This window comes from Perognathus longimembris, chromosome 7, assembly GCF_023159225.1.
Source record: "Perognathus longimembris pacificus isolate PPM17 chromosome 7, ASM2315922v1, whole genome shotgun sequence".
NCBI classification, from domain to species: Eukaryota; Metazoa; Chordata; class Mammalia; order Rodentia; family Heteromyidae; genus Perognathus; species Perognathus longimembris.
The window spans coordinates 17301714-17411642 of NC_063167.1; the positions used below are offsets into that span (position 1 = coordinate 17301714).

The 109929-nt window shown below is 42.7% G+C and overlaps 1 protein-coding gene across 3 annotated transcripts; it reads right to left on the reverse strand.

Moving 5' to 3' along the window:
• Positions 1 to 849: 849 nt before the first annotated feature.
• Positions 850 to 83779, reverse strand: Eya3 (EYA transcriptional coactivator and phosphatase 3). 3 transcript variants are annotated; one of them, XM_048350633.1, is made up of 18 exons: positions 83681 to 83779; positions 56479 to 56580; positions 52030 to 52073; positions 47964 to 48043; positions 44559 to 44625; positions 40968 to 41104; positions 30702 to 30839; positions 26845 to 26930; positions 25163 to 25331; positions 23963 to 24102; positions 20084 to 20167; positions 19718 to 19807; positions 16121 to 16179; positions 14037 to 14197; positions 12548 to 12662; positions 11102 to 11223; positions 6449 to 6549; positions 850 to 4020 (listed from the first exon to the last, which is right to left on the reverse strand). In XM_048350633.1, exons 2-18 carry the CDS (start codon positions 56509 to 56511, stop codon positions 3940 to 3942), a joined length of 1707 nt encoding a protein of 568 aa, XP_048206590.1. In that variant the 5' UTR covers positions 56512 to 56580; positions 83681 to 83779; the 3' UTR covers positions 850 to 3939. The 3 variants fall into 3 exon arrangements, with proteins under 3 accessions (XP_048206590.1, XP_048206591.1, XP_048206592.1); XM_048350634.1 differs by having other exon boundaries at positions 56479 to 56579; positions 83620 to 83773; XM_048350635.1 differs by lacking the exon at positions 30702 to 30839.
• Between the last annotated feature and the right edge of the window lie 26150 nt (positions 83780 to 109929).

Genomic DNA, 109929 nt, shown 5'->3' on the forward strand with positions numbered 1-109929 from the left:
CTAGTCTTGAGCAAAAAGAAGCCAGGGACAGTGCTTAGGCCCTGAGTTCAAGCCCCAGGACTGGCAAAAAGAGTTGAGACCTTATAGAGGGCAGGCTTGACTGGGCTTAGTGCTCAACATGGCCTGAGACATGTCTTAGGGGTTTCACCAATGTACGTCAAATAATATACTAATTAGTCTTTCTTCTTGTCATAAGGAAAGACTTGACAGGTTCAAGGAAAAGCCATATATGTGCCCCAATAGATGAGGCAACATTTTAGACAACTCTCCATTTCCCATCTGAGGAAATCTAAAAAGATAATACATCTTTTTTCCCCCCAGCGTGGTATTTTGCTTGATTCTCATATGTATATTCTAGATGAATTGTCTGCAATTAAAGCCAAACAAAAGCCTGGTGCCCGTGGTTGACATCTGTAATCTTAGCTACTTGGAAGGCTGAGATCTGAGTATCATGGCTCAAAGCCAGCCTGGAGAGGAAAGATAGTAAGACTTATCTCCAATTAACTACCAAAATCCCACAATTGTAGATGTGGTTCAAGTGGCACTATGCTAGCCGTAAGTGAAAAAGCTAGGAGACAGGCCCTGAATTCAAGCTCCCTTACTGGCACAAAATGAAAAATAAAAGCAGTTTGAACTTCCACAGCTAGCACTCTACGAGCCACAGTATCACTTTTGGCTTTTTCTATATATGTGGTACTGAGGAATTGAACCCAGGGCTTCATGCATGCAAGGCAAGCACCCTACCACTAGGCCATATTCCCAAGCCTTTCATCCTGATCAAGCATGATTAGGGCCAACACAAGGGGCAATGGGAATACTTTCATTCAGAAAAGACACAGGAAAATCTGTATAGAAAATAAAAACTTTATTTTTCAAGTTTATAAGATAGTTCCCATTACATATAACATTATGGTCAAGGATTCTACAGCCACAAATGCCCGCCGTCACATAAATATATCCAATCTGACCAATGCCTTTCCTGCCAAGAGGCATGTGAGGTCCAGAGGGAGAGCTGGGTTTGCAGTAGAAATCTTAGCCAACTGAATGGGATGGCTGCCATGGGTGCACTGGGAGCCAGCTGTGGCACAGCTGGCACAGCAGAGGGGAGAGGGCCTGCTCAGAGGCTGCCACACAACTAGACTTTCCCTCTTAGGATTATTTGAGAATCTCAGAATTCTGATTTGGCTTCTTTAATGTATATCTAGTGAGTTCTAATTTCCAGATGAAAAAGAAAAGCAGTTTAGAAGAAACACAAGCCTGCTCAAGAGGGGCCCTAACTGCTCCCTGGGGAGGAGAGGAAGGCTCTCCCGGGAGGACAGCTGGAGCCGTGCTCCCCCAGGGTCTCCTTCAGTCCTGTGGCAGGACTCCCCAGTCAAGGTGGTATGCAATGAGCAGTTTGCTGTGGCTGAGTTTGCCAATCACACCCTACCTGACGCTGTGGAGCTGAGTTTATGGAAACTGAAAAAAAGCTGTGGCAAGTCTTGGGACACTAGTTTTGCCCCCTAACTTGCAGGGCAGAAGACAGAAACACCCCGAAATTAAACAAAAGCCCCAATGGGAGTCTAAATGTGGAGCAGGGGTCCCCTCTCCTGGATATCACCAGCTGCCCCCATGGACAGGGTGATGCTAAGGCACAGTCAGTTTTACATTCGAAAGTCACGCCCCCTGTAACCAAGTCACCTCCAGAGCCACCACAGAAACAGCCCCCGGAACAGTGCCCAGTGGGCGCAGGTGCCACCACGTGGCTAACTATACAGAAGCCTCTTTCGGGAAGAAGGGTCCCACCTTGTGGGAAGGGCAGGCCTCCAGCAACTCTGCATGGTCCCCACTCACTTCCCCTCCCAGCTCCTTGGGCAGGGAGAGAAGGGCAGCGACTCCTGGGCGATTGCTGTGGCCGAGGGTAACCTAGAAGCACCTGCTCTCCGGCTGTCCTCTAAGTGAGGATGGCAGCCACTGGGAAGGCGCAGAGGTGCCGAGCACTGTTCAAAACCTCCTCACTGTTCTGGGCCAAGTCCAATTTCCTCCTGGAGAGAGCTAAGCTGGGCAGTGAGGGGAAGAGGAAAAGGATATTACAAAAGGAGTCCACGCCATAGTCTCAGAACAAGGGGCCCTCCCAGTGTGGCCACTAGGACACACCTGCCCTCCTCAGGGGAGGCCCAGACCCAGCCGGTGGCCTTTGTCCAGACAGGAAATCAACAGCTACAATGGAAGTGAGGGAGGGTCTAGAGCTTTCCAACAAGGCAAGGTAGCATGTGGGCATCGGTGCTGTGGACAGACTGGGAAGGTTGGCCTGGGACTCACTCCCTTCTTCCGCTCCCAGCTGCAAACACTTAGAGGCCAAGGTGAAAAGGTGATGGAGGCCTCTGCAGGCCGCTCCGAACCCTGTGGTCAGCTCTAAGGGCTGGCAGCAGCATTCTCTGTGGCTAACCATGTGAGCCAGTGTTGGAAAGAATCTTGCCGCCGTGTGCTTCAACATCAGTGGGAATGGGTACGCAGCATCTGAGGACCTGAGGTTTCAGCTGGGTTGCTTAGGGACCTCCTACTGAGGCCCAGGCTGCACCTTCCTCAGCTCTGGGGAAGTTCAAACCTTTGGAGCAGGTAGGTGTGTCGGTTATCCTGGGGAGCGAGGGCATCCACCACAACACAGGTGGGTTAGGGGGCTGGGACGAGGGCTGGGACCACCACCAACCTTGCAGGGGTCAGGATGAGGGGCAAGCTCATATCTGGCTCGGTATTTCAGGCATGAAATAGGAGAACTAGTGCTCTCATTTAAATCAAGAAAGTCTTTCTGCTTTCCCATCTTAGAATGGGATTTGGGAAGGAGAGTGCCCCATGGGAAATTAGGTTCCTGGCAGAGATCTGGGTAAATTCACACCCAGGGCACCCAGCAGGTGAAGAGCCTCCTCCAGGAAGTAGCTAGAAGCTTGTGCTTAGGCTTGACTTGAGCTCTTTGCACGCGTGGGCAGGGTCTGGCTGGAGCTGCAGCGCGTGCAGGTAGATGAGAGGCTCTGAGGGCAAGGAGGGACCCGGGAGGGGTCGGGAAGAGGCTGCAGGATTTCTCGGGCAAGAGAAGGCTTCTCTGCAGGAGAAGTAAGTGGAATCTTCTGGTCTCAAGAGCCAAAGCAGCTGAAATTCCTAAGAAACCTGAGTCCCTTGTCTCCTTGGTGGCCAAGTCTCCTGGGATGAAGTCTCTAAATCAGTCTACCAGATAGCTTCGAATTTCCTGCCCAAGGGAAGAGGTGTCCAGGGTTGTGCCATTTCATTTAAGGGGGACAGGGACTGACAGGAGACTGAGGTTCTAGGCTGGGCAGTGCCAAAGCAGAAAGTTCATCAGTGACCAGTGCCCACCATTGGATAGAGCCATCTGAGGGGCAGATGAGGAAGTGCCACCAGAGGTATTTCAGGTCCTTCAGTGACTGTGTTCATGGAAGCCTCACACTTGCCTCTTTCTTGACAGAATAGGGGAACCTGCTTCAGAGAGCGCCTTCCAGCATACATCCCCTGAGGACCGCAGAGGACAGCCTCCCACACCCCTCTGTGTGTTCCCTTGCCACAAGGGGACTGCAGTGCCATCTGCTCATGGACTAAGAGTACAACTGTGCCCCAAGAATTCCCTTTCGTGTTTTTCCTTTTTGGAAACAAAACGCAGAGAATGAAAAGCACTGCCACCGCCGCAGAAAGGTACGCTCTCTCTACCCAAGTGTCGTGTGTGCGTGAGGATGGACACAGGCTGCGCTCACTCGTAGCAAAAGTTGCAGTTGCTGCTTTTGATTGTGTTCTCGCCAGCATTCCAGAGAGGGAAGGGAGGAGAAGGAGAGAAAGAGAGACAGCCAGACAGACAGAGACAGAGGAGCGAAAAGAAGGAAGTTCCCAGTTGCTTCTGGCTTCTGCTCCCTTCAGAACAGAAAGGAGCCCACAGGAAGTCCCCCATTGCAGTTCTTAGAGGAAGTCAAGCTCCAAAGCCTGGTGGAGGGATACTAGGTCTCCGTGGTTTGTGATCCTCCAGAAGGGCATGTTGTGCTGGAAGACAGGGGGACAGCTGGTGAGCCCAAGCCCTCCAGGGCGCTTTGACTTGCTCAGACCCCGTGCTCACAGGCCTCTCCCAGGGCCCAGCTCACAGGACTTTAAGGAAGATATAAGTTAAATGCATCAGGATTTTGTTATATTATAGGATCTTCTACAAATATGAGAAGTTTTGCTTAGGTTTCAGTGGCAACTGTATTTTCTTTTTTTCCCCCCTTTATTTATTTATTTTTGCCAGTCCTGGGCTTTGAACTCAGGTGAGCATTGTCCCTGGCTTCTTTTTGCTCAAGGCTAGCACTCTGCCACTTGAGCCACAGCGCCACTTCTGGCTGTTTTCTATATATGTGGTGGTGGGGAATCGAACCTAGGGCTTCATGTATACGAGCCAAACACTCTTGCTACTAGGTCATATTCCCAGCCCCGCAACTGTACTTTCATGGGACCTGTCCAAGTGTTTATATAAGGTCTTCAGGATCAAATAAAATTAGTATCAGCTGGGTGCTGGTGGCTCATGCCTGTAACCCTGGGTATTCAGGAGGCTGAGATCTGAGGAGCGTGGTTCAAAGCTAGCCCAGGCAGAAAATCTGTGAGACTCTTATCTCCAGTTAACTACTCAGAAAAAGGTGGAAATGACGCTGTGGCTCAAAGTGTACAGTGCTCTCCAGCTTTGAGCAAAAAAGGTCAGGGACAGCACACAGGCACTGCATTCAAGCCCCATAACTGACAAATAACAAAAAACAAATTATATCGATACAAGATCACAATGTCTTGCAGATGGTCAATTTCCTACTAGTTTCAGAACTAAAAGGTCAAACATGTAGAATGTGTAGATCTGGAAAATAACACTGCATGATGTGGTCGGAATCAGGTGTAAGGTTCTGGAAGCCACAACAAAGGAGAGCTTTGAAAAACCCAAGTGTGGATGCCATGCTGTGTGAGGTGTAAGGCAATGAGTTAGGACTGTTCAAACTGCTTGCAGCTACTCAGAATGCTGAGGGCCTAGAACACAGTTCCTTTGGTGTACAGCTAGTTTTCCTTCAAATCAGCTGTTCATGCATAATATTCAATAACTAAGAAGAAGAAGCAGACTTTTTTTTTTTTTTTTGCCAGTCCTGGGCCTTGGACTCAGGGCCTGAGCACTGTCCCTGGCTTCTTTTTGCTCAAGGCTAGCTCTCTGCCACTTGAGCCACAGCGCCACTTCTGGCCATTTTCTGTATATGTGGTGCTGGGGAATCGAACCCAGGGCTTCAAGTATACAAGGCAAGCGCTCTTGCCACTAGGCCATATCCCCAGCCCGGAAGCAGACTTCTTGTGGTATGCTCTTCTGCACCAGACAAGTGCAAGCACGTGGAAGTTAGAGAGAGATTCTTTTCTTTTTTTCTTTCTAGTCCTGGGGCTTGAAATCAAGGCCTGGGCACTGTCCCTGAGCTTCTTTTGCTCAAGGCTTGTGTTCTACACTTGAGCCACAGAGCCATTTCTGGTGATTAGTTGGAGATAAAGAGTCTCATAGACTTTCCTGCCTGGGCTGGCTTTGAACCTATATCCTCAGATCTTAACCTCCTGAGTAGCTAGGATTACAGGCGTGAGCCACCAGGTGCCCGGCTGGGTGTCTTTTTATGATAAGATAGACATATCGATGTGATGTGTGCTCTACTACTGACTCAAAACTGTTCTTTCACTCCCTTCTTCTTCAGACTAAGAAGCAGTGATGTCTTCACCCACAAGAGGGCAGTGCCAACAAGTCTTGAGGATCACAGCTTCAGTGATACCATGTAGAAAAGTAATAGTCCTTCAAACATTAAAGTGACAAGTGAAAACATGATAAGAGCTGGGCATCAGTGGCTCACACCTGTAACTTTTCTGCCTAGGCAGAAAAATCTAAGCGATTCCATCTCCAAAATAACCAGCAAAAGGCAGCAGGGATGTAGTTCAAGTGGCAGAGTACCAGCCAAGCAAGTGTGAGGCTCTGAGTTCAAACCATAGTACTGGCAAAACAACAGCAAAAATCACAATACACTAATCATGCCATCAGTTGTCAAACACATAGTTCACTGCCAACCTCATAGTTACTAAGGTTTCTGTGTTAACTATGTAAAGAAAATCAGGGCAGTCTGGGTTGGCAACCCACTGCTTGTGAGTCGAAGAAAAAAAGTAGAACCATGGCTCAAAGTGGCAGATGCTAGTCTTAAGCACAAGACCTAAGGGACAGTGAATTCAAGCCCTAGGACACACACACACACACACACACACACACACACACACACACACACACGATAAAGACAAAAATGGGAGAGAAAGAGGAACTGAAGGAAAGAAAACACTACAGTTGCATAAACAACCGAGTTGCACAACAAACTGGGTTTTGCCATTTTGAGTTTTACCATTTTTCGAATTGCTCACAGACTGTTTTCTTCACCACAGTTACCTGTTTGGCTGCAATTTCTTCATCTCGTCCATCTCCAATCACTACATATGTGACTTTCTTTCCAAATCGTGACACAATTCTCTCAAAGCAGCTCTCTTTACCTGATGAGAAGAGATTTCTCATTAGCAGTTTCTTCCCTACCGTTTTTCAACACCAAAGATGCAGACTTCTGCTACATTCACCTGCCTGTGCTTGGACAGACCCAGTGGCACAACTTATATTAACCTTCAATCTGGGTGAAGTCCCCAAAATGTTGGTGTGAGGGACTTTCAAAATGGGGGGGGCAGTGGGCTTAGGCTGTGTGAGCAGTAAATAGCACCTCCCTCTTCCTATGCATCTACAAAGCATCTTCCTATTTACTTGCTCACTTGATTCTCAAAATAATTCATGAGACAGGTACCATTCCCCTCTTTACAAATGAGAGTGAGACTGCATAGGTTTAGTGGCCTGCCCTCAGTCATGAGCAAGCCAGCTAGACTTCGGACTTGGGGCCCTGACTATTGTGCTATGAGGAAACATTGGAAATGTTTTAAAATGGGAAGAAGTGGAAGCACATGGCCCCAGTTTCTTGCTAGAAATAAAATGTGGGGGAAAAAAGGCATTTTACACAACTTATTTTCTAGTAATGGTTTTGGGCACAAGCTTTATATATCTTTTTCTTGGTGGGGCCGTAGGGGGTGGGAAGGGGAACTCCAGAGCAGAACCCCAAAAACCTGACCAATACAGTAACTGTCTCATTTGGAATTTCCACATTTACTGTACTGAGAGATTGCAGCATTAAAACTGGCCTTGGAAAATAAGTGACTTAAGTCCATTACAGACAGGAGAAACATGCCAGCATATCAAAATAAAAATTCCAGTATCTAATACATGCACGGGGCATATCTCTGTAGGAAAGATACTTTATTTGCATAAACAAAAGGAAATTATATATATATATATATCTCCTTGCTCCTTCTTCACCATTTTCTTTTTTTTGGGGGGAGGGGGTCAGTCATGGAGCTTGAACCATATCAGGGCTTGGGTGCTGTCCCTAAGCTTTTTTGCTCAAGGGTAGTGTCTACCACTTGAGCCACAGCTCCATTCCTGGTTTTCTGGTGGTTAGCTGGAGATGAGAGTTTAACAGACTTCCCTGACTAGGCTGGCTTTGAATTGCAATCCTCAGCCTCCTGAGTAGCTAGGATTATAGGCCACCAGCTACCACGGGCTACCATTTTGGTATTTATTTTCCTGCTTCTTCAGTTAGGCAGAGCTTCCAGTTACTTCAACCTCATTCTTCTCGCCTGATCCAGCGACTTAGCACCAGGGTGGCTTTCCTCAAGATGCCTGACTGCCATCTGCTGGAAAGTGGCAGTACTAATCTTATGTACAAACAAACATACTCGGACAGTAACTGACAAGCACCTCCACCTCCATACCCACCAGTCTTCTAGACAAACCTGAATGCTCTACTTCTACATTCCTAGTCCAGGGAGCCCCATGACCAGCTCCTGGACCAGACACTGTCCACTCTGGTCCTGTTTAATAAAAGGCTCGACTTGGATGCACATAGATGCTTTCAGTGCTGATATCTCATAATAGCAGAGTCAGGCATCACATTCCTCTGGCACGTTTAATAAATACACATCAGTCTCACAAATGAGCCTCAATTCAGTTCAAACATTAAGTAACTCAACTAATAGTGACTTCTTATTATGTCCTCTGTCTAATTCAACCTGTCAACCTCTGCCAGACCCACACTCTAGTATGATCTGTCTACAGAAAAGAACTTGCGAGTTAGTTTCACACTCTCTCCTAAGACCCAGCAAAAGGAACATGTCATAGTCAGAGACAAGGAAACAGACACATTTTCACTGTCCTGGTATGTACTAATCAAGGATGAAACACGCTCTGGAGCGTCTCTTCTGTAAGTATTAAGAGAGTTATCAACAGTTAACAGTTGTCAACTATAAGCTCTCCTTCTCAGGAGGACAAGGCAGTTTACAAAACCCAAAGACTGCTCTTTTTAAAATAAATGTCTTGGGCCTGGGAATATGGCCTAGTGGCAAAAAGTGCTTGCCTTGTATACACGAAGCCCTGCGTTCAATTCCCCAGCACCACATATATACAAAAGGCCAGAAGTGGTACCGTGGCCCAAGTGGTAGAGTGCTAGCCTTGAGCAAAAAGAAGCCAGGGACAGTGCTCAGGCCCTGAGTCCAAGGCCTGGGACTGGCAAAAAATAAAATTAAAAAAAAAAGTGTCTTCTATCCCTTGTAGAAAGAAATTTAAGATTATACACTCTTGTGCTTTATTTTGAAAATTCAAGTTGTGCTTTTCCTGCTATCTGGAATGTACACTTCTGCTTCCCTTCCACAGAGAATGCACCTGTCCTAGACCACTGCCTAAAGGGAGGTTCCATGACAAGGTTCTGTCACTGCTGCTCCAACCCCTGCCTGGGCCAAATCTTCTCTACAGGTATCTCCTGTCAGCCCTGCCTTCATATTTCACCCCGCCAGCCACCATGGCTACTGACTGAAGTATTACAATGCCTCCTAACTGTCCTCAAGATGCAGTGAGACTGATCCATTTAAGGTTTGGATCATATCATGCCATTCTTCTGATTAAAACCTTACCAGAGCTGGGCGCGGGTGGCTCACGCCTGTAAAACTAGCTACTCAGGAGGCTGAGGATCCCGGTTCAAAGCCAGCCTGGGCAGGAAAGACCATGAGACTCTTATCCCCAATTAACCATGAAAACCAGAGGTAGTGCTGTGGCACAAGTGGTAGAGCACTAGCCTTGAGATGAAGAGCTGAGGTACAGTGCCCAGGCCCTGAGTTCAAGCCCCACGACCAATAAAACAAACAAACAAGAACACAAAACCTTATAAGAGTGTTTCACACTGAGGCCTCCAGGATTGCCCACCAGCTCCCTTAGCCTCTCTGATCCTACTTCTTACTATTCTACTCTCCTTGCATGTTTGTACACCAACCTTTTATACTTTCTGTGGAAATTGTTACAAAATAGACCTCCAGAACTTTTTCTTCTTGCAAAACTAATGTCCTGGACCTAATTCCCCTGCTCAGTTCCTGGCAATCACCATTCTACTTCTTTCTATACATTTCACTACCCTAGGGACCTTTCATAAATGGCATCATATGATCTTATTTTTTTGGTGCTGTCTTATTTCATTTTGCATGAGGTTCAGGGTTAATCTGTGTGGTAGCATGTGACAGGATTTTTTTCCTTTTTTAGGCTGAGTTCACTGTATGGATCCCATATTTACCCACCCACAGACACTTGGTCTTCTCCCCCTTCTATGGCTTCTATGAGCATGGATGTGTAAGTACCTCTTTGAAACTCTGTTCTGGGCAGCAGGATATAACTCAAGAATTTAAAAATCAATTCCTTTGGATATTTACCCAGAAGTGGGGTTGTTGGATTATATGCTGGTCTACTCTTAATTTTCTTTTGAGGACCCATCACACTGTTTTCCAGAGTAGCTGCACCACCGTGTGTGGCACCGTGGATCGAATCTAGGGCCCTGTGCATGTCAGGTAAGTGTTCTGCCGATGAGCTGCATCCCCAGCTCCCAATTGCATCACTTTACTATCCACTAAGTATGCTCAGAGTTCCAATTTTTCCACATCCTTGCCAGCACTTATTTTCTGTTATTTTACAAGTTGATTATTATTTTAAATACTAGCCATGCTAACAGGTATAGAAATTAAAAAAAAAAAAAAAAGACATGGTCATGTTACATAGCCCAGACTGAGAGGCCTTGCACTTGAGATCCTCCTGCCTCTGCTTCCCGAGTGCTGGGCTTGCGAGTGGTACAGAGCTTTTTCTATCACACTACAAACTCTCTAAGAAAAGAAAAAACTGGAAATGAGGCAAAAATAGATTTTTAAGCAAGAAAGATGTTCTCTAAATACTTTAAGTAAAAGAAGTATATATATATATATGCTTTTTTTTTTTTTTTTTTGGCCAGCCCTGGGGCTTGAATTCAGGGCCTGAGCACTGTCCCTGGCTTCTTTTTGCTCAAGGCTAGCACTCTCCCACTTGAGCCACAGCGCCACTTCTGGCTTTTTCTATATATGTGGTGCTGGAGAATTGAACCCAGGGCTTCATGTGTACAAGTCAAGCACTCTTACCACTAGGCCATATTCCCAGCCCTAAAAGAAGCATATTTATGTAATGTAGCAGCTGGGAGTACTGAGCAAGAGCAATAACTGCTAAGCTTTAAGCTCTCTCATCAGAAGTACTGAGTGTTAGCCAAATGGTAGAGCCATGAGCTGTATAACAGCAAAGCTGACAAGAACACATGTCTGACTAGAGTTATACTGTAATAGTGATGAGAAATGGATTAGAAACCATACTGGTTTTTGAGCCAGGCGCCGGTGGCTCATGCCTATAATCCTAGGTACTCAGGAAGCTGAGATCTGAGGATCACCTTTCAAAGCCAGTGTGGGCAGGAAAGCCCATGAGAGTCTTATGTCCAATTAACCATCAGAAAAATGGAACTGGTGCTGTGGCTCAAAGTGGTAGAGCACTAGCCTTGAGCAAAAAGAGCACAGGGACAGTACCAGACCCTGAGTTCAAGCCTCACTACCAACCAAAAAAAAAAAAAAAAAAGAGAGAGAGAGAAAGAAGAAGAAAAGTATAAAGAAACCATACCAATTTTGGTAGCACTATAGATGTTTTCAATAGGAAATATTTCTCCTAGTCCATACAGGAGAACCTTGGCCAGGGCTGGAACCAGCTGGGTGGTGGTGATCAGAACATTCACACAGTTCTTTCTAGAAGAAAAAAATGTGAAACTGAATCAACCTAAGAGACAGAAGTCAAATGGGCCCACTCTTAGGACCTAATTACTAAAATTAAGCTCAAAGGGACTGATACTATTGTTCAGTCCCAACTTAACTCATGCCTTATTTCTCTCTGACCATGGTAGCTCTCTGCAACTTATTAGCAAATAACAGTAATCATGTTGTCACTGATACCATACTGCAGAAAACAAAAAATGGAGAGTTATTTCTGCGAATACTATTCTATTTAATTGAAATGCAATTCAGCCCTTAGCTGAGATCTAATTTAGGTTCTTTGGGTTCTTCATATAATAGCAATCATTCCATAAGACAAATTAATTGCACAAGCCCTTCTCCGTACTAGGTATCTACCTTCAGTGTCAGTTTTACTTCTGACTATGTTGTAGAAATGGAATTCTTGCTTTGGGGGAGGAAGCAACTGAATATTGTTACAAATATAGCTGCATTTATTTTCCAGCCTACGGGTCAAGCTGAAATCTCTGTAGTCATCTTTAAAAAAAAAATTTTTTTTTGCGGGGTTGGGGATTTAGCTCAGTGGAAAAACACTTGCCTGGCAAGTGCAAGGCCCTCAGTTCAGTCCTCAGCTCTGGGCCAAAAAAAAAAAAAAAAAAAAGGCAACTAGCACACATACAACCTTTGGCTGGGAATGTGGCTTAGTGGCAGAGTGCTCGCCTAGCATGCATGAAACCCTGGGTTCCATTCCTCAGCACCACATAAACAGAAAAAGCCAGAAATGGCGCTGTGGCTCAAGTGGTAGAGTGCTAGCCTTGAGCAAAAAGAAGCCAGGGACAGTGCTCAGGCCCTGAATTCAAGCCCTAGGACTGGCAGGGAAAAAAATAGCACCAATTAGTTGTACATGTCTGTTTATGCATACAATGCAAATTAAGGAGTGTCACCTTCTTTATCATTTGCCCCTTTAACTTCTTACTCTTTTCTTTTGCTTTCTGCCTTCTTGAGTGGGTATAGTTACATTTCTTAGAGCTTTCTGTACTTACACTACCCACTTTTTCTTTGACTCTCTATCTCCTGGGCTAGAGATTATGGGTTATTAAGTTTAGTTTGAGAGTAAAAAATAGGAGAGAAAGAGGGCCTCACATATAAATATACTCTTAAAACTCTAAGGTGTGCTGTTAGCATAAAATGTTGCACTACCCACCTAACTTACATATTCCATGAATCACTTAAATACCTCATTCTTCTATTCCCAAACCTTACTGTACAGTTGCTGAGCCTGGACTAAGACAGGAAGAGTGTCTGTCTAAGAGGATGAATTCCCAAAGAACCACTGCCATACCTAGACTGGATGAGAAGCAAGGACTTTAGTGCAGTTCCTAACCAGGAATCGGTCAAAACTTCAATTTCTGCTCGTAATCTCTGCAGTGCTTCCTTTCTCTGGGGACTGAGGAGGCCTTTCGGAATAAAAGCAGATATATTTCACTCGGCAGCATTACACTTGCTGATATCAAGAAAACAATTTACAAATTCAATTTATTAATAACCTTAGTCCCTGAGTTAAGTCCTCCTCTTGGGGAAACCTTTGAGTAGTGCTACTCGAAGTCATTTTGACTTTCTTCACTAGAAATGTTCTGTAGAGGCATGGTAATAACGCAGTAACAAGGAGATAGGCTAGTATACACAACGTGATATGACTGTGGTGCAAGGTCCTCCTTTCTCTACCAGCTAGTGTACTCTGCACACCACTGGACCACACTTGAGCAGCACCACCTTAGAAAACCACAGGAAATGTGGGTTGTAGCTGGGAGACTTCTCTAAAGAAGCCAAAGCTCAATTGGCTGCTGGTGGCTCTCACTTATAGTCCTAGCTACTGAGGAAGTAGAGTTCTGAAGATTGAGGATCAAAGCCAGGTTGGGCAGGAAAGTCCATGAGACTCTTATTTCCAATTAACTACCAGAAAATGGAAGTGGAGCTGTGACTCAAAGTGGTAGAGTACTAGCCTTGAGCAAAAGAGCCCAGGGAGAGCTCAGGGACTGAGGCCCTGAGTTCTAACCCCAAGACTGACAAAAAAAGAAAAAGAAAAAAGAAATATCACTGGGGTCTGGTGGCTTCCTCTTGTAATCCTAGCTACTCAGGTGGCTGAGATCTGAGAATCATGGTTTGGAGCCAACCTCTGGCAGACAAATCCTCTAGACTCTTGTTTTTGTTTTGGTGCGAATTCTGGAGCTTTAACTCTGGGCCTGGATGCTGTCCCTCAGCTTGTTTTGCTCAGGCAAGTGTCCTACCACTTAAGCCACAGCTTCACTTCCTCCTCTAGACTCTTATCTCCAACTAAACATCCAGAAGTGGAGGCATGGCTGTAGCGGCAGTGTCAGTTGTGAGCAAAAAACAAAGGTGAGCTAGAGGCCATGGGTTCCAGCCTGGACGGACGGACACACACACACACACACACACACACACACACACACACACACGGACACACACGGACACACACACACACACACACACACACACACACACACACACACACACACACACACACACACACACAGTCTTAATAGAACAAGAGAGCTTTCCAAAGTCATGCTAAGAGAAATGGGTATGTAGAGCTTCCACTACTCTATTCTATTGTCTACCCAAAGTGCATAACTTTTTCCCAGAAGTGTTTTGGTCAGATCCCTATGTTTTTTTTTAATTTAATAGAGAGTAAATATGTTACTATGGCATAAATCCACAAGCAGTTGCTGGTAGGAATCTAAAGACTTATTGGGAAGTGAGCAGGAATTCAGGAAGACAACAGAGAATTCCACTGGTCCAGTGGCACTTACCACCCACGTTGCTTTTATGCTTATCATAGATCTCTCTCACTTTTCGGTAGCGGAAAGCCAGTTTCCTCATCCAGTCCACACCTCCCTGCACGCCCACAGAGGAGCCATGGCCACCACTACCTCCCGAGCCACTGAAACCGTCTGTGGAGAAACTATAGTTGCTGCCAAGAAAGGAAATAAGGAAATTAAAATCAAATTTTTTTTTGGTCAGTCCTAGGGCTTGAATTCAGGGTCTGGGCACTACTGTCCCTAAACTTCTTTTGCTCAAGATTAATGCTCTACCACTTGAGCCACAGTGCCACCTCCAGCCTTTTCTGTTTAGGTATTCTTAAGGAACTGAATTCAGGGCTTCATGCATGCGAGAAAAGGGCTCTACCACTAAGCCACATTCCCAGCCTGCTCCTGAGATTCTCTTAACCCTGATCCTCATATTTGAATCAAAGCGAATGGTTTTAAGAGTCTTCTCCTTAATTTTTGTATATCAGAGTTTTCTCTAATTAGTTATCTTATTTCATCCCTATTACTTCCACAAATGGTTTGCTACTCCTATTTAAATTCTGCTCCCTTTTGGAATTAGCTACATTTAGAATGTAGACAGAATGTGGGAAAAGTGACAGTGGTATGCTTCTGTTGCTACGTCTGGGAGCTATCAGGTAAAGGACACTCTCAATGGAGGTATACACGGTGATGAACTGAGCCTCCTGTGTTCAGTCATGTGTGAGGGCATGGAAGAAGTCCGCCTGCCTCCAGCCTTCATTTAAGTCGAGCTCCAGTCAACTTGACTTCACTTCAGAGACCTACCTAAGCTTTCAAAGTTATTGACCTAGGGGCTGGGAATATGGCCTAGTGGCAAGAGTGCTTGCCTCATATACATGAAGGCCAGGGTTCCATTCCCCAGCACCACATATACAGAAAATGGCCAGAAGTGGCGCGGTGGCTCAAGTGGCAGAGTGCTAGCCTTGAGCAAAAAGAAGCCAGGGACAGTGCTCAGGCCCTGAGTCCAAGCCCCAGGACTGGCAAAAAAAAAAAAAAAAAAATCAAAGTTCTTGACCTAGTGAAACTGAGATGAAAAAGATTTTGTTAAAAAAAAAAAGAAAAAGAAAAAGATTTTGTTGTTTTAAGCTACTAATTTTGGAGGAAATTTGTTGTACAGCTGATAACTAATACAGTTAGTTGGGAAGTATTAATACAGCTAGAGAAACAACTTGATTCAGTAAAGTCAGAGCTCAACACACTGTGAGATTCTGCACTTAACAAAATTGCCAAGACACAAAATAGGCGAGAAAATAAAACAAACTGAGGTCTAGAATGCATTATAAACTGCTTTACATATTTTCCTATAAAGACCAATAGTGTATAAGAATAGTACTCTCATGCTGGGCGCTGGGGGCTCTTATCTGTAATCCTAGCTACTCAGGAGGCTGAGATCTAAGGCTCCTGGTTTAAAGCCAGCCCCGGCAGGAAAGCCCATGAGACTCTTATCTCGTTAACTACCAGAAAACTGGATGTGGAGCCATGGCTTAAAGTGGCAGAGTGCTAGCCTTGAGTGAGAAAGCAAGCTCAGGGACAGTGCCCAGGCCCCGAGTTCAAAGCCTCACAACTGACAAAAAAAAACAGTACTCTTGTGTTGGAGGTGTAGTTCAAGTGGTAGAACACGTGCCTTGCAAATGTGAGGCCCTGAGTTCAAGCCCAGCATCAACAATAAACAAATTAATAATAACAATAATAATAATCTACCTAGTTGGAAGCACATTTTCTCTTAATGAAAAAAGTCTGTCTAAGGAGAAACCAGCAGATCTTTTACTTGGAAATGCTGTGTGTTCACTCCACCATGCTACCATATTTGAGGTCTGACTCACATGCTGTTCCACTGAGACAGCCTCTCCAATGGTGGCACCACCTGTCCATTACCCGCAGGATGCTTTCTTCTCTCTTCCCCATCATCACCTCATACCCTATGTCATGGTTAATAGTTTCTGCCTCCTCTAAGAGGCTGTGAGCTTCGTCATGTGTCCTTTCCTTTGAACCCAGGCAGTGTATTGCATGTAACAGGTAGATGTTCAAGAGACTGTTGTGCTTATCACCTCAAATCCTGGCCATTATCATCAGAAGCCACGTCTTCCACATGAACCTGGTCACACTCCTGTTAAAAGAAAAGTCACTATTTTAGTCCAGGTGTTTGTGGTGATCAAAATGACATATGGCGGGGCTGGGGATATGGCCTAGTGGCAAGAGAGCTCGCCTCATATACATGAGGCCCTGGGTTCGATTCCCCAACACCACATATACAGAAAACGGCCAGAAGTGGCGCTGTGGCTCAAGTGGCAGAGTGCTAGCCTTGAGCAAAAAGGAAGCCAGGGACAGTGCTCAGGCCCTGAGTCCAAGGCCCAGGACTGGCCAAAAAAAAAAAAAAACAAAAACAAAAAAAACAAAATGACATATGGCAAAATGTCTATAATAACAGTATAATGGAATTCCTTCCAGTTTTTCCTGCATGCAGAGGATTGTTCACTTTCACCCCAATGTTGTCCAACTTCCTTTAAGCCTGGTTTACACCCTAAAATCCTCAGGAAACCTTTTAAAATTAGTTTCTCCCTGAGTTGTCTTATGTCAACAACTCTTGGGGATGAGACCTCTTACACTGCAGATATGTTTACGTCCTATACTAGTATGTAAATCTTATATTGTTGACTCTTAGAGCAGGACGCATATCATAGGTCTCCTCTGTATCCTTCTAGTCTAGTCCAGTGTCCTCACATAGTATGTACAATTGATTTTGGGGGGAGGGGGTCGTGGGGCTTGAACTCTGGGCCTGGGTGCTGTTCCTGAGCTCTTCAGTTCAAGGCTAGAGCTCTACTTGAGCCACAGTGCCACTTCCGGTTTTTTGGTGGTTAATTAGAGATAAGAGTCTCATGGACTTTCCTGCCTGGGCTGGCTTTGAACCTTGACCCTCAGATCTCAGCCTCCTGAGTAGCTAGGATTATAAGTGTGAGCCACCAGCACCTGGCTTATAATTGATTTTTGTAGATGAACTAGATGTTGGCAGAATATGGTATCAAGACTGAGAGTGATTAAAACGGCAATGACTGCACTGAATCTGAGAAATGGGAGATGCGGTCACCTAAGCCAATATCTTCAATGTCCTAAAAGGGAGGTAAAGTGATTTTTCTTAGGATCATACAATTAGTGACAGAAAGAGACCAGAAGAAAACCTAGGTCTTCTGCTTTGAATCCAAGGATCTTTATACCAAGCGCACACTACTCCTGACATGAAATGCTATCACTGCCTAACTCTGATGGGAACACTCCCTTGACTCCATATGGCATCTGTATCAAAATCTTCTGGGGGGAGTTCTTAAAGACTGCATATTCCATATTGATCCCAGAACTACGTGAATCAGAACCTTTGTAAAATGAAGTTCTGAAGGATCCTCCCCCCCGCCCCCATTCCTGGGGCTTGAACTCAGAGCCTGGGTACTGTCCCTGGCTTCTTTTTGCTGAAGGTTAGCACTTTAGCACTTGAGCCACAGTGCTACTTCCAGCTTTTTCTGTATATGTGGTGATGAGGAATCAAACCCAGGGAGACAAGCACTCTACTAGGCCACATTCCCAGCCCCAGGATCCAATTTTTTTTTTTTTTTTGTCCAGTCCTGGGGCTTGGACTCAGGGTCTGAGCAATGTCCCTGGCTTCTTTGCTCAAGGCTATTGCTCTACCACTTGAGCCACAGTGCCACTTCCGGCTTTTTCTATATATGTGGTGCTGAGGAATCAAACCCAGGGCTTCATGCATGCTAGGCAAGCACTCTACCACTAGGCCACATTCCCAGCCCCTCCAGGGTCCATTTTAAGAGGCTGTCCAGGTGACTCTTACACCCTCTAAAGTTAAGAACCACTGACCTGGGGGTAGGGGTGAGGGGGAAACACATTCACGTCAAATTCTTCACAGAACTTTCAGTCCTAAGTAAGGACTACATCTAGAAGGTCATTACAAATACAGTTTGGCAATAATTATTGGTGCATAGAAGATTTTTAATAAATGTTTGCTGAATTAAAATTAAGCTGACTTAATTCATCAATATGTGAAGCTGAAGGAATAAAGCCTTAAAGAATTTAGAGTTTATAGAGTCTTATTAAATTTTCTAGAGAATTGTCTTTTTTTTTTTTTTTGCCAGTCCTGGGCCTTGGACTCTGGGCCTGAGCACTGTCCCTGGCTTCTTTTTGCTCAAGGCTAACACTCTGCCACTTGAGTCACAGCGCCACTTCTGGACATTTTCTGTATATGTGGTGCTGGGGAATCGAACCCAGGGCTTCAAGTATACGAGGCAAGCGCTCTTGCCACTAGGCCATATCCCCAGCCCCGAGAATTGTCTTTTAAGGGGAATGAGATTGTATTTAAAGAGAAACAGGATTGTCTTGTGTTTGAAAATGTTATTTTGTTTTTTTATTTGATAGTAGTGGGGTCTGAACTCAGGACTTTGTCCTTGCTAAGTTGTGAGTGTATTATCACTTGAGCCATGCCCATAACTAAAATCTTGGCCATTTTTAAAAGCTAGGTAAGACATACAGTACATACTCCAGCATTTAAAGAGATGAAGCCTGTCTCTACTGTTTTTCAGCAAACCATTTCCCAACCAGAACAACTGATACTGTAGTTGTTTTTTTGCCTAAGATAACCATTTAGCTGAGGCCCGGGATGAACATCACTTTCCCAACTTAAGACTCAATGCTGGTCTTTTGACTCTGGACCTGCATTTCTTCCACAGTACCATGTTCTCATTGAAGGTGAGCCCAAATGTCATGGCCAAAAAGTTTTCAGCAAGAAGTTCTTAGTGTTTATTGGTTTTCATAGCATCTGTCTTTTAAAACAATTCTGCATATCAAGCATGGAAAATAAGTAAAAAATACACTGAGACCTGGGCATTGGTGGTTCACGCACCTATAACCCTCGCTACTCAGGAGGCTGAGATTTGAGGATTGAGGTTCAAAGCCAGCCTGGGCTTTGAGTCTGTGAGACTCTTATCTCAATTAACTACCAAAAACACAGAAGTAGCACAAGTGGTAGAACACTAACCTTAAACACAAAAGGTCAAAGACAGCACCTAGGCCCTGAGTTCAAGCCTCGGTAGCAAAAACCCACAAAAAACAAAGATCAATGGGAGAGAGATGTCAGGAAGCTGACACAGGAGGACCTTGAAGGCTAGACTGGGATACATCAAGACCTCATCTTCAAAATATCAATGAAAACAAGCTATAACATAATCGTTTATAGACTGGACAAATCAAAGGACAAACTTTTAAGAAGGTAAAATCAAAGAAGAGTCAAAAAATATAATAAAGTCTACCAATAACCAAACCCTTTATATGTCATTTAATATAATAAATTTGAAATATTGGTTTATATATCAATGTTTTGCATGATGGTTTGTTATTTCTCCTAATGCTATATCACTTCCAAATAAGTTAATAAAAAAAAAAAACTTTGGCGCCAAGAAAAGTAAGGGTCAGCACCCAGGCTGTGGTGATCCAGCTGGGACACTGTCTTCTAGGATCTCACATACCTGTGGCCACTAGTCTCTCAATCTCAGCCTAGTCTACCCAGGTCTCTTACAATAAGCACAGGTTCTATATAGTGCCTCAGCAGCACACCTCGCTGAAGCACAGAAACAATTTAAAAGGCTTACCTCTAAGTCATTAAAAAACAGATGTGTATCAGCCACTTCAAAAATCATTTCTTCCATTGTTAAGCCTGAGCCAATCACTACTGTTGGATCCTAGAAGACAGAAAAAGAGAAAACTGCTTGAATTGGTACTTAGAACTAGTTTTCTGATTTTCAAATATTTCAAAATTAGTTTGGGTCCAAGCCAAAGTAACATCGATCCACACACAATAATGCAACTGTTATTGTAATTATACTCACATTAATAAGAATCTTGGGTTGTCCTATAGACTATATAGACACTTAAAATATTCAAGACTTAATTTCTAAAAAATGAGCATTTTTGCAGGGCACGGGTGGAAATACAGTTACAATGAAGATTGAAATTACCTTTCCATACTTCTGGGCATAGGATCCAGTAAGCAGGGAATGGAAGATGATGATGGTTTCATCCAAGTCCCACAAAAATACCCGCTAAGAGAGAAAAACAAAGTAATGAGTATCCTCTAAGCACAATGAATAGGAAGTCAGAAATAGTAGGAAAGCTGAAAAATTCACAAGTGTGGGAGTTAAGCAAGTTGATGGTTTTTGTTTTTTGTTTTTTGTTTTGGCCAGTCCTGGGGCTTGAACTCAGAGCCTGAACTCTGTCCCTGGCTCCTTTTTGCTCAAGGCTAGCACTCTACCACTTAAGCCACAGTGTCACTTCTGACCTTTTCTGTTTATGTGATACTGAGGAACTGAGCCACATTCCTAGTCCAAAAAAATATCGTAATATGAAGTAAAAAAAAAAATCTGACTTCACAAGATATAAAAATGGCAAAGAAACACATGAGGAAATGTTCAACATCACTGGTAGTAAAGGAAATGCAAATAAAAACAACCCTGAGATACCACCTCACCCCAGTTAGAATGGCCTATACTCTGAACTCAGGCAACAATAAATGCTGGAGGGGGTGCGGGGAAAGAGGAACTCTTCTCCATTGTTGGTGGGAGTGCAAATTAGTACAACCACTTTGGAGAACAGTATGGAGGTTTCTCAAAAAGCTCAATATAGACCTACCCTATGACCCAGCCATACCACTCCTAGGCATCTATCCTAAACAGCAAAACCCAAGATATCAAAAAGACATTTGTACTTCCATGTTTATGGCGGCACAATTCACAATAGCCAAAACATGGAAACAACCCATATGCCCCTCCACAGACGAATGGATCAAAAAAATATGGTACTGTGGGCTGGGGATATGGCCTAGTGGCAAGAGAGCTTGCCTCGTATACATGAGGCCCTGGGTTCGATTCCCCAGCACCACATATACAGAAAACGGCCAGAAGTGGCGCTGTGGCTCAAGTGGCAGAGTGCTAGCCTTGAGCAAAAGGAAGCCAGGGACAGAGCTCAGGCCCTGAGTCCAAGGCCCAGAACTGGCCAAAAAAAAAAAAAAAATGGTACTTATACACAATGAAATACTACATAGCGATTAGGAATGGTGAAATATTGTTATTCGCAGGGAAATGGTCAGAACTCGAACAACTAATGTTGAGCAAGACAAGCCTAGAACACAGAAAACAAAGGGGCATGATCTCCCTGATATATGACTGTTAAGAAAGGGAGACGGAGAGACAGTAGAGACCAAGTCTGTGAAACCAAAAACTGCTTGTAAAGTAGTATTCCCCACAGGATTGGGACAGCGACCCAACATTATGTAACTAAAACCAAACAATTACTCAACATATAAAGGTCAAAAATTGACCTCTCAGGGGAATACAATAGCTCAAAAGCTATGTATGTACGTTCATATAAGACTACTGTCGACATATTGTCTAATATTGACATTACATTTAAAGCCCTAGGCAAACTTTCTTGGGCGTGGCCATGTGGCTCCTGTATATGTTCTTTTTTTTTTTTTTTTTTGGCCAGTCCTGGGGCTTGGACTCAGGGCCTGAGCACTGTCCCTGGCTTCTTCCCGCTCAAGGCTAGCACTCTGCCACTTGAGCCACAGCGCCGCTTCTGGCCGTTTTTTTCTGTATATGTGGTGCTGGGGAATCGAACCTAGGGCCTCGTGTATCCGAGGCAGGCACTCTTGCCACTAGGCTATCTCCCCAGCCCCCTGTATATGTTCTTGATACATTGTATATATATATATATTTTTTTTGACCAGTCCTGGGGCTTGGACTCAGGGCCTGAGCACTGTCTCTGGCTTCTTTTTTGCTCAAGGCTAGCACTCTGCCACTTGAGCCACAGCGCCACTTCTGGCCATTTTCTGTATATGTGGTGCTGGGGAATCGAACCCAGGGCCTCATGTATATGAGGCAGGCACTCTTGCCACTAGGCCATATCCCCAGCCCGATACATTGTATATTGTACATATGTCTACCTGACCTACAGAAGGGATAGAAAAACAGGGCGGAAGATATCACAAGAAATGTACACACTGCCCTACTATGTAACTGTACCCTTTTTGCACAACACCTTGTCAAAAAAATGTGTTCAATTAATAAATAAATTAAATTAATTAAAAAAAAATCTTAAGCCAGTCTGGGCAGGAAAGTTTGTGAGGCTCTTATCTCCCATTAATCACAGAAAAAGCCAGGAGTGGCACTGTGGCTCAAGTGGTAGAGTGATAGCCTTCAGTGAAAGGATCTCAGGGACAGCGCTCAGGCCTAGGACTACCAAAAATAAATAAGAAACATAAAAATCCTAAAACTGGGGCTGGGGATATGGCCTAGTGGCAAGAGTACTTGCCTCGTATACATGAAGCCCTGGGTTCGATTCCCCAGCACCACGTATACAGAAAATGGCCATAAGTGGCGCTGTGGCTCAAGTGGCAGAGCAAAAAGAAGGCAGGGACAGTTATTCAGGCCCTGAGTCCAAGGCCCAGGACTGGCAAAAAGAAAAAAAAAAAATCCTAAAACTTATGTGACAATGTATTTATTGAAAATGGCAAACTTAGGGCTGGGAATATGGCCTAGTGGTAAAGTGCTCACATCGTGTACATGAAGCCCTAGGTTTGATTCCTCAGCACCACATATATAGAAAAAGCCAGAAGTGGCACTGTGGCTTAAGTTGGCAGAGTGTTAGCCTTGAGCAAAAAGAAGCCAGGGACACTGCTCAGGCCCTGAGTTCAAGCCCCAGAACTGACTAAAACCAAACCAAAACAAAAAAGAAAATGGCAAACTTTTATGTTTTATAATATATATATATATATACACATACATACATATACATATATTCAACTACAATTAAAAAAAATGAAGAATCTCTTTGTTTTTTCCCCAATAAATACGTTCTAATTTAGTTTCTCTTTCTTTTATCTGTTTTCTCCCCACAAATAAAGGGGAAGAAAGGAGTCGGTGGGTGGTCCATGGCTGTAATCCTAGCTACTCAGGAGGCTGCAAACTGAGGACCGTGGTTCAAAGCTAGCCTGGCCAGGAAGTCTCTGACAGTCTTAACTCCAATTAACCTAAAAAAAAAAAAATCCATAAGTGGAGCTATGGCTCAAGTGATAAAGTGCTAGCTTTAGTGAAAAAGCTCAGTGATAGCGCCTAGGCCCCAAGTTTAAGCCCCATGACTGATCAAAAACAAAAAAAAGGAATATGGAAAGTTAAGGATATGGAGAAATTTTCTTCTTACATTTTTCTTTTTAGGTAGCCAATTCTTTTTCTTTTTTCTTTCTTTCTTTTTTTTTTTTTTGTTAGCTATGGGGCTTGAACTCAGGGACTGGGGGGGCTGTCCCTGAGCTCTTTTGCTCAAGGCTAAAAGTCTACCACTTTGAGCCACAGTGCCACTCCCAAATTTTTTTTTTTTTGCCAGTCCTGGAGCTTGGGCTCAGGGCCTGAGCACTGTCCCTGGCTTCTTTTTGCTCAAGGCTAGCACTCTACCACTTGAGCCCACAGCCCTACTTCTGGCTTTTTCTATATATTTGGTGCTAAGGAATCGAATCCAGGGCTTCATGTCTGCAAGGCAAGCACTCTACCCACTAGGCCATATTCCCAGCCCCCACTTCTGGTTTTCGAGTGGTTAACTGGAGATAAAAGTCTCACAGGGACTTTTCTGCTGGGGTTGGCTTTGAACCGTGATCCTCAGGTCTCAGCCTCCTGAGTAGCTAGGATTACAGGAGTGAGACACTGGTGCCGGCTTCAGGTTGTTTTGCTTAGTTATGAAAGGTGATAGAACACAGAACCACATTATCTCCATGAGTTTCACACATATCTGATAAACTTAAGAAGTGAAGAAAAACAAAGTAGGTAACTGGAATGAGTTTCTTTCCATACTTCCAGTTCGCTGTCTTGGGAAGAGGTGGCATCAGCTTTCCTCTTGCCCCTGTTTTTGCCTGTCATGTTTTTCCTGGATTGATCATCAGCATCTTTACTTGGTGTGTTCTGGGCCAAAGCTGGGCTCGTGGAGGGGTCTCCTGGAAAGCCAAAGTTATACATATGTTGTCAGCAGTCACTGGCTATGAGGGGCCAAGCAGGGAGAGGATAAACTCACTGTAAACGATTTGGGAATGTAAACATAGGCACTGAGCATCAGCAGTGCCTAACGTCACATTACATTCCTTAAAGACATTTACAAAGGGATTTAAAAAATTTTTTCTCTTTTCAGTTTTATGATTGCTTGAAGATCTTCCTGTGTCAGTTTCCTCAGTGCATGTACCATAATGTGTGGCTCAACCACCAAATTGTCATTAAACATAGGTATATGTATGCAAGTATGCAAGTCGCTGGTGGCTCACACCTTTAATCTTAGCTACTCAGGAGGCTGAGATCTGAGGGTCAGGGTCTGAAGCCAGCCCAGGTAGGAAAGCCCATGAGACTCTTATCTCCAATAAACTACTCAGAAAAAGCTGGAATTTGTGCTTAGCCTTGAGCAAAAGAAGCTCAGGACATTCCCAGTTCTGAGTTCAAGCCCCAGGGCCAGCAAGAAAAAAAGTATGGTATACATTTAGTCAATATGTGTTTAAAGTCTTTATGTCAAAGGTTTTTAAATATGGACACCATAATTTATTGCTGCATCTCAAAGCTATGAACCTCCTAAATTGTAGGTTAATTTTGTGCATTACTCTGGAGGAAAGGGTGGAGAACTATAGGCCTGTCTCAGAATCTTGAAGGGATTCCAAACACAGAAAAAATAATCTGAGCACAAGTTTAAAACATCCCTGGACTGAGACTAGAGTCCTTTGACTTTTAGAAAACATGCTCAAATTCTGAAACTCATTGTGATAAGCATGTTACCCCTACAGGGAGGGCAGGGCAGAGATGAGAAATGCCATCTTTTCATTGTTAGTATTTCTCTGTTCTCAGCATCAGGTAGATAGATATCCATTACTAGTGACTCATGAGAGCCTGTGCCCAACATTTTAATGCCCTTCACAAGAAGGAAAAAGCCAACAGTGTGGTCACTGTGACTTATACTAGAACAAAATTGTCTTCACCAATAACTGGACATGCAGTTGTCTGAACTGCAGTACTTACCGGAGGATAGTCTCTGTGCTGCTGGTGCAGGTACCATGACACTAGGCTTCTCTGCCTGGTATGTGGTACTCTCAGCATCACTGTTAGTCTGGCCTGTAACTCCAAAGCTGGAGCTGGGGTAGCAGGTTTGATACTGATTCTGACCGAGAATCGTGTAGGTGGGATAGTCCTGTAGGCCACAGGAATAAGGGAGGAAAACAAGACTCTTAGAGAGAAAAATAAGCATAGTTTCAATTCAGAGGGTTTCTTTTCCTTCTAGTCAAGGATTATTTTCCTAAAATATTAATTTGACTTCTCATCTACCTATGTAGTAGTAACCCAATGAACATAATGCTTTTCAAAATGCATTCTGTGGGACTGGGAATATGGCCTAGTGGTAGAGTGCTTGCTTACATACGTGAAGCCTTGGGTTCGATTCCTCAGCACCACATATATAGAAAAAGCCAGAAGTGGTGCTGTGGCTCAAGTGGTAGAGTACTAGCCTTGAGCAAAAAGAAGCCACGGACAATGCTCAGGCCCTGAGTTCAAGCCCCTGGCAAAAAGAAAAAAAAGCATTCTGTAGAAACCTGGGTTCAGAGGATAGATATCTCAGCTGTCTTTGGGATGAGGGAAAGGCTGAGAAGGGTCCTGCGTTCAGTCACACACATCTCCCTATACTGCCACCTATCTTAGTACTAAGTTTCTGCAGTTTTTGAAGTAAAGCTTTCATACTTGACATTTGCTGGTAGTGCTTTTAAGAACAAGTAAACTTACATGCAAAGAAAAGCACTTATCCTGCTTGGCCATACTGGGTGAACCTATAATCCCAGTAGGCAGGAGGATCAGGAGTTGGAGGCCAGTCTGAGATACATAGTCTGGTTTTAGATATGTTGAATTTAGGGAAATAGCATAGAATTATGAGAGCAGGGATCAAGAACAGACCATGTACTAGACCACATGACCACAACTTAAGTGGTAAGGAGACCGCCTCACAAGTGCTAGGTCCTGAGTTCAAACTCCCAAACCATCTCACTACCACCACTACTACCACCACCACCAAAAACGGACCATAAAGAAATCACACAGGAATGACTGGGTTTAAAGTAGAAGTAATATTTACTTATTCCATGAACATTTATAGAGTGATTCTTTGAAAGCGCCTGGTGTTTTTCCAAGCTCTGTAAGTTAAAAAAAAATAAGGACTAAAGCTTTACCCTTCATGGAGTGTACACTCTAGTGGGGCTGGGCAGGAGGTAAACATAGGTAAGTGACAAGGCTAAGCAGGCTTAGCAAGGCCCAAAGAAACTGAGTGGCTGCCTAAGAAGCCATTGAGACCCTCTTTCTGAGAGCAGCCTGCACGTCCCATGCTATGCCTGGTTGCTTCTTAGATGGACAAACTGACCATGGAAAGAAGAGAGTAAGGAGGGCCGGGAATATGGCCTAGTGGTAAAGTGCTCGCCTCATATACGTGAAGCCCTGGGTTCGATTCCTCAGCACTACATATATAGAAAACGGCCAGAAGTGGCCGTTTGAGCTGTGGCTCAAGTAGTAGAGTGCTAGCCTTGAGCAAAAAGAAGCCAGGGACAGTGCTCAGGCGCTGAGTTCAAGCCCCAGGACTGGCAAAAAAACAAAACAGAAAAAAAAAAAAAAAGAGAGCAAGGAGAAGTCAGATGAACCTTATCAAACAGGATGAACTGAAGTACCTGGTTTGAGATGCTGGCAACTGCTGCTGCTGGAACATTGGCAATTGTGGGTGAAGTGGAAATCAGGCTGGCATTTGGGCTTGAAGCTACAGGGTTGAGAATATTGACAGATATTAGTTAAAGAACTACGTAAAAGGCTTAGAAACTTTGGAAATGAATTGTTTTAAATGAAAGCGTCTGCAAGGAGATAAGCAACATCAATAAAGGAAATAAGGACTTCAATTGAGACTTGATTAGAAACAAAACACTTCAAACATCTTGCTATTTTTAGCCCTTCCTACTCAAGTCCTAGAAGAAGCGCTCAAAGCTCATGCTAACCACGACAAGGATGTCAGAACTACATCAAATTTACCCCTTACCTTCCCTAAAAGTTGAAAACCACTCACCTGACATTTAGTAGCGCTCTGGCAAATCCTACACTGTCACACTGTTTACTGCCATTTGCCCCAAATTATGCTTTCCCTGATGTAACCTGGTTCTCCAAATTCTAAAGTTCTTAGAATTATTTCTTCAACTATACTCAAATAGATTATTAATGTAGATCAAAAACACAGAGGGGGCTGAGAATATGGCCTAGTGATAAAGTGCTCGCCTCATATACGTGAAGCCCTGGGAGCACCACATATATAGAAAAAGCTGGAAGTGGCGCTGTGGCTCAAGTGGTAGAGTGCTAGCCTTGAGCAAAAAGAAGCCAGGGACAGTGCTCAGGCCCTGAGTTCAAGCCCCAGGACTGGCAAAAAACAAAACAAAAACACACATGGCTGGCTGGTACTAGTGCTGGGCTTAAGTCTGTAATTCTAATACTGGCTATGAAGGAGGCTGACATTGGAAGATTGAGGTTCAAAGCCAGCTCAGGCAGAAAAGTCATAAAGATTTTATCTCCAATTCACCTGAAAAATGCTGGGCTGTAAGTGTGGCTCAAGTGATAGAGTAACAGCCATGACCAAGAGTGGGAGGCCCTGAGTTTAAGACATGATATTGGCATGCATGCGCGCACATACAGAACTCAGAAAATATTAAATATATTATGGTTAGCTAAAAATGTACTTTGTAAGCTACTTTAATCTCTCTCTCTCTCTCTCTCTCTCTCTCTCTCTCTCTCTCTCTCTCTCTCTCTCTCTCGTCTAAGACCAGGAGTCAAACTCAGTATCTGATGCTTTCGCTCACTGGCTGGTACTCTACCACATGAACCATGCCTCCAACCTCATGAACTTCCTATCACATCCTAAATGATCAGTACCACAAGGACTTTTTTTTTCAGGTGCAAAAGGTAATAAGACATTTGTCTTTTTTGTTGTTGTTATACGCATACATAGACATGGTCTCTACTGCACGATTAGGGAGATGTAACTGATTACCAACGCCATCAGCACCAAGTCCTCCGCAGGCAAAGTCAGTAAGAAAACCTGCCTGAGTATGGGACAAGGGAAAAAAACTGCAGCAGAAAGTGCCCTGGGCAAAACCAGAGAAAGAAGGTTCATCCTTTCCCCAAGGGTATGATGCTTAGGAGACTTCTCAGAGAAGCTGTTACTGTAGCTCTTGCTGCAGCCCCAGCTTTCTGAGGAAGAACCCAGAACATGGAAGTAGCTTGTTCAGAATCAGGAAGCTAGCAGAGGATGATCAAGATGACAATTTGCACCTGCCAATTCTTCATCAGTGCTCTTCCCTCAAATCAGTGGCGGAGCTAAGGAACTGATTTCCACGAGGACTTTCTTTTCTATGCCCCAGAAGTAGTAAGACACTCCTAAGGGTAGGCTTGCTTGTGCCCTTGTTCCCCCCTCCCTCCCTCCTCCCCCCTTTCCTCCACCAGTCCTGGTTTGGGCACTGTCCCTGAGCTTCTTCTTTTTTTTTTTGCCAGTCCTGGGCCTTGGACTCAGGGCCTGAGCACTGTCCCTGGCTTCTTCCCGCTCAAGGCTAGCACTCTGCCACCTGAGCCACAGCGCCCCTTCTGGCCGTTTTCCATATATGTGGTGCTGGGGAATCTAACCGAGAGCTTCATGTGTAGGAGGCAAGTGCTCTTGCCACTAGGCCATATTCCCAGCCCCCCTGAGCTTCTTTTGCTCAAGGCTAGCACTCTATCTCTGGAGCCACATCACCACTTCTGGCTTTTTCTGTTTATGTGGTATTGAGGAATGGAAGCCAGGGCTTCATGCATGCTAGGCAAGCACTCTCCCACTAAGCCACATTCCCAGCCCAGGGCTTACTTTATTTAAAACAACAAATGAGATAGGATTTGCCTTACATATGGTGTCAGCTGTGAATGGAAAAAGAAGAGCAAGAGTGCGAGGTCCTGTGTTCAAGTCCCAGTACCTGCACATGTGCGTGCACATGAGCACACACCTGCACGTGCATGCGCACGCACACGCACACAGCAGTGCAAGAGCCTGGGCTACACAGAAAAATGGTGGTTGGACACCACAGTGAAGGTTATTACTAAGAAAGAAGAGAATCCTTTCTCTTGTTCTTGCAACCTAGGCGGCATCATCAAGGATACACCTGCCTACTACACTGCTTGTGGTTGCACCCATAAGTCGATTAACCTTAAGAAATACTTTATAACAATGACAGGAAAGCCAGGAAAGGGGGCATGCACCCATTGCCCTGGCTTTTCAGGTGGATTCATGAGTTCAGGGTCAGCCTGAGTTAACAGAATAAGATCTAAATACCCCTCCCCCCCCCAAAAAAAAAAGGAGAGTGAGAGAGAAGATAGGAGTTTTTCTCTCTTGGTTTGTTTTCATTTTAGAATAGAGAAGAGGGGGAGATCACCTGGAAAGAATGTAACAAAAGGGGAGGTGAAGTAAACTCAGATCTAAGTCATAAGAACAGAGTGTTTATGTTGTCAGTGGATCAAACAGTAGCTCCCAATCATTTAGCTGAAAATAAAATCCTGTCATTTGCATTGAAATTGGTTGAATCTCTACAGAAGTTTGTATATTAAGATGACCTCACACAAGTTTCAGGTGTCTACCCTCATGCTCTAGTGTCTGTTCTGTAAAAAGTAACGCTAAAAGAAAGGCTGTAAGAAAACAGGAGAAAGGGGGCACAGGAGAGGTCAGGCACACAGAAGCTAATTTTCAGTTTATACAATGACAATGCACTGAATTTGCTTTTCATATCGAAATAAAAACTACAAACTGTTGTTACTGTTATGAATTTCTCTCTCTCTCTTTGCTGTTGCATGTCCAGAGGCTTGAACTCAGGGCCTGGGCATTGTTCCTGAGCTTTTCTAGTTTTTTTTTATTTGTTTTTGATAGTTCATTAGAGATAAAAGAGTCTCACAGAATTTCCTGCCTGAGCTGGCTTTCAGCCGAGATCCTCAGATCTCAACCTCGTGAGGAGCTAGGATTATAGGCATGAACCACCAGCACCTGGCTAAAAAAGTAATGAACCTTTTGAGCAAGAGAAGCAAATGCTCTCACCACAAAATAGTAAATGAACGGCGGCAGGTATTATAAAGTCACAGCAAAAAAGCATCACATCTCACATGCCACTCTAATAACTCACATAAAAGAAGTCAGCACAATTCTGACTCACGGAGTCTGCTCATTTATAGGACAGAATTCCACTAAGAGCTGACCAGCACACAAAAAAATCAAAGCACTTTTCTGGAAACCAACATGCAAAAGGAAAGGCTTCAAATCTATTAAACAGCTCACATTCAAAGCCTGAATGACTTAGAAAACATACCCTTTGCCTCTATCACAAAAGGCATGCACAATTGCATATTATTGCCCCTTTCTATTTTAGCAGTCAGAGCTCCTGTATTATCCAATTTGTTTGGAGATACAGGTAGATTAAAAACAAAACAAAACAAAAAACCAATAATTAAAAACACACACACAACCATGCCTATTTACCTTGGATGGGATAAGAATAATGTGCTGGGCTTGGCTGGCTTGTGGTTAACCCTGTAGTGCAGGTAAGAACACTGTGTTGGCTTGGAGATGGAGTCTGAATTAAACCACTTTCAGGTTTCATACCTGGCCACAATGCACCTGAATCAGATAAATTGGACCAATTACAAACAACACACTGGGACTGAGGAGCATGGTTATGCTTTCAAACATCAGCCAGTAGGGTTAAATTCGAAATATTAAAATAACAGTAAATTTGCTTGTAAGAGAAAATTATTGATTCTCCCAATTGTAATACATCACAAGCAAATACATTTTCACACACTTAGGAAATGGGTCTATAGAAAGAAAAATCTTGATTAAAAACTCCAATAGTGGCACATACAAAGTTCATTTCAATGGTTGGGGTGAAAGACCGGGATTCAGAAACGTTATTGACATCACACTGAAGAATTTGTCCCAGAGAGTGTGTGATGCTCATGTATAGTGACAAAGTGTTCAAGGTGGGAGACAGTCCACGTTAAGTTCATAGTTCACTTACCCATCAACTGGCACTACAGTTTTCTAAAATATATTAAATGTTTCTGTTTTCCTAAGGTGATTACCTTAAAGTCTATTGCTTCTGATTAGGAAAGAAATTCCTGTTTATATTGTAAAACTATATAGTTTAGAAAAGATAGTTATAGATAATTCTACTGTACAGAGTTAACTAGTATTACTGGTTTCCAGAAGTCATTGAGATTTCTACACATTTACTGATTCTTCTTTTTAATAAAAACATGAGTTTATACAATTTATAATTTTCTTTTCTTCATAGCACAGCTAAGAAGTATCTTTCCATGTCAGAACACAAATCTATCTCACACTGATAAACACCATAGTTGTTCACTTTTATTTTATTTTTATCATAATGCTCCTGAGTGACAGTCTTTCCCAAATTATTTATATCTGGGAGGGAGGAGGCAGGAGAAAAATGAGGGAGGAGGTAACAAGTTGAATAAGAAATGTACTCACTGCCTTATGTATGAAACTGTAACCCCTCTGTACATCACTTTAACAATAAAGAAATGAAATATATATCCTTTCCTGCCTTTTTAGGAGGAAAGAAATAGTAAATAGATCTTTAGATCTCAGAATTATTGTTTCAAAGATCCACAATGCTGTGGTATATATTATAGACATAGCTGTAAAGAGTACTATGATTTGTAAAGACACCTGCTTAATACCAAATAGAACTGAATTATAGTTGTGATTTTTAGATTCCTAGAACACTTTTCTTTCTCTGTGATGTCACTTCCTCACATTTTCCCACCTGTAGCTGTAGTTCCCTTTTAATTTTCAATAAAGTAAGAAAGTATAAACAAAGATTTTGCTTCTGCATAAGAATTTAAGGATATCCTTTGAATGAAATATTCATGGGTGCATAATTTTGGTGACAATTTGTGTGTTTGTGTGTGTGTGTGTGCATGCGTGCCTGCCTGCCTGCCAGTTCTGGGGCTTGAACTCAGGGCCTTGAGCTTAGGTCCTCTTGATCTCACTCAGCTTTTTCCCTCATGGCTGAGCCATGCTTTTTACATCCAACTTTCCCACCAGATATTTGAAGATATAAAGCCTTATAGATTTGTCTACTTGGGCTAGAACTTAACTGTGATTCTCAGATCTCAGCCTCCTGAGTATCTAGAATTATAAGCAAGAGCTACCTACACCAAAATAGTTTTGGTGACAATTTTAACTATGCAAAAGTCAAGTTTTTTCTTTTTTTTTTTTGGCCAGTCCTGGGCCTTGGACTCAGGGCCTGAGCACTTGAGCCACAGCGCCACTTCTGGCCATTTTCTGTATATGTGGTGCTGGGGAATTGAACCCAGGGCCTCATGTATAGGAGGCAAGTACTCTTGCCACTAGGCCATATCCTCAGCCCAAAAGTCAAGGTTTTAGAACCCTGATTTTCTGGTTTTATACTACATTCTATATACCTATTTGCTGGATCAGTGTAATTGAAGCTAATTATTATGTACTATAAGGTTCATCCATCAAACACATTCCACAGAACCAACATTAATGATAAACATGGCTTCAAATTCAACATTAATCAATTTCCCTTACTCTTCTGGTCACCTAATATATGCAGTAATACACACACACACACACCAACATTAATGATAAACATGGCTTCAAATTCAACATTAATCAATTTCCCTTACTCTTCTGGTCACCTAATATATACAGTAATACACACACACACACACACACACACATTAATGATAAACATGGCTTCAAATTCAACATTAATCAATTTCCCTTACTCTTCTGGTCACCTAATATATACAGTAATACACACACACACACACACACACACACACACACACACACACATTGATAATGAGAACCTCTGCCTCCTAACACCAGGGTAGGATATCTTGGTGCAACTCAACATCTGCCACATCTGTTAATTAGTGAACCTAAGAAAAGTAAAGGGAGACTAAAAATCTTAGGCTGACCATGGGCTATGGTGCATAAGATAGGAACAAGTCATATTCTTTTTCTCATCTTAATTATTAAGCACAGGAAATAACTTATTTGAGGAGGTGGAGGAATAATATCGCTGTTATGAATTAAGTTGCTCTTTCATGCAGTTCATGATAATTTAAATGTTAAATGATTAACTTAGGTTAACTAGCCCTAAGGTACTTGCTACCTTTGATTTTCAACAACAAAAAACTGAGAATAGGGGCTGGGAATATGGCCTAGTGGTAAAGTGCTCGCCTTGTATACATGAAGCCCTGGGTTTGATTCCTTAGCACCAGACAGATAGAAAAAGCCAGAAGTGGCGCTGTGGCTCAAGAGGTAGAGTGCTAGCCTTGAGCAAAAAGAAGCCAGGGACAGTGCTCAGGCCCTGAGTTCAAGCCCCAGGACTGGCAAAAAAAAAAAAAAAAAACCAACAACAACAACCCCAAAACTGAGAATATTAATTTTTAAATAACTTTGATGAAAAATGTGACTATAATGCCATAATTTGGGCAGTTCTGTATTACATTTCTCCCCTAAGTAAATTACCATTTGATGTTACAAAACTTCCATATTTACTGTAATCAATTTTTCTAAATAGGTTTTGATCCTGAGGTATTAAATTTGTGGACATGTTTGTTATTACACAATACTAAATCAATATCTCACAAATAATATATCAAGTGAGACAGTTAGTTGTATTTTTTAACATTAATTATTCATTAATTTAGGAGTCTCACGTTGTAGCCCAGACTACCTTCATATATATCACTATGCCCAGTTAATATTTATGTTTTACTCATAAGAGGCCAAAAATTAAGGTCTCTCTTAAAAGTGTATAATTATCAAGATAAACAGGAGAATAGCTACTTTTTGTCCAGAAACACAAATATCTAAAATGCAATTATTTTATGACTACAGGAACAGAAGGCAATATGAACACTTTGTCTAGCATCACTCTGGCCCTGCATGTAAATATCTTCTAAAGGTACCCTGTCTAGAATTCCAGCTGCCAAATGATCTGACTCAAAAGTAGTACTGACCACAGCAAACAAGGAAATTAAATCTTGATTTCTTGACTTAGTCCATGGCTCTATGTCTGAAAACACAAAGCTTCTCTAGTTTTTGGAGACAGGGTCTTGCTATGTAGCCCAAGCTACTGAATTCACTGAATGGCACTGAATTCAAGATTCTCCTGCCTCAGTCTTCCCGGTGCTGAGATTTAAGATATGTACTACCACAACTAGTTCTTCAACTCTTTTAAGCTCCAAAAGTCTGCTATGGAGCAAATATTAGTCTTCCAACAGGAAAAGAAATCTATTCTTGAGTGTTGTCTTCCTACAGCCCAGGATATTATTGTTTGTTTTGTTTTTGTTGCCAGTCCTGGGGCATTGACTCAGGGCCTGAGCACTGTCCCTGGCTTCTTTGTGCTCAAGGCTAGCACTCTACCTCTTGAGCCACAGTGCCACTTCCAGCTTTTTTCTATATATGTGGTGCTGAGGAATTGAACCCAGGGCTTCATGTATACAAGGTGAACACTTTACCACTAGGCCATATTCCCAGCCCCGATATTATTGTTTTACCAGAAATTCTACCCAAACTAAATAACCAGAATAGCGTGGATATTTATAGAAATTAGTTTACTAGATTTACTAGTATTCTAAATTACTAAAAAAAATGTTGTGAAAGAATATCTTTGGTCGGGCTGGGAATATGGCCTAGTGGCAAGAGTGCTTGCCTCCAAGACATGAAGCTCTCGGTTCGATTCCCCAGCACCACATATATGGAAAACGGCCAGAAGGGGTGCTGTGGCTCAGGTGGCAGAGTGCTAGCCTTGAGCAGGAAGAAGTCAGGGACGGTGCTCAGGCCCTGAGTCCAAGGCCCAGGACTGGCCAAAAAAAAAAAAAAAAAAAGAATATCTTTGGTTTGTTGATTCAATAACCCATTTATATGAGCTATCATATATGCTAAGTAACTTAATCTGAATACTTTTTTTTTCCTTTGGTGCCAGTCCTGGGGCTTAAACACAGGCCCTGGGTACACTACTTGAGCTTTTCCGCTCAAGGCTAGTGCTCTATCACTTGAGCCATAGCTCTACTTCTGGCTTTTTGGTGGTTAATTGGGGATAAAAGCCTCATGTACTTTCTTCCTTTGAGCCGCGATGCTCAGATTTGAAGTCTCCCTTTGCCTGGCTCTGAAATCATTTTCTTGATTATTAAAACAAAAAAAGAAAGAAAATCAGCTGGGTACCAGTGGCTCATGCCTGTAATTCTAGCTACTCAGGAGTTCTGTGGTAATTGAGATCATAACTATCCTTAAAGATCCCCATTTTTGCTGGGTGCTGGCGATTCATGCCTGTAATCTTAGCTACTCAAGAATCTGAGATCTGAAGACAGAGGTTTGAAGCCAGCCCAGACAGAAAAGCACATAAGACTTTTACCTTCAATTAATCACCAAAAAAGCTGGAAGGAAAGTTATGGTTCAAGTGGTAGAGCATCCTCCTCGAGCAAAAATGCTGATCTATAGAGCAATGCCTTGAGTTCAAGTCCTAGTACTAGCGAGTGCATACACACGCGTGCACGTGCACACACACACATACACACACAGTAACACTATTCTCTTAAATATTTTTCAGGAATGCAATGGTCACTTGGAACCCCTGAACTGATTGTTGCCATGCAAATATGATGTTGGATGAAGTGTGTTTTAAAAAATAATGTCTTGGGGCTAGGAATTTGCTTAGTGGCAGAGTGTTTGCTTGCCTGGCATGCATGAAGCCCTGGGTTCAATTCCTCAGTACCACATAAACAGAAAAGGCTGGAAGTGTTGCTGTGGCTCAAGTGGTAGAGTGCTAGCCTTGAGCAAAAGGAAGCCAGGGACGGCCCTGAGTTCAAGCCCCAGGACTGGCAAAAAAAAAAAAAAAATGTCTTAGAAAAGATGCCCAATAAGGATTTCCTTTAAAAAAAAAAAAAGAATGGAATGGCCAGTTTCCCATTCTACAGTCCACTGCAAATTAACACATCTTTCTATTCCATGTGCAGGTTGTTTCCAGTCTTCTGCTATTTTAGTGTTTCAAAGCTTATCTTGATTAGCAATTTTTTTCTATTTTTAATCAGTTTCCAGAAGTCAAATTATTCAGGGAAATGTAATGAATGAATCATCTTTATGATTCCTAATTCATATCCTCATATCTTCCATTTGGAAATTGTTTTAAAACAAATAAGAGCTGGACACTGGTGGCTCATGCCTGTAATCTTAGCTACTCAGGACGGCTGAGATCTGAAGATTGAGGTTCAAAGCCAGCCTAGGCAGCAAAGTCCATGAGACTCTTAGCTCCAATTAATCACAGAAAAAGCTGGAAGTGGTGCTGCAGCTCAAGTACCAGTGATAGCCTTGAGTAAAAGGAGCTTAGGGACAGCACCCAAGCCCAGAGTACAATGCCCAGCACCAGCAAAAACAAAACCCAAAACAAACAAAACCCAACAAATTAGAACACTGGCAGCTTAGGGCATATTATATGAATCCCTGAGGATAAATGAGACCCCATTTCCTCACACTCCTTCAGATCACCTTTCACACACTCTCCTCTTTTTTTTGTTGTTGGCTGTGGGGCTTGAACTCAGGGCTTGGAGACGTCCCTGAGCTCTTTTGCTCAAAGTTAGTGCTCTACCCCTTTGAGCCACAGCGCCATTTTCAGTTTTCTGGTAGTTAACCGTAGATAAAAGAGTTTCATGGACTTTTCAGCCCGGGCTGGCATCCAACCATGATTCTCTGATCTCACCCTCCTATGTAGCTAGGATTTACAGGCGTGAGCCACCATCACCTGGCACCCCACTCATTTTTCTAAAGCTCTGAAAAGTAAGTTTTCTGATAAAGACTAGTTCTCACATCTAACAGCCTTCTTAGATTTCCTCTATTTCAGATTCAATGCTGAGGCCACCTGTAATTATTAATCTTTCTTATCAACTTGATTGAATGGAAAGATGCCTAGGGATTGGTAAAGCCTATGTCTTGGTAGCATAATCCACTGTAGGATTGAAAATATGAATGGACTATTGGGAGAGGAGAAGTGAGGAAGTTAGAGCCTCATTGAAGGACGCCAATCAGTTGAAGGTAAATACTTGGGGGCTGTCTCTTCCCTTGGCCACTTTCTGTTACAGCTCTGATTTGCTTCCTGTCCACCATAAACTATTCTGCCACGCCCTCTCTGTTGTCATCTTTTTGATGCAGACCTAAATTTATAAACCCCTCTGAAAATAAACAGATCCAGGCTTGATTCTAATGCCAGAAATTTACTAATCATGACTGTGCTAGTAATTTAACTTAGCCTCAAATTTCACATCTACACAAAAGGTTAATGCTACTACTTACCTCTAAGGACCATTTGGTGGATTAAATAAGACTGTAACATGAAGTTTGAAGTACTTACTCCTAGCACTTTTGCATAACAGACTAAGCTGAAAATAAGCAGTATTAAGATAACAAAATGCACTAAATTATTGATTTCAAAAAGAAGAACGAATGCTGGTGACTCATGCCTGTAATCCTAACCACTCAAGATGCTGAGATCTGATGATGTGGTTCATAGATAGGCACGGTAGGAAAGTCCACGAGACTCTTACTTCCAACTAGCAACCAAAGTCAGAAAGGGCTCAAGTGGTAGAGCACCAGCCCTGAGCAAAAAAGCTCAGGGAGAGCGCGTTGGCCCTGAATTCAAGTCCCCAGGACTTGAAAAAAAAAAAGTAGGGTTGGGGACATGGCTCAAGTGGGAGAAGTACTTCCCTGGCTGTGAGTTCAAAGAAATATTGCTTTTTTTAAAAGAAAATTTTTTGTACATCTAAACAAATGTATCACCAAAAAAATGCACATGTAAAAAAATTCTTCTTAAAGATGTAACAACTTTAGAAAGTATTACAAGTATCTTTTATATTATAATTCCTCTGGGGAAAAAATGTGTTACTTTAACAGATACCTCTCACTGTAAACCTCACCAATTATTTAAAATCAAATTAAGCAATGACTGTTTACATCTCAATGGCAAACAAATTATATAGAAGTCTCTCTTGTCCACAAATATTAAACAAAGGCAGATTAAAAGTCTTAATTTTTCTTTATAATATAAACAATGTTTTCTCCAACTCTGGAAGAGATCAGTTTACAGTACAGAATTTCCTTTCCTTTTTAATACAATGGAATAATCATAAATGACATCATACCCAAGTTCTTTATGCACATGATATTATGTTAGGTATTCTCCAAATCGAGTTCAGATGTAACAATAATTTGATTTAAAAAAACAACAGTTAAGTGCCAGTAGCTTATGCCTATAACCCTAGCTATCCAAATAGCTGAGATCTGAGAATCAAAGTTTGAAGCTAGACAGGCATGAAAGTCCATGAGACTCCTATCTCCAATTAACCACCAAAAAGCTGGTAGTGGAGCTGTGGTTCAAGTTGTAGAGCACTAGCTTTAAGCAAAAAAGCTGAGGGACAGTAAGTACCCAGGCCCTGAGTTCAAGGCCCAGACACCCCCCCCCCCCCCGCCAATTCAACAACAGGGATGACCAACTGTTCAACAATGTTATAAAGGGCTTTCTAAAATAAATCCAAATTGAAACAGGGAGGGGCAAAAAATGTGAAAATAATTGTTTTATATTAACTAGCCTATAATGAGCTAACAGTTGAAAATTTAGCTTTAATATATGCAATAAGAAATAAGCAAAAAGCCAGGTGCTAGAGGGTTCATGTTTGTAATCCTAGCTACTCAGGAGACTGAGATCTAAGGATTGTAGGTCAAAGCCAGCCTGGACATGAAAGTCCATGAGACTCTTATCTCCAATTAACCACTAGAAAATCAGAAAGAGAGCTGTGGTTCAAGTGATAGAGCACTAGTCCTAAGCAAAAATGCTAAAGGACAGTGCCCAGGTCCTAAGTTCAAGCCCTAGAACCCGGAAAATGCATATGTGTACCCGTGTGCACACATGAGCACATACAATAAATACAAACACATTCCCAGAGGGTTCTCCTTCAAGAACTACTTCATTTTGGCTGATTAAATATATCACAAAGATTTTATTTTCTGACAAGGCATGGATGTACAAATGTGGAAACATGAAAATTTCTTTTCCTTCCCTCATACAGGTACAAACTACTATGATCATTAAAAATTATCCTGAGAGCCAAGTGCCACTGGCTTATCCCTGGAATTTTTTTTTTTTTCCTGTGCCAGTCCTGGAGCTTGAACTCAGGGCATGGTCACTATCCCTCAGCTTACCACTTGAGCCAGAGCTCCACTTCTGACTTTTTGTGTGATTAACTGGAAATAAGAGTCTCATGGACTTTCCTGTCCTGGCTGGCTTGGAACCACTATACTCAGATCTCTGCCTCTGAGTAGCTAGGATTACGTGTGGGACCCACTGACACCCAGCCATACCTGGAATCTGGCTACTCAAAAGTCAAGACCTGAAAGACTGAGCTCAAAGCCATCTGGGGTAGAAAAGTCCCTAAGATCCATCTCCAATTCACCCAGCATGATGAGGTAGGCAACCAGGAACCAAAGAATATTTGCAAACTTAAAAGCAAGAAAGCTGTCACTAACATTAAAACACTAGTCAAGTGGGTCAGAAATAGTAGAAATGGAGAAATCAAAAACAGGCAACACTAACACATCCAGATTCTATGTGGTAATTTCTCTGGAAAAGTTTTCTAATTCCTAAGTTGCTTAAACAAAACCTAAAAAAAAATAAAATGTTATGAAAATACTGCATATTTTAAAATAATATGCTCTCAATTTTCTGATACTAGTTCTAGGAAAACAGGGAAGGACAATTAAGCACATTGTAGGGCTGGGAATGTGGCCTAGTGGTAAAGTGTTTGCCTAGCATGCATGAAGACCTAGGTTCGATGCCTCAGCACCACATAAACAGAAAAAGCCTGGAAGTGGCACTGTGGCTCAAGTGGTAGAGTTCTAGCCTTGAGCAAAAAGAAGCCAGGGACAGTGCTCAGGCCCTGAGACCAAGCCCCAGGACTGGCAAAAAAAAAAAAAAAAAAAGTACATGGTATGCATTGTTAATTTACACATATACATAAACATTACCAAAGACATTAAATTTTCAAAGAACCTCAAACTAACTTCCAGTAACTCACTGATTTACAGTTCCTATCCCAATCATTTAAAAGGAATAAAAAGAATGAATGAGAAGACTGAATGAAAAGAATTCCCTATGTATATGGTAAGTTTATATTTGTTCAGTTTGGGGTGGAAGTGAGGGAGGGAAGAGGAAAAACATTAATCAAAACAAAGAACCCCCCCAATGGAAAAAACTGTGAGGCACTTTTATCTGGACATTTATAATACCCGATTTTAGCAGAAATTGGTCATTTTCAGCTATATTTTTTATGTTTACCTGACCATGGCACCATATTATATACAAAGTAAGCCAAGTCAACAATACTAGTTGTTGTTTTTCTTTTCTCCAGACACTTAAAGCATGCCAAACTTCAGAGTTAAGACCTTGGAATAGCTACATTTTGGTGGGTGAACAAAGGAGTACTGAAAAGCTCTGATTTTGTATCATACACATCAAAGATACAGCTGGCAAGCTGTATACAGAACTCCCACACCTAGTAAGCACTCAGTCACTATGGAAAGGGTGACACAGCCTTCTGCCTCCTTAGCAGCCAGGTTTGCTTCCTGGGGAAAGATAAAAGTTTCCGGAGGATAAAATCAACATCCTTAAAATTTTGTCACGGCAGAATTCCTTACCAAAAGGAGGTAGTCCATACGTTTGTGTTGCCTGAGGGTAGACAGTGTAGGGTTGAGACTGCTGTAGAGTCTGGTATTGAGTCTGCCCAGGGTAAGCTGTTTCCGAAACAGGAACTGAGAGGATATGTGCATAAGTTCTAGAAAAATTTAAGAAGATAAAAGTTTTCATGCATCTTATCTTAGTAGTGAAAAAATAGGTAAAGTAGATCATGCCACTTTAGGAATCAGGACCTTAAAGATAAACCTTCACACAAAATAACTCAACGTTAAGATAGAACACTTTTCTTTTCCTTCTAGGGTCCTACTATCATCCAACTAAAGAATAATTTTATGGAGAATGTCATATTCTTTTTTTTTTTTGCCAGTCCTGGGCCATGGACTCAAGTCCTGAGCACTGTCCCTGGCTTCTTTTTTGCTCAAGGCTAGCACTCTGCCACTTGAGCCACAGCGCCACTTCTGGCAGTTTTCTATATATATGGTGCTGAGGAATCAAACCCAGGGCTTCATGTATACGAGGCAAGCACTTAACCACTAGGCCATATCCCCAGCCCGAAATGTCATATTCTTAAACACCCTCCATTAATTAACCTACATGGGCTATATGCAAGGACCTATATGAAACATAAAGATTATACTTATTTGTGCCCATGTCCACATATAGAATAAAATGCAAAATAACAGAAAACAGGTTGGAACAGGTTTGGCAACTGGCTCTCATTCTCCATGCAGGTCCCTGGGTCCAACTCAACAGCAGGATTTGGAAAAGATGAGTCTGGTGGAGAAAAGATCAGCAGCAACCTCATCAGAAAACAGAGGTACGGTGGGCCTCAAGATCTTCATATTGAACCAGGTTAACTAATAAATAAGTCTGAGCATATATTGTCAACCACCTCAGAAACAGACAGGCTCTTGAATTCAGCAGTGAGGCCCCGGAACTCTATACTAGACTAGCTAACCTGGTTGTTTCATCCATGCTACTGCACTGAATGTTTAAATGCTAGTTATTTTATCTGGTATATTATGCTGCACCATACTTAAGACTTAGATAGTGGCAAAAAAAAAAAGAGAGAGAGAGAGTGGTAGATGTACGATAAAAATTCCAATAAAATATAGAGGGTTGTGTGTTAGCAAGAGAAAATGTGGGCTGGTTTGTTTTTTTTTTCAATTTTGTGCAATGAGAACAATAAAGGAGCAATAAAAGATGCAGTGAGCTGAACAGATAAGAAGGACATAAATAGGAGAGAAAAGGAAGTTTTAGAACAAGAAAGAAGTCCCGGCAAAGGTACAGAAAAAGGGCTTTAGCCTCCAAGAAGCAAACTTTAGATCAAGTGAAGTGTATTATAGAGAAGGGAAGCCACAAGCACAAGGTAGAAAGAGGGACAGCAAAGACCTTGAATGCCAAGTTAAAGCAGTTCAGACAAATTTGAAACAACTGGGAGGCAATGAAAGTGCTAAGCATAATACTATCAGAGCTATTCTTAATAAAGATTAATGTGACACTACTTACTTAAATGGATTACAAGAGGGTGAAACTGAAATGGAGGTTGAGTTAAAAAAAAAACTACTACAGGGCTGGGAATGTGATTTAGTGGTAGAGTGCTCGCCTAGCATGCATGAAGCCCTGGAGCCCTGGGTCTGATTTCCATATAAACATATAAACAGAAGTGGCACTATGGATCAAGTGACAGAGTGCTAGCCTTGAGCAAAAGAAACTCAGGAACAGTGCCCAGGCCCTGAGTTCAAGCCCTAATACTGGCAAAAAGGGAAACTAACTATTACAATTCAATGGTTCTATAGTTATAATGCAAAGTGGTAATAGGCTTTGAACTGAGATAGAAGGTATAGCTACTAAGTGTCTTAAATGTGCTAAATATGCAAATACATTATGAATAAATTTGGAATATATACATATTCACATCTCAGTAGATTTTCAGAGACTACATTAGCCAGACTTGAGAAAATAGTTCTGGCTATAGTTGTTATGCAAGCCACACAAGAATAATTTGAACTAAAGCAGGGCACTGGTGGCTCACACTTGTAATCCTAGCTACTCAGGAGGCAGAGATCTGAAAATCTCAGTTCAAAGCCAGCCTGGGCAGGAAAATCCATGAGACTCTTATCTCCAATTAACCACCAGAAAACCGGACGTGGCGCTGTGGCTCAAAGTGGTAGAATACTAGCTTTGAACAACAAAGTGCCCAGGCCCTGAATTCGAGCCCCATGAACAACAACATCAATTAAAAAGAATAATTTGAACTAGTAGTGACCTCAGATGGCCCAGTCTCCAGATATGCTAAAGACTACCATTTTCTTTTCCATATGTCTTTATAGATAGACATTTTGCCACTAGGCAAAAATGTGAGAACACTTCAAAAATAAAATGGGAAAAATTGGGTATCTCATTGAATAATCTTTCAAACTAAATGATACAACACAGCTTGGCAAGTTCAGAGCTCTCATGTGTTTCATCTTTCTATCTAATAACCTTCCCAGATAATAAGGTCAGCCACTTCATAAAAGAAAATCACATAAGAATGGCCCCAAGGTCACCACTAGTGTTAAAAGTAGGAGAAGAGGAAAAAATTCATTGCACTGACTTTTTGATTAAGTTTCTTTTTATCTAATGCAAATTCAAAAGGTATAAATAAACAAAACAAGGGGAAAACACCAGTATATTTTGTATAACAGCCTCATAGGTATTTACCAATTTCTTTTTGTCTTTTGTATTTGCAAGTAACTAAGAATATATCCTGGCCTAATGAATGCACCTGTATGTGTCTGTGTGGACAGGCTCATTCTTTGTTAAAAATGTACAATAAGAAACCTGGATCAACAGTGTTTTGCACCTAGCCATCTCAGAGGTGACCTACCCTTGGTTGGTCTTAAATGCTGATGTTACCCTGTGAAGACCTAAACATACCTCTTTGTAACTCCAATCTACCAAGTCTGTCTAACTTTAAGTCCAATTCTACTCTGAGGACATTCCTTAACAAGAAACTGGACATAGCCAGGCACTGGTGTCTAATGCTTGTAATCCTAGTTACTAAGGAGACCGAGAACTGAGGATCGCGGTTCAAAGCCAGCCTGGGCAGGGAAATCGTGAGACTCTTATCTCCAATTAACCACCAGAAAATCAGAAGTGGAGCTGTGGCTCAAAGTGATAGAGGGTAAGCCTTGAGCAGAAGAGCTCAGAGAGCGAGAGCCCAGGCCCTGAGTTCAAGCCCCATGACTGACCAATAAAACAAAAAAAGAAACTGAACACTATATAGACTAAGTTTCAGTCTGAAATTAGCTTGAGCTGGTTTTATTGATTTGTATGTCAAGATAAGGGAAAGAGAATGATCAGAGGTCTATCCATTATAGGATTGGTCACTACTTTGCATTTCATTGCCTATGCATTTAGAGTGAACTCCTATGTAACAGTGATCTGTCCTAGGCAACCATATATGTTAAAAGGATGACATATAAATTATATTTAGAGGGAATAAAAAATAAGGACATACAGAACAAGAACAAGAAAGGTGAAAATAAGTATTAAATTTTATAATGAACCTAGAGAAAAAATATATAGGATAAAATTATTCAACTTACTTTGCAGAATACATTTGTGAGGTATAATCATTGGATGAGCGAGGGATGTAATCGGTGCATGTCATAACTGAAAGAAAGATAATATCACCAGGTAAAAAAGTTAGAACATGTCAGAAATGAAATGGGAAAGTTATGCATCTCACTATAGTCTTTCAAAGTAAATAACACAAAATAGCTTGGATACTAGCAAGTAGAAAAGATTATGTAGCAGGAAAATACCTCACCTTTATGTTTATAGATTTGTTAAGGATTATAGGAAAAGGTAAAAGAATCAAGAATGGCAGGTGGGAGCACATGAAAAAGAGTTGAAAGTTGGTAATAAATGATTTCTATCTTCTGTTACTGATCTGTACAACAGATGAAGCAACACCCTAAACTCTCAGCTGTGTTTACTTGAAAACTTTGAAAGAAAGCAAGATCAGGAAATCACATTCTGCTTCTTCATCCTCTACGTGCTTACTATATTCTTAGTGAAAGGTCATACATAGATTTGAAGAAAGTACCCAACCTTACTCAAAACTTGTTACTACTCTGTGTATGATCAATGGCAGAACAGATGCAAGTACACTTCGACAATATTTTTTCTATTTTTATAATAAAGTCTTTAAGTTTGGCAAAGCAGAGATAGACTTGTGATACAATGCTCTGACAAGCCATCAAGTAAATTGATTTCTCTAGCTTCTTTACCCTCCAGAACATTATCTGGAAAGAGCTGGTGTAAAGGCTGGACTGTTATGATTACAGCAGGGGTAAATACCATAAACTCCAGTTTGTCAACTAGCTAAATCTCACTAGGCACTATTTCAATCCATGTTGTAAAAAGTTACATCATAACGTGCTTTCACTAGACTCTTGAACTGTTCAACGAGGATAAAAGCAGCCATCCCATTGTGAACAGGGACTAAGACCGAACAGACTAACCTTATCAAGGTAGAGTCTTTGAGAGAATGCCTGACCCAAAAGGGGAGCCCTGATCTAGGGCAGATGAAGGACCAGTTCATGCCCACAAGTACGTCACATTAACACCTGTGCCTTTATTACAGAAGATCTTACCCAATGCCATTGTTTGATGTATCTAAAAACGATCACTGGAAACTTGAAGGTCACACTTATCTACATTCATTTTGACAACTGGTGACTGCAATGAGAAGTTCTTAACACACAGAATATAAGGTAAATTCATTCAAATTCTGTGTGATGGTTCCTTTTCTGCTGGCAAGTACTTAAACTGAAGAAAGGTTAGTAAGTGCTTCTGAAAGCAGCAATAGAGAAGCACCATGACAGGTGGTGTGAAATATTAACAGGCAAACTGATCAAGGAATTCAAATGTTTCCAAGTAGACAGAGTAGATTTGAGGTTCAAAGCCAGTCTACACTCTTATTGAGAATTAACCAACAAAAAGCCACAAGTGGAACTATGGTTCAAGTAGTAGAGAACCAGCTTTGAGGAAAAAAAGCTAAGGGATAATATCCAGGTCTTGAATCTAAGTTACAGTACTGGCACACAAAAATATCTGCAAGTATTTGTTACTGAAAGTTTTGAAGTATATAAGACAATGGCTTATAAAGAGCACTGGAGATACAGGCTGAGAATGTTAAAATCACAAAAATCAGTAAGTATGAATGGAGAAGAAAACAGGATCCAAAAATAAAATGGATGTAGGTTCAGCCTAATGTAAAAAGGGAAGGTAGGGAAGGTATAATCATAAATGTCAAGGGAGCTAGGTTTTTTTTGGTGTTTTTTGCTAGTCCTGGTGCTTGAACTCAGGGCCTGAGCACTGTCCTTGGCTTCTTTTTGTTCAAGGGTAGCACTCTACGACTTGAGCTACAGTGCCACTTCTAGCTTTTTCTGTTTGTGTGGTGCTGAGGAATAGAACCCAGGGCTTTATACATGCTAGGTAAGCACTCTACCACTAAGCCAAATTTTCAGCTCCGGGAGCTGGGGTTTTTAAAGGAAAAGGAAGAGAAATTATTTTGAGGGAGTTGGGAAAACTGAACTTACTTCTTCACCCTGAAGTATTTCAAGTTATAAAATTTTAGTGAACAGATGTTTTTCTTGGGGTTGAGTGGAATAACTAAGGAATTACAGGAGACAATTCATTAATTAGAGCAGTTTCCCAAGTATAAACAGTCTCATATATATTTAGGACTTACCTAACTGCTCCTAGAAAATGCAGATTTCCCCATCCATATGGATCTACTAAGTAACAATCTCCAAAATTGAGGCTAGTATTCCATTACAAACAAGCATTTCAGACAATTTTTATATCTTATTCTAAAAGGATGAAAACCTCTAGAATAAAGTCACCTTAGGAAATAATATATGGAATTCAAGACATATCTGTTACTATTCTTTTAAAGTATGTGATAAGCCAAACAGGAGTGGCCCATATCTGTAATGCTAACTACTTAGGATCTGAAGACAGAAGTTCAAAACCAGCCCAGATAGACAAATCCAATGGATTCTTTTTTAAAATTTCAATTGTTATAACAAAGGTGTGGTATAGATGCCAAGGGGTTCTTGTCTTCAACTAACCAGAAAAATGCTGGAAGTGAAGCCGAGTACCGGTGGGTCACATCTATAATCCTGGCTACTAAGGAGGCTGAGATCTAAGGATTAAAGTTCAAAGCCAAGTCCATGAAACTCTTATCTCCAATTAAACACCAAAAAGCCAGAAGTAGAACTGTGGCTCAAGTGGTAGAGCATCAGACTTGAGGGAGAAAAAGCTAAAAGATAGCACCTGAGTTTAAGCCACAGTATCAGCCTTGATAAAAAATGCTAAGTGATAGTGAAAAGCTCTGTGTTCACAGTCACCAAAAAAAAAAAAGTGTCTGATAAGCTACACAAAGATGTAGCTATTTAATTTAAGGAAGGCTACTTGGCCTGTGGAAGCAATCTGGGGAAAAAAGTGGATACATTAAAACCAGGTATATGTTTCTCCAAGAAGAAAATATAAAACAAATGTTGTGTCTAATGGATAAATGTAAGTGTTCTTCAGGAGAGTGATAGTGATATATGGAAAATTAATTTCCTGAGCTGATCTCCCTCACGGTCCAATATCAATCTTGGGCTCAAAGGAATGCTTTTCTTTTTTGGCTAAGACTGATATGTGGGTTACTTTGTTCTGTTAGAAAGGCAGAAAAATATCAGGTGCTCCAAACAGTCAGGGATATCCTGAATTTGAGTAAGAAATAAAAATGAAAGTGTGACTCCTTAGATAAGCAGATTCCATGTGAATTTTTTCTTCAGCTGCTATGGCAATAAAGCTTATAGGAGAGCACAAATAGGAACACACACCAATGCACAGACACACAAAGGATAAGCTCTGGAACCTCAATAACACAAAAAGAGCAGTACCTGGCCATAGGAAAGTCTCTTTCATCTCACATAGCATATGATACTTACTTTCCTCTGACATGGGAAGGTTTGAAGCAAGGCTTGATGTTTCTGGTTTCTGATCATTGACATCTGTGTTGCTTGTTTGACTAGGAGAAGCAAAATAATACATTTGTACCTGACAGACTTGTGCAATGCAAAAAATGCTGAGCTCAAACCCATTTTCTGCTAGGCTATACAAGAGGCCTATAAATCTTCATGACATCCTTCTTGGCTTTTAGCAACTATATGAGAAGAGTCAGGGCTAGGAATGTGGCTTAGTGGTAGAGTGCTTACCTAGCATGCATGAAGCCCTGGGCTGGATTCCTCAGTACCACATACACAGAAAAAGCCAGAAGTGACTCTGTGGCTCAAGTGGTAGAGTGCTAGCCTTGACCAAAAAGAAGCTCATGGACAGTGCCCAAGCCATGAGTCCAAGTCCCAGGACTGGCCAAATTTTTTTTCTCAAATTATATATGCTTTTTTTTGCCAGTGCTGGGTTGAACTCAGCACTTGTTGGGGTCAGCTGTGCCTTTAAGAGGCCACAGCTGGCTTGGCCCGTCCCCTCTTCCGCCTTTAACAGGAAGAGAAGCCCCCTGCTCCTGGGAAGAGCACGTGTGCAATGGCGGGGGAACCCCAGAAACCCAATCCTTGGGGGGCTGGGCCTCCGCCCACAAGGGAAGTCCCCTGACATCACTTGATGAACAGTTCTTGTGGCCAATCTGTTGTCCCTCTCCTGTGCCCACCTTTGGGGTATATCTATGCCTCCTCATTTGAATAAAATTAGAATCGTCCCAGAGATGGTCTCCGAGACCCCACGTGCCCGTGTCTTCTGGCAGGCAAGGGGTTCTCACGAACACACGTGAACCGAGGCACCCAGGACCCCGCTCCCGGGTCTAAACCCTACCTGCCAGGGGGACGTGAGAGAGTGAGTATGGATTCCACATGGAAGAGATAGATAAGCCCAGGACCCCACCCCACGTGGATGGGGAGTAGAGCGAAGCTCGGCAAGCACAGTCCCTGGCTTCTTTTTGCTCAAGGCTAGCACCCTGCCACTTGAGCCACAGCGCCACTTCTAGGTTTTTCTATATATGTGGTGCTGAAGAATCAAACCTAGGGCTTCATGTATACAAGGCAAGCGCTTTACCAGTAGGCCATATTCCCAGCCCAATAGGCATGTTTTCAAGCAGGGGTTCTGAACCCTAATAAAGATTCCGTTTACTGTATTTCTCTTCTTTTGCACTTAAGAAAATCTTTTATACCTAGCATTGAGAAACGTCGTCCCCCCAGGACCTGACCTACAGCCACATGCTAAGCAAGTACTCTACCATGGAGTTACATCCTCAGCTCTTAGTTGTTTCATTTCTTTATTCCTTCTCTTCTTCCCTTCTCACTTTCTTCTCCCCCACCCCTTTCTCTCCTCTCTTTCAAAAATTAAGATAAATTCTGAAAGGTAAGCAATGTCAAGGACAAACCATTATGTTAGATATTTTAATAATGGGGCAGTGCCACAGAGATTCTGGAATAGAAATCAATCTAACTCAAATTCCTTAAAATGTTCTCCCTTTCTCTTTTCCTAAGTTTCACTTTCCAGTTTCTTACCAGAATGGTGTAATGGTTAAGAGCACAGACTATACAGCCAGCACACCCCAGTTCATATTCCACCCTCCTAACTAGCTCGATGACTTTGGAGAAGTCAGTGGAGTTCTCCATGCCTGTTTCTTTACTTGTCAATGAGGATAAAAATAGAACCTATCTCATAAAGTTGCTATAAAGATAATGACAGTACATAAAAAGCATATACAGCTAAGCAAGTACAACATAGGAAAAGGGAAGAGGAAGTCAAGAATGCTTGGCAAGGGAGTGATGGAAGATTTCTTTTTTTTTTTTTTTTTTTTTGGCCAGTCCTGGGCCTTGAACTCAGGGCCTGAGCACTGTCCCTGGCTTCTTTTTGCTCAAGGCTAGCACTCTGCTACCTGAGCCACAGCACCCCTTCTGGCCGTTTTTCCATATATGTGGTGCTGGGGAATTGAACCAAGAGCTTCATGTGTAGGAGGCAAGCACTCTTGCCACTAGGCCATATTCCCAGCCCCAAAGAACTTTTTTTTTTTTTTTTTTTTTTGCCAGTCCTGAGGCTTGGACTCAGGGGCTGAGCACTGTCCCTGGCTTCTTTTTGCTCAAGGCTAGTACTCTGCCACTTGAGCTACAGCGCCACTTCTGCCCGCTTTCTGTATATGTGGTGCTGGAGAATTGAACCCAGGGCCTCATGTATACAAGGCAAGCACTCTTGCCACTAGGCCATATCCCCAGCCCCGTGATGGAAGATTTCTGAAGTCTTATTTGAGGAAAGGATCGGACAGCAATAGTAAAAACATGACATATCATTTAATTGGAAGTGTGTGAGACATCATAGGGCTGGTACAGTAGTCTAGCATAAATCTGCCAATGGAGCATTCATATGTGTGTGCGTGTGCATGAGTGTGTGTATGCACACACTGGTCCTAAGCTTGAACTCAGGGCCTGGATGATGTCCCTGGGTTATTTTTCCCCCCATGATGGTCCTGGGGCCAGAACCTAGGGCCTAATGCTATCTCTGAATTTTTGTTGTTGTTGTTTTTCAAAGCTTAGTTCTACCCTTTGACTCACAGCTCCACTTCTGGGTTTTGGGGGGTTTAGAGATAAAAATTTCAAGGACTTTCTCATCTAGGTTAGCTTTGAACCATGATCCTCAGATCTTAGTTTCCTGAATAGTAGGATTACAAGCATAAGCACCTAGCTTGGAAGAATCTTCTTAAAAATTAATGTGAAATGCAATTACTCATTTAGTTGGTAGCAACTTATTGGAGGTCAAAACTATGGAAAGGTGAAAATCATGGTGTCAAAGAAGGTAGGGCACAAGATGAGAAAGAAGCTGTCTCCTTTCTGGAGGGGAATGGAGCTTGTGACTAAGGAGTCCCATATGCCATTAGGCCATAAATGTAGAATTATTTGCATTTCCCATGTTTTGGCTTGTGTTTCATATTTTGTGGACTGTATACTTGACTGAAGAAATCAACATTTTTTTCAAGCCATGTACTAGAGGCTCATGCATTTAATCCTAGCTACTCAGGAGGCTAGGATCTGAAAGTTGCAGTTCAAAACCAGCCCCGGCAAGGGAAAAAAAGAAAAAAGCCAGAAATAGAACTGGGGCTCAAATGGTAAAGCACCAGGCATGGGAAAAAGAAAAAGAAAAAAGCCAGAAATAGAACTGGGGCTCAAGTGGTAACCCGCCAGGCAGGAAAAAAAAAAAAAAAAAAAAGCTATCAATGGAACTAGGGCTCAACTGGTAGAGCACCAGCTTTGAGTGAAAAATCAAAGGTTAAGGCACAGCATCCAGGTCCTGAATCCAAGCCATAGTAGCAGAAGAAAAAAAAAATAGCATGCATTCTTCATTTTTACCACTGAATCTTCCCTACATAGTATAGTGCCTGATATACAACCTGAGTTCATTACATGTTGTTAAACAAATAATAAATACATGAGGAAAAATATCAGCCTACTTATTTTAAAGAAAAGCTATTTTGGAGGAAGTTTTATGTTGCCCTGCCTGGTCTGGTCTTGAACTCCTGGCCTCAAGCAATTCTATTTTGGTAGCCAAGTAGTTCACTACTTTGAGCCATGCTCCAGAACAGGTGATCCTATTTGGAAAGAAAATACTAAACTGTAATTCATTCATATTCTCTCTCTCTCTCTCTCTCTCTCTCTCTCTCTCTCTCTCTCTCTCTCTCTCTTCAGTCCTGGGGCTTGAACTCAGGGCCTGGGCACTATCCCTGAACTTCTTTGCTCAAGGCTAGCACTCTACCACTTGAGCCACAGTGCCACTTCGGCTCTTTCTGCTTATGTGGTACTGAGGAATCAAACTCTGGGCTTCATGCATATTAGGCAAGCACTCTTCCACTAAACCACATTCCCATCCCTAAACTATAATAATTTCTAAATGTAAAACTAGATGGTAAGAACCAGAAAGAGGACAGTCAACTCAAAGCATACCTATACACTAATGAGCACACGAAAAAAAGTTAAATGCATCATTAAAAAGAAATCCAACTTTGCATACCTTAACGGTTGTTCTCCTGGTTCCTGCATCTTGGCCTTTTTTACCTGCAAATATAAATATATAAAGGAACCAATGCAGTAACCTGTCTTTAAAATCTAGTTACTCAAATGCAGTTGGCCTTCAGTATTGTGGGGGAATGGTTCCAGGAATCCTCAGCCATAACAAAATCTGTGATGTTTATAGAAAACGACATCATACTTGCACATAGCCTTATACATCTTTTAGTACACTTGAAATCATCTAACTTCCTTATAATTTATCATACAATGTAAATGCTATGGAATTTATTATACTGCATTGTTCAGGGATTGTGAGAAGAAAAAGGTTTGTACATGTTCAGTAGCAATGCAAATCTTTTTTTTTTTTTTTTTTGGCCAGTCCTGGGGCTTGAACTCAGGGCCTGAGCACTGTCCCTGGCTTCTTTTTGCTCAAGGCTAGCACTCTACCACTTGAGCCACAGCGCCACTCCTGGCCGTTTTCTGTATATGTGGTGCTGGGGAATTGAACCCAGGGCCTCATGTATAGGAGGCAATCACTCTTGCCACTAGGCCATATCCCCAGCCCCAGCAATGCAAATCTTTTGCCCAATATCTTTGGCCTACAGATGAATTAATCTGCAGATATAGACTGCAGATACAAAGGCTGACTTAAAACATACTAACAAATATAAGAATAACTGTTTCTTTTCCTTCCTTCTTTCATCTTCCTTTCTCTCTTTCTCTCTTTCTTTCTCTTTCTCTCTCTCTCTCTCTCTTTCTTCCTCCCCCCACCCCCCTTCCAAGGCTACCACTCTAATACTTGATCCACAGCTCTACTTCCATATTTTGGTAGTTAATTGGAGATAAGTTTCATGCACTTTCCTGCCCAGGCTGGCTTTTAACTATGATTCTCAGATCTCAGCCTCCTGAGTAGCTAGAATTAAAAGGCATGAACCACCTACACCCATCTCATCCTTTCTTTTTTTTGCAAAAGCATTCTTACTAGCTTATATTCTACAAAATGATTGATTTCATTATGACATTTTCATACTTTGATCATACTTACCTACCAATACATTCTTTGTCCCCTCCCATTGGTCTCCTTACCCTTTATAAAGTCCCTCCTCTACTTTAATGTATTTTTTTCTTTTAATCTAGATTCCATATATGGAAGAAAATAGAGTATTTGTCTTTCCAAATGCGGCTTATTTCACTTATAACAATCTCCAGTTTCACTATTTGCATATAGATGGCATGATTTCCTTCTTTTCAGGAACTAGGAAGGGGGGAGTTGATAAATTTAAGTCCATGTAATACAAAAACAGATGCACACATAATGCAATATGTATACTCATATATATTTCTACGCACTGAAAATCTGATAACAAATCAAGATCTCATCTACTTAATCATCTTGATTCTGACTGTTCATAGGAAGCACTTACATCCTAGAACACTTTATTAAGACTTTATTACTGCCTGGCACTGGTGGCTCACAACTGTAATCCTAGCTACTCAGTAAGCTGAGATCTGAGGATCAAGGTTTGAAGCCAGTCTGGGCAGGTAAGTTGTGAGATTCTTATCTCCAATTAACTACCAAAAAGCTGGAGGCAGAGCTATGGCTCAAGTGGTAGAGCATTAACTTTGAGCAAAAAAGTTCAGGGACATCACCCAGGACCTGAGTTCAAGCTCCAGGACAGGCACACACATACACAAAAGACTTTATTACTTATGCAGCTAAAGAGACATTGGGCCTGGTATGTTAATGCATTTTTTTTGGCCAGTTCTGGTGCATGGACTCAGGGCCTGAGCACTGTCCATGGCTTCTTTTTGCTCAATGCTAACGCTCTGCCACTTGAGCCACAGCACCACTTCTGGCCGTTTCTACATATGTGGTGCTGGGGAATCGAACCCTGGGCTTCATGTATACGAGGCAAGCACTCTTGCCACTAGGCCATATTCCCAGCCCCCTGTTAATGCATTTTTATAATTCCAGACACTTGGGAGATTGAGGCAAGAGGAGCAAAAATGTCAGGATAGCCTGGGGAAATTATTGAGAACTGGTCTCACAAACAAAATAAAAACAGGAGATGGGGCATGGCTGAAGTGCCTGCCTAGCAAGCTTGAGGACCTAAGCTCAAACCCAAGTACTTGAAAAAAAGGGGAACATATTAGTGGCACAGCTCAAGTGGTAGAGCACATGCCTAGGATGAACAGAAGCCAGGGTTCAATCCCCAGTAGTAACAAAACAGAAAGCCAAAACAACAAAATAACCCACACAATATTCACAAAAAATCCACATAGATTAAACGCTATTACTTTGTTTTTATTCCTTATATATACAAGATACAAACAGCATTGGCGGGGGGGGGGGGGGGGAGTAGAGTTTGAATGCAACCTAGAGCTTCCTAGGCTGGCACTCTACACTTGAGCCATGACCTCAGGCCCCAAACAGCATTCTTCAGTTACAACACACCACAAGAGCTAAAGATCAAACGGGTAGTACCTAGATAGCTTTGGCAAGAAGAGGCACTCCTAGAAAGTAACACTAACAGGACTTCATTTACATTCTCATAAGCGACCTTCCAAAAATTCAAGAATGGTCTCTATAGGTCAGGGATCCTCCCTCTGCCTTCTGACTGTACAGCCTCTGCATTGAAAAAAGAATATGAAGAGCAGAATGGAGCAAGCATAAGAAATACTCAGAGGCTAAGGATATTACTTGGTTCTGAGAGGGACTGCAACTTAGACAGTGAGAGTTAATGAGGAGTAACATTAGTTCTTGCTACTTACAATTGTTTTTCAGCTTTCCAGTATCACAGACACCTTAACCATTTACATATTAAAATTTTCAACTATCAATTAATAGACACTTGTATTCATCAATTAACAGGCATTTTCTTCTAAGTATCCATAAAGGTCTTTTCAATAATCTCTTAAAACATAGCCATTAAACAACATTAAATTAGTACCAGTCTATAGTTTCCAGCACCTAATTTCTCCCTGCTATCTTCAAATGCAGTCAGGTTATTCAGTATACTCTATGTGGAAAATGACCTATGTAACTTCTGGGCAGGGACAGGAGGGGGAAATTGGAGGAAAGCAAAGGCATGGGGGGGTGATATTATCCAAAAAAAGAAATGGACCCATAAAATGTACAACACCTTAATAATAACAATAAAATTATATTTTAAAAAAAGGTCAGTTACGGGGCTGGGAATGTGACCTAGTATTACGGTGCTTACCTAGCATGCATGAAGCCCTGGGTTAGATTCCTTAGCACCACATATGCAGAAAAAGCCAGAAGTAGCACTGTGGCTCAAGTGGTAGTAGAGTGCTACCTTGAGCAAAAAGAAGACAGGGACAGTGTTCAGACCCTGAGTTCAAGCCCCAGGACCAGAAAAAAAAAAATCAGTTATGTTAAAAAAAAAAAAAAAAAAGCTGTGTGCCAGTGGGTCATGCCTACAATCCTACCTACTCAAGGGGCTCAAATCTAAAGAAAAACCAGCCAAGGCAAAAAAGTTCATTCAGCAAAAAGCTGAGCTGGAACAGCCATGAGTAAGCAAGCAAGCCCAATGAGCTTAAGGACTAAGTTCAAGCCACAGTACTAGCAAAGCATTAAAAGAAAAATCATTTCTCCCTATTTTCTGTGGTTTTTCAAAAATAATAAAAAAGCAGAGAATAATAACAAAGACAAAAAATTTAGAATTAAGTTATTAGCTCTATATCATTAACTCGGGATAGGTCATTCATTCTATTCATATTTTGTATCTCTACTACACACTGTGAAAAGCTGTTTTTTCCTCATGAGTTTTCTTCCTATTCTACCTGTTTAGAACAGTTAGCAAGTGGTCTGTTTGATATCCATACTTACAAGGTCAAACTGAAAGCTAAAGTTATTGTATCTTCCATGGTCCAAAACTTATACTCTGAAAGTTTCTTTACCTAACTCTTATATATCAAGCCCTTACTTCCCCTGTCTTAAATCAATACTACTACTTTTTAGAAACTGAAAGCAATTGAAAAAACTTAGATAAAAATAAAACAAATTTCTCTAGTAGAAATGGTTATATACTGTCCATTTGGTAAACAGGTGTCTTGTTTCATTTTCTAAAAACTGTAACTAGCCACCAATTTTTTACAATGACATTTCTAAATTTCAATAGTCAGTAATGCAGAATTTAAAAAATAAACTCCTTAGCATTAAGTTAATCATATAGGAGTTTAAGATCATGCAATGTGCACCTATAATGTAATCCCAACACTGGGGAGGCTGAGGCAGGAGAATTGAGAGTTCAAGGCCATAGGTACATAAACAATACTCTATCACAAAACAACATGAAACACTGTCACTGTAGAGAGAAACTATATTTTTATTTCTAATTTGGAATCTCTAAGTCTTACTGCATAGTAGTTGTCTTCAGGTTAGCTTTTCTACAATCAACTTTAAATTGTTAAAGATAATACTTACTGGTTGCTCTGGTAAATCTTGCTCTTCTTCCATGAGGACTAATATTTCTTTATTATATTTATTCGACTGGATTGCAAATCTCTTTCCGCAGTCTTCACAGTCTGTTTTTTTAAAAAAGGAGATTCAAAGCTTTATATACTGCTAAAAGTGTTATCATTGAGGCCATCAGAGAATAATTTTTTAATATTTTGCTACTCCCAGCTTTCTACGTTAGTTCCAATCTCAAAATCTCTCACCTGCACGTGGCTTTTCAAAACTGACATGCTGCACCAAGTCAAGAGAATTGTACGCAATGGCTTTCCTAATAGCTTGCAAGAGCCAGCACGTGGAACCACTTCTGTTGGTTACTATGGGGCCCAATGCATTCAACATTTTACAACGACAGCCATGTGCAGATAATAAAACAATTTTTTTAGGGATTAGAGTTACATTTAAAATGATACACACTGGCCTAGCAAGTCAGTAAGTGGTGATAGCATCTAACCTGCTTTAATGTAGAACATTTACATAACTGTCAACACTGACACATTGAGTCACTTTAAAAAGGACAAACTGGCATGTGTGTCAGTTAAATACATATGGAGTCTGTCTGCATGGAATCAACTTAAAGTAAAATGGAATTCTGGACCTGAGTAATAAAGACAAGTACAGCAAAATTTTAAGTGTTATAATCAAAGAAAAATATTCATGTAAAACTAGGACCCAATTTAATTTGAAATGAGCTTCACTAAATATAGTGCAAGTTAATTTGGGGGTGGGGGCTGGGAGGGCAGTCATAGGGTTTAAACTCAGAGCCTACGTGCTATCTTGGAGCTTTCTTAAGGATAGCACTCTACCACTAGAGCCCAACTCCACTTTAAGCTTTTTAGTGGTTAATTGAAGGTAAGAGTCTGTTACAGAGCCAGGCACCCATGGCTCATGCCTGTAATCCTAGCTACTCAGGAGGCTGAGATCTGAGGATGATGGTTCAAAGCCAGCACAGGCAGGAAAGTCCATGAGACTCATATCTCCACTTAATCACCAGAAAACCAGAAGTGGTGCTGCGGCTCAAAGTAATAGAACGCTAGCCTTGAGCAAAAGAGCCCAGGGACAGTGCCCAGGTCCTGAGTTCATGCCCCACAAATGACCACCAAAAAAAAAAAAAAAAGGGGGGCTGGGGATATGGCCTAGTGGCAAGAGAGCTTGCCTCGTATACATGAGGCCCTGGGTTCGATTCCCCAGCACCACATATACAGAAAACGGCCAGAAGTGGCGCTGTGGCTCAAGTGGCAGAGTGCTAGCCTTGAGCAAAAAGGAAGCCAGGGACAGTGCTCAAGCCCTGAGTCCAAGGCCCAGGACTGGCCAAAAAAAAAAAAAAGTCTATGAACTTTCCTGCTCAGGCTGTGTTTGAACTGTGACCCTCAGATCTCAGCCTCCTGACTAGCTAGGATTACAAGCATGAGCCACCAGCTCCCAGCTTTTTCTAGTCAATTTTTAAGCAAATCTTAAACTTTTCAAGTCCGACTCTTCCTGTCCTAAATTTCAAATGAAAAAAAAGAAAAAAAAAACCATAGGTTTCTGAGTGCCACACTTAATTGATAGAAAAACCTTTCTGTATCTTGCTGACAAGGACAGACAGAATTTTGCGTGTGTGCTGGTCTGGGCTTGTATTCAGGGCCTGGATGTTTCCCTTATCTTTTCTGCTAAAGACTGGCATGCAATCATTTGAGCCACAGCTCCACTTCCGGCTTTTTGGTGGTCAGCTGGTGATATCAGTCTCACGATCTTTTCTGTCTGTGCTAGCTTCAAACTGTGATCTTCAGATCTCAGCTTGAGGAGCTAGGGTTACAGGTGTGAGCCATGAGCATCAGCAGACAAGACAAAAAAATTAGATCTACATTATAAAAATGAAAAGTTCCACTGCTATTTAACTGAGACAGGCTCTTTTCCCAAGTAGCATATTTCCTACTACTTATGTTCTTTTTTTTGGGGGGGAGGGTAGGGGGGCACAGTTGTGGGGCTTGAATTTAGGGCCTGGGTGCTGTCCTGGAGCTCTTTTGTTCAACAAGGCTAATTCTCTACCACACTTTGAGCCACAGGTCCACTTCTGGTTTTTGAGTGGTCAGTCTCATGGGGACTTTTCTGCCAGGGCTGGTTTTGAACCTCAATCCTCAGATCTCAGCCTCCTGAGTAGCTAGGATTACAGGCATGAGCCACTGGTACCTGGCCTCCCTTAAACATACATACATACATTCATTCATTCATTCATTTATTTGCCAGTCCTGAGGCATGGACTCAGGGCCTGAGCACTGTCCCCTGGCTTTCTTTTTGATCAAGGCCAACACACTACCACTTGAGCCACAGTGCTACTTTCAGCTTTTTCTGTTTATGTGGTGCTGAGGAATCAAACCCAGGGCTTCATGCATCAAGCAAGCATTCTACTGCTAAGCCACATTCCGGGCTCCTTCCTTAAACTTCTTAATATGTTCTTTTTCTTTTGATTTTTGCCTTCTTGAGTAGCTCTAGATAGATTCTTAAGAGTTTCTGTACTTACATCACCACTTTTTCTTTGATTCTCGATCTTCTGGGCTAGAGATTATAGGTTATTCAGTTTTTGTTTGAGAGTAAAACGATAGAAAGTAGGGCTCACACACACACACATATATATTCTCTTAAAATTAAGGTACACTGTTAGCATAAAATGTCCCACTAACCACCTAACTTACATATTCCATGAATCACTTACTTCTATCCCCAAACCTTACTGTACAGTGGCTGCACCTGGACTAGGATAGGAAAAAGTCTGTCTCTGAGAGGATGAGTTTCTTATCCAGGTCTATCCCTTACTTATTCCCCTTTTTCCTGTTCTGTGTGCCTCTTCAACAACTGGTGTTGGGAAAACTGGGCAGCCATATGCAGAAAACTAAAAGTGGATCCCTGCTTGTCACCATGCACCAACATCAACTCAAAGTGGATCAAAGAATACAACATCATAACCAAAACTCTGAAACAACTGCAAGATAGAGTAGAGGAGGGCTGAGAATGTGGTTTTGTGGTAGAGTGCTTGACTAGCATGCATGAAGCCCCAGGTCAGTTCCTCAGTATCATATATGCAGAAAAAGCCAGAAGTGGCACTGTGGCTCAAGTGATAACGAGTGCTAGCCTTGAGCAAAAGAAGCTCAAGGACAGTGTCCAAGACCCGAGTTCAAGCTCCAGGACTGGCAATAGATAGATAGATAGATAGATAGATAGATAGATAGATAGATAGAATAGGAGAGACTTTAGATTGCTAGGTACAGGCAGAAACTTCCTGAATAGGGTCCCAGGGGCACAAGATAGGATAGAGACTCCATATGTAGGACTACATTAAAATAAGTTTTTTTTTGTTTTGGTTTTTTTTTTTTTTTTTGCCAGTCCTGGGCCTTGGACTCAGGGCCTGAGCACTGTCCCTGGCTTCTTCCCGCTCAAGGCTAGCTAGCACTCTGCCACTTGAGCCACAGCGCCGCTTCTGGCTGTTTTCTGTATATGTGGTGCTGGGGAATCGAACCTAGGGCCTCGTGTATCCGAGGCAGGCACTCTTGCCACTAGGCTATATCCCCAGCCCTAAAATAAGTTTTTGCACAGCTAGTGACATTGTTAGCATACTAGAAAGATAGCCAACCAACTGGGAAAAGATCTTTACCAGCAATATATCAGACAAAGGCCTAATACCCAATATATACAAGGAGCCCAAGAATCTAACCCCTTCCAGATTTAATACACCAATTACTAAATGTGCAAGGGAGCTAAAAAGAGATTTCTCAGAAGAGGAGGTAAGAATGGCAAAGAAACACATGAGGAAATGCTCATCATCCCTGGCCATGGAGGAAATGCAAATCATAACAACCATGAGATACCATCTTACCCCAATTATATAGGCCAACATTTTAAATTCTGACAACAAGAAATCCTGGCAGTGATGTGGGGAAAATGGCTAGGCATCTAGCCTGAGAATCATAAACCAGGATATGATAAGGACACCTGCACATCCATGTTCATCGCTGCACAGCCAAGATATAGAAACAACCCAGATGCCCCACAATAGATGAGTGGATTCAAAAACTGTATATTCCATTGTATATACAATGAAATTTTACACAGCTATTAGAAAGAATAAAATAATGTCATTTGCAGGGAAATGGTTGGAACTAGAGCAAATCATGTTAAGTGAGGTAAGCCAAGCTCAGAGAGACAGTGTATGTTCTCCCTGATATGCAGAAGTTAGATCTAAAATGCAATGGGATATGACAAAATATACAAAATTCTAGATTCTCATATAAAGAGAGACTAAAAGAGGATAGTCTTGGGAGAAAATCACAAAGGTGAAATACCTAAATGCTTCTTCATATATACATAAATACACATACTGAAATCATCTCGGAAGATATGGAAACAAAGGACTTTTTTCTTAAATTATTTTTTCTTTACCTTATATATGGTATATTCACATGCACATCTGTGGGAAGGCAAGGGAAGGACACAGAATCCAAGGAAAAAAGGTGAAAAAGTGCAGCAGTGGAGCACCTGGACTTTGATGAAGGTGAGCTATGCAACTTGCAAGTGGAGATGAGAGGGAGGGAATGGGAGAGAATGAGGAAACAAATGATACTATGTGAAAGGAAATATACTTATTACCTGATGTACATACGGGTAGCCCCACTGTATATAATCTCTAAAACAATAATTCAGTAAATTAGGAGGGAAAAAAGATGGCAAAGCCTTGGTCTAAATGGCACAAGGGAAAACAAGCATAAAGGCCAGAAGCACTTGGTGCTCAGTGCATCTGCGTGCGGCTCATGTGCAGATCCGTCAAAGCCACATTCTCTCTCCCACTGCGGCTCATGTGCAGATCCGCCAAAGCCACATTCTCTCTCCCACTACATGACGCACAGAGGCTCACAGCAGCTCTCTTCCCTGGGCTTGTTTTCCTCAACTCAGAAGAATATAATCCATGTGACCATGAAACTGATTCGTAATTGTGAAAAGTGAAACGTTTCTGTTTTACCTGTTTGTATCTATATTACTTAAGGTGAAATGTCTTTACTTTCATGGGATTATGGTATGATCTAAATGTACATTATGAATGTATGTATTTTGACTCAGAGAAAAAGAGCAAAATAGAAGCAAATCATTAGAGGAGTATAATGCCTTCATCTACTATATCATTTGTTGAATGTTTTGTGTAACAAATTATCTATACAAAAACTAGTAATACTGCAATTTTCCTCAATTGAGGGACATGAATGCAAAAATTGCAATCTCTAGTTACTACATTCTGGGCAAGGGATTTGGAGAGGGGACATTGCCCCATGGGGGAAAGGTTATAAACCCATGTCTGGATATAAGGAAGGCAAGGAGAATGAAACAAAGATACTCAATAAATTGCTTTATTTTTTAGTTTTTGGTGCTGGTCCTGGGGTTTGAACTAAGGGCCTGGGTGCTGTCCTTGAGCTTTTTTGCTCAAGGCTAGCAGTCTATCACTTGAGTCATAGCTCTACTTCTGTCTTTTTAGGGGTTAACTGGAGATAAGAGTCTCAGATTTTCCTGCCAGGGCTTTGAACTGTGATCCTCAGATTTCAGCTTCCTGAGTAGCTACATTATATTCATGAGCCACTGGTACCCAGCTAGTCTGGTGAACTTTTATGTTCAGGCTAACACTGAACTACAATATCCCCCCTTGTCTACCACCCAAGTAAGCTAAGATTATAAGCTTGACCCTGTCCTAGCCCTAAAAGTTTTTTTTTTTCCTCTCTCCCTTTTTGGTGGTACTAGGAGTTGAACTCAGGGCTTTGACACTTACTAAGCAGGCACTCTACCTCTTGAACCATGCCCCGACCCATTTTGCCTTTGCTATTTTTCAAATATGGTCTCATATGAGACCCAGGCTGGCCTAGATTTCAATCCACATGTTGGGTTTCCCACATAGGCAGAATGACAAGCACCCATGTCCAGTTATTTACTGAAATGGAGGTCTCATTCTCATGTTTATGTCTGAGGTTGGCTTTAAACAGCAATCCTTCAATCTCAGCTTCTCTATTAGCTTGAGTTACAGGCTTGAGCCAATGACACCATGCTCCAACAAGTTCTGATGTTACCATTTTATGCCAATTTCTGCAAGTGGCACATGCTATACAACATACTCATACTCATTATCAATGAAACTAAGGGAACTTAAAAGAAGCTTCATACTAGCAAGTGCTCTACTGCAGATCCACATCTACAGCTCACCCTCTAGAAGGCAGAAAAGAATTAATCAATAACAAATATTAAATTTCAGAATCCCAATTACATTTGAGGGGGATTGTACTGGGACTTGAACTCCGGGCCTCATACTCTTACTTGAATAATTTTGCACAAGGTTAGTGCTCTACCACTTGAGCCACACTTGGAAATAAAGAGTCTCAAAGATTTGTCTGCTCCAGCTGGCTTTGGAGCCTTGATCTTTCATATTTTAGCCTCTCAAGTAGCTAGAATTACAGACATGAGCCACCAGTGGTTGGCCCCAACTACTGATTCCTACTTCATAATTTTTCTTTTGTATAAGGTCCTAAGAACTTAAGTTACTTTAATATGTTAGTACAGTGGTTAGAATTCAAGTGTTATTCAACCATTACTATATTAATGAATATATAATTTACATCGAACAGAATTTTATTGGATATAACTTCCAGATTGTCATACACAAATTTTAAATCTATATAAAGAATAAAACTTGGGCTGGGAATGTGGCTTAATGGTAGAATATGTTTGCCTAGCATGCATGAAGCCCTGGGTTTGATTCTTCAGTACTACATAAACAGAAAAGGTTGGAAGTGGCGCTGTGGCTCAAGTGGTAGGGTGCTAGCTTTGAGCAAAAGAAGCTTATGGACAGTGCCCAGGCCCTGAGTTCAAGCCCTAGGGCTGGAAAAGAAGAAGGAGGAGGAAGAGGAGGAGGAAGAGATTTCTAGGATAGCCTGGGCATAGAAAGACCTTGCCTCAAAAAAAAAAAGAAAGAAAGAAAAGAAAAGGAGGCGGGGGAGTTGGGGTTTTTTGCTAGTACTTCTCTGCTTAGGCTGGCTGGCTGTCCATCTTCTGGCCGTGGAATAAAAAAACAGGGAGATAAAAACAACTGTCAATAACAACAGAATATGACTCTATGCACAGAGCTGAAAACATACTTCCAAACATTTTTTTTTTTGCCAGTCCTGGGGCTTGAACTCAGGGCTGAACTCTAAGGTATTTTATTGTGTATATATAGTGGTATGCTTCTCCATAAAAACATTTACTAAAGGTTTAGTTTTTTTGTTTGTTTGTAATTTTATAACATTGTGCTAAACACAACCCAGAATGGTAGTGGATAATCAGTTTTGTGTTAGCAAAGCAAGCCTTCTGTAACCCAACAAATTATGTGTCTATGTGTTTCTCTGGGGCTATCCTTTTTTGTTTGACTTTAATAAAACTCTAAAATTTGGGCTGGGAATATGACCTAGTGGTAAAGTGCTCGCCTTGTATACATGAAGGCCTGGGTTCGATTTCTCAGCACCACCTATATAGAAAAAAGCCAGAAGTGGCGCTGTGGCTCAAGAGGTAGAGTGCTAGCCTTGAGCAAAAAGAAGCCAAGGACAGTGCTCAGGCCCTGAGTCCATGCCCCAAGACTGGCAACAACAACAACAAAAAAAACCCAAATAAACAAATAAAACTCTAAAATTCTTCCTAAACAAAATATTCAGAACATTTCAGGCCAGAAGAAAAAAAATGAGAGAACCTAAGAAAGACTGTGTAGGGTTTTAAAAAAATGTTTTATTGTTATTATAAAGGTAATATACAGAGGAGTTACAGTTATATAAGTCAGGTAATGAGTACATTTCTTTCTGGACAATGTCACCCTTTCCCTCACTCTATGTTAAGTTTGAAAGACACATTCTGATGGAAAATACAATTGTTTTGTGCTGCTGAGACAAAAAACAACTCAGATAGGTGTTGAATATGCCATTTAACCATGCAGTAAAATGTTCAGATCAAACAATGAAAATATTGAGGCTTACTTACATGACAGAGTCCTTGCCTAGCATTCATGAGGACTTAGGTTCAATGGTGAGTTTTCCCCTTACCCCAAAAGACTCAGCTAATTTCACAAATAATTCTAACTTCAAGCAACAAAATAAATGAAGATAACATATAGGCATATACTAATTGTTTTGATAAACAATCAATTGAAGCAATTTTCCCAGAGACTCTTTGTATATTTTCTGGTTAATTAAATGCTTTCTAGTCAGGATCCAATTAGTGGCCAACAGTACCAAACTTTGGGATATCTTCTCAATACAACAAAAAGGCATACAAATGAAACACATTAACCAACAGGGAAAAAAAAAAACAATGCTTAAAGCACTCTGAGATAGATATAAACTGCAAAAGATAGAACTATGGCACTGGTGGCTCACACCTGTAGCTACTCAAGAGTCTGAGATTTGAGGACTGAGGTTCAAAGCTGCCTGGCAAGAAAGTACATTTTATCTCCAATTAAACACCAGAAAATGGGAAGTGACGCTGTAGCTCAAGTGGTAGAGAGCTAGCCTTGAGCTGAAGAGCTCAGGGACAGTGCCCAGGCCCAGAGTGAAGCCCCAGAACCACCCAAAAAAAAAAAAAAAAAAAAGAACTAAGCCTAGTAATAATATCTTTTAAGTTGATTATAACAAGTCATAGCCAGAAATAAAAAAATAAAATTTATCAGATGCAAAATGGTATCCTGAATTGTAGAATCAAAAAAGAATATTGTGGAAAAATAACCTGAATTGAGTCTGTATCCACCAATAATAATGAATTAATGTGTCCTTCCTTCTTGCCAGTCATGGGGCTTGAACTCAGGGCTAGCATTCTACCACTAGAGCCACAGTGCCACTTCCAGCCTTTTGTTTATGTGGTACTGAAGAATAATCAAACCCAGGTCTTTTTTTTTTTTTTTACCATAAAAAGCATTTGCAAGCATTTAATTATAGATAAATTTTGTCAGGATAAGAATGAAAGGGAACTTTTAGAACTTGATAGTGATTCTTCCAGAGGCTTAAAACATCAATCACATTTAATAGTGAGTTATGTTAAGCATCTAAATTACTTAGGCAGTCATTACTGGTATTGTTGCTATTTTTCCATTGTAATATTGCCATTTTAAATCAAGTAAAGAGAAGTAAAGGCTATGTTTAGGGTTAGTGTTAGAGCTAAGGGGCTAGGGCTAGGATTAGATTTACTGTTGAAGCTAGGGTTTTGGTTAGGGTTGGGTTAGTGTTAGGGTTAGGGCCCCAGTAGTGCTAGTGTTAGGGCTAGGGTTAGAGCTAGGTGAGTATTAGGACTTGGGCTAGGGTTAGGGCTAGGAATAAGTTTAGGTCTAGGCTTAGGGCTTGGGTTTGGGTTAGGTTTAGGAATAGGGCTAGGGTTAGGGGAGGGCTTGCATTAGGGCTAGGGTGTTAGGGCTAGCGCTATGGTTAGATTTAGGGTTAGATCTAGGGTTAGGGTTTGTGATAGGGTTGTGTCTGATTAGGGTTAGGGCTAGTATTATAGCTCAGGTTAGCGCTAGGGTTAGGATTAGGGTTATGGATAGGGCTAGGTTTAAGGCCATTGCTATGGTTAGATTTAGGGTTAGTGCTAGGGTTATGGTTAATGTTATGATTATTGTTATGGTTATGGCTGGCTTTAGGACTATGTTTATGAGTAGGGATAGGGTTTGGCCTAGGTTTATTGCTCAGGTTGGGGGTTCCGTTAGGTTTAGAGCTAGCCATAGGTGTAGGGATAGGGTTTGGTTAGAATCCAAAGCTGGGGTTTGGTCTAGGTTTAGTGTTAGGGCTACGGATTGGGCTAGGGATAGGGTTTGGGTTAAGGTTGCTCTTGGATTACGGTTATCCTAAGTGTAAGGTTTAAAGATTGGTTGGGGTTAGGGCGATACCTTCCACTATCACTGGGTTAGGCAAACCCAGGTCTTAAAGAGCGCTATGTAAGCACTGTACCACTAAGCCACATTCCCAACCCTAATGTTTATTCCTAAGGGATGTTCTTCTTTTTTCATTTCTTTTTGTGCTGATATTGGAACTTGAACTCAGGGCCTCACATTGTCACTTGGCTTTTGCTTCTACCACTGGCTTTTGCTTCTACCACTTCTGCCACACTCCCAGTTCTATTTTTTTTTTCCTGGTTAATTAGAGATGATGAGTTTGACTTCCCAGGTTGGTTTCAAACCTTGATCCATAGATCTCAGCTTCCTTACCAGCTAGTATTACTGGCCCCTTACATCATGGGGCTTGAACTCAGGGCTAGGCATGGTCTCTGAGCGCTTTTGCTCAAGGCTAATGCTTTACCACTTTGAGCCATAGCACTGCTTGTTTTCTGGTGGTTCACTGGAGATAAAGAGTCTCAGGGCTGCTGGGCACTGCTGGCTCGTGCCTGTAATCCTAGCTACTCAGGAGGCTGAGACCCGAGGATTATGGTTCTAAATCAGCCAGGTCAGAAAACTGTGTTTTTCCTTTTTTTTTTTTAAACTATGTTATTATCTTCAATAAACTAAAAAAATAGCACTGTAGCTCAAGTGGTAGAACACTCACCTTGAGCAAAAAAAGAAGCTCAGAGACAGTGCCCAGGCAGAGTTCAAGCCCGAGAGCTCACCAAAAAAAAAAAAAGGAAAAGAAATAGCAGAAGATATGGTATATTTTGAGATTTCTTGTGTACTGTTAATCTTATTTCAAAGTCTTTTAATGGTCACCTTATGTAAATACATTTTACCTTATTCAAACTAGCCAATTGTGAGCAGATTGTGAACCTGAACTGAACCAGTCTGAGCAGAGGAAGTAAGGCCTGTTACAGTAGGAATAAATAGGAGAACAAGCTGCCTGCTCTGCATGCTTACTTGCAAGATTTTTTATTATTGTGTACACTTCTGCAGAACTAAATTTTGCCTTTCTGAGACAGTTCTTTTTTTTTTTTTCTTTGCCAGTCCTGGGGCTTGAACTCAGGGTCCGGGCACTGTCCCTGAGCTCTTTTGCTCAAGGGCTAGCACTCTACCACTTGAGTCACAGTGCCACTTCTGGCTTTTTTTTGCATAGTTTATTGGAGGTAAAAGTCTCATGGACTTTCCTGCCTAGGTTTGCTTTGAACCACCATCCTCAGATTTCAGCCTCCTGAGTAGCTAGGATGACAGGTGTGAGCCACCAACACCTGGTCATTTCTTCCTTCCTTCCTTCCTTCCTTTTCTTTATTTCTTTCATTCTTCTTCTTCTTCTTCTTCTTCTTATTATTATTATTATTATTATTATTATTATTATTATTATTTGCTGGTCCTGGGCCTTGGACTCAGGGCTGAGCACTGTCCCTGGCTTCTTTTTGCTCAAGGCTAGCACTCTACCACTTGAGCCACAGCGCCACTTCTGGCCGCTTTCTATATATGTGGTGCTAGGGAATAGAACCCAGGGTTTCATGTATACGAGGCAAGCACTCTTGCCATTAGGCCATATTCCCAGCTCCCATTTCTTTATTTTTGTATCCATCATTGTGACGCCAGTGGTTGTTGGAGAACATATTTATAGCACTATTCAGCCGTGGTAGAGTTAGTGAATTCTTCTGGCTAGTTTAAGAGGCATGGCTAACATGGCATAGCATTGTCAGCTGTAGGAATATTTATAGTAACACTTCACCAAAAGAATTTATTAGAACTTATTGAGAAAGTTACATAGGCTGCATAGAATTCTTTTTTGTGTGTTGTTTACTCTTTAAAAAAAATTCACATAGCAATTATACCCTGAGTTGATCATTTCAACTGTGATTACTAGGAAAATACCATGCCTATGTTAGAGATATACAAACCAAGCCCTTTTGAGAAGGAAGCCTGCAAACTGCACACAAGGGTTGGGAATACCCTAGTTACAACTATAAGAAACATGAAGCTGTTGCCTCAAATTCTTTTTTTTTTTGGCCAGTCCTGGGCCTTGGACTCAGGGCCTGAGCACCATCCCTGGCTTCTTCCCACTCAAGGCTAGCATACTCTGCCACCTGAGCCACAGCGCCCCTTCTGGCCGTTTTCCATATATGTGGTGCTGGGGAATCGAACGGAGAGCTTCATGTGTAGGAGGCAAGCACTCCTGCCACTAGGCCATACTCCCAGCCCTCAAATTCTTAATAATAAACCTGTTTTACTAGGAACAGACTCAGAACAGAAAGAATTGCTTTCACAATTACCAATACTATTTCTCAGAAAAGAATCATTTGAAGTTGTTTATAAAATTATCTTTAATAAAAATTAATAAACTTTTCCCATAAAGGTTTCCAATAAAATTCCAAACTTTATCTTCATAATCCTTTCATCTGTGAAGTTAACATAACTAAGATAATTGCTTTGTTGTTGGTGTTGGTTGTGGGGCTTGAACTCAGGGCCTGGGCTCTGTCCCTGATTTTTTCTAAAAAGCTGCAGGCTAGTGCTCTACCACTTTAAGTCACAGCACCACTTCCAGTTTTCTGGTGGTTAATTGTAGTCTCATGGACTTTCCTGCCCAAGCTGGCTTCAAGCTGTGATCCTCAGAGCTCAGCCTCCTGAAGATCTAGGATTACAGGTGTGAGCCACCAGCGCTGAGCTGATAAGTGCATGTTTTTCTGTAGGCGTTGTAGCCTAACAGGATATTATATTAACATAAATATTTTAAAAAGAAAAAAAAAACCTCATTGCTTCTAGTTGTATTGGAAAAAATAGCTGGGTAACAGTAGCTTTTTGGGGGGAGGGGGGCAGGCCTGGGGCTTGAACTCAGGGCCTGGGCACTGACCCTGAGCTTCTTTTTGCTCAAAGCTACCACTCTACTACTTTAAGCCGCCACAGTGCCACTTCCAAACTTTTCTGTTTATGTGGTACTGAGGAATGAAGCCCAGAGCTTCATGCATGCTAGGCAAGTACTCTACCACTAAGCCATATTCCCAGCCACCACTGGCTCTTGACTGCAAACCTAGCTACTCAGGAGGCTGAGATCTGAGGACTAGGTTGAAGCCAGTGAAGCTGAAAAATCTAAGAGTCTACCTCCAATTTACCAGCAACAAGCCAGAAGTAAGGGTGCAGCTCAAATAGTAGAGCACCAGTTGAGTGGAAAAGCTAACAAGAGCTCAAGGCCTCGAGTTCAAGCCCCAGAACTGGTACAAAAAAAAGGAGAAAGAATATATCTCATTACATCCATTTCTAGCAATCTATATATCTATGTATCCCACCTATGTAACTATCCTATATATTAAACAAGTCACCAATATTTGAGTAACATTATTTAATATATACTATACTAAAACTGTTTTGAAATGTACATATATAGATATGTGTATATATTTGTATGTATGTATCTCTATATATGTTAGCTGTCAAAAGAAATACAAAACTTAAGTTGTTCAGTTCTTTTATTAGTGTTTTATTTCTTCAAATTTATCAGTTTCTTCAAAAATCTGCAGAGCTAGAGGAATGGCTTATATGGTAGAATAGCTGCATAGAAAACCTATTGCCATGACTTAAAAGCCCTGTATTGCCTTTATCAAAAAGTATGCAAGACAATAATACCATCCCTCATCATTTCAGTGCTGTTATTTCAGTCCAAAAAGAAAAAAAAAGAATAAAGCAAGTCTAAAACTCATTATTTTACCCCCTTTCAATGAGATTCATCTCTGTATAAAGCAGATTTGGCAAGCATAAGTTATCTTTGAAGTACAAACTCTAGAGCAAGACTACTTAGGTTCAAATACCAGCTTTAACACTAATGAGTGCTATGAAATCTTAAACAAGTGATTTAACTTTTCCCCATCTCAAGCACTTCATCTACAAAATGTGAATAATAGTGCCTTTCTCAGAACTTGTTGTAAGGATTGAATGTATTAATACCCAAAAGGTCTTAAAATAGTGCCTAGCACATAATAAGCCATAATGTATTTGTTTTAGAAAAAAAAAGTGGAGCTGTGGCTCAAGAGGTAGAGTACCCACCTTGAGCATAAAAGCCAAGTGAGGCTCTGAGTTCAAGCCCCAATATAGGCACCAAAAATAAATAAATAAATGGGGGAGAGAGAGAGAGAATAAGAGAGAGAGAGAGAGAGAAAGAAAGACCTTAGAGAGGGCTGGGAATGTGACTTAGTGGTAGAGTGCTTGCTTACCCAGCATTCATGAAGCCCTGGGTTCCATTCCTTAGTAGCACATAAACAGAAAAAGCCAGAAGTGGTATTGGGGCTCTAGTGGTAGAGTACTAACTAGTTTTGAGCAAAAGCAGCTCAGGGACAGTGCCCAGGCCCTGAGCTCAAGCCCCATGACTGGCCAAAAAAAAGAAAAAAGAAATACCTTACAGATAAGATAAACATGCTGGGAATATGGCCTAGTGATAGAGTGCTTGCCTCATATACATGAAGCTCTGTGTTCGATTCCTCATCACATACATAGAAAAAGCCAGAAGGGGCGCTGTGACTCAAGTGGTAGAGTGCTAGCCCTGAGCAAAAAGAAGCCAGGGACAGTGCTCAGGCCCTGAGTTCAGGCCCCAGGACTGGCAAAAAAGAAAAGAAAACAAAACAAAAAGTATAAACAGAAGAGAACTCAAGAATTCTAATCTTGAATGAAAGTCAATTAGCTATTCAGTTCCTCTGAAGTTTCTCCAAATAGCAAAATATTAAAACTGTGCATGTATATATACATGTACCAGTTGTGGGGCTTGTACTCTGAGCCTTGCCCTCTTAACCAACCTTTCTTTTTTGCTTTTTGCCAGTCATGGGACTTGGACTCAGGGCCTGAGCACTGTCCCTGGCTTCTTTTTGCTCAAGGCTAGCACTCTGCCACTTGTGCCACAGCGTCACTTCTGGCCTTTTCTATATATGTGGTGCTGGGGAATTGAACCCAGGGCTTCATGTATATGAGGCAAGCACTCTTGCCACTAGGCTATATTCCCAGCCCTTACCCAACTTTTCATCCATAGCTGGTATTATACCACCACTTTAGCTCTGCCTCTAGTTCCAGCTTTCTGGTGGTTATATGAAGTTAAACTTCTCAGATTCGTTTTCTGGGGCTGGCTTCAAACTGTGATCCCCAGATTTCAGCCTCCTGAGTAAATATAGGTACGATTTACTGGTACCCAGCTAAAATAGTAAAACTCTCAAGTTTTAAAGTCCAAATAACAAGATATTCCTATGAGAGATGAAACAAGTTGAACCTATAGCTCTGATAATATTTGTCACTTGGTCTTGCTCCTAAAATTCTACACAAAATTCTACACAAGAAGTTTCTATAAAGTCCTCAAGAAAAGATGTTTTCAAGCTTTTTGGCAATCTAAGGCACTATATGCCAATCATGTCTTATTATTCAGCAAATATACAGAACTCATTGTAGTCAAGAATATTCCCAGGAGATCCAAATGTGCATCAACGGTATTAATAGCTAATGTTTATGGAATGCTTTTTATATATCAGGACTGTTCTTGGTACGTCTATTTTTATTTATTTTTTTGTTGGTCATGGGCTTCTTGAACTCAGGGTCTTGGCACTGTCCCTGAGCTCTTTTTCTCAAGAGCTAGCGTGCTACCCATGAGCCACAGCTCTACTCTCAGTTTTTGAGTGATTAATTGGAGATAAGAGGCTCAAGACCTTTCTTGTCTGGGCTGGTTTCAAACAGTGATCCTTGGATCTCAGCCTCCTGAGTAGCTAGGATTACAGACGTGAGCCACTGGCACCTGGCCTTGGTACTTCTTGTAATCTTTTTTTTTTTTTGCCAGTCCTGGGCCTTGGGCTCAGGACCTGAGCACTGTCCCTGGCTTCTTTTTGCTCAAGGCTAGCACTCTGCCACTTGAGCCACAGCGCCACTTCTGGGCATTTTCTATATATGTGGTGCTAGGGAATCGAACCCAGGGCTTCATGTATACGAGGCGAGCGCTCTACCACTAGGCCATATTCCCAGCCCTGGCCATGGTACTTTGAATACACTACTATTTTAATTCTTTCAATATAGCTATGAGAACCACTATTTATTCTATTTACTGTGTTATACAATTACCCAAGGTTCCTCTTGCTCAAGGTGACTTAATCTACTGACTAACCTGGGATTCAAATTCAAGCAGGTTAGCTTCAAAGCCTGAGCTCTCAAAACACAGCTATGTGCCCCACAATGAAACATTACAACTTTCAAACTGAGCAAGATAAAACTGTATTATATGTCTGCTATAGTCAACAAAAGCCAGAATTCATAGACCAGTTAACAAGAACATAGTCAATAAACGCAGGTTTTCTGGGCTGGCTGGCTCAAGTGGTAGAAAGCTTGCTTAGCATGAGCCAGGTCCTGGTTTCTTTTCTAGCACTAAGGAGGGGAAAAGGAAGTTTTAAGTTTTTAAATCTTTTTTTCAGTCTTCTCTTGGGCCATCCAAGTGAATATGTTAATGCAACCTACCTTCCTTCCTATTTTCCTTCCTTCCTTCCCTCCTTCTATTTTTTTTTTTATTATTTTGCCAGTCCTGGGGTTTGAACTCAGGGCGTGAGCACTGTGCCTCACGTCTTTTTGCTCAAGGCTAGCACTCTACCACTTGAATCACAGAGCCACTTCTGGCTTTTTCTATATATGTGGTGCTGAGGAACTGAACCCAGGGCTTCATGTATGCGAAGTTAGCACTCTACCACTAGGTCATATTCCCAGCCTCTCTATCTATCTATCTATCTATCTATCTATCTATCTATCTATCTATCTATCTATCTATGCCAGCAATAGGGCATAAACTCAAGGCCTAGTTTCTTAGGGTTTTTGTTTTCCTCAAGGCTGACATTCTACCACTTAAGCCACAGCTCTACTTCTTGCTTTTTGGTGGTTAATTGGAGATAGAAGTCTCATGGACTTTTCTGCCAAGGCTGACTTTGAACCACAATTCTCAGATCTTAGTCTCCTGAGTAGCTAGGATTACAGTTATGAACCACCAGCACCTGGCTAAGTAAAGTGCTTTAAAAACAGTGCCAGCCACATAGAAATGGTTACTCTGTGTTAAAAGGTGGGACTGGCAAGAACAGTAGAGTATGTTGGATGATTCTGTCTTACTCTAATGGTTAGGACAGGCTGAAAATTGTTATAGTTACATATCTCTAAGACCTGAATTAGGGCAATAAATAAATTCAGCCTACTATCATAAACCTTAATGATTTCTCAATTGTGATGTTACATTCACCTGACATATAAATAGGAGCAAACTGCCTCATTTCTCAGTCTTCTTCTCTTGGTTTGCAAAGACTGGAGTGAGGCCAGAAGAAGAGTAGAATAAATCATCATTGTATACTTTTGGCTAAATGCCAAGAACAGAAGTAATCTTTTTGAAAGGAAACTGAATGGCTTGAAACTTTGACTGTGAGATGAGAACTAGAAAAGTATTCAAAAGATAGAGCTTTGCATAAGAACAAGAATTTTGATTCTAAGACTACTACCATTTTTAAAATCATGTACCTAGACACATAACTTTTTTCTATCAAACAGAGAAGGCAAAAATGGTAATGGTGCAGAGCTGGGGATATGGCCTAGTGGCAAGAGTGCTTGCCTCCTATACATGAGGCCCTGGGTTCAATTCCCCAGCACCACATATACAGAAAATGGCCAGAAGTGGCGCTATGGCTCAGGTGGCAGAGTGCTAGCCTTGAGCAAAAAGAAGCCAGGGACAGTGCTCAGGCCCTGAGTCCAAGCCCCAGGACTGGCCAAAAAAAATGGTAATGGTGCAGTAAGATTGCATTTTCTCAATTGTTCTAAACCATATTTTGTATTAAAATTTTTACAGAGAAGGGCTACCAAAAAAGGAGAATGAGGAGGAATATGGTCCACATAGTTTATTTGTATGTATGGAAATAAAACAAAAAAAAAAAAACTTCTAGAATTGTTTTAAGAAGAGAAAGAGGAATAAGAGGGAGTGAAATTGACCTAGATTCATTGTATACATGTTTGGAAATGTCACAATGAAACTTCCTCTGTACAACTAATGTATGCTAATAAAAATTTGATTAAAAAGGCTAGGGAAGTGGGCTGGGGATATGACTGAGTGGCAAGAGTGCTTGCCTCGTATACATGAGGCCCTGGGTTCAATTCCCCAGCACCACATATACAGAAAATGGCCAGAAGTGGCGCTGTGGCTCAAGTGGCAGAGTGCTAGCCTTGAGCAAAAAGAAGCCAGGGACAGTGCTCAGGCCCTGAGTCCAGGTCCCAGGACTGGCAAAAAAAAAAAAAAAAAAAAATAGGGAAAGCTTAATTAATATACCCAAATTAATAAGGAGTTAACCAAAAGAATTGAAATAAGTAATATATATATTCATAATCAAGCGGAAAAAAAAATTTTGGTAGGTTATGTGGCTTGAACTCAGGGCCTGGGCGCTGTCCCTGAGCTGTTTTATTCAAAGCTAGCACTCCACCACTTTGAGCCACAGCACCACTTCCAGTTTTCTGGGGGGTTAATTGGAGGTAAGAGTCTCACAGTCTTTCCTGCCCCCACTGGCTTCTAACTGTGATCCTTAGATATCAACCTCCTGAGTAGGTAGGATTACAGGTATGAGCCACCAGCACCCAACCAAGTGAGAGTTCTTACCAGTAATAATATTTCATTTGTTAACAGATTCCATGATTCACAACTGTTTTCAAGATATTCAGAAAATGAATTTATTCACCTTCTCTCCAATATATAATTAAGTTTATTGGGGAATAAAAAAGGCAGAAGAGGGCTGGGAATGTGGCTTAGTGGTAGAGTGCTTGCCTAGCATGCACAAAGCCCTGGGTTTGATTCCTCAGCACCACATAAACAAAAACAGCTGGAACTGCTGTGGCTCAAGAGGTAGAGTTCTAGCCTTGAGCAAAAAGAAGACAGGGACAGTGCTCAGGCCCTGAATCCAAGCCCCAGGAATGCCCCCCCCCCCCAAAAAAAAGGCATAAGAGTAAAATGATTAATAGTATTTTAAATTTTTTTTTTTTTTTTGGCCAGTCCTGGGCCTTGGACTCAGGGCCTGAGCACTGTCCCTGGCTTCTTCCCGCTCAAGGCTAGCACTCTGCCACTTGAGCCACAGCGCCGCTTCTGGCCGTTTTCTGTATATGTGGTGCTGGGGAATCGAACCTAGGGCCTCGTGTATCCGAGGCAGGCACTCTTGCCACTAGGCTATATCCCCAGCCTAAATTTTTTAATTTAGAAGAGAATTAGGATCAGGCATAGGGGGCTCATGCCTGAAATCCTAGTTACTCAAGAGAGTGAGCTGTGAGGATCACGGTTCAAAGCCAGCCTAGACAGGAAAGTTAGTGAGACTCTGATTTCCAATAAACTACTCAGAAAAAGCGACAAGTGGGGCTGTGGCTCAATCAGCAAAGTGCTGGCCTTGAGCAGAAGAAGCTCAAGGACATCACTTAAGTCCTAAGTCCTGAGTTCAAGCACCAAGAGAGGTAAAAAGAAAGAAGAGAGAGAGAGAGAAGAGAAAGGAGAGGGGGAGGAAGGAGGGAAAGAAGGAACGAAGAGAGGGAGGAAGGAGGGAGGGAGGGAGGGAAGGAAGGAAGGAAGGAAGGAAGGAAGGAAGGAAGGAAGGAAGGAAGGAAGGGACTTATAAAAAGTTTCCCCCTTCGCCAGTGCCAGTGGCTCATGCCTGTAATCCTAGCTACTCAGGAGACTGAGATCTGAGGATCACAGTTCAAAGCCAGTCCAGATAGGAAAGTCTGTGACACTCTTATGTCCAATTAACTACCAGAAAACCAGAAGTGGCACTGTGGGTCAAGTGGTACAGTCCTAGCCTTGAACTGAGGAGCTTAGGGACAGCGTCCAGGCCGAGTTCAAGCCCCACGACCAAAAAAAACAGCATTTCCCCTTTCTTTGCAAAAAGAAGAATAAAAAACACTGGTGTCTCAGGCCTGCAAGATTACTCAGGAGGCTGAAATCTGAGGAATGCAGTTCAAAGCTAGACCAAGTCCCTGAGACTACATCTCCAAAATAAGGAACAGGTCTGCAAGTGTGGCACACGTAGTGGAGCATCAATTGACCAAGCTAGCAAGTACAAGACCCTGACCTCTTTCCCAACTCTAACCCTTAGGGTTACTAAGCAACCCTAACCCTAAGTACTATTGAAATCTAAGAGTAAAGCAAAGAGTCATACATACATGCTTTCTAACTTTTACTCAAAGGGTTATCTATAATATCAGTTTCAGTTTTACTCTAAATCTTACCTTTCTCCAAACCCTAATCAGAAACTTAAACAAACACTATACACAAAAACTAATGGTAGTGAAAATACTTCCATTAACATTCATCCTAACCTTTACTCAATTTAAATCTCCAAAACATTTTCACAGGGCGCTGGTGGCACACACCTGTAATCCTAGCTACTCAGGAGGCTGAGATCTGAGGATCCCGGTTCAAAGCCAGCCTGGGCAGGAGGAAAGTCCATGAGATTCTTCTCTCCAATTAATCAAAGAAAAAAAGTCAGAAGTGACACTGTGGCTCAAGTGGTAGAGTGCTGGCCTTGGGCAAAAAGAAGCCAGGGACAGTGCTCAGGCCCTGAGTTCAAGCCCCAGGACTGACAAAACAAAACAAAAATCCACTTTCAATTTCATGTCAAATGTCATCTTTTTCCAAACCTTAACCTTAAGGAAAAACCTAATACTACCATAACACTAATTACAAACAAAAATCTAACAAGAAAGCAGACACACCAATTTATATTTATTCTAACATTAACTCAAGTGGTAATTTGCAAAATTGGTTTTGTCTGACCTTATCTCTTGCAACCCTACCCCTAACCCTAAGCAGAAACCTATGCCTAACCCTCACAGTGCACAACTACTACTGGCAGTGCAAATATGCCAACTGGCATGCATCCTACCTTTTACTCAACTTTTAACTCCTCAAAGCACTTTCAGTTTGACCCTACACATTACCTTTCTCCAAACCCTAAACCTAAGGAGAAACCTGACACCCTAATCCTAATCATACCTTAAATCTAATAGTAAAGCAGATACTCCCATTTACATTCATCCTAACTTCAGCTCAGCTGGTAAGTTGTAAACTCAGTATCAGTTTGACCCTGAACCTATCTTTCTCCTCACCCTAACAGTAAGTAACTCTAAGCAGAAACCTACCCCAAACCCTAACCTTGTGTCTGACTATTAATGGAAGGGCAAATACACCAACTGGCATTCATCCTAACTTGTACTAGACTTTTAACTCTTCAAAACAGTTCCAGTTTGACTGTAAACACTACCTTTTTCCTAACTCTAACCCTAAGGAGAAACCTAACACTATACCCAAAATCTAATAGTAAAGCAGATAATCTAATTTACATTCATCCTCATTTTAACTAGCCTGGTTTTAGTTTTTCTTAAACCACTGTATTCTGCAGCTTAGAAACTATACCAACAAATATATCCCTCGGCACTCACAAGGCAAACTAGGACAAATGAGTTGACATATTACTGGCCTTAATGTCCTTCCTTGGGCCTCCTCATGGCCCCTTCCTGGCTCCTCACCAACCCCAAACAGGGGCGCCAGAATGGTTCACCAGGACTGGTATGTGCTGGGCTGAGTAGGCAGTAATGGGGAGGTAGAAGCAGACAGATGCCAGGGCTTACTCCAACACACACGATGCCCCATCACAGCTACACTCTCCAGTCCATACCTCCCCCAATGCCATCGCACCCTGAGAACTGGACTCCAGTCCTTCCACGAGGCTGAGCAGGCGGTGCAGCGGTGTACAAGACAGCAACAGAAAAAGTAAGAGGGGCCTCAGCTGCACCCCTGGGCCCTAGGTAGGGGCTGTCCAGCAGGTAGCGGACTGGGCATAGTTCCTGAGCAGGTACTTGGGGGCGACATGGGCTCCAGGGGTCAGCAGACGGGACTCGTGCTGGGTGCCCTCCACCCAGCCCCTGAGGATATAACACAGGGAGGCGCTCTTGTCCTCGCAGTCGTCCCTGTGGGGAAAGGTGCCCTCTGGGCAGACAGGAGCTTGAAGTAGCTATCCTCAGGTGTGGGTGTGAAGCACCCGGAACAGTGCCAGCTGGTGAGGAGGGGGGGGCTGCATGGAGAGGGAGCTGCCCAGCGACCATGGCAACAGGGCTGGTGGGTTGGGCGGGATGGGTAAGTTGGGCATGGCATAGAACTGGTGTCCAGGCCGGACACGGCCTGCAGCACGTCCACCAAGCAGCCTGACACCACCTCTGGGGAGCCGTGCATGTGCATGTGGAGTCGCCTGGCAAGTGGTAAGGTTTCAGTTTGACCCTAAACCTTATCTTTCTGCCAACCCTAACCCTAAATCAAAAACCTACCCCAAACTCTAACCCTAATTGGGCTGGACAACTAACAATAGTGCAAATACTCCATCAGGCGTGCATCCTTTTTACTCGACTTTTAACTCTTGAACACACTTTCAGTTTGACCCTAAATGTTACCTTTATCCAAACCCTAAGGTAACCCTAAAAAGAAACCTCAGCAAATTATGCTTAAACACTCAGGAGGTTGAGGTTTAAGGATCAAGGTTTGAAGCCAGACCAGGGAGAAAAGTTAGACTCTTTAACTCCAATTAACCACCAAAGGTACCCAAAGGAGCTGTTCCTCAAGTGGTTGAATACTACTACTACTACTAGACTTGAGCTAAAAAAACAGTATGACTGGGCTCCATTCCTGAGTTCAAGTCCTCCAACAGGTACCAAAAGGAAGAAAAAAAAAGAGAAAGAGTAAGTTTTAATTTAGTAACTTATTATTTTCCAAACCTTAACTCTAATTCTATGGTGAATCCTAAACCTAAACCTAATTATACCTAAACAGTACTAATAAAGCAATACTCCAATTTGCATTCATCCTAACTTTCACCTGATTATTCTTTTTTTGTTTTGGTTTTGCCAGTCCTGGGCACTGTCCTTGAGCTTTTTGTTGTTGTTGTTGTTCAAGGCTAGCCCTCTATCACTTGAGCCACAGCACCACCTCCGGCTTTTTCTGTGTATGTGGTACTAAGGAATCAAACCTGGGTTTTATGCATGCTAGGCAAGCATTCTACCACTAAGCCACACTCCTGGCCCTACCTGATTATTTTAAAACACATTTTTAAGGGTTCAAAGCCAGTCTAGGCAGACAAAACCAAGAGATTCTTATCTCCAATCACCAAAAGCCAGACCTGGGAATGTAGCTCAAGTGGTTAATGACAGCTTTGTTTGAAAAAGCTAATTTAAAAAAAAAAAGTCAAAACTAGGAATGTGACTCAGTGGTAGAGTGCTAGCCTGGCATGTATGAAGACCCAGGTTTGATTCCTCAGCAACCACATAAACAGAAAAAGCAGGAAGTGATGCTATGGCTCAAGTGGTAGAGCACACTGTCCTTGAGCAAAGAAGGTCAGAGAAAGTGCCAGGGTCCTGAGTTCAAGCCTCAGAACTGGGGGAAAAAAAAGTCAAATATTTCATGCTCATGTGTTAACTGTCTGTGTTTTACATTTATTGTAAATGATAGAGGAAGTAACTAAGTTATTTCTCCATCTAATAACCAGCTACTGTAGGACTAAGTTAATGACAAGATAATCTGTTCTATCACACAAAATGTAAATGCTTATATAGACAGAGACTTAGAAACGAAAAAGATGGAGGGCTGGGAATATGGCCTAGTGGTAGAGTGCTTGCCTAGCATGCACGAAGCCCTGGGTTCCATTCCTCAGCACCACATAAACAGAAAAGGCTGGAAGTGGCGCTGTGGCTCAAGTGGCAGAGTGCTAGCCTTGAGCAAAAAGAAGCCAGGGACAGTGCTCTGGCCCTGAGTTCAAGCCCCAGGACTGGCCAAAAATAAATTTTAAAAGGGGCTGGGGATATGGCCTAGTGGCAAGCGTGCTTGCCTCATATACATGAGGCCCTGGGTTCAATTCCCTAGCACCACATATACAGAAAATGGCCAGAAGTGGTGCTGTGGCTCAAGTGGCAGAGTGCTAGCCTTGAGCAAAAAGAAGCCAGGGACAGTGCTCAGGCCCTGAGTCCAAGGCCCAGGACTGGCCAAAAAAAAAAAAAAAATTAAATAAATAAATAATAAATTAATTTAAAAAATTCTAAAAAAGAACACGCATTTGAAAAAAAAAAGAAATAAAAAGATGAAATGACTGTCCTGCATCAACCCAAAATGGGTCTATGTATGGAATCTTTCTCTTTTTTTTTGCCAGTCTTGGGGCTTGAACTCAGGGCCTGTGCACTATCCCTGGCTTCTTTTTGCTCTAGGCTAGCACTCTACCACTTGAGCCACAGTGCCACTTCTGGCTTTTTCTGTTTATGTGGTGCTGAGGAATTGAACTCAGGGCTTTATGTATACAAGGCAAGCGCTCTACCAGTAGGCCATATTTCCAGTCCCTATGTATAGAATTCTAAAAGCTTTAAAAACTTTCAGAAACCCAGAGGTAAGGAAGTAACCAAAGTCAACCATTCTCCTTGGGCTTAGTTTTTTGGGGTTTTTTTTTTGTTTGTTTTTGGCCAGTCCTGGAGCTTGGATTCAGGGCCTGAGCACTGTCCCTGGCTTCTTTTTGCTCAAAGCTAGCACTCTGCCACTTGAGCCACAGCGCCACTTCTGGCTGTTTTCTATATATGTGGTACTGGGCTTCATGTATATGAGGCAAGCACTCTTGGCCACTAGGCCATATTCCCAGCCCCTTGGGCTTAGTTTTTAAGGATGAGAAATGGTGAAATCAAATTGAACAGAAGCTACAGTTCCCAGTGTAAGTGGTGAGGGAAGATATAGATTAAAAAAAAATCAAAGTGACTTCCCTCAACACTTAGTCCTAAAGCCAGCCAGAAGGGTCTTTATCTTGTGGCATCTAGGACCAACATGGCCAAGCTCCAAAGTCCTTGGCTAAAAATAGGTGAAGAGAGCAGCTCAATTTTGGAACAAGCCAAGAACTAAAGCTACACCCTCATATGCATATATATCATATGAAGGAGAACTCAGCCAAAGGAAAAACCCATACTAAAAGCTGTATTTGTTTTCTTAACATTTTAGAACAAAGCCAGTATGTTTACAGACACTGATCACACATAAAGCATTTGCAATCAAATGGTACACATACATCATAAACCTAAGGGGAAAAAAAGACCCAACACTATACCTCAAAATATATCTTAGACCACAACATTCGGTTATTAGGACACTAACCATTATGAAACCTAGTCCCTATATGTTATAAATGGCATAAACTCTCTCCAGATATTTTGAAAAGATGCTCTAAGGGGGAGGAAGGAGAAGGTAACAAGTTGAACAAGAAATGTACTCACTGCTTTACGTATGAAACCGTAACCCCTCTGTACATCACTTTAACAATAAATAAGTAAATTAAAAAACAAAACAAAACATGCTTTAAGTCTCAAATGAGAAAAAGATGGCTTCAGGGGCTGGAGGTGTGGCTCAGGTGGTAGAGTGTCAGCCAATGAGCCAATGACAGATCAAGAGTTTGAAGCACAGTGGCTCATGCCTGTCATCTTGGCTACTCAGGAGGCTGAGATCTGAGGTTCATGGTTCGAAGCCAGCCCTGGCAGGAAAGTCAGTGAGACTCAACTCCTATCAACAACCAGAAAAGCAGAAGTGATGCTGTGGCCCTAAGTTTAAGCCTCAGGGGAGAGAGAGGGAGGGAGAGAGAGAGAGAGAGAGAGAGAGAGAGAGAGAGAGAGAGAGAGAGAGAGAGAGAGAGAGAGAGAGAGAGAGAGAGAGAGATCAAATCTCTGACTGGGACCAACAAACAAACAAAAAAAAACCCAAAGCTGGCTTCAGGACCAAGATGACAACAATAATATTCTTTTTAAAGTTAGGATGCCCAGGGATGGAGGGTGCTCCGGATTGTAAGCCTAGCTACTCAGGAGGCTGAGTTCTGAGGATCAATGTTTGAAGCCAGTCAGGGCAGAGAAGTCCATGACATTGTAATCTCCAATTAATCACCAAGAAAGCCAGAAGTGGAGCTGTGGCTCAAGGGGTAGAATGTTAGCATGGAGGTGAGGGGAGGGGGGAGCGGTGGGGGGAGGAGAAAATGCTCAGGGACAGCGACTAGCCCCTGAACTCATGCACCAGAAACGGCACAAAAACAAAAAGTTTATGAAGCGAGCATAGGGATACATATCTGCCTACTGTGTTCAACTAACTAAACACTTTGAAATTCCACTAGCAAACTGTAGGTGAAAACATTTCTGTATCAACACACTAAAATGCTTAAGAATACGCTTGTAAACCTTGGGCTCAGTCGGGTGTGCTGATGGCTCACACCTGTAATCCTAGCTACTCAGGAAGCTGAGATCTGAGGATCACGCTTTGAAGACTGTGAGACTCTTCCCTCCAATTTGCAAAAAAAGCTCAAGGACGGTACTCAGGCCATGAGTTCAAGACCCAGGATCTGCGCGAGCGCGAGCGCACACACACACACACACACACACACACACACACACACACACCTGGGGTTAATTCTTTCCCAAGAAAAGCCATCCTGGGTCATGGTAACTGTCCAGTCAGCAGAGCCCAAGCAGAACGCAGAGCATTCACATTTTTGACACAGCTGTGCACAACCATTCTCCTGGGGCACAGAACGAGAAAGTGACAGGTCGTCTTCCTGACCCTGTCAATGGACTGGATCACACAAGCCCAACCACTCACTGGCCCTGCCACCTGTTAAGCCGCCCCGGGGAGAGCCCCTACACAGCTCCAGTGAAGAACTGGGAGCGCCTTTGTTGTTCTCTAACCACAGAAGCTACCAGGGGTTCAGTCAAACCCCAACGCCTCACAGCCACACTTGCCGGGGCTGAGGAAGTCTTCCTAGCCAGGCTTTTGGCAGAGCCAGAGCCTTCTTCCAGCGAAGCCACGGCGGCGCCCTTCAGGGGCCGGTCCGGGAGTGGGGAAGGGTCAGAGGGGCGAAGCTGGAGGACGCGGTCCAAGACTTAAGGGCAGCCCCGGCTCGCAATGGAAGAGGGCGAGGTGGGTCGACCCACTCTGGGCGAGAGAAGCCTGAGACCCCACGCACACACACCTCCGGGGGTCGAAGGAAAGAGAGGGTTAAACCATGGGAGTAGGAGGGGAAAGGGAGAGGCGGCGGCTGAGGCAAAAGGCAAGAGAGCGGGGCTGGGAAGGGGCGAGAGAGGGAGAGCCGCAGAGATGAGAGCAGCGAAGAGACACCACACTCTCAAGGACCCATCTCCGCTGTCTGTACCCGACGAGCCGGGCTCGGTCCCGGCTTGTGGGAGGCGCAGACTCACCGAAAGGCGCAAAATCCGGACTCCAAGACACTGGAGAACCGTTTGGAGCCACAGTGAAACCCACAGAGTGGAGGAAACCGCGGCGTTCGGATGACCCGGATGCGCATCCCTAGGAACCGGAAGTTGGAGGCCAGGGTCACCCCACGATCCCCGCCTCCTACCTCCAGAACCACCTGGGCGCATGCGTCTGCGCGGGGAGGGGGGAGGGGTGGGGGAGTGTCAGCCAAGTTTTTTAACCCCGCCCACCCCGTAGCCAGTCCCGCCTAGGCCACGCCCCCACGCCACGCCCCACTCAGTGCCTCTGAATTTCGGTGCTTGGGAGTAAAGCTTTGCGGAGCTACTGTCGTCCGGGTAAAGGTGATTTAAATATGTGCAGTCCCCTTTCCCTTAAGGAATGTGAGGAGAAAAGCTTCATGCATTTGGTAGATTTTGGAAAAACGAAGGGAAAAAAATGGCAGAGAACTTTTGGAAGACACTGGGGAGGCTTGCCCAAGATTAACTTTCGGTTTAGTTCTATCTTAATGTCATATTCAGTTTACGGTTGACTTCATTCTGTGCACATTGTTTACAAAAACAAATCTTTTTTAAAATTCTTGATAAGCTTTACATTACAGCCTAACTGTGGGCAAAAAGCAAGATTACATTAAACCTGAAGTTTATTCAACATGAAGGGTCCTCTTTAAGAAAAGCAATTTAAAAAATACAAATAGCATTGGAATGTTTTAAAAGGGAGAAAAAGAAACTATAACTTTAAAAATATGTATCCTATATCACAAGAAATGTACACACTGCCCTACTATGTAACTGCACCCTTTTTGCACAACACCTTGTAAAAAAATTTATGTTCAATTAATAAAAAATAAAATATGTATCTTACAAATAGCACAAATTAAAAACCCAGACCAAAAACCTTTTTGTATATTAACTGCATGATATATCTCTAAAATACTTCTTTCCACTATATTTTGTTGTTGTTGTTACTGCTGCTATTTGTTTCTGTTCTGGAACTAGGGCTTGAACTCCAGGCCTTGAGCTTTCTGTTGGCTTTCTTGATTGAGGCTGGCACTGGACCAGCCTAAGTCACATCTCCTGTCTGGCATTTTGCTGGTTAATTGGAGATAAGACTCTCAAAGACTTTCCTGCCCAGGGATGGCTTGAAACCAAGAACTTTCATGTCTCACTATTCCGAGTAGCTAAGAAGAGTAGCCACCGGCATCTGGCACTATACATTTTTGTCTGTAGTCTTTGTTCACTTCTTCCTGACAATTCCCTAAGCAACAACATTTACTAAGATTCTTTTTTTTTAATGTATTTTACTTTACTTTTTGCCAGTCCTGGGGCTTGAGCTCAGGGCTTAGGTTCTGTCTCTGAACCTCTTTGTGCTCAAGGCTAGCACTCGACCACTTGAACCACAGCACCACTTTGTGCTTTTTCTGAATAGTTTATAGAGGTAAGAGTTTCATGGACTTTCCTTCCCAGGCTGGCTTTGAAATGAGATCCTCAGATCTCAGCCTCCCGAGTAGCTAGGATTACAAGCATGAGCCTCTAGCACCTGGATACTAAGATTCTTAACTTCTTCTCACACCCCTTATCTAACTCATCAACATAGTCTATAGGAGCTGCCTTAAAAACCTGTCCAAAATCAGATTGCTACTGCCTCTGTTGGTGTAAAGCACATTCTGTGACTCTTAACACCTTATTTACACCCTTGTTCTCCCACAGACAGCAAGTTAACAAGGTAGCCCCGGGCTCCTGTTCAAACATCCCTCTGTCATCACTGCGCTTAAAGCTACAGGTAGTCCTAGGCCTTGCATGACCCATCTGCCTGGAATGCTCTTTCCTCAGACAGCTGCATCATTCCCTGTTACCTCCTTTATATGTTCATTCAAATGTCATCTTCTCAATGACACCTCCCTGACAACGTATTTACCATCTGAATACTCAGTTTCCTCATATTTCTACTCCAGTTTTCTTCCTTTGGTTTTTTGTGCCAGTCTTGGGGCTTGAATTCAGGCCTTGGGCACTGTCCCTGAGCTTTCTTTTGCTCAAGGCTAGCACTCTACCACTTGAGCCACAGCACCACTTCTGGCCTTTCTTGTTTATGTGGTACTGAGGAATTGAATCCAGGGCTTCATTCGTGCTAGGCAAGCACTCTACCACTAAGCCACCTTCCTAGCCCTCTAAATAGTTTTTCTCTAAGAATCTTTATTCTGTGGCAACACGTTGCTTGTAAATTTAGTCTCGTAAAGCGCTAGGCGTGCACAGATGTTTGTCCACCTTGTCCATGGATATATTTCAGCACCAGAACACTGTGTGCCCTATAGTAGGTGCCCAACAAAGGTTTGTTGAATGGAAGGAATATTTGAGGGGGGGATGGAGGCGGAGTGAGGGTGTGCTAATACTGGAGCTTGAACTCAGGACCTGGATGTTGTCCCTTAGTTTTTTCCAGTCAAGGCTAGCACTGTACACTTGAGCCACAGTTCCCTATCACCTTTTGCTGGTGATAATGAGAGTTTTATGGACTTTCCTGCCAGACTGGCTTCAAACCACGATCCTCAGATCTCATCCTTCTGAATAGCCGAGATTATAAGTGTGAACCACTGTGCCCAGCCTTCGAAGTATTTTACTTTGATTAATTGAAACCTTGCAAGCTGAACCACAACCTCCACCAGAGGGAGCCCACGAATAAATAATGTGATATCCCCAAGACAGTTATTCCTAGAACGTATTTTACATATATGTATTTGTTAGACAAACCAAACTTTCTGGCCTCAGGGCTTAAGCACATTCTGTTCCTTCTCTTTCCTTAGCCTTCCAGTGAATGGTTCCTCCTCATTAATGACATTTTACCTAGGGCCTCCTGTCTTTTCTCTCTAACATGGCTGTCCTTTCACTCTTCTACTATTACCCTTGGCAGTTGTTTGGTTTGTTTATTCTCTCTCTCTCTCTCTCTCTCTCTCTCTCTCTCTCTCTCTCTCTCTCTCTCTCTCTCTCTCTCTCTCTGTCACTTGTAGGGCTTGGGGTTGGGAATGTGGCTTAGCGGTAGAGTGCTTACCTAACATGCATGAATCCCTGGGTTCGATTCCTCAGCACCACATAAACAGAAAAGGCCAGAAATGGTGCTGTGGCTCAAGAGGTAGAGAGCTAACCTTGAGCAAAAAGGAAGCCAGGGATAGTGTTCAGGCCCTGAGTTCAAGCCAGGACTGGCACAAAAAAAAACAAACACAAAAAACACCACAACTTGTAGGGCTTGAACTCAGGGTCTGGCACTTGGAGCATCAGTAGCTGAGAAGGGAGGAATTACCCAATTCTAGCTTAGTGATCCTAAAATATGAGTTGAAAGGTTTTCTCAAAATCAGTATTTTCAATCTTGACCTCCTGTTTTCTCTCCTTTAGCTTCTCCAATGATACTCTAAGCCTCTGATTTCCTCAATAAATTGCTTTCTCCTCAAAACACAAAATGATTTCTGTTTCCTGAGCTGAAACCTAACTGAGAAGGGATGACATTAACACTAAAATAGCTGAGTTCATTCTCTCTGCCTTCTAGATAGATTCTTCCATACCTAACTGGATGTTAGAATCCCTTATATGGAAATCTAATTGTCTGATCTTCTGGTCTTATTGCCAGACAGTTCATCGGAGCTCCACAGCTGTCCAGACTGGGTGGTCATGACCTGCTTTCTGACAGTGAGAAAGCCAGGAGAACAATGCCAAGTGTTGTAGCAGTCTTTGAAGCCAAGCAAGATACAGAAGTGGCAAACTCGGTGCACTAACTGTAGAGATGGGTCTCCATCTTAGTGTGAGCCCCTCAACATCAGAAAAGCTAAGTCCCATACAAGAAATGTATCCAATGCCCAACGTATGATACTGTAACCTCTCTGTACGTCAGTTTGAAAATAAAAATTTGAGAAAAAAAAAAAAAAGAAAAGCTAAGTCCCTCCCTTGCTCCATGGTAATGTTCAGCTGTTCAGCAAGAAGACTGGACTAAGAATGTTCTCCCCAACTTGAGCAAAGTAATGCAATTTGTAGATCCTGGCACTTGGGAAATGAAGGAAGGCTAGAGGATCACAAGAACCCCTGTAGGAAGTCCATGAGACTCTAATCTCCATCTAACCACCAAAAAGTTAGAAGTTGAGCTGAAAGTGGTAGAGTGTTAGCCTGGAGTGAAAAAAGCTAAGGGGCCATGCTCAGACCGGAGTTCAACCCTTAGTACCAACTTACCAATATTAACTATTACATATTATCTAGACCAATAGTTCTCAAAATGTGGTTTTTTAACCCTTAGTACCAATTTACCAATATCAACTATTACATATTATCTAGACCAGTAGTTCTCAAAATGTGGTTTTTCAACCCTTAGTACCAATATAAATGATTACATATTATCTGGAACAATAGTTTTCAAAATGTGGTTTGTAGGGCTGGGAATATGGCCTGGTGGCAAGAATACATGAAGCCCTGCGTTTGATTCCTCAGCACCACAAATATACAAAAATGCCACAAGTGTCACTGTGGCTCAAGTGCTAGAGTGCTGGCCTTGAGCAAAAAGAAGCCAGGGACAGTGCACAGGCCCCAAGTCTAAGCCCCATGGCTGGCAAAAAAAAAAAAAAAAAAAAAAAAAAGAATAAACTAACCACCCATTATGTACCTTTCTGTAATTCTCTCAGAAGTGTAGTCAACCTTTCCAGGGCCTATGTACTGGTATCTTTACTGATAGCAAGTGAAATATATATTTCTATATTTTTAAAAAGCCAGGAGAGGGGCTGGGAATGTGGCTTAGCTGTAGAGTGCTTGCCTAGCATACATGAAGCCCTGGGTTCGATTCCTCAGCACCACATAAACAGAAAAGGTCAGAAGTGGCACTGGGCTCAAGTGGTAGAGTGCTAGCTTTGAGCAAAAAGAAGCCAGAAACAGTGCTCAGGCCCTGAGTTCAAGCCCCAGGACTGGAAAAAAAAATTACTATTTACCTGACTTATGTAACTGTAATCCCTTTGTAAAACACTTTTACAATAACAATAAAATATTAAATTAAAAAAGAAAACTGGCTGAAAATGTGGCTTAGTAGGAGAGTGCGTGCTTAGCATGCATGAGGCCCTGGATTCAATTCCTCAGTACCACATAAACAAAAAATAATAATAAATAAAAAAGAAAAGTAGCCAGGCACTGGTGGCTCACACCTGTAATCCAAGCAACTCAAGAGACCAAGATCTGAGGATTGTGGTTCAAAGCCAGCCCAAGAAGGGAAGTCTTTTAACCACAAGTTACCCACCAAAAAACTAGAAGTGGAACTGTAGTTCAAGTGGTTGAATACTAGCCTTGAGCAAGAAAGCTTGGGGAGAGCACCCAGGCCCTGAGTTAAAGCCCTAGGATTAACACACACACACACACACACACACACACACACACACACACACACACACCAGAAAAACCTCCTCAGTTTTAATTTCTCAAAAAGCAAATATAAATATCTATAACCTATATAAACAGAAGGTCTTTGATACTAGGTACAGTGCAGGTGGCTCACTCCTATAATTCTAGCTTCTCAGAAGGCTGCGATCTGAGGACTGAGTTTCAAAGCCAGCCTGGGCAGGAAAGTCTGTGAGATTCTTTTTTTTTTTTTTTTTGGCCAGTCCTGGGGCTTGGACTCAGGGCCTGAGCACTGTCCCTGGCTTCTTCTTGCTCAAGGCTAGCACTCTGCCACTTGAGCCACAGCGCCACTTCTGGCCATTTTCTGTGTATGTGGTGCTGGGGAATTGAACCCAGGGCCTCATGTATACGAGGCAAGCACTCTTGCCACTAAGCCATATCCCCAGCCCTCTGTGAGATTCTTATCTCCAATAAACTATAAAGAGTCAGAAATGGAGTTGTGGCTCAAGTAGTACAGCACTAGCTCTGAGCACAAAAGCTCAGGGACAGCATCCAGGCCCAGAGTTCAAGCCCAAGAACTGCCCCCCCAAAAAAGCTCTTTGATGTTTTTAACAATTTTTTCAGATGTTAAGAGATTCTGAGATATTTGAACAGGGTCTGGTAGAGCACACTATAATCTTAACACTTGTGGTGCTGAAGCAGGACAATCAAGAATTCCAAGCCAACCTAGACCTTAAATGTATGTAGTGAGATCCTGTCACGGGTCAAAACATCTGAGAGCTGCTGCCCAGAGTCATTGCATATACCTATTCTTTCCTTTTCCTTTCTTTCTTTTTACTTTTTGCCAATCCTGGGCCTTGAACTCAGGGCCTGAGCACTGTCCTTGAGCTTCATTTTTGCTCAAGGCTAGCACTCTACTACTTGAGCCACAGTGCCACTTCTGCCTTTTTCTGTTTATGTGGTACTGAGGAATTGAACCCAGGGTCTCATGCATGCTAGGCAAGCCCTCTACCATTAAGCCACATTCCCAGCCCCATATACTCATTCTTGTACTATCTGCAACATGCCCACTTTGACCACCTTTACTGGGCACCTGACTCTCATATATGAAAGTGCTCCAACCCTCCTCTGCAGGATGCCTTTCTATTTTAATGAACACACTTCAGGCAGTATCTTCTAAAGATGTCCCAACACAGCTGTTTTGGTGGAGACTTGGGATGCCGCATAGCTGTAGACTTTGCTCATGAAGAATGTGAGACCCACAAACCAGCCTCTCATGTTACTGCTGATGAATTATCCTATCTGACAGGACTCATTGGTCACGTGCTTTCTGACACTGACTTATCCCTAGTGGGCCTGGTCCACGTTGTCTCCTGTTCCTACTCTCAGTTTTCTTCCTGCTCAAGGGCCCCTCGCTGTGGGGATCGCTTGTCAGCTGCCCACAACTAAGCTGAACCAATCCTTCTCTTATCCCTGTCCAATGCAGAGCATAGTGGGTCAAAATGAGGTCACTCGGTGGTGTTCTGTCAACAAGAGAATGTTTGCTTTAAATCATGGTCATACTTTCTCCTCCACACCGCCCCCCCCCCCCGCCCCCGCCAAATCTATGCCTTTGTGTTCTATAATTAGATGTAAACTTAAGGCATGAATCATTAGCTATGGATTTTTCTTCTGGAATAAGAACAATTATTCTGTTATTTGTGTCTGTCCAGTTGGCTTTTTTTTTTTTTTTTTTTTGCCAGTCCTGGGGCTTGAACTCAGGGCCTGAGCACTGTCCCTGGCTTTTTTTTTTGGCCAGTCCTGGGCCTTGGACTCAGGGCCTGAGCACTGTCCCTGGCTTCTTCCCGCTCAAGGCTAGCACTCCACCACCTGAGCCACAGCGCCCTTTCTGGCCATTTTCTGCATATGTGGTGCTAGGGAATTGAACCCAGGGCTTCATGTATTTGAGGCAAGCACTCTTGCCACTAGGCCATGTTCCCAACCCCAAGTTGGTATTTTCTTTACTATCCTTTTTCCTGTGGTAAGAATGTGTAGGAGCCAGGTGCTGGTGGCTCATGTCTATAATCCTAACTACTCAAAAAGAATGAGATTTGAAGATCCCAGTTCAAAATCAATGAAGGCAGACAAATCCTAGAGATTATTGTGCCAAATAACCAGCCCAAAGCCAGAAGCAGACATATTGCTCAAGTGGTAGAGGGCTAGCCTTGAGAAAAAGAACTCAGGGGGAGGTGGGAATGTGGCTTAGTGACAGAGTGCTTGTCTAGCAGGCATAAAGCCCTGGGTTCCATTCCTCAGCACCACATAAACAGAAAAAGCTGGAAGTGGCGCTGTGGCTCAAGAGGTAGAGTGCTAGCCTTGAGCAAAAAGAAGCCAGGGACAGTGCTCAGGCCCTGAGTCCAAACCCCAGAACTACCAAAAAAAAAAAAAAGAAAAGAAAAGAACAAAAAGAACTCACCCAGGCCTGAGTTCAAGCCCCATGACTGACAAAAAAGAAGGAGGAGGAGGAGGAAGACTAGAAATAGATTACATCTATTTGAATCCAGCTCTCACACACTGATTGATACCTGTGTCCCTGTGGACAGGTCAGTAATCCTTCACTGCCTTAATTTTCCCACAGGTAGAGTAGGACTTTTACAAAGCAGCATGAAGCCAGGTTCTGATGGCTCACATCTGTAATCCTAGCTACTCAGCTGAGATCTGAGGATCACAGTTCAAAGCCAGTTGGGGCAGGAAAGTTCATGAAACTCTTATCTCCAATTAACCACCAGAAAACCAGAAGTGGCACTGTGACTCAAAATGTTAGAGCTCTAGCCTTGAGCAAAAGAGCTCTCAGGGACAGTGTCCAAGCCCTCAGTTCAACAGACAAAAAAAAAAAAAAAAAAAGCATGAGAAGCGGGGCACCAGTGGCTCATAACTGCAAATCTGATTTTTAGTCCCAGTTACCTCTGATGTGACTGTTAAATTCATATGTCTGGGGTTTCTGGTATGATTTGTTACATTTCCAGATGTATTTGTTTATTGGCAAAAAATAAATTATTAGTTTGTATTTTTTTAGTGTGCTGGAAGATTGAAATTGTTTAAATATATAAATGAGACATAGAATCATTCTGTTTGGACATTTATACTCAAAATAAAGTAACTTAGACTGGACTTTGATGGTTCGTATCTGTAATCTAGCTACCCAGGAGGCTGAGACCTGAGGATCATAGCTTGAAGTCAGCCTGGGCTGGAAAAGTCTGTGAAGCCCTTATGTCCATGTCCAATTAACAGGCAAAAAACCAGAAGTAGATCTGTGGCTCAAGTGGTAGAGTGTCAGCCTTGAGCAAAAAAGCTTCAGGGACAGTGCCCAGGACCTGAGTTCAAGCCCCAGGACAAAAACAACAACAACAACAACAACTATACAAAAGAAACAATGCAAACCTGAACATAGCTCAGAATGACAGTCATCAAGGGAAAGAAAAGAAAGAAGGAAGGAAGGAAGGAAGGAAGGAAGGAAGGAAGGAAGGAAGGAAGGAAGGAAGGAAAGAAGGAAGGAAGGAAAGCAGTCACAAATGCTGGTGAGGTTTGGTGTGTGGGGAACCATTGTACCACTGTTGGTGAGAATGTTAATCGGTGCAACCACTATGGAAATCAGTATGGAAGTTCCTCCAAAGACTAAAAGCAGACCTTCCTTATGATCCTTCTACTGCTGGGCATGTTTCCCAAGGAGAGTAAATCAATATACAAGAAAGACATCTGTATATCTATGTCTATTATAGCACAGTACTGATCACAAAATATAAACTGAGTTTCAACCCAGGTGCCTCCTTTTGTCATCATGGGAAGATAGCCCCATAAGCCCTGGCACATTAGACAAATGCCCCCTTAGGTAGATGAACTGGAGTCCCTCCTGATCAGACCCACTCAACCCTTTCTGCTGCCTAGAACCAGGACTCTGTGCTCAGCTCTTCCTTCAGTAAGCCATTTGACATCTTGCTAATAAAATTTTGTTGTTGCGGGGCTGGGAATATGGCCTAGTGGGAAGAGTGCTTGCCTCATATACATGAAGCCCTGGGTTCGATTCCTCAGCACCACATAAACAGAAAAAGCCAAAAGTGGCACTGTGGCTCAAGAGGTAGAGTGCTAGCCTTGTGCAAAAAGAAGGCAGGTACAGTGCTTAGGCCCTGAGTCCAAGCCCCAGGACTAGCAAAAAAAAATTGTTGTTGCTATTAAGAATAGAACTCAGGCTGGGAATGTGGCTTATGGTAGAGTGCTTGCCTAGCATGCATGACATCCTGGGTTCGATTCCTCAGTACCACATAAACAGAAAAAACCACCAGTGGTGATGTGGCTAAGAGGTAGACTGTTAACCTTGAGCACAGAGAGGCTCAGGGACAGAGCCCAAGTGCTTCATTCAAGCCCCAGGGGAGAAAAAAACCAGAACTGAAGCCGGGCTGGTGGTTCACACTTGCAGTCCTAGCAGTCTTACTCAGGAGATCTGAAGATTGTGGATCAAAGCCAGTCTGGGCAGGAAAGTCCATGAGACTCTTATCTCCAATACACCACAAGAAAACCAGAAGTAGAGCTGTGGCTCAAAGTAGTACAGCACTAGCCTTTAGCAGAAAATCTCAGGAATAGCGCCCAGGCCCTGAGTTCAAGCTCCGTGTTCAACCAAAAAAGAACAACCCCCAAAAAACCCCACAACTCCTGATCAGGGAAGGTGGGAGAAAAATGAGGGAGGAGGTAACAAGTTTAATAAGAAATGTATTCACTGCCTTACATATGAAACTGTAACCCTTCTGTACATCACTTTGAAAATAAATAAATAAAACTCCTGACCAATGGTCAGAATCATGGCTGATCCAATGTTTTGTCCATAAAAGACATAGCAACACACAGCGTGGAGAAAAATTCCTTATGTGAAAAGTTACTGCTTTTGTGTGACAGTTGAATGTCTTCCAGGCAAGAGACAAATTGCAACTGTGAAATGAGCTGGGAACCATAAAACCAACAAAAAGCATTCAGGGTTTGAACAGCTGTCAGGTAAAAGAGGCTTTAAATTTATTTATCTTTGGAATACAGTTCCACTTCCCTACCAAAGTAGGCAAAGGAATGAAAACAGAAAACACTTCTCTGGCTATGGAATTTCAAAATAATACAGCTCCATTTTGTAGCACCCACCCTAGGGCATGGTACTAATCCTTCACGTGTGTCCGTGCATCTTCCAATGGCAAGATTACTAATATGTGGCCATATATACTCTGGTTAGCTCTACTTTCCAGAAAAGTAGGGTTCAAGAATGTGATATCGGGCTGGGGATATAGCCTAGTGGCAAGAGTGCCTGCCTCGGATACACGAGGCCCTAGGTTCGATTCCCCAGCACCACATATACAGAAAACGGCCAGAAGCGGCGCTGTGGCTCAAGTGGCAGAGTGCTAGCCTTGAGCGGGAAGAAGCCAGGGACAGTGCTCAGGCCCTGAGTCCAAGGCCCAGGACTGGCCCCCCAAAAAAAAAAAAGAATGTGATATCCATAAGCTGAAGCCCTAGAGACAAGAATGTGCAGGATCCAGCTAAAAAGCTGGAAGTGAAGGTGTGGCTCAAATGGCAGAGCACCAGCCTTAAGCATAAAAGCCAAGAGAGAGTAAAAGATCCTGAGTTCAAGACCTAGTATCAGCACACACACATACACGTACACACGCACACATACACAAATGGAATCAGGTAAATGGAGATTGGAAGATATTTTTAAAAGTAAAGGACTCTTACTACTAGAGATAGCAACTGAACTACGCTAGTCCTGAAAAATACTAATAGAATATGATCAGAAATCCTGTTGGGCTCTGCTTCAGTCTTGAATGGAATTCACAAGGCCAGGCTGAATCAAGCATTGCAGCCTATGTCTGGCACAAAGGCCTTGTGGTTCAAGAAGAGTCTATATGGCTATGAATTAGGTGGAAAGGTCACATACGTCATGGGCTTTTAAGTTTCAAGCTGCAGACTGCAACTCTGATTCATTCAATACAAAACCAAGGCCAGGCACCTGTGGGGCTCACGTCTACTCAGCTACTCAGGAGGCAGATATCTGAAAATCTCAATTCAAAGCCGGACTGGGCCATAAAGTCTGTTAAGACTCTTGGGTTTTTTGTTTGTGGTTTTTTTTGTGTTTTTTTTTTTTGTCTTTTCTTTTTTGGTACTGGGGATTGAACCCAGGACGTTGTACTTATAGGCGAGAACTTTGCCATTGAGCTACATCCCAGCCCAAGTCCGAAAAACTCTTATCTCCAATTAACTGTGACTCAAGTGGAAGAGTTCTAGTCTTGAGTGAAAAAGCTAAGGGACAGCACCCAAGCCCCGAGTTCAAGCCCCAGGACTGGCACGTGCGCGCGCGCGCACACACACACACACACACACACACACACACACACATACACGAATTTGTTTGTGAATCAATAGAATCTCCATTAGACAAAACCCAGAAAGTTTACAATCCAGATTAACTCTGGGAATTACAGGTATAGAAACTTCTAGTCTCTTCAGGCAGTTTATAGTACCCAACAAAATCACCTGGAGGGCTATTAAAAGCCAGATGGTTGGGGCCCAGCTGGAGTTTCTGATTCAGTAGGTGGGAGTTTAGGGGGCCAGGACTTTGTATTTCTTTTTTATTTTTTCTTTAATTTTTTTCCTCTTTTTTTTTTTTTTTTCTTCAGGAAAGCCCCTGAGTATCATAGACTTTCCTGCCCAGGCTGGCTTCAAACCATGATCCTCACATCTCAGCCTCCTGAGTAGTTAGAATTACAGGTGAAGCCCCCAGTGCACAGCAAAGCTTTGTATTTCTAACTGGTTCCCAGGTGCTGTTGCTTCTGGCCCAGCTACCACATTAGGACAAGCTCTGCTCTAGGAAACTACATGAAATGACTCACTACTGCCCTCAACTCCCCACTAGAAGGTTCTGAGAAAACTAGTTAACCAAGGATGGAGTCATCCTGTGGTTAGAGAGGTGTGGTCCGGTGATTGGCAGTGGGGTAGAGATGGCGGAAGTTCCTCAAAGGGAAGAATACTAGACATACAAAACTTGCTGAACACATAACTCTGTCTACAACAAGAATCTCTGCAGCAACTTCTCCTTTCCAAACAGAGAGTTTCAAGAGGGAAAGGAAAGAAAGTTCCAGAAGAAGGGATTAAGAGGAGAGATGAAGGTGGTTTCCTCCAGACAGATTATTCAAATCTCATGTTACTTTTCTGCCCAAGGGAGGAGACTCCTGCCCCCTAGAGGCCAGCCATGAGCTGCACAAGACTTCCTTGGGCGCCTTCCGAACAACATGTCTTCTTGTATCTCAGCCTCAGAGAGATCGAAACCAACAGTTCCTGAAAAACCTAAGCCTCTTTTTTTTTCCTTTCCTTTTTTCTGTTTATGTGGTGCTGAGGAATCGAACCCAGGGCTTCATGCATGCTAGGTAAGCACTCTACCACTAAGCCACATTCCCAGGCTCCTAAGCATCTTTTTTTTGCATATTTTATGTGTTCCTGTAAGAGAGGAAAAACTTTCGTCTACTCTCTTGGGTCTTCTAGCTGGCCTCAGAATCAAACCTAAGACAGAAGAACAGGAAAGCGCATACCTTCATTTTCAGTATGGAGGAATTGAACCCAAGACTTCCCACACTCTAGCTAAAGCTCCATGCCACATGAGTCACACTTCAGCCCTTTTATGTTTTGGAGGGGGTTGGGGGGGCAGTTGTTGTTTCCTTGGTTGCATGTTTGTTTTCTTTAGCTTACAGTAGTTATTCAGAGGGGGGAGTATGAATAAGAGAAGCCTTTCTGGAGGAGGTAATATTTTAACTGAGGCTTAAAGGACTATGGGAAATTGTCAAAGGGATAAAAGAGAGAAGCAAGAAAGAGGATGGTTGAGTAATCAGGGAAAGCCAGAGTTTCAGCTTGGGGTATCACAGTTTCCATGAGGTGGGGACTTTGTCATCTATCCCAGCTCCTGACTCCTCTCAGCTCTGCCCTCAGCTCACGTGGTAGTTTTCCAGAAGCATTCTCATGGTAGTTGGCACTTGACCTGGGTCCTTAGCACTCTACTTTTGCTATTAGGTAATCACTTCCCTTCTTGCACATAAAGTTATCCTATGGATAAAATTATAGTGGGTGGAAACACACTGAGTTTGCACTTTAAAGTGTGAACTGTACATTATATGAATTATATGTTATGAAAGCTTTTTTTTTTTTTTTTTTTTTGCCAGTCCTTGGCCTTGAACTCAGGGCCTGGGCACTGTCCCTGACCTGCTTCTTCTTCTTTTTTTTAATTGTTTCATCTTATTTAGTTTTCTTTTTTATTTTCCCTGAGCTTCTTTTGCTCAAGGCTAGCACTTTATGTGTAATTTTTTTTTTTTTTTTGGCCAGTCCTAGGGCTTGAACTCAGGGCCTAAGCACTGTTCCTGGCTTCTTTTTGCTCAAGGCTAGCACTCTACCACTTGAGCCACAGTGCCACTTCTGGCTTTTTCTATATAGGTGGTGCTGAGGAATTGAACCCAGGGCTTCATGTATATGAGGCAAGCACTCTTGCCACTAGGCCATATCCCAGCCCCCATGTATAATTTTTTTTAAGTTTAATCTTTCGTAATTTTTTTTGACCAGTCCTGGGGCTTGAACTCAGGGCCTGAGCACTACCCTGGCTTCTCTTTTGCTCAAAGCTAGCACTCTACCACTTGAGCCACAGTGCCACTTCTAGATTTTTCTATATAGGTGGTGCTGAGGAATTGAGCCCAATCATGTATATGAAGCAAGCACTTAAACACTAGGCCATATTCCCAGCTAGCACTTTACTATAGCGCCACTTGTGGCTTTTTCTGTTTATGTGGTATTGAGGAAATCAAATCCTGGGCTTCACGTATGCTAGGCAAGCACTCTACCACTAAGCCACATTCCCAGCCCTAGAAAGCACCTGTAGCTCACACCTATAATCCTAGCTACTCAGGAGGACGAGGTCTAAGAATTACAGTTGGAAGCCAGCCCAGGGAAGAAAAATCTGTGAAAATCTTATCTTCAATTAACCACCAAAAAAGCCAGAAGTGGAGCTGTGGCTCAAGTGGTAAAGCACCAATCTTGAACAAAAAAGCTAAAAGACAGCACCCAGGTCCTGCATTCAGGCCCCAGTACTGGCCCCCACACACACAAAAGAAGGTACTGACCATGGTGAAGATGTAGCTCAGTGGCAGGGTGCTCTCCTAGTGTGCCTGAGGTCCTACACCCCAGCCCAAGAAGAAAGGACTATGGGCTGAGTAATGGAAGACGTGGGGCACTAGGGCTGAGGGCTTTCACAGTCATACTTTGCTACCATGCAGCCAAGGAACATAATTTGACAACTTCTCTTTCTGAGCTTAATTTCCCTCCTTTCTATTATTTGATTTTGAACTCAAGACCTTAACTTTAGTTTTGTTTTTTGGTTCTTTTGTTTTGCAGGTCCTGGGGCTTGAACTCAGGGCTTGGGTGCTGTCTCGGAGCTTCTTTTGTTCAAGGCTAGTGCTCTATAGCCTGAGCTACAGCCCCAATTCTGGCTTTTTTCTGAGTAGTTTATTGGAGATAAGTCTCACAGCTAGGCACCAGTGGCTCATACCTGTAATCCTAGCTACTCAGGAGGCTGAGGTCTGAGGATCCCTGTTCAAAGCCAACCGGAGCAGGGGGCTGGGGAATATGGCCCAGTGGTAAAGGGCTCGCCTTGTATACATGAAGCCCTGGGTTCAATTCCTCAGCACCACATATATAGAAAACAGCCAGAAGTGGCACTGCGGCTCAAGTGGCAGAGTGCTAGCCTTGAGCAAAAAGAAGCCAGGCTCAGGCCCTGAGTTCAATCCCCACAACTGACAAAAAAAAAAAAAGTCTCATAGACTTTTCTACCTGGGATGGCTTCAAGCCATGATCCTCAGATTTCAGCCTCCTGTGTAGTTAGGATTACAGATATGAGCCACTGGTGCCACTAGATGGTGGGGGTGTGGGGGTAGGGGTGTATGCGCACGCGCACACACGCACATGCATGCTGGATCTTGAACTCAGGGACTGGGTACCATTGGTGCATGGCAGTTTCTTTCTCCTGAGTAGCTAGGATTGCAGGTGAAAGATTAGGGAAAGATTTTTTTTCTGTTTTCCTCACAAGAACAACGAGGCTCAGAAAGCCAAAATGATTGCTAAAGTCATGTAACAAGCTAGAGGAAGACCAGGATTTGAACCTGTGTTGGATCAATGGAGAAGCTACAGGCCTTCCTGTGGTGTCTGACATAGGTGGTCTGTCTCTTTTGGCTGGGCAGAATCCTTAACTAGAATTGTCTAAAGAATATAGGTGTCTTGAAGCATTTGTTAATCAGGAGAGGCCTAGAGCACATCACAATTGTTCAGGCAAGTGGTGGCAATGGTTTGGCAATGGTTTGCGGGGGGGGGGGGGGGGGGGGGGGGGCGGAGGTGGTACCAGGAGGGTGTGGTGAGGACAAGCTATTGTGACAGTTCCAGTTCCTGGTTTCAGGTTCCTCATGAGGCCTGTCTTCTTCTTCTCCCTGAGTTCATCCAAATTTCCCTCTTCTGTAGTCCTCAAGTTTACTTCTTACTTATGCTAGTGTGTAAGGATTCTATGATCTGCACCTGAGCCCTCCTGCGTACACACAACAGCTCCCTGCTGGTCTAATTCATAGTGTCCCAGAACAAGCTGAGAGTCACTTTCCCAGAATGGAGTAAGGTTGTTGTTTTTTTTACTTGTGAGAAATATGCACAAGAATGAATGCTCTCAGGGCTCAGAATGTGGCTTAGCAATAGAGTGCTTGCCTGGCATGCATGGAACCCTTGGGTTTAATTCTTCAACACCACATAACCAGAAAAAGCTAGAAGTAGCTCTGTGGCTTAAGTGGTAGAGTGCTAGCTTTGGGCAAAAGAAGCACAGGGGCAGTGACCAGGCCCTGAGTTCAAGCCCCAAGTCTTGCAAGAAAACAAAACAAAAGAGTACATTTCTCTTTGGACAATGTCACACTTTTCTTCACTCTCTCCCAGTTCTGTAGATGAATTTTAAAAAAGAAAAGAATGAACTTGCTCTGCCCAGGGAAGCTGTTCTTCCAGTGAACTTTCAAAGGGAGTAGTCAAAGGAGACTCCCTTTGTTGTTGTTGTTTATTGTGGGACTTGAACTCAGTGCCTAGGCTACCACTTTGAGTCATAGCTCCACTTCCTATTTTCTGGTGGCTAAATGGAGATAAAAGTCTCATGGGCTTTCCTGCCCAGGCTGGCTTTGAACCATGACCCTCAAATCTCAACCTCCTGAGTAACTATGATTAAGGTGTGAGCCACCAGTGCTCACTTTCTATGCAGAGGGGGAAAACATTCCTACTATGGTACCTATGCTACCACTAGAGTTGCCTAGCACACCAGAAAAAGAGTGGAGGTCATAGTAACAGGGGCCAAAATACAGCTTGTTCTGTGCTGGGCCCTGTCTAAAGATTCCCAGTAGAAGAACTCATTCAAGCCTGGGCACCCATAGTCCACGCCTATAATCCTAGCTACGCAAACCAGAAGCTAGGAACTGACATCCTCCCTGATCTGGATTAATCCATTAATGAAGATGGAGCCCCCATGAACTGCTTACCTTCCTCTAGGCGACACACACTTCAAGTTTCTACCCCCTAACACCACCATCCTTGGGAGCCAAGCTTCCAGCACATAAACTTGTGGAACAAACCATATCCATAGCAAAGGGGCAGTTACAGTGAGGGAAAGCCTAATGTATGATGGACACAGCTAGGGATAATGACAGGAATCTGGAGGCAGAGGAACATCCGGAACATGGAACTTTTGGTTTGTACTTTGTCCTCACTCCCTTATTTTTTTTCTATTCCATTCCTCCCCACTACAGCTCTTCTTTGTGGGAAAAGAATAAATCTTCCTGACACATTGTGAACATCTTTGGCCTATAACTGTATCTTCATTCTCCAATATGCTCTCTGGCATGGTTTATGGCAGGGATCACTGGCACCACTGGTAGCTAACCAATCATTGGCCATATTGGCATCATTGATTGAGCAACACTCAAGTTCTCTCTCTCTCTCTTTCTCTCTCTTTCTCTCTCTTTCTCTCTCTCTCTCTTTCTCTCTCTCTCTCTCTCTCTCTCTCTCTCTCTCTCTCTCTCTCTCTCTCTCTCTCTATCTCTCGCCAGTCCTGGGGCTTGAACTCAGGACCTGGACGCTGTCGCCTGAGCTGCTTCTACTCAAAACAAGTATTCTACCACTTGAGCCATAGCTCCACTTCCAGCCTGTTCTGAGTAGTTTATTAGAGATGAGAGTCTCATGAACTTTCCTGCCCAGGCTGGCTTCAAACTGTTTATGTGGTGCTGAAGAATTGAACGCAGGCTTCATGCATGCTAGGCAAGCACTCTACCACTAAAACACATCCCAGCCCCTCTTCTCTTTCTTCTACATTCCTCTGCCTTTGCCTTCTAACCCATTTAGCATCCCCTCCCTCCAGCTTCTCACAACCTTGACTTTGTTTCTTCTCCCCCAAACATATTTGGTTAAGGAAATCCTGGCAGACCTTTACAGGCTTCTAAATCTGTTCCTCTGCAAATGTAGGGGTCATCTGGGAATGACCTTACCTCATTCCCCAAATCCACTTTCCATGTAGAGAAACGGAGTCTTGCCATCCACAACTGTAAGCAAAAGAAATTACCTATTCTCCTCTGAATTGTAAAATCCTAACACAATGCAAGTTCGAATGTGAAGTTTCATCCAAGCTGTTCATCTGTTGTCACTTGAGGGTACTTTCACATTCCACAGGTACAGCCATCAAAACTAGGGGAACTGCAGGAGATCTATAGAAGTGGATGTCTCAGAAAGGAGAAGCAGCCGCAGTGGACAGGAAGAACAGATCCTCATTTGTGAAGATATTTACAATGTATTTTTACCTGTTTTTTTTCTAAGTTCCCTCTTCAAAGAGATTATTCCACTCAAGTTCCAATAACCTTAATGACACACCCTATCTGCCTTGACTGTTAAGGAATAAAAATGTGGTCAGCTACAAAGCACTATTTACATATATATATATATATATGTACATCTATTTACATATATATGTGAAATAAAAATAATTATATGAGCTGGGATCATATAATTATGTGAGCACTGGGATCACAGTTCAAAACCAGCTCAGGCAGAAAAGTCCTGATGAGATTTATATCTCCAATTAACCACTCAAAAACCAGAAGTGGTGCAGTGGCTCAAGTGGTAGAGTGCTAGCCTTGAGCACACAGAGGCTCAGGGACAGTGCCCAGACCCCTAAGGTCAAGCCCCACAACCAAAAGAAAAAAAAGTTATACCGGCTGTGGTAGCACATACCTATAATCCCACCCTCTGAGTCACATGTACCCTCATCACTGGGCTGTGTTTGATTGGCTCCCATCTCCAGTACATTTCCTGTTACCCTGGCCTGATGCTGATATTTCCATCCGATAATAGACAAGGGATGCCAGGCGCAGGAGGTTCACACCTGTACTCGGGAGGCTGAGATCTGAAGCAAGAAGCGTTGTTGTAGTTCAAGAGGTAGAGCACTAGCCCTGAGCACAAAAGCTCAGGGACAGCACCCAGGCCCTAAGTTCTAGCCCCAGGACTGGCACATGCACGTGTGCCCCTCTCCCCTATACATAGACAAGGGATAATTCCAAAATCTGGCATTTCTCAATGCTCTGCCATGTGCTAGGGCATCACAGGTCCTTTTCTTAAAGCATCCCAGCTTTAAGGGCAAGAGACCAGGGCTTCTTGGTTTCTTCAACAGGTGTGGAAACTGAGACTTGGGGAGGGGAAGTGGTCAGTCAACTGTAAGTCACACAAGTCTATGATCAGTCTTAGAATCCAAGCCCAGTGTGTCTGACTCTGCAGCTGCCTTCCACTCCCACGCTATCTCTTTGACAAAGACTTAGAGTGCAGAAGTAAAACCCCTGTGCCTGGAAATTTTGCCTTGGTAGTGGGACAATGATTGGCCACTGGGCAAAAGGGGCACTGAGCAGATTCTAGAGGGACTTGCTGGATGGGCAGATGCTGGTTTGGGATCCAAGCAATAGAGAGCTTGGTGTGGCCTCGACTGAAGCTTCACTCATGCCACTCATGACCAGTAACCTACAATGTCGGAAACTCTGACCCGATGCAACTGGAGAAAGAAGGAGAGAAACTGAGGCATATTCCAATCACAGTCCAGGCCCACGTGGCCAAAGGAGAAGGGGTGGCACCATGACTGATAGGTCTCCAGGGACACCCTCCAACATGGAAGGACCTTGTCTGTGTCCACGGCTGCTTTCTCCAATGCAGAAAGGACGGAGAACTGGGAATGTAGCTTAGTGGTAGAGTGCTTGCCTAGCATGCATGAAGCCCTGGGTTTGATTCCTCAGTATCACCTAAACAGTAAAAGCCAGAAGTGGCGCTGTGGCTCAAGTGGAAGAGTGCTAGCCTTGAGTAAAAGAAGCTCAGGGACAGAGACCAGGCCTGAGTTCGAGCCCCAGGACTGGCAAAAAAAAAAAAAAAAAAAGAGAGAGAGAATGGGAGAATACAGTGGTAAGATCAGATTTATCTCTGGGGATGACTCCCTCATCTAGAAGCAAATCAGACTGCTTCTAGAACCATCCACCACCTAGACACACCTTTTTTTGTCTCTGAGGTGGGACCAAGACAAGGGGGGGGGAGGCTGAGAAAGTGACCTGAAGAGGAAAATGCCATCTCCACCCTGAAATAGTACCACGGGAAATGAGAAGCTGCTGTATCTGTCTCTAAGCTTCATGAAATAGTACCATGGAAAATGGGAAATTGCTGTCTCTGTCACTAAGCTTCTTGTCTGTGTGTGTGTGTGTGTGTGTGTGTGTGTGTGTGTGTGTGTGTGTGTGTGTGTTGAGCCCAGGCTTGAACTCAAAGCCTGGGTGCTGTTTTAGCTTTTTGTTCATGGCTGGTACTCTACCACTTGAGCCACAGCTCTTCTTCATGCTTTATTCTGGATACTTGGAGATAAATAAGAATCTCACTTCCAGAGGTGGCTTTGGGCTGTGATCCTCAGATCTCAGCTTTCTGAATAGCTAGGATGACAGGCATGAGAGACTGGTGCCTGACAGGACACTTCTACCTTTTTATGCCATCAGTACATCTCTCCCTGTTGCTGCAGAGTTCCAAGAGGGCCAGAATAGGGACTGTGCTGGCAGGGGACAAATGAGGCAGCCTGAACTCAGCTCTATTCCCAGCAGAGAGAAAATCTAGAGTCATCAGTTCCTGGGGAAGTACTTCACTGTGTGAGTCACTTCCTCCAGCGCAAAGTGAGGCATCCTGGGGCATTCTCAGAGGTCAAGCCCCTAAGCTCACAGGAGACTGAGATCTAAGGATGGAGATTTGAATCTAACATGGACTGGAAAGCCTGTGAGATTCGTATCTCTAAGCAACCACCAAAAAGCCAGAAGTGGAGCTGTAGCTTAAGTGGTAGAGTGCTAGCCTTGAGCAGAAAAAGCTAAGGGACAGTGCCCAGGCCCTGAGCTAATGCCCCAGAACTGGCCCACTGGCACACACACACACACACACACACACACACACCTTTTTCTCTTTTTTAGGAGGCCAAGCCATGCTACAGGTGAGAGGAAGCCATGTGCACCTTCCTTCCATTTCCAGGCCAGCAAGCCTGGGTCAAGGCAGTCAGTATGTGAAGGCAGGATAGGAACAATATGGAATATGCAAATATTGGGCACTTGCAGTATGGGAAGACTTTTACTTTTACTCAGCGAATCCTCACTGCCCTCCTAAAAACTCTAGTCTCCACTTTGACAGCTCCATATAATTAGGAAAGATATGAGTTCTGATTCTCTTCATTGGAACCAATATAACACTAAAGTGAACTGGACCTGGTGGTGTTCTGGAAGAGACTTTTATTCTCCTCTGTTAACTATCAGCTCTCTAGTGGAAGATGGCCATGGTCAGATTGTGAGATCTTTTCTCTCCCATTGGAGATGATCCAAGAAACCAGCCAGGCTGAGACCAGACTTCCAAGATCCTGGTATGGGGACTCTGATTGGCCCATTTAGGTCAGCTCCATATCCCTCATCCAATCAGCAAAGACAGACTGAGGGAACCAAACTTAGAGCTATAGTGTCATTATAATGGAAGTCCCCTCCCACTCAACACATAGAAGGGAGACAGTTACCAGCAAGATTGCTGGGGCGGGGGCAGGGGAGAGGGGACGCCTGCGACTGTACTGGAAAAAGTTGCCACAGCTCACCACAGGGAACAGGCTCAGTATGGTTGAGCAAGTTGCTCAAGGTCACCATATAGTAAAATGAGGAAGCCCAGATATAGATCCTCACCCAACTTGGGTTTTTTCAAACCTAAGTCCTTCCCAAGTATACCCATTTCCCTATGCTCAAAAGTGAGAAACCTTGGTTAGACATATAAAGTGAGTTCACAAGTTAATTCCCTTTCAGGAACAACTTGTTGGCAGAATATGCTAACCTGGGCACTGTTGTGAACACACGGTTGCATGACCACTCAGACAGGAAATGCCACCCTCTCACAGCTGAGGTTCCAGTGAGTTCACCAAGCTCCCAGAAATCCCCTCCTTTTCTGAGTTCCCAGATGGTGAAACATAGAAAGAACTTGGGTTGGGGCGGGGGTGAGGGCTTGTCTGTCACAAACATTTCTTCTCTTTGATGAACACAAACTATTCTCTGGTATGTTGCAGAAATGGCACCAAGTCTTACTCTCTCCATATCCATACCTTTTGTTCCAAAACTTTTAGCAAAGTTCCATTTCTCTGATGTGCCAATAGGCTGTTAACAAATGCTAGCATGCTATAGTTTGAATGTTGGATGGCCCCCATAAAGGTCTGAGTGTTAAATGACTTGAAAGGGTGATGAGAATGGAACATTTAGGAGATAGGGGGAGGGCCTTTGGTCATTAAAGGTGTGCTCTTAAAGAGCATTATGGGACCCTGATCTATTCCTTTTTTCCTCTTATTGGCTTATGAGATGAAACACCTTCCAGTCATGATGTGCTTACCCCAGCGAGGGGTCCAACACAATGGTCATCTGATCTTGGACTGGAGCCCCCAAAAGCATACACAAAAATAAACCTTTTTTTTTTTTTTTTTTTTTTTGGCCAGTCCTGAGGCTTGAACTCCGGGCCTGGGCACTGTCCCTGATCCTCTTTTGCTCAAGGCTAGTTCTCTACCACTAGAGCCACAGCACCACTCCGGCTTTTTCTGTTTATGTGGTACTGAGGAATCAAACCCCGGCCTTCAAGCATATTAGGCAAGCACTCTACCACTACTCCACATTCCCAGCCCAAATCTTATCTTTTTAATAAGTTAATTGCCTTGAGTATTTTGTCATAGCAACAGAGAGCTGAATGATATACCATTCAGGATGGGGCTTAAGATGTACTTTATATTATTTGCCCATTCATGCCTCTGTCACTCATGAGAACATGCTATTATTCTACAGGACAAACACAGCCAGAGGCCCTGGTCTTCCGAGCCAAGGATAAACCAGATTAACCAACAGCCACGCAATCTCCAAACACGTGAACAAGTCCAACTTAGAACCAGCAGAGCTGCCTAGCCAACCACCAGATGTATTAGCAATAAATGTTTACTGTGGCAAACCTTGGAATCATGTGATTATTTGCTATGCACCATTACTGTGGAGGCATACACCTGATCTAACTTCCTCCCACAATGTAGTCACATAAATAACTCAAGATGACCTGACCTCGTCCACTGAAGACAGCACATGCCGCTTCCCACCATGGAGACCTGGCTCGTGATAAAGACTGATTCCATCAGACATCCTCTCCTGAGCTGTTTTTTTTTTTTTTTTTTGGTCAGTCATGGAGCTTGAACTCAGGGCCTGGGCACTGTCGCTGAGCTTGTTCACTCAAGGATAGAACTCTATCACTTTGAGCCACAGCTCTACTTCCAGTTTTCTGGTGGTTAATTGGAGGTGAGAGTCTCATGGACTCTCCTCTGGGCTGGCTTCCAACTGTGATTTTTCAGATCTCAGCCTCCTGAGTATCTAGGATTACAGGCATGAGCTACAGCACCCAGCTGAGAATTTGAACTTTGAGACATGGCCCCAGAGAGGTAGATCTTACTGGATATATTGCTCCTCCTGGTTATTTGTTACAGCACCGGATGAAGCCGTTTCCAATTTGACCTTAGGTCTTCTAGCTTTCCTTTAGCTCTTGTCTGTCACTAAACTCCTTCCTTCCTTTCTTTCTTCCTCCTCTTCTTCTTTCCTTTCATCCTTATCCTCTTTTTTCCTCTGGGAGTACTAAGGTTTGAACTTAGGGCCTTGCACTTGCTAGGTAAGTTCTCTATCACTTGAGCCATGCTCTCAACCCTTTTAAAATTATTTTTCAAATAAAGTTTGCATTTTTCTCTTAGCTGGCCTGAACTGCAGTCTTCCTATTTATGCTTCCTATGTAGCTGATATGACAGATGTGAGCCATCATACCCAGCTATTGGTGGAGATGAGGTCTTGCAAACTTTCTGCCCAGGCGAATCTTGAGCCACGATCCTCCAAATTTCAGCCTCTCTAGGTGCTGAATTACAGGTATGAGCCTCCATGCCTGGCCCCATCTCTAAACTTCTCTCAGTACTCAAAAATTCCCTGAGTCCTGCCCCTATCTTTCAAAAAAAAAAATTCTCTTTGTCTTAAAACAGGCAGAGGCGATACAGTTGCTTGAAGCTAAGTATTCTGCCATTCCACCATACAGACCCCAGTTCGAGTTTCAGACCTACTGCTGAGCCAGAGACTTGATTGACTGATGAACTGCAAAGCATTCTTCAGCCCTAGTACTGTAAGAATCAGTACCTCAGTGTAGCGGCTCGCTTTCCTCCCCACAAGGAGGCTGATTGCTCTTCTCTTTTCATTGAGGCAGCAAAGGTTTGGCCAGGTCATCTCAGAACACTCCCATCTGTATCTCTAAATCCTGAGGGATAGTCTCAAAGTCATAGAGGTCACTGGAGTGGCCTCAGAGTGCCAGTGCCAGTACCTGTGCCAGTGACATTACCCTATGATGGAAGTCAAATTGCCCCAGATCTAGACCCGAAGAAATGATCAGCGGGGCCTCTTGTCCCATGCTTTTGTTTTTCCACATCTAATCCTGATGCTTTTGTTCATACTACCAAAGACAGGGCTTCGGACACTGGTCCCCCTGTTTCTTCCCTGTCTGGCCATGCTGCATTGTGGTGATCAGGTTGTGTCCTGCCCTGCAGTTGCTCCATCTTGTGCAGAGTGGCAGCATTCAGGCTATGTGTTCCCTGCGTGACTCCACTTTCCAGGTCATCTGTTTGTTCCATTTTGAGTGCAAATGCTAAGGCAGTGACTCTGTTCTACTCAAACTATGAGGTAGACAGATAACATTATATATTTATGCAAATAAAGGGCTATCATCTGTGAACTTGCCAAATTGAATCGGACCATATGGACACATGAGCGTATCAGAACCATTTCAGCAAAACAATGCCCAATGAGAGAAGTAAGATGGCAGATGGATAGAGGCTTCCTGGGTGAATAAGAAGAATCCAATGTCACAAAAGTGACCAGATCCTGAGGATGGAAAGAGTGGAAGAAGAGAAATGACAAGGACTTCAGGAAGACCCAGAAGTTTTCAAACAAACAAACACAGCAGGAGATAACAGCAATGGTGTTCTGAGCCAGTACCTGGATCACCTAGCTCAAGGAGAGGAACTCACAAACTACCAACACCAGATAAAAACCAGATGGTCCCCACTCAGGGATCCCTCAAATTCAGCTACAGGAAAAGTAAATGGAACAGTCTTTCCTCCTGCTCAGGGCTTAGGAGGCAGTACTGATCTTCTGTGAGAGGCTGGACTGCAGAAACCAAATCTTGTGTCCCCCATTGCCCTGGGAATGACAAAGTCACCATGGCCAGGACGTTTCTCTGGGAGCCCAGGCTCAAGAAGCCACCACGACTGGGCATGGTGGCTCACAGCTGTAATCTTAGAAACTCAGCAAGGCAGGAAAGTTCACGAGACTCTTATCCCCAGTGACCTACCACAAAGCTGGAAGTGGAGATATTGCTCAAATAGTATAGCCTCAGCCTTAAGGGAAAAAGCCAAGTGAGAGAGGGAGGCCCTGAGTTCAAGCCCCAGTACTACTATTTTTTTTTTTTAAAAAGGAGGGGCTGGGAATATGGCCTAGAGGTAGAGGGCTTGCCTCGTATACATGAAGCACTGGGTTCAATTCCTCAGCACCACATACATAGAAAAAGCCAGAAGTGGCGCTGTGGCTCAAGTGGTAGAATGCTAGCCTTGAGCAAAAAGAAGATAGGGGCAGTGCTCTGGTGCTGAGTTCAAGCCCCAGGATTGGAAAAAAAATTAAAAAGGAAAAAATAAATAATCACAGCTTAAGAATCCTAAAATACTTGGCCACTGAAGTGGGGACTAAATCAGTGGTAAGAGCCAGGTGAAGGGGAGGTCAGAGTGAGTGTCAGGGAATAGCACTTCCAACAAACAACTAGCCATGGCAGAACTAGGAGGCAAATCCAGAGTTCCCCTTTTCAGATCTGGCCTTCCTAAACACATTTTGGCTGCTGCTACAGTTAAAAGCCCTTGCTGGGCCAGGAATGTGGCTTAGTGGGAGAGTGTTTGCCTAGCATGCATGAAGCCCTGGGTTCCATTCCTCAGTACCACATACACAGAAAAAGCCAGAAGTGGTGCTACGGCACAAGTAGTAAAGTACTAGCCTTGAGCAAAAGAAGCTCAGGGACAGCACCCAGGCCCTGAGTTCAAGCCTCAGGATTGGCCAAAAAAAAAAAAAAAAGGCCTTTTTTTGTAAAACAATGGTAGGAGCCACAATCCTTCCTTTCCAGTCCTCCACTTCCTCTCCTCTGTGCCC

Excerpts from the sequence above, each read along its gene's own strand:
- Eya3 (XM_048350633.1), bottom strand. The coding sequence starts at position 56,511 with ATGGAAGAAGAGCAAGATTTACCAGAGCAACCA. Across the intron at positions 6,550-11,101 it reads CTATAGTGCTACCAAAATTG|GTAAAGAGAGCTGCTTTGAG; the intron begins GTATGGTTTCTT and ends TCTTCTCATCAG. Across the intron at positions 4,021-6,448 it reads AAGAAATTGCAGCCAAACAG|CACAACATGCCCTTCTGGAG; the intron begins GTAACTGTGGTG and ends CCTGTCTTCCAG.